This window comes from Staurois parvus, unplaced genomic scaffold, assembly GCF_062004578.1.
Source record: "Staurois parvus isolate SC_StPar_1 unplaced genomic scaffold, SC_StPar_1.0 ptg001929l, whole genome shotgun sequence".
Taxonomy (NCBI): domain Eukaryota; kingdom Metazoa; phylum Chordata; class Amphibia; order Anura; family Ranidae; genus Staurois; species Staurois parvus.
The window spans coordinates 719-122,699 of record NW_028319725.1 but is presented as its reverse complement, the minus strand read 5'-3'; the positions used below and the strand labels follow the sequence as shown (position 1 = coordinate 122,699).

Here is a 121,981-nt window from a genome sequence, read left to right as displayed (position 1 = left end):
TCATTTCTTCTGTGTTGTCACATGAAAAGAGAGAATCAAATATTTATAAAAAATTGGAGGGGGGGACTCACGTCTGGGAGATACTGTATATAAATGCAAAACCGGGGGAGTCTGTCTTCTGAGACCCAACAAGTGTCCATCTGACTCTCTTCTACGAATCTTCAGATGTCCCTGTGTCTTTGTCTCTGAACCCTCCAAGTGTTGGTGTGTCTGTGTTATGGGACCCACCATATTTTGGTGTCTTTTGAGACCTTCCAAGTATTGTCTTGTTTTGGAACTCTCCAAGTGTTGGCATGCCCTCATCCTGAGATCCTCCAAATCTCCAGAACAATCCAATAGTGGCCCTAATTCACAAATGGTCACCTTAGAATTATGCCACTTTTTGTAGGTGTGCCTTTGACAGATGCAGTGTTCTCTTTTGTGCTGTTTAGTCCGGACCAGGGGTGGACTGACCATTTGGAAACTCAGGCACTGCCCAAGGGCCTTGGGTGAGTAGGGGGCCCCATGAGATGCCCCTGGTACCTTTTTCATAGGCTTTATTGAGTTTGGGTGAGGACACAGGGGCCCCATCATCCCCTATTGCCTGGGGGCCCCATGAGTTGTCAGTCCGCCCCTGGTCAGGTACTGTATCCACCTTTTGTCATATATGCCAGATCCCAGGGGCCCAACTAACTCTACCTTTCTAGGTCCTGTGCAGTGTATCCATCACTTTGTGTATGTGCAGTGAAGTGCGTATGCTGTCTACCTAAATGTGCTCTGTTCTGGGCCCCTGTACCCCACCATCTCCAGATCTCCTCCTCTTTGCATGGTTTGTATGTAATGCCATGTTTTCTGTGACAGAAGCCTCCACAGAAGCCTCCTCAGAAGCCTCCTCAGACCCCTCCTCCTCCACCGCAGGAAGATGAAAGTCAGTTGGAGCCCCCAGGTAAGACCCTCCGAGACCCCCTTCTGCACTGTCGCTGCACATAGCAAATTAAACCCAGTGGCGGAGGTGGTGTTGCCCTGGGCACAGAGTTTCTCAATGGGGACCTGTCCATAAAGGAGAAGTCATCAATTTCAACTCTATTAATAGTCTTGACCTGTTCCTTTTTAAAAGTCCACTTCCCACAGTTCCTACAGTTGCAAGAAAAAGTATGTGAACCCCTTGGGATTACGTGGAGTTTTGCATGAATTAGGCATAAAATGTGCTCTGAACGTCATCTAAGTCACAACAATAGAAGAACACAGTCTGCTGAACATAATACTACACAAACATTAGATGTTGCCATGGTTTAATTGCACATAACATGTAAACATTCACAGTGCAGGGAGGAAAAAGTATGTGAACCTTTGGACTTAATAACTGGTTGACCCTCCTTTGGCAGCAATAACCTCAACCAAACGTTTCCTGTAGTTGCAGATCAGACCTGCACAACGATCTGGAGTCATTTTGGACCACTCCTCTTCACAAAACTGTTTCAGTGTAGCAATATTCTTGGGATGTCTGGTGTGAATCGCTCTCTTAAGGTCATGCCACAGCATTTCAATCGGGTTGAGGTCAGGACTCTGACTGGGCCACTCCAGAAGGCGTATTCTGTGCTGTTGCAGCCATTGTTTTGTTGAATTACTTGTATGCTTTGGGTCATTGTCCTGTTGCATCACCCATCCTCTGCGGAGCTTCGGTTGGCGGACAGATGGTCGTACGTTTTCCTGCAAAATGTCGTGATAAACTCTGGAATTCATTTTCCCATCAATGACAACAATCCGTCCAGGCCCTGAGGCAGCAAAGCAGCCCCAAACCATGATGCTCCCTCCACCATGTTTCACAGTGGGGATGAGGTTTTGATGTTGGTGTGCTGTGCCTTTTTTTTTCTCCACACATAGTGTTGTGTGTTCTTCCCAAACAACTCAATCTTGGTTTCATCTGTCCACAGTATATTTTGCCAGTAGTGCTGTGGAACATCCAGGTGCTCTTTTGCAAACTTCAAACGTGCTGCAATATTCTTTTTGGACAGCAATGGCTTCCTCCGTGGTGTCCTCCCATGTACTCCATTCTTGTTTAATGTTTTCCTTATTGTAGATGTGTCAACAAAAATGTTAGCATGTGCCAGAGATTTCTGTAGGTCTTTAGCTGACACTCTGGGATTCTTCTTTACCTCATGCAGCATTCTGCGCTGTGCTCTTGCAGTCATTTTTACAGGACGACCAGGGAGAGTAGCAGCAGTGCTAAACTTTCTCCATTTGTAGACAGTCTGTCTTACCGTGGACACATGAACATCAAGGCTTTTGGAGATACTTTTGTAACCCTTTCCAGCTTCATGCAAGTCAACAATTCTTGATGGTAGTTCTTCTGAGAGCTCTTTTCTGCGAGGCATGGTTCACATCAGACAGTGCTTCTTGAAACCAGTAAACCCAAAACAGGTGTGTGTTTTTTAAGGGCAGGACAGCTGTCAGCAACACATCCAATATCATCACACTGATTGGAGTCAAGGTTGGCTCACTCCTGGCTCCAATTAGCTCTGGGAGAAGTCATTAAGCTAGGGCCTCACATACTTTTTCCTCCCTGCACTGTGAATGTTTACATATTATGTGCAATTAAACCATGGCAACATCTAATGTTTGTGTAGTATTATGTTCAGCAGACTGCATTCTTCTATTGTTGTGACTTAGATGACGTTCAGAGCACATTTTATGCCCAATTCATGCAAAACTCCACGTAATCCCAAGGGGTTCACATACTTTTTCTTGCAACTGTATATGTTCTCTCCTTTTTACCAAACTTTGCCAGATTGCTTTTTTTTTTTTCTCCCAAGATACCAGCCAGGCACACAGACCTGGTAATCCCCATGGCAAAACTGTTACATGTACAAGGCAACATGATGTGCCACCGGTCCAAATTCCTGAAGGCCTGGTATGTATATGATACAACACCTGTTCTAGGTTGGCCTGTACATGGTCAGCAAGGTGGAGATTTGGGGGGCAGATCCAAGCTCCTTCCCAGCCTTGACAATATCCAAATAAAGAAACGCTGACTAACTTGTGTCCTGCGAGAATTTGGAAGAAGAAAAAAACGTAGTAAAGTTCCAACGCATTTTCTAAAGGCACTCGGCTCTTCGACATACATGAAATGGTTCCGCTCTCCTACGCTCCTTTTGGAATAAAAGATGTTTGTAGAGAACATGGCGTGCGATCTTCCTTTTTATCTCTAAATCTAAAAGCATCAGGTCATTATTCCAAAAAAGAAGGGAACAAAATTAGGCATTTATCAAGTATGGACCCTGCAGCTGAAGGGATCCAGGAGGCTCTCTTCCTGATCCTACAAGAAGGTGCATGTATTTAGAACACCTACCTCTCTAGTAAGAGTAGGTCGGACATTGGTGTCCTGGTATGTTTGTAAGAAGGCCTTCCTTGTTGGCCAGTAATGGCACCAAGAGAACAAACCCCGATCCCACCACCATCTTGTGCCCCACTCCATGCCGTAGGCCTCCATGTGACATTCCCGGCCATTGACCTTTATATCTCCAAAGGAAGGAATATCCACACATAAAGCGTCGGTGGATCCCTCCTCCTTCATTCCTCCTACCACTCCATCCCCCACAGCCACTTCCTCCTGTACCACTACCCCCTCCCTCCCAGATTGTAAGCTCGAAAGAGTAGGGCCCTCTTACCCCTCGTGTGCTGTTCGTAGCTGCTGTAATGTTTCATGTATTGTCCCCCCCTCTATTGTACAGCGCTGAGCAAACCCTTTGGCGCTATATAAACTCAATGTAATGTAATAATAAAGTAGTTTGCTGAACTTTACTGATGGAATTAAGGACATGGCATAACCGTTGCATCACATTGACATACATTCTGGAGTCACGTGACATGACATGCATTCAGGAGTCTCTTGACTTTAGAGTCAATCACAGTGGATGGTCCACTGCTGCCGTATGTAAAAGCATTCTCAGCACTTTAGTAGCCATCTCCCTCTAACAGTCTCTCCTTTTTACCCAGAGTCATTAGTACTCAGGGATGAGCTCTCAGTAGTTACCCCCTCCTTAGGTACACCTTTCTCAGGACCCTTTAGGGAAGCAGCCTTACCGAGGGAACTCTTGACCTGGCCTACAAGGCCTAATGCAATCTGCCCAAGCCCCCATCTCCATAAGGGACATGAAGTCTACAGTCAGCTCTTCCTGAGTGCAGGTCAACTCGCACTGACATGCATTCAGGAGTCACTTGACATGACATGCATTCCAGAGTCACTTGACTTTAGAGTCAATCACAGTGGATGGTCCACTGCAGCCGCATATGAAGCATATTCAGCACTTTAGTAGCCATCTCCCTCTAACAGTCTCTCCTTTTACCCAGAGTCATTAGTACTCAGGGCTGAGCCCTCAGTAGTTACCCCCTCCTTGGGTACACTTTCGTCATGACCCTTTAGGGAAGCGGCCTTACTGAGGGAACTCTTGACCTGGCCTACAAGGCCTAGTGCAATCTGCCCAAGCCCCCACCTCCATAAGGGACATGAAGTCTACAGTCGGCTCTTCCTGAGTGCAGGTCAACTCATCCTCGTTTCCTGCCCTGCTCAGGGCCTACATGTGCTGCTTACACCTGAAGTGCTGTATGGGTTCCTCCCAACCTGGCTTATAACTGGGCACCGGCTCGCCCAAGGCACCACTGCAGGAGGGCTCTAACTAAAAGGGGCCTAACACCTGATGACACCTAGTACTATTCTGGCACAGAGCCACCTAGTGGCAAAGTAGATAACTGAAACTGCCTACACTCACATTGCAACACACATTGAACCGGATGGACTGGTGTTTTTATTCAACCTTACCAACTATGTAACTTCGTAACTATGTAACCCTCTCACTCCTAATGTATGTTGTGGTAATGGGCACATTGGACCAACACGCTGCAGTGGAAGAGTGTTTTCAACCCTTCAGTATGATCTGCAGTTATGCAGGTCATACATGGTTTGAATTCCGTGATTTTTCGTCCGAAAATCGGAAATGTAGTTCGCTCAGTAATGGCGCCATCATTGATTTTGAAAATCGTCCAACCAAGTCATAAAGCTCACCCCATAGAACAGGTAAAACTTCTGTTCCTTCCAGGTCACGGCTCATGCGCATATTCTTTTTGGAAAAACTATCGTACGATTTGACCATCATTGAGTCGAAAATCCGGTAGTTTTTCACAAATTTTCCAACGTGCCCGATCACCGAAAAGAGGAGGAACCACGAAAATCAGCCGGTGCCATTGACCCACTAACAGAGCGAAAATCGGCCAATTATTCTTGGGTCTGATTTTCGGAGGAAAAATCAGTCGATTTCCGACCCATGTATGGCCAGATTAGTCTTCCCTAGGTATGTAAAGTATTTCTTTATTATGATTTACTAAACATTCGGCATTGCAAATCAATATCTCCGCCCTTTTAGATTGCAAGCTTCTTGAGCAGGGCCCTCCTTTTTCCTTCATGAGCGGGGCCCTCCTTTTTCCTTCTGTCTTGTAATTGTTCGGTCCCCCTTTATATTGTAAAGTGCTGCGCAGACTGTTGGCTCCCTATAAATTCTGTGCAATAATGACTGATGATTTGTTTTTCAGGAGGACGAGGCTGGTGTGTGGTCCATGGGCAGCAGTTGACCATCAACCATTGGTTCCCCCTAACTCTACGCTGTGGCCGGGTCTGCCTTATGAGCCATGGCTCCTATATCCCTCTGCACCTGGCTCCCTCCTCCGTCCCCACCCCACCCGGGCTTCTGGACAACCTCATTTGTAGTGACTGTATGGAGAGGTCAGTCTTACTCGGGGCTCTTTTTCGGCACGAGCGCAGTTCCTGCACCTCCAGCACTGAATGTATGCAATGGCTTGGTGGTGCGGGGGGAGTCTGTTGATACTACCAACGTGTATAGGTGAAGCTGATCCAGGGAATATCCGATTGCCTCTTGGGGGATCAGGAAGGATTTTTTTCCCCTGCAGGAGCAAATTGGATCGTGCTTTGCTGTTTTATTGTTTTTTGCCTTCCTCTGGATCAACTGGGTGTAGGGTTATAACCTCTTCTCTTTTTTTTTTTTTTTCCAGCCAGACTAACTATGTAACTGGCTGCTGAAGATCTATTTTTACTGGAGGATATCTATTTTTTTGGGGTATCTATTGTTGATGGGAGGGTTCTACTGTTGACAGAGGGGTCTATTGTTGACTGTTGGATGGTCTATTGGTGCTGGCTGAGGGGAGATCCATTGTTGCTGCTATGGGGTATTTTGTTGCGGGTGGTCTTATTGCTGGGGGATCTATTGTTGCTGGCTACAGGGGATTTTTTTTTTTTTTGTTAAATTCTATACAAATTACTTATCACCAAAAAATGATACTTGGTTTGTATTCTGTAAAAGGGTGGTACTGGGAGATGGGTAGGGGGTGGAGCCAAGGAACAGTGCTCGGGGGTTGGTAAGGGGTGGAACCAAGGAACAGTGCTCGGGGGGGGGTGGGTAAGGGGTGGAACCAAGGAACAGTGCTCGGGGGGGGGGGGGGGTGTAAGGGGTGGAACCAAGGAACAGTGCTCGGGGGTGGGTATGGGGTGGAACCAAGGAACAGTGCTCGGGGGTGGGTATGGGGTGGAACCAAGGAACAGTGCTCGGGGTGGAACCAAACCAAGGAACAGTGTTTGGGGGTGGGTAAGGGGTGGAACCCAGGAACAGTGCTCGGGGAACCCAGGAACAGTGCCCGGGGGGGGGGGTGGAACCAAGGAACAGTGCTCGGGGGTGGAACCAAGGAACAGTGCTCGGGGGTGGGTATGGGGTGGAATCAAGGAACAGTACTCGGGGGTGGGTAAGGGGTGACTTGGAAAGAGAAAGTTCCTGCACCTATTCTCTGAGGTTCTTATTCTCTTGCTTCTATGATCCAGATTTCACAGCAAAGAGACCCCGGGTAATACCCCATTGTGTGTGCCTACATTTTTTTTTTTTCTTTTTATTTATATTATGTTATTTGTGATTTTCATCAACTAATGCAAATGTCTTTTTTTTTTTTTTTTTTTGCTTTAGAAATCAAGAGAAGGAGTCCCAGCTCCGGCAAATGTCCATTTCGCAAGGTATGTGTCAGAGATGCTTGTGAAGATAATATAAGGGGTTGGCGAATGGTCTTAGAATTCGGGAGGTCGGTTCGATTTGACTCCTGACCCAGGTGACGGGAGGGATTCCTCAGCTGCCTCTCATCAGTGTGGGGATAATGACTTCAGTCCTCAGTAGTCTCTGCAGTATTCGATTTGCATCACAGCAGACTACATTCCCAGATCATGCAAGAGATGTCCGGATCGGAGTGCTCCAAGCATACGAGGGGGTAGCAAGGCAACCTGGGGAGCATTGACTACCCTGTCTCATGGTTGGCATCCAATGGCTGAATGTTAATCAATAACCGCTTTTCAGCCTAGGAAATCATGCTTGGACAAGAATAGGAGCCATACATTCCAATAACTAGTTCATGGTGGGACAGTAGAGGTTAGTTCTGGGGTCATGAGGCTTGTATCTGTTGGTGCAGAGCGGGTTGGCCCTAGGAGGTAAATTGACAAAAAAAATTAAAGATCGTATGTAGGGAAGGAACCTGTATCCAAACAAGGAGTTAGGCTTGCATCAGTTGGGTCTACAGGAAAATTGGGGTTATGGGGAGGGTTAGGGAAACTGGGAGGGTTAGCGATGGGGGAACAGGGGGGGCTAGTGATGGGGGAGGGGGAACAAGGGGGATTAGTGTTGGGAAGGGGGGGGGGGGGACAAGGAGGTTTAGTGATGGGGGGGGGGGGGGGGGGAAGGGAGGATTAGTGATTGGGGGGGGACAGGGAGGATTAATGATGGGGTTACAGGGAGGGTTATGCTTACAGAGAGGGAGAGTTTGGGTTTCAAGGCCGATTAGTGCAACAGGGAGGCTGAGTGTTGGGGTTACAGGGAGGCTGAGTGTTGGGGTTACAGGGAGGCTGAGTGTTGGGGTTACAGGGAGGCTGAGTGTTGGGGTTACAGGGAGGCTGAGTGTTGGGGTTACAGGGAGAGTAAGAGTTGAGATTATGGGAGGGTAAGCATTAGGGTTACAGGGCAGGACTAGTGTTCTAGTGGGGGGTTAGTTTTGGAGTTACAGGGAGGGTAAGATTTGCTGTTACAGAAAGGATAAGACTAGGGTTTCAGAGCAGATTAGTTTTAGAGTGGGGGGGGGGGGTGTTACAGGGAGGGTAAGATGTAGGGTTACTGAGCAGATTGGGAGGGTTAGTTTTATGGGGTTGTGGACTAATGTTAGGGTTACAGGGGTGGTAAATGTTAGGGTTACAGGGAGGGTAAGAGTTGGGGTTTCAGAGAGGGTTGATGTTATGAGGGGGGGTAGTGTGAGTATTACAGGGAGGGTAAATATTAGGGTTACAGCAGGGGCGGACTGACCATTTGGAAACTCTGCCACTGCTCGAGGGCCCTGGGTCAGTAGGTGGCCCCGTGGGATGCCCCTGGTACCTTTTTCATAGGCTTTTCTGAGTTTGGCCAAGGACACGGGCCCCATGATCCCCTATTGCCCGGGGGCCCCATGAGTTGTCAGTCCGCTCCTGGGTTACAGGGAGGGTAAGAGCTGGGGTTACAGGGCAGGTTAGTGTTATGGGGGGGGGGTAATGTGAGTGTTACAGGGAGGGTAAATGTTGGGGTTACAGGGAGGGTTAGTGTTATGGGGGGGGGGGTAATGTGAGTGTTACAGGGAGGGTTAGTTTTGGGGTTACACAACAGAATCCTATGCAGATGGCCCAGCAGACGGATCTCCATGTCTGGCGCATGGTGTACACGTCTGTCTGTCTGTCTCTGTCTGTCTGTCTATCTATCCTGTAGAACATTCCCCAGGAAGCTACACAATCTGGTACGTTTGGTGGAAGCTGCAGGGGGGGTGGGGGGGTTGGACAGTCCAGTAAACAGTCTATTTACACAAATTAGCACATTTTAGTAATGGTTTGTCCTGCAGATGGCTCATGTCCGACCTCCGGCCCGGGGAAGTCTACCTCTATGGGGTAAGGTATATAGACGGGTAGAAATGTCTTTCCCAAGCCCCCCCACACCTTCAGTCATGTGACTTTTCTTCTTGCAGCACATCTCTCCATCGTCATAAGTCTGGAAGATTCCAGCCGCAAGAAGATCCGGAGTATGCAAAAAAGGTAAAACTGCCAAAGTACATGGACCTATATAATGGAATTATAAAATATTCCTAAAAATTGGGCTTTTTGAAAAACACATGGAAAGTCTGCTGTCGTGGAACTGCCTTCTAAAATTACCAGTTGACTGATGTTGGCTGAGCGGTTCTAATACTTTGGGTTAAAGCTAAACTCCAGATTAATAAACTGCTGAAATTACAAATCCTTTGTTGGGTAAAACCACTGCCTATAGATGTACATATTTGTATCCATCCATCCATCCTGAGATACAAATACACAGCTCTGCCACACACCGCAGTCCTCTCTGCCAGGGCAGGAGACCTGATTTTTTTTTTTTTTTGCATTTCAGTAACACTTAAAGGTTTGGTCCCTCCCCCAGCCTGAGACTGGACAGAAAATGGAAAAGCAGCAGAATAATTAGCTGATCTGTCACTCTGCTCTCTCCTTCTATCAGTATGAATCTCTCTCACAGTCTAAGTTCTGCTGTACAGGGATTGCAAGAGACAGGTCAGATTTAGGTACTTGCACCGCCTGCATGTAGAAAATACATTACCAACGTAACTAATATAGCACAGCTCTCACTATAATACTGACCTTGTCTCCATGCTGCCTCCTGTAGAAACTCCACCCTCTTCAAGTGAGGCTGAGCATTCAGACTGTCAGGCATATAGGAAAAGCCCACCTCGTACACGTACTTCTCAACTCAGCACTTGTGGGTGCACAGCTAGGAATGGCAGCACCAGTAACTACTCCTTTTGACCAAGGATTTCATAGACCCTCCCCCTGGAAGTGCATCATGACGTCACCCAGGCTGTCATAGACCCTCCCCCTGGAAGTGCATCATGACTTCACCCAGGCTGTTATAGACCCTCTCCCTGGAAGTGCATCATGACATCCCCCAAGTTCAGACCCTCCCCCTGGGAGTGCATCATCCTGTCACCCAGTTTGTCGTAGACCCTCCCCCTGGGAGTGCATCATCCTGTCACCCAGTCTGTCATACTCCCTCCCCCTGGGAGTGTGTCATCCTGTCACCCAGTCTGTCATAGACCCTCCCCCTGGTAGTGTCATCACGTCACTCAGTCCTGCCCCCTGGGAATTTTGTTATCACGTCACACAGGCTGTCATTGACCCGCCTCTTGGAGATGGTCATCACTTGACCTAGGCTGTCATGATCCCTCCTCCTGGTGTTGTCACGTCAGCCTTGGTTCTTGCCGTACAATACTGCAGGGGTAGGACTGGTGGCAGCTGCCAAGCACAATAATGTACAAGTTATCGGTGGAAAGGTTACCGGCAAAAAACTCCCCGCCACTTGATGGCATACCACGGATGGTGCATAGACTAGCCCATGGTGGTTTTGGTTGGCAGTAAGTGGCTGTAACTGACGCAATGACTTGTACCTCTTGCAGGTGGATGAACTTCTTAACCAAATGGCCGCGGGACACGTCGACTCCCAGAAAGTCTTACAGCCCATCCGGCCGGCCGTTGTCCATTCTCCGATGGCAAAACAGGAATTCAGCCCCGTTCTCATTAATGCCTGAGCAGGGGTGCAATTCTGAGAGAGAAAATAATCTCCTTTTATGTAACAAATGGGGGAAAAAAATGAAAATCTGGGAATGTTTCTCCAGTGATCTCCTCCGTGCAGAGTCCCTCCCCCAACCCCCCCCCCCCCCACCCCCATTTCCCGCTGTGTACGCCATAGAGTGCTAGCTCGCCAAAATCAGAGCCATTTTGAATTTTTTAATTATTTCTGCATAAAGTGGCAAATAAAAGACTTCCTTTTTTAATGGTTCTTCTTCTACAATTTTAAGAATATTCTGACTGCCTGGGATGACTCCATAAACTTGCCAGAGTAACCAATCTGGTTTTATGTTACTGAAGATGATTAGCTCAAGGAGGATTCTGATTGGCTGCTGTGAGTAATTTGCAGAAGGTCTTTGCATGTTGGCTTAGTATATCTGATGGTCAATGGTTTGTTTGTTTTTTTGTATGTTTTTGTTTTACGTTTTTTGTTTTGCTTTTTTGTTTCTTCCATCTTTGTTTCATGGAAAACCAATAACTTTGTTTTCTGCCCCAGAAACACAACAGGAAGTGAAAGAAATTCTCTGCAAAATCAGGACCCCACAACCAATAATTTCTCCTTCTATTCCTGTTCTGGTGCCCCATTCAAAATGTTGGACGTACCCCCCACTTTCGGTAGATCTGTGCTCCAGCACTTGCTGCCAATAGGTATTGTCTAAATGTGGCCTTGTGGGTCACGTGCAGCCCATAGGCCAAGAGTTGCACAGCCCTGCTACAAATAGTGCTGGAGGCCATGTTAGACTTCAGTGCACCAGATCCTGGGGGATCCTTCTTTGGAAGTCATTATTGGCTTTATTGAACAGAGACCAGGGCTTTTTTTTTTTTTTTTTGTGATAATTTGCAGGGAATTTTGTTAATGACCAGAAAAGCAGAAAACGGATCCCCCAGGAGCAAGTAAAAATTGACCCCTGGCAGCTACAATAGATCTCCCACCAGCCAGCATCAATGATCTCTCCAGCATCAATCGACAGACCCCTACCTCAACAGTCGATCCCTTCCAGCAACAATAGATCCCCCGCCAGCAACAATAGATCACCACACAAAAAAAATAGATCGCTTTCAGCAACCATAGATCCCATAGCATCCAGCAACAATAGATTCTCCAGCAACCCTTGCCATTACATACATTAAGTTCTGGCAGTGATTTCTGCTTGGGGAAAAAAGCCCTTGGAGTAACCAAACACAACCATTTAGAATACGCTCCACCACAGACAGACCAATACAAGATGGATGTTGTTTGGCGGAATGGGTTAACACACTTAAAGTAGATTATGAACTCACTGGATAACATTTTAGTTTTTTGTCTCGCTGCATATGATAAGCATTGTGGGGGGGGGGGGGGTTTAACTTAAAACATTTGTAAATTTTTTTTTTTTTTTTTTTAACTTAGTAATATTTTTAACTAAAAAAAAATTAAAAATTGTGTTAAATTTGTAGTTTTTTTTTTTTTGTTAAAAATAAGTTAAAACATTTTTAAATTGTTTTTTTTAATTATTTTTAACTTGCAATTAAATTGTGTTAAATTGTATTTTTTTTAAGTTAAAAATAATTAAAAAAAATGTAAAAATGTTTAACTTATTTAACACCATTTTTAATTGTTTTTTTTTTTTTTAAGTTAAAAAAAAAAATTTAAATGGTATTTTTTTCCATCTCACTGATGGCTGATCTCCTTCAGCCTCTTCCGGTCTACTTGCACTGACTCTGGCTTTGGCTGCTTTTGGACCAGTTTCCTAATGGTGACAACGGTGGACCATGTCTGAGCAATGTGTGTTGGCGCGGCTTCTTGTAGTTTCTGCCAGGGGTGTATGTGGCTGGATGACATAGGGAGCACAGATTGGGACATACCTTACACCCCATAACTGGACCACAAATTATTCAAGATATTCTGGGACAGTCCCACATCTTGGCCCTCTGTTCCAGGGTCGGTGCCTTGGGATCACATCATCTCCCTTATTTGAATTAATGTGCATACGCAGTAACTTAAAAAAAAAAAAAAAAGTGGAAATAAAGTCCCTCTACTTTAACAGTCTGAGGTCCCTCAGCGGCATCTTCTATACGCCTTCTGCTGGGTGGCAGCAGTCTTCATTGGCTGGTGGGGGATGGTGTCACGCCGGTGCATGCGCTTAATGTGTTGGGAGATATACAGGAAGTGCTTTCAGCAGGAGGGTCATGGTAGGATCCCCAGGGATTAAAGGATAAGTTCACCTTTCATAACATGTTACACCCATATTCAGGGGGCCCTGGAAGTCAGATGCAGACAGCCTGTGAAAGAGAGCTGAATCCTGCACTCTGCGCGTAGCGCCCTCCTCCAACCTGCACTCTGCGCGTAGCGCCCTCCTCCAACCTGCACTCTGCGCGTAGCGCACTCCTGAAACCTGTACTCTGCGCGTAGCGCACCCCACACCCCTGCACTCTGGACATAGCGCACCGCTTACCCCTGCGCTCTGGATTTAGCGCACCCCTGGACTCTACAGGGCTGTGGAGGGAGATGTGTGCAGAGGTGGAAGATGGCGGAGAGTGGTTCCAAGGTCAGAACTGAAGTGGAGGGGTGGAAGTGAGATGTGGATAGCCTGTTAAAGACTCCTCAACCCTGCACTCTGGGGGTAGCGCACTCCTCAACCCTGCACTCTGTGGGTAGCGCACTCCTCAACCCTGCACTCTGTACGCTGCATACTCCTGAACTCTGCATACATAAGTCTTACAGACCCAATCAGCCCTTTGAGAGCAACCATATTGATGATGCGGCTTACAATGAAATTGAGTTTGATACTCCTGCGCTACACCCTGCCCACACCCCTGGCCTCCGCCAATGCTTACCTCCTTCGATGATTTACCACCTGCTGCCCATGCAACCAGAGTACTTGTCCAGGCATCTGAACAATTGAGTACATAGCCTGGATGCTGGTAACATCATGGCGGTTAATGGTCAGTGCAAGCACATGACCACGCTGACCAATGAGAACTGCTCTGAGGTGTCCCGAAAAAAAAGGTCACTGAGGAGCACTACATCAGCTAGCATGGGCAGTGAAGGAACTGGGGGTGTGAAGGAGGGTGTTGTGAGTTGGGTCACCTTTTCATATTTTGTGAAAAAGGCAAACTAGCCCTTTAAAAATGTTATCAAATTATCGATGCTTTTAGCAATTGGGACTACAGATGCCCTTTTTGAGTAAGGTTGATTGTTTTCCAGTATGGGTACCCAGGGGCGGACTGACAACTCATGGGGCCCCTGGGCAATAGGGGATCATGGGGCCCCTGTGTCCTTGCCCAAACTCAAAAAAAGCCTATGAAAAATGTACCAGGGGCATCTCATGGGGCCCCCTACTGACCCCGGGCCCTCAGGCAGTGCCCGAGTTTCCAAATGGTCAGTCCGCCCCTGTGGGTACCAACATTCTGGACTGGTCATAGTGATACATGGCGTGGACATATTCTGCATTACTTGTATATTGACGTCACATATATAACAGGAGACCATGTTTTACAAATCTCGCTCTTTATTGCCTGAAAATAAAGCAAGTTCAAGAAGCAAAGGTGACGAAGACAGACAATGCGGGAGATTCAAACGTGCCCATTCTTCCGGCGCTTCTTAGCGCCATTTTGGTGGCCATGTTTTAATCTCCTGGACAAAGTTGAATCAACTAATGAAAAGAAGAAAAAAAAAAAGGAATTGTGATGAGGCTGTACAGCTGAGCGATAATTCTCTGACCCATCCTGGCAGAGAAACAGTGAAAAGAGCAACACTGTGTGGTAATGGGGCTGGCCAATGGACTTGGGCGCTGGAGGTTTTTAATGGCTTCATGGTTTTTCGAGTAGCTCCCTCTAGAGCACAGACATTGCAGTATTACTTTGGCACAAATGACATTGACAAGGGTGGGAGGTCACATGATGAACGATGGAGAGATCGTAGGGTGAAGGCACAGAGTTTTAAACAGACGCGACACCAACAAGCGTGTTTGGAGCTGGGCAAGGGCAGCCATGTTCTTGGAGAACAACAGTGAATTCTATCTATATATACAGGTCAAATATCTCCCTGATTGTTTTTTTTTTTTTTTTTTTTTAAGTTTTCACAACACTCTTTTCCATAAACATAATTGAAAGTTTTAAAAAGCCCAAAACTAACACATCTCCCCAATGATGGAGTTGTGCTTCGAAATATTAAAAAAAATGTAACTAAATTTGGCACTTACAAAAATGTTTAACACAAGCACAATGGTTTCGTCACATAGGGGTTTCCATCACGTTGCCGTAAAGCAAGGCGGAATAGGTGGTGGTCAGCCTGTCATAGGCCAGTTTTCGTAGAAATCAGCACCCAGCATGACAAAAAGTCCATGATTTTGTCTTGGTGAGCTAGTGATTCCCGCAAATTTTTTATATTTTTTCTCTTTTTACAATTGGTCAGAAGAGCTTCCTGTGCTATTTCAAGGAGCCGGAGCCAATCATGGTCTTCGCCAAGATGGTGGCTCCTTTAAGGAGAAGGGCAGGTGTTTAGAACTCTGTGGCTGATGGTGAAAGGTCACATGACAGACGATCGCACGGTGAGGGACTGTGCAGCTTGTGATTGCGATCTGGAAATTGAGACCCTCAGTCTGTGTATAATCTGGAATATCCCTCATGTATAACCCCACCCGCCCCATGTTGTACCCATAGTTCATCTTCAAATTGACACCTCGTATTCCCGGGTATCCTGAAACAGAAAAGACGAGATGCGAGTTAGAGTATGTTAATTTTTATACAGTACATATCAGTTCCTGTAGTTAAAGGGTGAGTCCACCCAAAATTTAGCCATAAATGAAAACTGCTGGAGTGAGTCACACCTTTTTCAAAATTAATGTTTCAGTAATAGGTGGAACCAGCTGGGGTAAGTCGCAGACTTCTATCTTTTTTGGGACCCCCAACCATGAAATCTCCCTGACATTTCCTGATGGTTCCTGCCCACATTGGAGTTTCAGATGTTCCCACCCACTTTTGTGTGCTCCAACTGCTCCTTGGTTGTCAAGGCTGAGCAAATATTGAAGTAATTTTGTCATACTTGGGATAATGACAACAATGACTGCAGAGAGATCTAGCGCATTCACTAAAAGATCCAAGGTACTCTGTAGAAAACCTAGCGCACTCACTGAAAGATCCAAGGTACTCCGTAGAAGACCTAGCGCACACTCACTAAAAGATCCAAGGTACTCCTTAGAAGACCTAGCACACTCGCTAAAAGAGCCAAGGTACTCCGTAGAAGACCTATCGCACTCACTAAAAGATCCAAGGTACTCCGTAGAAGACCTAGCGCACTCACTAAAAGATCCAAGGTACTCCGTAGAAGACCTAGCGCACTCACTGAAAGATCCAAGGTACTCCGTAGAAGACCTAGCGCACACTCACTAAAAGATCCAAGGTACTCCTTAGAAGACCTAGCGCACTCGCTAAAAGAGCCAAGGTACTCCGTAGAAGACCTATCGCACTCACTAAAAGATCCAAGGTACTCCGTAGAAGACCTAGCGCACTCACTAAAAGATCCAAGGTACTCCGTAGAAGACCTAGTGCACTCACTGAAAGATCCAAGGTACTCCGTAGAAGACCTATCGCACACTCACTAAAAGATCCAAGGTACTCCGTAGAAGACCTAGCGCACTCACTGAAAGATCCAAGGTACTCCGTAGAAGACCTATCGCACACTCATTAAAAGATCCAAGGTACTCCGTAGAAGACCTAGCGCACTCACTAAAAGATCCAAGGTACTCCGTAGAAGACCTAGCGCACTCACTGAAAGATCCAAGGTACTCCGTAGAAGACCTGGCGCACACTCACTAAAAGATCCAAGGTACTCCGTAGAAGACCTAGCGCACTCACTAAAAGATCCAAGGTACTCTGTTGAAAACCTAGCGCACTCACTAAAAGATCCAAGGTACTCCGTAGAAGACCGATGACCAGGGGCGGACTGACAAATCATGGGGCCCCTGGGAAATAGGGCATCATGGGGCCCCTGTATCCTTGGCCAAACTCAAAAAAGCCTATGAAAAAGGTACCTGGGGCATCTCATGGGGCCCCCTACTGAGCCCGGGCCCTCAGGCAGTGCCCGAGTTTCCAAATGGTCAGTCCGCCCCTGCCCATGACACTCAGTAAAAGGCCCACAGAACTCCATAGTAGTCCTGGGACACACAGTAGAGTAACCAAGACACTAAAGCCAGCAATACATGGTTCAAATGTCGGCCAGTTCAGCAGGGACCGTCCAAAGTTTGATCTATCTATGGGTAGGCTGATTGTACCCAAGTTGAGCCATCGATCAACTTAGGTACAACCAGCATTTTGAACTTTTAACGTGATTATTTCCAGTGGCTATAGCCAGTCGCAGTAATCACTGTGTTCTCCTGGGACGGCTCCTCGCCGTTAGAACACAACAGCTCAGCGGGAGGGGTTTCCCCATTAACACTGACAGTGTTGATAAGGGAATCAATTTTCTTTTCTGCAACATGTGGTTCCAGGGAAGAAACTCTTATCATATATGGCCTGCCTTAGGAGAAGACCTGGGGCACTTGGATGAAAGCAAGAATGATTGAAAAAAGACCCAAGAGACTCATTTGAAGAACTGGGGCACTTATTGGAAGCAGAGTGAAAGACTCAGAGCAACTAGTAAAAAACCCAAGCACTCAGAAGAAGATCCTGGAAACAGTAGAAGACCCAGAACACCCATCGAAAAGACCCAGAGCACCTAGTGGAAGGCTGGAGAAACTCCTTAAAAGACACAGGTGCTTTGTAGAGGACCCAGAGCTTTCAGTAGAAGGCTCATGAAACTCCTTAAAAGACCCAGGCACTTAGTAAACGACCCAGAGCATTCAGTAGAAGACCAGGGTTAGTCAACAGAAATCATGGGGAACCAAGTCAATGATCTAGGACAATTGCCCTTGATGTCAGGGTTTAACATTGCTCCTGTCTTATTGGATTACACAGTGTTCTCAAGCCAGTTGGGAGATACAATCACACCAGTGTTTCCTAAGCAAGTGCTAAGGCCTCTTCCCAATCTGGCCTGCCCCAGGGCCCGTCTATACCATCATTGACAGGTTGTTGCACTTACCCTAGCCTTCTATAATGGGTTGTTAAAAGTAAAAGATCCAGAGCAACTATTAAAAGACCCAAGCACTCAGAAGATCTTGGAAACCGTAGAAGACCCAGAACACCCATAGAAGACCAAGAACACCCAGTAGAAAGCCAGGGAAACTCCATAAAAGACACAGGCACTTCAGAGAAGACCCAGAGCATTCAGTAGAAGGCTGTGGAAACTCCTTAAAATACACAGGCACTCAGTAAAAGACCCAGAGCATTCAGTAGCAGACCAGGGATAGTCAACAGGAAGCCTGGGGCACAAAGTCATAAATGCAGGACAAATGCCCCTGATGTCAGGGTTTAGCATTGCTCCTGCCTTATTAGATTCCAAGATGTTGCCAGGCCAGCTAGAACATACAAGCACTCCAGTGTTTCCTGAGCTAGCGCTAAGGCCTCTTCCCAATCTGGGCCCATTTATACCACTGATGATGGGTTGTCACACTTACCCCAGCCTCATATAATGGGTTGTTGAAATCGGACTCCACGGTGATGGGACTGTAAGAATGGGAAGCTGGGAAGGAGAATCCAAAAAGAGACTTTCCTTGAAACCTGAGGAGGGAAGCACAAGAGACGTTCAGTTATCAGAGATGACTTGAGCACTGTCATTATCGTCCACCAGTTCAGCAAAAGTAACAATTTAGTTACAGCTAAAGTCTAGCATAATCTGAGTCAGCCCTTGGATTCTTGCATCTTGTAAACTCTAAAAGTCAGATCTCCCGGCCATTATTCTCAGGTCTATTCCAGGGGAATTTGGGGCGTTCCGTCCATCTTTGTGTGTTCTAGTTCCTCCTGTTATGTTCTCCATACTTTTCAAGTCCTCTTTTGTGCGAGTTCTACGGTAGTTCAGGTAGGGAAGTGTTGATTGTAGGGTATTTTAACGTGGGGGATTTATTAGCTAGGAAAACATTCTGCAACTACGGTATGCATGTTAATTCTCACCGGTGAGGGTCAGACTTCCATCTCTGTGAACAAATCTATCAGCTATCATCATACATACAACCATCATAATTGTTACCAATCCCACCCAGTGTGCACTCACTTTGTGTAGTAGATGTATATCCCACCAATCAGAAGGATGACCAATATGATGGGCAAGAAGATTGCCAGTGCAATGTTCCCACCCTCCATCTGGTGGGAGGGGTCTGTTGTCTGGGCAACTGGAAAAGATCAAAGACAAGTCACTCACTTAGGGGAAGAGCATATCGTTTAATGGACCTGAAATGGTAAGAGGTGACCCAGACCACGAACCTCGGAGATGGGGTTTGATGATGGATAATGAATAAAGCGGTGGCTCCTAGTAATGCGTGATGGAATGGCACAGGGGATGCATATGTTATGAGGGTGGTGAAACATTTGTGCAGAAAGTGATGGCTAAATAGATCTCCACTAAGTCAGACCTTCCAACTTCCTGTCATCCAGGAGCTCCTCATAGGTGACTGAAAATGAAATAGAAAACATTTGTACTTATTTTATATATTGTCCCATTTTACAAAACGTTCTAAAAAATTCAACCAAGTTCAGGTGATAAAAAGACTCCTAAAAGTCTGTCTCTATATATATGTAGGTCTCTGTAATGGGAAAGTCGCTTGCCAACAGGTGCCTCCTTAGAAGGGAGCAGGGGCAGAGTGATCCCTACCTCATTTGAAAGGGGCACCTGCATTCAGATATGTAAAGTAGTGTATAAACCAGGGGTGTCCAAACTATGGCCCTCCAGCTGCTGAAGTGGGACTTGCAGTTCCTCAACACCTTGGAGGGCCATATTTTAGACACCACTGGTATAAATCTATCAGGCTTTGTCCTTGGCCTTGGCCTTGTCCTTGGCCTTGTCCTTGGCCTTATCCTTGGCCTTGTCCTTGGCCTCGTCCTTGGCCTTGTCCTTGGCCTTATCCTTGGCCTTGGCCTTGTCCTACATGAACGATTATTAGTAGCTCAACCAGGCTACTGAAATCTAAGGAGATCGATCCCTTTGCTTGTATGCCATTGCCTTTAATGTGAGCTGCTACACGAAAGAATTGCCGTAGCATGATGGAGTGGTCAGTCTCCTACGATTGCACAAAGCCACAATTTAATCGCACAGAAGAAACTATTGGTGAGTAATCTTGCCTCTTTTCCTCTATAGATTTGAATGGAAGAAGGACAATAATCACCAGTGGCGTCCCGAGGCAGGTGCGCACCAGATGACACCAACCGCACGGGTTGACACTGGACCCGCTCCATGAAAAGGTAAGTTGTAAAGCAAGCCGACGATCCCCGCAGGATGGATCAGATCTGCGGATTGGGAAGCGTAATGCATCAGACTCTGATACATTATGCTCAATCCGCAGATCCCATCCATCCTGCAGGGATCATCGACATGCAACCTATACAGGGTGACACCGGACCCGCTCCACGAAAAGGTAAGTTGTAAAGAAAGCTGACAAATCCCCGCAGAATGGATCGGTGTCCGATCCATTATGCTCAATCTGCAGATCCGATCCATCCTGCGGGGATCGTCAGAGGGGGTGTCACCAAGTGTTACCGCACCGGGTGACACCAACCCTAGGGACGCCTCTGATAATTACTCAACGATCACTTATAAAGGAGGATTGGAAACCAGACATGTGCGGTTCATTCCATTCTGCATTAAACCATTCCTTATTCGGAGATTCAGATGTATCCAAATTTCCAAATTACAATAGTAATGAATTTTTTTACGAACCCTAAATCACAAAATGAAATTTTGTCCAAAATAACAAATTGTTGAAACAATTCGAAAACAAAATCGAATTTGAAAACTCACGCAAAGGCAGCTAAAGGGTGGACAAGTTCAATTAGTTTTGTTACGAATCAAAATTCAGATGAAATGTTAGTTTTTCGGAGATTCAGTTGTATCCCAATTTCCGGATCGCAATAGTAACAAATTTTAAAGAATCCAAAATAAATTATAACGAAATAAATCGAATTCGAAAATCAATTTGAATGGGAAATCGAAACATATTGCAATAAAGTACAGTAAGGCATAAAACGGAAATAAGATGATGACTCTTACTTAGGCTGCAGAGTAGAATACAACAGAATAAAAAACAAATAAAATATAATACAATAGAATAGAATAGTATAGAATCAAACAAAAATAATAGAATAGAATGAAATGGAATAGAAATTAATAGAATAGAATGGAAAATAAAAAAAAAGAATAGAAAGAAATAGAACAGAATAGAATAGAAAATAAAAGAATAGAAAAAAGTAGAATATAATAGAACAAAAAGTACAGACTAGAATAGAATAAATTAGTAGAGTAGAACAGAATAGTAAAAAATAGAATAAAACAGTATAGAATGGAACAAAAAATTATGGAATAGAATAAAATAGAATAGAATGGAAAATAAATAGACTAGAAAGGAATATAATAGAATAAAACAGAATAGAATGGAAAATAAATAGACTAGAAAGGAATATAATAGAATAAAACAGAATAGAATGGAAAATAAATAGACTAGAAAGGAATATAATAGAAAAAAAAACTGAATAGAATAGAAAATAAAAGAATAAAATAGAATAGAAAAAAGAACAGAATAAAGTAGAATAGTATTGTGGAATAGAATAAAATAGAATGAATATAGCCAACTTTCAAAATTCAAATTTTGAATGTCAAAACTCAAATTTTGAATCAATTTAAATATAATGAATATGCGAAATAAATCCAAATATACAAATTCCAAAAACGAATCATTCTAACATCATAAACATGCTGAAACAAAATTATTGACAAAATTATTAAGGAACATATCCAAAAATAAATGTTTCCATCTGTAGCAATTGTACGTACAGATATGGACGCGGACATCCATGTTGCTAAAGATCCTCCATCTTGTGTCATTCTCACTTCAAATCAGTCCCCCCCTCCCTTTTTGTTGAATGGCATGTGATCCGTGTGTGTGCCGAGTTCAGGAGTGCACAGGGCACAGCTGGATACCCTTCAGGGTTGTAAACCCAATTAGCTGGTGCCAGGGTGTCTGTCAGACTCTTGCTCTGAGCTGCTCGTAAAGCTATAAACCTGCCAGTCACTGGACATGAAAGCATTCCAGAATAGCAGTAAAACCTGCATCTCATTTGGAAAGCACTTTTTCATACAATTTCATAACTTCTCGCAGGAAATACATACAATAAAACAAAACATAAATTCAGATAAGTCGGTTTAATGCGAGTCACCTGATACCTTACACCCCTAGATTATGTCTACCCGAGAGCAGGAAGCGATATCTCCTTAACCGTCCCAAGCAGATATGTCATATTTGGTGTCTGGACGTTCAGAATATGATTTTGCATATTATTCTACCAGTGGATAGGATGCTACATGTACCTATGGAAGGTTGTTGACCAGGGTATAACTTAAGAGGGATTTGTTTCTAGCCTGGGTCTCCGACTAAACCCCCCTCCCCAAATGAGGCGATTGGCCCTTGGCTTCAGTAGACACCCCCTGCTGGTGGACTAGAAAATAGGCTGTCAGGCTTGAGAGAGATAAGATGAAGAGATCTCCCTTTTAACATCAGGAACCAATTTTGGGAGAAACAGTACCCTTTTGTTCAGGACACTTGAACGCTGCTTAAACCAGGACTTCTGCAAGTATTCTACCTTCTTAAACTTCTTTCTTTATCTCTCTGTTGTGGTATTGCTCTCTGTATTTATATATATATTGACTACAACTTTCTGTAAATATTTTTATTGCGCCATTTTGACCTTTTTAGTAATAAATCCTATTTTCTGAAAAGTGTTGAACTGTTTCTAAAGCTCTTTAATGCAGACTAAGAATCCCTGTCTCTGAAGAGCGCTACTGTGTGTTTTTAAACTTCTGCATACCTCTGCCTGCGGTGACAGTGGTATACAGACAATTATTCCAACATCATAGTGTTACTGCTAAGATTGGCGAGTTTCCTCCTTCTCTGTACAAAAAGGAGGTGGTGGCAGTGTGAAGGGTTAATTGCATAATTAACCTGACCCAGTAACAATCGCTCTCAGGCTGCAGGTACATAGATTGTGGTCCAGTGAGCTGGAAAATCTTTGTGCAGGGTGCAGCTGAGCGTGGCATTGTTATGCACATGACAGCGCGGTTTTAGATTGGCTAGTCCTTCGGTCACAAGTTGGTGAGAAGGGCTGGGGGTCTGACGCCGCGCCTGTCACACCATCGAGCACATCTCTGCTAAAAGGGCCAGACATGAGTATCCAATCCAATACGATTTTTCAAGGTTGAGGCAATACGTGTCCTTCAGAGCAGAACCGTTACTATTATTGGCCAACTAGTCAAAATTATAGGAGAAACTGATTGAAAAAGACCAGGGAGTAGAAGGATAACCCAAGCTCTTCCTTCTACCCACAACTACAATACAATGGTCCATTTTGACCACAATAAGCTGAATCCTTTCACAAATGATCCTTCACCTCCATGTCCATGTGTGACCGTTTATCAGGTCCGACCTGAGACTGAAAATTCCAGTTGCCTGACAGTTCTCTGGATTCAGCCCTCTCTGAGTCACTGTCAGCCAGACAGTTAGCATTTGCAGGTCAGAAATGGCATCCTCTGTATTTCTGTAAGGACCGTTACTGCATGCAGCAGAAGCTAGACCCCCTAGGTGGAGCGGTACTCACTTTTACAGAGAGGAGGCTGGTTGGACCACTGGGATGGGTGCCCGGGGACGCAGATGATGGTCACTTCTCCGATGAGCTCAAAACCTTCATAACAGAAGAAGCGCAGAGCCTCTCCTGCCTGGTAATGGTGCTTGTACAGGGTCTGGTATCCATTCTCTGGAACTCCGGGGTTCAGGCAAGGCTCGTACTTCACTAGAAAGAGGGTTGCAATTCATCAGAACATTAGATACGATCTCATATACAGTATATCATAGCAAATGAATATAAGGCCTTCAGATGCAGGGCAGCACAGTGGCTAAGTGGTTAGCAATTCCACCTGGCAGTACTCGGGTCGTCCGTTTGAATCCCAACCACGGCACCACCTGCATGGAGTTTGCATGTTCTCCCTGTGCCTTCGTGGGTTTCTCCCGGGTGCTCTGGTTTCCTCCCACACTCCAAAGACATGCTGGTAGGTGAATTGGCTCCTGTCTAAATTGTCCCTAGTATGTGTATGTATGAATGTGAGTTAGGGACCTTAGATTGTACACCCCTTGAGGGTTAGGGACTGATGTGAATGTACAATATATTTGTAAAGCGCTGCACAAATTGATTGAACCTTTCAAGCAATGGGCCAGTTTATTGTCCTTCAGACTTTAGGGGGGCCGGATTGTGGTCAGCTGGGGAAGAAAATGTCCAGGCCCAGCATTAGTGAGAATACAAATGGCTTCAGGGTTGGTGGTCAGTAGGAGGAAGAGTAATGCCCCACCATTGGTACCAGTGGGAGGTATAGTGCCCCATCATTGGTATCAGTGTGAGGAATAGTGCCCCACCATTGGTACCAGTGGGAGGTATAGTGCCCCATCATTGGTATCAGTGTGAGGAATAGTGCCCCACCATTGGTACCAGTGGGAGGAATAGTGCCCCATCACTGGTGTCAGTGGGAGGAATAGTGCCCCATCATTGGTACCAGTGGGAGGAATAGTGTCCCATCATTGGTACCAGTGGGAGGTATAGTGCCCCATCATTGGTATCAGTGTGAGGAATAGTGCCCCATCATTGGTGTCAGTGGGAGGAATAGCGGCCCATCATTGGTGTCAGTGGGAGGAATAGTGCCCCATCGTTGGTGTCAGTGGGAGGTATAGTGCCCCATCATTGGTGTCAGTGGGAGGAATAGTGCCCCATCATTGGTACCAGTGGGAGGAATAGTGTCCCATCATTGGTATCAGTGGGGGGAATAGTGCTCCATCATTGGTATCAGTGGGAGGTATAGTGCCCCATCATTGGTATCAGTGGGAGGTATAGTGCCCCATCACTGGTGTCAGTGGGAGGAATAGTGTCCCATCATTGGTGTCAGTGGGAGGAATAGTGTCCCATCATTGGTGTCAGTGGGAGGAATAGTGCCCCATCATTGGTATCAGTAGGAGGAATAGTGCCCCATCATTGGTATCAGTGGGAGGAATATTGTCCCATCATTGGTGTCAGTGGGAGGAATAGTGTCCCATCATTGGTGTCAGTGGGAGGAATAATGCCCCATCATTGGTGTCAGTGGGAGGTATAGTGCCCCATCATTGATATCAGTAGAAGGAATGGTGCCCCATCATTGGTATCAGTAGAAGGAATGGTGTCCCATCATTGGTGTCAGTGGGAGGAATAGTGTCCCGTCATTGGTGTCAGTGAGAGGAATGGTGCCCCATCATTGGTATCAGTGGGATGAATAGTGTCCCATCATTGGTGTCAGTGGGAGGAATAATGCCCCATCATTGGTATCAGTGGGAGGAATAATGTCCCATCATTGGTATCAGTGGGAGGAATAGTGTCCCATCATTGGTGTCAGTGGGAGGAATGGTGTCCCATCATTGGTGTCAGTGGGAGGAATAGTGTCCCGTCATTGGTGTCAGTGGGAGGAATAATGCCCCATCGTTGGTGTCAGTGGGAGGAATAGTGCCCCATCATTGGTATCAGTGGGAGGAATAGTGCCCCATCATTGGTGTCAGTGGTAGGAATAGTGCCCCATCATTGGTGTCAGTGGTAGGAATAGTGCCCCATCATTGGTATCAGTGGGAGGAATAGTGCCCCATCATTGGTGTCAGTGGGAGGAATAGTGTCCCGTCATTGTTATCAGTGGGAGGAATAGTGCCCCATCATTGGTGTCAGTGGGAGGAATAGTGCCCCATCATTGGTGTCAGTGGGAGGAATAGTGCCCCATCATTGGTGTCAGTGGGAGGAATAGTGCCCCATCATTGGTGTCAGTGAGAGGAATAGCACCCCATCATTGGTAGCAGTGGGAGGTATAGCACATCATCACTGGTCTCTATGGAAGGAATAGTGCCCCATTGTTGGTGTCAGTGGGAGGAATAGTGCCCCAAGGCCCAGATAATGGCTAGCAAAGGGCCACATCCGGCCCCCGGGCCGCAGTTTGGAGACCCCCTGATCTATGTTGATGGCAGCATAGACCACATGAACAACATTACGTTTTATAAAAGTGCAAATGAGATGTTGGCTAAGCACTGTGTGCGCCATTACGGCCATTGTGTCATGGAAGGGCAAACTACAGGCACTGCACTTCACATCTGCTGAAATTAAAGCGGACCTTTCATTACACTTCATGCAACAATATACAGCAACATTAACACTTTTCAAACAAGATGCAACTTTTAGGATCAAAAGACTTTTCATTGAGATTGCCTAAGCTGAGATCAGGACTCTGAATAAGGGGGTGCCACCGGTTCTCTTGTACGGGGCCCTGGCCAGCAGGGGGGCCCAGATAGCAGAGTGAATCAATCACTTAAATCCCCTTTCTTCCCCATTCTGATGCTCAGTTTGAACTTCAGCAAGTCGTCTTCACCACGTCTAGATACCTAAGTGCATTGAGTTGCTGCCATGTGATTGGCTGATTAGCAATTTGTATTACCAAGCCATTGGACAGGCGGACCTAATAAAGAGGCGGGTGAGTGTACACTATGATTTTTTTGGTGTATTCAGCAGGATCTTTTCCCGGGATTGCACACTATAATTTTTTGGCGCGGTTGGCAGGATTTCTTTATGGTAATAACGCTACAATATTCTTCAAGAGATGGCTCCTTCATTTTGCTTCTTGAAGTTATCAATGAAGGCTCATACAATGAATGGAACATCCGTTTAATTTAACCCCAACCTTCCGCTATCATCCAAACCTAACGGAAGAGTCATGTGAGTCACATTGGAATGTACCGAAATAATGCAGCGTGCGTGTGCCAAAAAAAAAAAATTCCTTAGTGTCCATATTTTTTCAAGGTCACGGGGATGGCTGGCCCAGCTGGAGAAGATCAGTTATCATCTATAAATAGACAATGCGGGTGGTGACGGAGCATAATGTACGCTTTAGAGGTCAGCGAACGCGGCGGCGGGGGAGCAGCGGCACTCAGGTTCCTCCAGGTGAAATCTCAGTTCCAGCTCACCAAAAACAACAATGGACCTGCTCAATTTCGACAAGTCCAAAGTAGATGTATTGATGTGAGCCAGTACAGGGGTAATCTGCCTGTTTCCCTACGCATTTCACTTTGTTAGGAGCCTCGTCATGGAGTCTCTTTTTTTTTTTTTTAATCCATACAACTTTTATTGTCAAGATAATAGAGAAAATGGAACAGTACTTGCAGAATCCACAATGACATCACCGCAACAGCAAGTTGCTGGATGATCTCTAGCTCCCTGTTCCCTGTTCCTGTTTCCTGTGATTTGGACCTGTGATTTCCTGTTACTGGCTAGGCTTACTCCTGGACCTGTCTACTCTGATTTACCCCTGATCAGGGGCGGACTGACCATTTGGAAACTCGGGCACTGCCCAAGGGCCCGGGGTCAGTAGGGGGCCCCATGAGATACCCCTGGTACCTTTTTCATAGGCTTTTTTGAGTTTGGGCAAGGACACAGGGGCCCCATGATCCCCTATTGCCCGGGGGCCCCATGAGTTGTCAGTCCGCCCCTGCCCCTGATCTGACCTCGGCTTGGCTAACAGATACCCTCTCTTGCTCCTCTGTGTATGACCTCGGCTATCCCATCTGACTACGTCTTCTCTGATTCCCACCTGGTACCTGACCTTGGCTTGAACCGACTACCCAGTAAACATCTAAATCCCGGAAGGGCTTGTATACCTCGCACAGGCGCCCCCTGTCTGTAGACCTATCTCCGTGCACCAGCTGTGCTTCTGAGTGGACCACCAACCAGCACTCCTACAGGCGACCTGTGCAACTTTGGGCCTGACTCCCGCTGTCCCACTCTCAGGAGAGTCCGGAATTTAGCCGCAAGGGAAGCCCTCTCTCCATTGGCCTCCATCACCAGGTGCGTGATAACAACGTGGATACGCAGATCCCGTAATTAACAGAATAACAGAAATGGTAATCAAACAAAACAGAGACCACAAGGATCCAAAACTCTCTTGAAAATACCTTGATTTTTCTTTTTTATGTTTTATTCCTTCCCGTCCAGATGTAATCAGAAATGGGGAAAGGAACAAAGACCAAAAAACATGCCTTCAAACAATAAAAAAAACTACATCAACAACAACCTCTGGTTCACCCGAGACGTCTCATCGAAAAGAATGGGAGATGTACATGAACTGACCCAGGGGGAGGAGTGGAGCCACACACCTGATATAAAATATCACACCTGCAAAAGTCAGTCCACTATGAATTGAGGAGGGGCGAGCCCGGGTGTGTCCAACCAACCCTGCCATACCTTCTGGAACTTACGATAGGCATTACGATGTTGGTACGTGAGTTTCTCCTGTGGGCAGGGGTGGACTGACCATTTGGAAACTCGGGCACTGCCCGAGGGCCCTGTGTCAGTAGGGGGCTCCATGAGATGCCCCTGGTACCTTTTTCATAGGCTTTTTTGAGTTTGGGCAAAGTAAACAGGGGCCCCATGATCCCCTATTGCCCGGGGGCCCCATGAGTTGTCAGTCCGCCCCTGCCTGTGGGAGTACAATATTCACATAACCTATCCATTGCTTACCATGGAGTCTCCTTGACTAAACTCCTACTGAAGCGAAACGCATGAGAGGACGAGGCCTATCCCTGTATTGGATAACATCAATAAATCTGCTTTGGACCATTAGAAGTTAAGTGGCTTTACTCTTGTTTTTGGTATTACAAGTCTCAGTGGGACACTGATCACCTTCGGTTGGTTGAGCAGAGACGGGAAGGTTGGACCGGAGTGGTTGGAGCTGTCACTTCCAGCTCAGTCTAAATCAATGGTTGGCGACTGTATGGACCTTAGCACAGACACGACTATCTATGACTCAGGATTTCCTAGACTTTTCGGTGATGCCATATACTGCCTGAACGTCTGTACATTCTTCTTTAATGTGAGGTATTATACTGTCCTCTATAGGGGTGAGTGCAATTTAGAGTTTCTGTAATTTTGCGGCAATTTTGCATCGCATCACTAACCCCTAATCTTGTAGATCTGTGAGGGTTCCCATGTGTCCAGATCATGGTAGAGCTACTTTTAGATACTTTGCATTCAATTTGACATGTTCTGTAATGTAGAAGGCATGTTTTGACACCCACCCAAGGGGCTTTCTCAGTTCTAGTGAATGTTGGGAACATATCTCACCATTTATATTCACAAAGGTCATTTAAACGGAACTCCAGCATCATTCCTCCAGCCCCGCCCTTATAGTCCCTCCACGAACCCCCCACCCTGCAATTTTTTTCTTTTAATCTCATATGTCTTTAGTTCTGATGTCTTTTGGCCAATCTGGTCACATCTCAGGTTCTTCTTCTTCTCTTCTGGCAATGACTATGGGTTGAGTGTCACCCACATAATGAAGTGTGATTGCTGAACTGTGTGCCCAGGTTGGGTGATTATACCTTCCAGTAGGTATGTCATGGACAGACTGGGTTCATGAGAAGTGGGTTGCATGATGTCTTCTGTTATTCAATCTGAAAGAGGATGGGAGGCCATCTGTGAAGGAGGATGTGGAGGATATCCCTGAATCATGCAAAGGGTGACTTATCCTTTTCCTTTTTTTAAGTGTAGCACCCTCCTAGTTGGCTAGGGGAAGCTCTAGCTTTAATTGTTAGATAGAGGCTGAGTAGCAGCCTGGGTGTGATAGCCAGGTGGGTCAAATTCGGGTCAGGGCTGAGAGGCTCAGCAGATCAGCTCCCTGGAATTTCTCACCGCTCTAGGACTTTGAAATAATATCTAGAAGCAGTGGGCAGATAGAAGGAGTGGTTAGTTTGTACTCCGAGAAGATCCTGGATATCCCCAACAGGAGGCTTGGCAAGGGGCTAGGACAGCCTTTAAGAGTAACTGAGCCTGTTCAGCAGGGGAGAGAGCAAGATAGAGAGTTGGAGGAGAGTTTGGGTGGAAGATGAGGATGTGAAGCTGGAGAGCAGGAGCCTGGGAGGGGTCCAAGATGGGAGAGGGGCCCACTTACAAGCAGAAAGACCTTGGAAGGAGGAAAATGTGGGACTTCTCCAGCCCCCAGAGAGAGAGGGTCCGAAATTTGGTGTAAACAACATGAAAGCATGGATCCATCCTGCCTTATATCAATGGTTCAGGCTGGTATTGGTGGTGTCATGGTGTGGGGGATCCATCCTGCCTTGTAGAAATGGTTCAGGCTGGTGGTGTTGGTGTCATGGTGTGGTGGATCCATCCTGCCTTGTATCAATGGTTCCGGCTGGGAGTGGTGGTGTCATGGTGTGGGGGATCCATCCTGCCTTGTATCAATGGTTCAGGCTGGTGGTGGTGGTGGTGTCATGGTGTGGGGGATCCATCCTGCCTTGTATCAATGGTTCAGGCTGGGGGTGGTGGTGTCATGGTGTGGGGGATCCATCCTGCCTTGTATCAATGGTTCAGGCTGGGGGTGGTGGTGTCATGGTGTGGGGGATCCATCCTGCCTTGTATCAATGGTTCAGGCTGGTGGTTGTGGTGTCATGGTGTGGTGGATCCATCCTTCCTTGTACCAATAGTTCAGGCTGGTGGTGGTGGTGGTGTCATGGTGTGAGGGATCCATCCTGCCTTGTATCAATGGTTCAGGCTGGTGGTTGTGGTGGTGTCATGGTGTGGTGGATCCATCCTGCCTTGTATCAATAGTTCAGGCTGGTGGTGGTAGTGGTGTCATGGTGTGGGGGAGATTTTCTTGGCACTAGCAAGGTGGACCTAATAAAGTGGCCGGTGAGTGTATAAGTTAATATGAACATTCTACAACACCAGCCAAAACTGGTCCATCAAGTACATGGTAGAGGGCTCTCTGAAAGAGAGACGCCCAGTTGGGAAGAGGAAAAAGACCCCATGGGTACTGTTCCTCTCCCCGGCACCAAGACGGACCCCATCAGGACAGATAACCCATCGAGTAAGGTGACATCATCGCCTGGCATTGTAAGGGTGGTGGTAGTTGGGTGTACTGGTGGCGATACCTTACAACAGAAGTTTCCAAGAGATGTAAGAAAATAGAATGAGATTCATCTTGCCAGCACACCAAAATGTTCCCAGAACTTTCACAGAGTAGAAACAGATTTTCGTTATACTATCATACAACCCAGCACTTCATATAACTGTATCAACTTACCACCAATGGGAAATCATAGAAATAGGATAGAGATCATGCTGGATAATGGGGGTGTTACTCACAGACACATTTGGGGATGCGGTCGCTCCATTTGGGGGTTCCGGTATCTCTGTTGTAACAAGTGAGGATCTCGCTGCCCTCCAGCGTGTAGCCCTCGTTGCAGGAATAATGGACATGAGAGCCAATAGGAAACCGTGGATCGAACGCCCTGCGGATGCCGTTAGCAATCTCCCCGGGGTCCGCACAGTTAAGAACTAGAGACAAAAATAGAGATTATTGACCTAGTAGCATGAATATCATGTATATCCACCAATTTAAGAGGCATTCTTCCAACTGACCACCAATGTAAGGGACATTCTTCCCACTGACCACCAATGTAAGGGACATTCTTCCCACTGACCCCCAATGTAAGGGACATTCTTGCCACTGATTACCAATGTAAGGGACATTCTTTCCACTGACCCCCAATGTAAGGGACATTCTTCCCACTGACCACCAATGTAAGGGACATTCTTCCTACTGACCACCAATGTAAGGGACATTCTTCCCACTGACCACCAATGTAAGGGACATTCTTCCCACTGATCACCAATGTAAGGAGCATTCTTCCCACTGACCACCAATGTAAGGGACATTCTTCCCACTGATCACCAATGTAAGGGGCATTCTTCCCACTGATCACCAATGTAAGGAGCATTCTTCCCACTGATCACCAATGTAAGGGACATTCTTCCCACTGACCACCAATGTAAGGAGCATTCTTCCCATTGACCACCAATGTAAGGAGCATTCTTCCCACGGACCACCAATGTAAGGAGCATTCTATTCTTCCCACTGACCACCAATGTAAGGGACATTCTTCCCACTGATCACCAATGTAAGGGACATTCTTCCTACTGACAGTTAATATTATGTGTATTCTTCCCACTGACCCCCAATGTAAGGGACAATCTTCCTACTGATTGCTATTATAATCTGCATTCTTTCCCCTGACCACCAATGTAAGAGACACTCTTCCAGCTGACCATCATTGAAAGGAACATTCCTCCAAAAGGCCACCAATATTAGGGGCATTCTTACAAAAAAGTGAAATTCTCAGAATTCTAAAAGAAATTTCTAATTTTCAACCTTTTTGATCAGGCCCTTCAGACTGTTAGGGGGTAAATTGCTGTCATTATACTCAAGGTGAACTGAAAATGCTGACTCACTCTTCTCACAGGTGGGAGGGGCATTGCTCCAGGACAAATCCCATTGGCAGGTCAGAATGTCTGAGCCAATGATGTCATAACCAGGTTCACACTGATAGGTGACGACCGTGCCGCGGATGAGATCCGGGTGCGATGACGTCTTCCAGCCAGACTGAATGTCAGGCAGTGCTGAGCAGGTATCATTCCGGGGCACCTCTAGAGAAAGAAAAAAAAAATCTGGAGAACCCCTTTATTTCATAACAAAACCAATGGCCTACTCTAAAATGAACACTAAACATACATGAAATGTAGCTTTATATAAAAAAAAAACTTTAAAAAAATCATGCATGGAAAGGTTTTATTGTAACTATGACCATGTTTGGTTAATTGTATGCTTGTTGGTTTATGAACTGATCTTTTATATCTTTAGTTTCATTATTTTGAAAATAAACCTTTGGCACCGGTTGCTTTCATGGTGTCAGGCTTGCAGAGGATGCTGGACTTTGTACCAAGAAAAAATCGGCAGTGTCTGTTTGCTTTCTGACTATCTCTCTCTAACTGACAACCCATATGGGTGCATTGCAAAAAGACGGCCAACGGGAAATTCAATTTTGTTCAAGACGAGGAGGAGATATTTACCGGTACACATCTAATTTCTTGTCCAGTAATTCCATAAAATTTACTGCCATCATTCACTTTTGAAAGTGAACCTGTCATTAAAAACCACTTTTTACGCACATATAACTTTATATACTCACTGACTCAGGTCAATCTTACCAAATCACTGCTCTAGGCTCTCCTGGGGAAGCCGGTGGAGGGGGTACCCAGACATGTGAAACGCCTGATCGCATTTATATTTACTGCTGCCAGGATATCTATTGCACGCTCTTGGCGATCCCCCTTGGTTTCACTTGATCTTCTGAAGGTTAAGTTGACCTGGATAATGGTCAATGAACGTTTGACCGCCATTCTTCAAGACAGGATGGTATATTTTGAAAAAAACCTGGGAACCTTTGGATGCAATATCTTTTTCATTTTGTTATTTCAGATATGTTCAAATTAGTTACTATTGTAATTTGGAATTCGGATACATCTGAATCTCCGAACAATGGAAAAGTCATCCAAATTTCGATTCGGAACAAAAAGAACCGCACACGTCTAGGAGCAATGGAGTGACAGGGTAGCAAGACAAAGGTGGATATCAGTTGGTCGGCTGATGGGCGTTTATAAGACCTCCACACCTTGTACTGAATGGGAAAAGCCTTTGAAAGCCTCCTCTAAGTATTGAAGACAGAGCATCAGCATGGCAGCCAGGAAACTAGCATTTTTTGAAGCGGTCAGCGATGGCATCCTTCACATTTCCCTCATGACGGGTGTACTCAAAATCTGTCATTTAGGAGATCTGGCCCTGTTGTGCCGAAATCCCTCCTTGTAGGAAGACCAGAATTTTGTAGGCTTGACTTCCCAAAGGCCAAATCCAATATTTCAGTTTTTGGGTGGGCTCCTGCCATTTTTCTTATATCTCTCAGAAACAAAAAGTTTCCCCAAGGATATATTGCAGAGAACCCATCGAGTAATGTGACATCATCGCCTGGCATTGTAACGGTGGTGGTAGTTGGGTGTACTGTTCTGATCTTCTGAAGGCTAAGTTGATCTGGATAATGATCAACAAACGTTTGACCGCCATTCTTCAAGACAGGATGGTATATTTTGAAAAAAACCTGGGAGCCTTCAATGCAATATCTTTCAGCATCGTCCTGGGATGGAGGATACTTGACATGGGATGTTGATAAACATAAACCGTCTTGCTCCCCGCACCCAACTGTTGGTGGGACGCTTCTTCAACATGCGTCCTTTGTTTCTTCCTTTTTTCTTTCCTTTACTTCCCCTTTCTCTTTTCTTACTCTTCCCTTTCTATTTTAACTCGCCTCCACTTTCCCTTCCCTGGATTTGAACATCTTCCATCTACAGGTCCCTAAGGGACCCCTTTGGTTACCATCAACAGAGATTTATTGAAACATTGTATTTTGCGCATTGCCTGTTCCAGCCCGAATGGGCTGCAGTTTGTATGGGATGGAGGGGGGGAGCATAGATGTATATCTTCTCTGTACTGATTTGTAATTCCTTATGAAAAACCTAATAAACACTATTGGAAAACAAAAATCACTTTTTAGGAAAAAAAATAAGGTACACGACAACATTGTCAGATCACATTATTGTTTTGAGTAAAGAAGTTTCCCTTTCCTGCCATAAATACAAAAAGCCTCCTTTTCAGCTCCCTCATAGGACCTAAAGCCTAGGCTAAGATCACATGGTCAGTGGCTACCAAGAGCATTATGGGTGCTTAAGAGAGTCCACAACCATTGTACCCGTTACCTTTGAAGTGGATGATGAAGCCTTGGCTCAGGCTGAACACTGGGTCATTGGGGTCAGACTGGAACTGGATGGTCACATCGTTGGCGGAAGAGAAGAGGTTGAAGCGTTGATGGACTCCCATGTACTGTCCTAAGACCCGGGCTGTGAGGTCATCACCATCGTATACCGTCAAGGCATCGCTCCGTCTGATATTGAGACTATAAGGAATGAAGAGGTCTGTGATGGTCTACTGTATGAATATAGGTCTGGGTCATACTGTGTATTACCTGTATTTAAATGTAAGGTGTCCAAGCTGTAGAAATATCTCTGTCTATGGAATGCAGCACTTTCCCCGGAATCCTTTTCATAAGACCATCTAGTGCTATCAAAAAATAATTCCACAAACAGCACTGAATTCCATAGACGGGGCTGCTCAATTAAAGTTGTTAGGGGTGCAACCTATTGACACAGCTATTCTTTTACAGCATGGTAGCCTGAAGTTCCCCTATGGCACTGGTGACTATTCAGTTGGGTAAAAGTGCTGCTTCAAAAGCCAGCCTAGACTCATGGCAAAAAGATAGATCAGCCACTTTTAACCAGGTTCCTTGGATCCCTGAGGTTCCTCCAGAGCTTGCTAAGGGTTACGTGAGCTGTGGATGATTGACCTCCTATGTGATTGTGCCTGCATAGTTTCTGCGCAAAGGCAACATGGCGCCAATTGTCTTTTTAGCAGCCAGTCAGGGTGGTATTCTGACCACCACTGGTCAAGGGGGCATTCTTCCTGGTCAAGGGGGCAAAGGAGAATTCTTTTGACTGACCACCACTATAAGGGGGGAAATCTTTCCACTGACAACCATTGTAAAGGGGTTTTCCTTCCACTGACCACCAATGTAAGGGTGAATTCTTCCGATTGACCACCAATTTAAGGGGGTATTCCTTCCACTGACCACCAATGTAAGGGGGAATTATCCTGATTGGCTGCCAATATAAGGGGATATTCTTCCCACTGATCACCAGTGTAAGGGGGAATTATCCTGATTGACTGCCAGTATAAGGGGATATTTTTCCCACTGACCACCAGTGTAGGGGGTTTACTTCCATTGACCATCCATGTAAGGGTGATATCTTTCGATTGACCACCAATATAAGGGTGGTATTCTTCCCACTGACCACCAATATAAAGGGGCTATTCTTCCCACTGACCACCAATATAAGGGGGGTATTCTTCCCACTGACCACCAATATAAAGGGGCTATTCTTCCCTCTGACCACCAATATAAGGGGGTTTTCCTTCCACTGATCACCAATGTAAGGGTGAATTATCCTGATTGACTGCCAATATAAGGGAATATTCTTCCCACTGACCACCAATGTAAGGGGGTTTTCCTTCCACTGACCACCAATGTAAAGAGGAATTCTTCCAATTGACTGCCCATATAAGGGGGTATTCTTCCCACTGACCAACCATGTAAGAGAGACATTCTTCACACTGACCACTGATATAAGGGGGGCATGCTTCCCATTGACCACCGATGTAAGTGGCATTTTCCCAATGACCCCCAATGATTTTTTTTTCAGCAGGGGCTCCCAGGGGCCTGAAACTTTTTTAAGGGTTCCTCTGGGGTACAAATGTTTAGAAAGGCAGAGATAGAGAATGAAACTATGTACAAGACTGACACTTTTACTGCCTTCAGTGTGTCCTCTACCATGGTCGTGGAGGTAAAACCACAATCATCTGCTATTGTCATTCTGTGTATCCTTCACCTTCCATCAACTGCCACTCTGCAGCAGCTGGTATAGATTGTACAAGCTATGATCAAGTCCTCAGGGCTGAATATAAGAGGCCAGGATTATGTACCCACATGGAATAAAAATATATTTGAAATACTACAATTTTGGCCGTATTCAATATATTTAAAAATATATTTATTTATATATATATATATATATATATATATATATATATATACTGCATGTTGAAATGTGCTTTTATTACAATGCATTTACAAATATATGTAAAAGTATATGTTAAAATGACTTTTATATGTAAAAAAAAAAATCTGAAGAATATGTTTAAAAAATATATTTTTTAAAAAATGTATTTTTAAAACATATTCTTCAGATTTTTTTAACGTATAAAAAAGTAATTTTAACATATATTTTTACATATATTTGTAAATGCATTCCAAAAATGTAGATTTGTACTTTTAAAGACATACAGTATATTTGAAACGTGTTTTTAAAAATTATTTCATATATTTTGTAATAAAAACGCATTTCAAATATACTATATGTCTTTAAAAAAAAACAAATCTACATTTTTGGAAGGCATTTACAAATATATGTAAAAATGTATGATAAAATGATTTTTTATATGTTAAAAAAAATCTGAAGAATATATTTTAAAAATATATATTTTTAAAAATATTTTATTTTTAAATATATTCTTCAGATTTTTTTTTTAACATATAAAAGTCATTTTAACATAAATTTTTACATATATTGGTAAATGCATTCCAAAAATTCAGATTTTTATTTTTAAAGCCATACAGTATATTTGAAATGTATTTTAATAAATACTTTTCATATATTTTGTAATAAAAATGCATTTCAACATGCAGTATGTATATATATATATATATATATATATATATATATATATATATATATATATAAAAATATATTGAATATGGCCAAAATTGTAGTATTTCAAATATATTTTTATTCCATGTGGGTACATAATCCTGGCCTCTTATATTCAGCCCTGAGGACTTGATCACAGCTTGCACAATCTATACCAGTTTATATACATAAATTTATTTTTATTTTTTATTTTTATTTTTTTTAAATATATTGAATACGGCCAAAATTGTAGTATTTCAAATATATGGCAATATATTTGGGAAGGATATTTTTAAAATATATTTCAAAGAAATGAATAATCATGAATTATATCCTAGGTACAAGTTTGTCTTGTTTAGTGGTCCTTGTGAACAGTAATATGAAATATGAATTTCTGTGATCCCCCTTGAATCATATGCCCATAATACTGTAAGAAGTATGCTAAGTATGCTATTTATAAATTATAAATATTGTCTGCATGGAGTTTGCATGTTCTTGTACAGAGACCCAAGACAATGAGCCCCAACCTGATGGCTCTCTATAAAATGGATAAAACAAACATTTGCTGCTCACATTTCTATCTCCAGCAGAACCCGGCGATCCTCCTGAACGTGGATCCCCCACACGCAGTCCTGGCCCATGGCGTAATTCTGGGGCCAATCCGGAGAAAGGATTACCCCAGCTGGCTCAGAGATCTCTCCTCCGCACAGCGCTATGACATGGGAAACAGAAAACGTGGTAATTAGAATATAGGATGGCTGTAGGGTACCCAACCACCTACACCATGACTAAGCGGACTATATGAGGAGGCCACTATGAGTGAGTCTCTGACCTGTATGTATGCCAAATGGCAGTTCAGGTGTAATGAGACTTTCCTGGGTACATGCTTATATAAGGGCCTGTGTTGACGGGTGTGTGGTCGTGTGCTGATGGCATCAGTTTGAGAGGCTTCTAGGGCCATTCAGAATGAATTGACAGTACACCTTAGACTGGGCCCTATAGACTGTGCACTACAGACAGTACATCCTAGACTGGGCCCTATAGACTGTGCATTACAGACAGTACATCCTAGACTGGGCCCTATAGACTGTGCATTACAGATAGTACATCCTAGACTGGGCCCTATAGGCTGTGCATTACAGACAGTACATCCTAGACTGGGCCCTATAGGCTGTGCATTACAGACAGTACATCCTAGACTAGGCCCTATAGACTGTGCATTACAGATAGTACATCCTAGACTGGGCCCTATAGACTGTGCATTACAGATAGTACATCCTAGACTGGGCCCTATAGACTGTGCATTACAGACAGTACACCTTAGACTGGGCCCTATAGACTGTGCATTACAGAGAGTACATCCTAGACTGGGCCCTATAGACTGTGCATTACAGACAGTACACCTTAGACTGGGCCCTATAGACTGTGCATTACAGACAGTACACCTTAGACTGGGCCCTATAGACTGTGCATTACAGAGAGTACACCTTAGACTGGACCCTATAGACTGTGCATTACAGACAGTACATCCTAGACTGGGCCCTATAGACTGTGCATTACAGACAGTACATCCTAGACTGGGCCCTATAGACTGTGCATTACAGACAGTACATCCTAGACTGGGCCCTATAGACTGTGCATTACAGACAGTACATCCTAGACTGGGCCCTATAGACTGTGGATTACAGACAGTACATCCTAGACTGGGCCCTATAGACTGTGTATTACAGACAGTACATCCTAGACTGGGCCCTATAGACTGTGCATTACAGACAGTACATCCTAGACTGGGCCCTATAGACTGTGCATTACAGACAGTACATCCTAGACTGGGCCCTATAGACTATGCATTACAGACAGTACATCCTAGACTGGGCCCTATAGACTGTGAACCCTGCCATTGACTGAGAGTCCATTACCCATAGTGCATTGCAGGCTTCACATTGTAGTGTGCGCTCTACAGGTCACAAGCCCAGACATTCTTCACAATCTCCTCCTATGGTGGAGTATGCTTTGCAATCTTTATCGTGATAAAACATTCCATCATATCATTTATATTGATGTGTTGAAAAATTTGATAAAAATTAAGAAAGGGGTGATGACCTGGTGACCTTGGGATTTGGAGGAAAGCTCTGACAGCCCATGATGGACCTAAGGTCCTTGGTGCTCCCTTGGTATGGCCATTAGATGCCGCAGAAGTGCGATGTGAATATGGCGGAGGAACAGGTCCCTCCAAACATGGGCTAATCAGCCATCCGAGGTATTTTTAGAGATCTCAGCGGTAAATACATCCAAAAGTGTTTATTAATTCGCACTAATCTCCAAACGTGACACCTACTCCAGCCGTAAGCGGAATGAATGCGATGAGTTTAAAGCATGCCTTGGATTTAACTCCGCCGCCCCCGCTCGCTTCCTATCCTGCCAGTTTCAGGCTGGGGACTTTCCTTCTCTGAAGGGTGAGAAAGGGGTTAATTCGGAAATCTACATTAGTTACCATGGCAACTAGAAATTGTTGAGAAACACAAATATATAACTGAGCACCTCCCCCCCCCCAAAGCTCTGTGCAGAGAAGATGTCTCAGGAATAGATGTAAAGCAGGCTAGCGGTGGGCAATAAAGGTCGGCCTATCCCAAATGACCGACTGGCTCACCAATTGTGTCATAGGTCGCTCAATGATGCTTTGTTTTCGGCAATTGCCCGTAAAGGGTCAACATTGTAACATTTTTTTTTATGTGACCAGGGGCGGACTGACAACTCATGGGGCCCCCGGGCAATAGGGGATCATGGGGCCCCTGTGTCCTTGCCCAAACTCAAAAAAGCCTATGAAAAAGGTATCAGGGGCATCTCATGGGGCCCCGTACTGACCCTGGGCCCTCAGGCAGTGCCCGAGTTTCCAAATGGTCAGTCTGCCCCTGGATGTGACTGTCACATCTTCATGTGTTTGTTGACTCCCACTTTGATGGCTTCACATTTGTACATGCCCTCTTCATTGGCCATTTATATTGCTGGTAAAAGGGTCAGTATCCCGCTAAAAGGACTGCGAAGAATAAATCAGGTAGCTATATGAATTTGATGTTCTTATGTATACTACTATGTAGCGTTTGTATATACCGCTTGACAGTTGACCTTCACAGTTTGTCTATGGCCAAAAGTATGTAGACCACCCCCACCTCCTCCAAATGACTGAGTTCAGGTGCTTCCAGTAAAGGGTATTGTTAATACTACAGCATTCCAAGACGTTTTAGACGTTTGTCCATTTCCAACCTTGTGGGAAAAGTTTGGTGAAGGTCCTTTTCTGTTCCACCATGGCTGTGTGTACAAAGCCTGCTGTATAAGGACATGGACCCATTTGGTGTGTCTGGCCTGCACAGAGCTCTGACCCCAATCCTACTGAGCACCGTTGGGATAAATTGGAAAGCTGATTGTAAGCCTGTCCTTCTCATCTCATCCAACATCAGTACCCGGCCTCACAAAATTCCCAAAATCTTGTGAAAAGCCTTCCCAGAAGAGTGGATGCTGTTATAATCACAAGGTGGGGATTCATATTAATGGTTATTTAGGTATGATGGTCAGTAAATATATATATTAGGCGCTGGGACCTGTGTGCCCAAGTTCTCCATCCTAGTCAAGGAAAAAAAGAGTAACATTTGGAGAAAAGCACATCCACCTGTAGAAGATGTCTCCTACCTTTGCAGACCGGTTCGCTCTCATTCCAGTGAGGATCGGCCGGGTCCACGCACTCTATGACCGGCGGGCCTTGTTCGAGCATGTACCCTGCGTTACAGGAGAAGGAAACCAGGGTCCCCACAGAGAAGAGGTGGTCTGTGGTGCTGAAATTCCCATGGGCCAAAAAAGGCTCATAACACCGTGTCTCGGAAAACACTAACAGAGAGAGAAAAAAAAGTGAGAAGAAGGGTAATCTTGACTTTGAGGTGGTGATAATAAAAGATCAGTTGACCCACCAAGCATTATTTTATTTTGGAGTCTGAACGGCATTTCCTCAACTTTTTACTTTTACAGTAAATTCAGTGGTTCCTGGCTTTTCTCACCTTGGTGTTCTGAGTGACCACCTCCCGAAGTTTCCCAACCTTGAAGTAGATAAAGGGCTTGTGTCGATGGCATCAGTATGAGATGCTTCTGAGATCATTCAGAATTCATTTGACCTCCTGATCTGCACTGGACCTGTTATGGGTGGGTTTTGCATTCCTATATACGCAAAGGAAATGCAAACTCGGTCTGATGTGAAGAAAAGTCTGTCAACACTGGCCCTAAATGTCGTCCAGTTACCGTGTACATCTACTGCAAGATCAGTGGGACTAGGAAGCTGACCAGAGCCAGTGGTGCTGAACCTGTTTATCAGTTCTGTACTAATATTTATAGTTTGAAGGAACCTTTTTCAGCTTTTTACCCAAGAGGAACCCTTGAAATAATTTTCAGGTAACCCCTGCTAAAAGCAGAGGCCAGTAGGAAAAACGTCCCTTATGTTGGGAACCAATGGGAAAAGTACTATTGGTGGTCAGAATGCCCACCTTACAGACAGCTAAAAATATCATTAGTGTCCTGGCGCTGGCGAATGGCATTAGACCCGGAACTATCCAGGCACCATCTGATAGGAGGTCAATCCACCAGAGCTGAAGGAACCCCTAGCAACTTCTGGAGGAGCCCTTTTTGAGAATGACTGGTTTAAAGTGCGTTCTGCGGTACTTTTTGTATTGTGAAAAATTTGTAAACCAAAGTGCGGTTTCCCATAGGAATGCACTGAAAACCAATGAATCAGTTCCGGAGGTCAAAAAAAGGAAAAAAAAAGTTTTCTGTTCAAAACTCTTTATAAAGTGCACTTTAAAGGCATAAATACTGTACAGGGACATGATTAAAAATTAATTTATAAATGCAATGAAAACCAATTATTCCATATTGCGAAAAAAATTCATAAACCGAGGCATTATTTTCAATGGATTTTCATTCGTAAACCGAAAATTACGTTAACCGAGGCGTTTGTAAACTGAGGTATGCCTGTATAGGCTAATACAAGTCATGTGTTTGTGTGTAGAATACTTTCATATTTTTAAATAAAATGTTAATTTGGTAATGCGCTAGGTCGGAGCGCCCTCATTTTGTTGTTGTTTTCAGGAAATGCAAGGATGCCAACAGTCCTGTGAGGGCGGCAAGACCTTTGGTGCCATAACTACATGCCAGCCGTGCAGAAAGTCCAACACCTCCGTAGCACCACACCTAAGCGCAAGAGGTTGGTATTATTGTTGCTAACCTTGGGCTGTATCCTGACGCTGCTCCTGCCTTCTGACTCAGAAAGTTGGTGGCCATCTGTTGATGACCTTCAGCTTGTATTCCAGCTTCGTTCCTGTCTACTGATCGCATGCTACTGTGGTTTTGCTGATCCTTACCAGGAGGTCCACAGTTGGCTTGCCTCACATCTAACAGCAGGCGCTGCCTGCAGCATTGGGCCTCATGCCACTCCATGCCCTCACATCTTCTGTCCTCCCCACTACCAGGGATGTTGGACAAGAGATGCATGAGAAGCCGCCGTTTAGCTCGATATCCACCCGGTACAGGACAACTAAGAATGAACATCCTTGCCTATGGTCCACCACCTATGTTCCTCCTAACCCTTTCTTCTTTCGTTTGTAATTAGAATCTAGGTATATCCATATCTGTAAATAAACCAAACCCTTCCAGTTGTCCTTCATTCAAACAAGGCAACCTAATCAGAGCACATTCTACAAGTACAGAAGTAAATTAATAGTTAAAGATGATTATAATTTGTCAGGAAGATTATTGAGGACAGTTTGTCAAGGGAAAGATGGAGCACCAGACATACAGTGTGGATGATACCCTTTGGCACCTTCCATTGCATTACCTTCCCACAAGATGTCCATGGCCATATATATAACATTTACACATTTTTCTGTTACCCTCCAAGAAAAAGTGTTTCGTGAGACACAACCATGTGAACCAGGACAGAACCATGACTAGTTTACACCAACTATTAGGCCTACAATGAGCCTAAATATGCACCTTTATTTAGTTTTAAGGATCCATTCTTTACAGAGAAAATTATAGAGAATGGGAATTGGATGCCTCCAGTAAAACCCCCACTACCTGATATCAGAGGACAATAGGTGAAAAGTCCATCTTCACTTTAGAAAGGTTTAGGAAATGGACGTACCTTCATAGCGCAGGCTGAGCAGAAGGGGTGCAGTTGGGTTCTCCGAGACCAGCTCGATGTAAAGGGATTGGGCATCACTCAGCAGACCCCGCTCTGGGGCATCATCTCTGTCAGAGTCGTAGATCAATGGGGAGAGGGTGGAGCTACCAGAGTGGATCACTAACCTGCAGAGAGAGTGAGAGATAGGTGAGAGAAAGAGTGCAAAGGGAAGAGAGACCAACCCATATGGAAGAAAAATATATTTGAAATATATTTTAAAAATATTCTTCCCAAATATATTGTCATATATTTCAAATGCTACAATTTTGGCCATATTCAATATATTTCAAAATATATTTCAATAAATATATATATATATATATATATATATATATATATACTGCGTGTTGAAATGTGTTTTTAATACAAAATATATGAAAAATATTTTTAAAAATACATTTCAATTATCCTGTATGTCTTTAAAAATACAAATCTTCATTTTTGAAATGCATTTCCAAATATATATAAAAATTTATGTTAAAATGACTTTTTTATATGTTGAAAAAAATCTGAAGAATATATTTAAAAAATATATATTTTTAAAAACATTTTTTATATATTTTGTAATATATAAGACATGACATGCATTAGAATATATAAAGGGGTTTGACCCTGGAAACTCGTAAGCCTTAGGATGCTATGTGGGCCTCCCACACCACTGGCTGAGTACCGTGGACCTGGAGGCGGTCTTGTCTGCATCTTTATACAGGCGTACCTCAGTTAATAAGACTTTTTATTATGTAAAGAAAAAATCTGAAGAATATATTTTTAAAAAATATAGCTTTAAAAATACATTTTTAAAAAATACATTCTTCAGATGTTTTTTAACATATAAAAAAGTAATTTTAACATATATTTTTACATATATTTGTAAATGAATTCCAAAAATGTAGATTTGTATTTTTAAAGTATATTAGAAATGTATTTTTAAAAATATTGTTCATATATTTTGTAATAAAAACGCATTTCAACATGCAGTATATATATATATATATATATATATTTATTGAAATATATTTTGAAATATATTGAATATGGCCAAAATTGTGGCATTTCAAATATATGGCAATATATTTGGGAAGAATATTTTTAAAATATATTTTTCTTCCTTGAGGGAAGGCAAGAAGGGACCCATACTCTACAAGGAGGGGGGGGGGGCAGGGCTAGGCAGAACAGGCAACTGTATTGGGCAGTTCAGCAGAGGGGGTGCAAAAAGGGCAGTACCTGCAATCTATATTATTAAAGTAGTTCACAGGTCATGTAGATTAGTGCACACTTTGGCCTCTTACCCTAGGGTGCTAAAGGACCTTATCCCCATGCTGGTTGGGGGGGGGGGGCAATTTATAAACCAGCTGCCAAAATCAGGCTTTTACATTTTTAAGTACATATATACAGTGTATACTACAGTGAAATTCCTGTTATGACACTGGTTGGTATATCATCCACCACTGTGTCTAAGATGTAAAAAAGTTCCATATATGTCACTTCACCAATCAAATCCACTTGCTGTGGATTTCTACGACACGAGTGAGACCCCTGTGAGTGCTAAATCATTTGCCACCACCACATCTAAATCAAAGACTTACCAGAGGGATGGACCCAAATGTGTAGATGTCAGTATGCACATGAGCATGTTACAGTGCCCATAAAGGATTCATGACTAGTCCACAGTCACCGCTTCCACTTCCAGTACCCCAGCCAATCACTGATGTCCACAATATAAAAAAATACTTAAAAAGTGCAGATCATCCAAGGGTGATTTAGTAAAGGCACATCTATAAATGCTTCCAAAGTTTCAAATTATGCCACCACCTGCACAGTTTGTGATGATGTCAGCTTCCGGAAACTCTCCCCTATGCGTTTCGTCACTAGAGGATACCCTCCAAAGTGTTCTTTAGTGACGAAATGCGTAGGACGGAACTTTTGGATGCCGACATAAAACAATTCAAAACACAGAAAATATCCTCTATTTTACCTAAAAAAAACCTATCCAGATTCTGGGCGCCTTTATCCTCAGAGCGCAATGGGCAATAAGAGAGGGAATTGTCAGGAACGGGACTGACCTGTCATTATCCTCATCCAAAGAGACCCTCTCGAAATGCAGATGCAGCCGCTGTCCTTCGGATGCCTCAATCAGCCAATGGCAGCTCAGGTTGTTGCTGTGGATGGCGGTGACATCGGGGGCCACAATGCGTCCGATGGTGGCGTTACGTATCACACCTCCGCAAGTTGCTGGATTACATATGGAAAGAATACATTATTAGGAATTATGTACATTCCGTCTGTGCAGGGCCTGCTCAGCCATCGCTGTGGGTTTCTGGAAACCTGAGAAGTTATAACCGTTCCCTACTTTATCCAAAAAAAAATGTTGGGTTTAGATATAAGGCATAAGCCAATCACAGCAACATATTGATGTGTAACCTAAAAATGTTATAATCCAAGTATTCTTGGCATGGTTGCATGGAAGAGTTATTTTGAATTTGGCTGGATGAAAATTTAAATGGAAAGGTTACATTTAATACCTAATACATATATATATACTGTATATATATGTATGTACACTATATTTTCTCCTGCCTTTCCACGTACATGACCTTTAATGGCCCCCAGTCTCAGTCCGTAGGGTTCAATATTGAGTTGGCCCCGCCCTTTGCAGCTATAACAGCTTCAACTCTTCTGGGAAGGCCGTCCACAAGGTTTAGGAGGGTGTCTATGGGAAGGTTGGACCATTCTTCCAGAAGCACATTTGTCAGGTCAGGCACTGATGTCGGGGGAGGAGGCCTGGCTCACAGTCTCCGCTCTAATTCATCCCAAAGGTGTTCTTTGGGGTTGAGGTCAGGACTCTTTGCAGAGCAGTCAAGTTCCTCCACCCCAAACTGGCTCCTCCATGTCTTTATGGACCTTGCTTTGTGCACTGGTGCGCAGTCATGTTGGAACAAGAAGGGCCCATCCCCAAATTCTTCCCACAAAGTTGGGAGCATGAAATTGTCCAAAATGTCACCTTCACTGGAACTAGGGAGCCAAGCCCAACCCCTGAAAAACAGGCCATCCACAAGGTTTAGGAGGGTGCCTATGGGAAGGTTTGACCATTCTTCCAGAAGCACATTTGTCAGATCAGGCACTGATGTTGGACAAGAAGGTCTGGCTTGAGGTAAGGACTCTGTGCAGGCCAGTCAATTTCCTCCACCCCAAACTGGCTCCTCCATGTCTTTATGGACCTTGCTTTGTGCACTGGTGGGCAGTCATGTTGGAACAGGAAGGGGCCATCCCCAAGCTCCTCCCACAAAGTTGGGAGCATGAAATTGTCACACATGTCTTGGTATGCTGATGCCTTAAAGCGGAGTTCCACTCACTCTGTAAAAAAATAAAAGTTAGCAACTACAAAAACTGTAGCTGCTGACTTGTAAAAAACAGCCCGTGGCCCGTTTTACCGGCCGTCCTGTATTCCAGGCGCCGGCATTTCCAGTGTGGGCACCCTGCTGTGACAGCTTGTGCGAGTAGCGCTGCGTTTCCTGAATAGCCCTGTCATCTTCTGGGACCTGTCACGTGTCCCACAAGACTATGGGGAGATAGGGTAGGAGGACAACTTCCGCTTCAGATCACTGAGGCGATCGCGGCAGAAGTGGGAGCTTCATAAATGCATAGCGGACCTATATTTTAGCTCTGAAGAAGGGAGTACGTCTCCCGAAATGCGTTAACCTACCTCAATAAGGGTCTACCGTTACTTTGGACCATCACCACTGACTCTTTATCTCTGTTTTAATCCCCTTTGGTTTGTGAGGATGCACTTTTATGCTTTTAAATAAACTCGTGTTTCACCACGGTAATGTACGAAGAGAGTGCGCCCTGTTTTTGCTTTTCTTTACCCTCCACCACCTCCACCTCTTGCCCAGCCCCCTCCTCACCTGCACATACTGGCGGTTTGCCACTCCACTGTGGACGGGTAATGTTCAGACAGACCAGGGAGTCTACACCCTTCAGCGTGAACCCGGGGGCACAGTGAAAGTTGGCGGTTCCTCCAGGGTGGAGGTCCGTAACGGTGACTTCTCCATTTTCCGGTCGCGGGGGGAAGACACAACTCAAGACGTAGGCTGAGAAGACAATAAAGCACATAACATTTGAGTCGTTCTGCACTCGAGTATAAAAGTCCCTCTCCACTCATTAGGTTTTCATTTATTTTACATTCTGGTGGTACCGCGTGATACAACCATACAATCAAAGAGGAACATAAAGCAAAGTGTAATGGCGCAGAACACAGGTCCGGAAATTGAAAGACACACCTTGGTAGCGCAGTTTGAAGGCTCCCGGGCTGGTGGCACGATAGGTTTGAAAGCGAACTGCAATGTGATTGGTTGGACTACGGATCACCTGACCCTCAGCCATCAGGGTCTCATTGGCTAGCAGGAAGCGGTGGTCTTCTTCCACGCCCTCAACGATCAGAGCCTCCTCTTTGGACAAGTTCAGCTTCTCCACCTATAAATATGTCCAGATCATAAATACATCTCCTTGAGAACTGTCGCTAAATGTGTGTATTTGTATATTAAATTTGCACCTTTATTCATATCACAAATATCTATAAAAGGTAATAAATGGCAAACACAAAGTTCTGCATGTCTGTTTTTATAAAAGACGTCCTGGCAGGACACTATAATTCATGGGGACCCATAGCAAAATGTAGATTCTCAGCAACCTCTCTGATGTCTTGTAGCATCAATTGGGACAATAAAGTAATTTACAGTTGCAAGAAAAAGTATGTGACTCCCTTGGGATTACGTGGAGTTTTGCATGAATTGGGCATAAAATGTGCTCTGAACGTCATCTAAGTCACAACAATAGAAGAACACAGTCTGCTGAACATAATACTACACAAACATTAGATGTTGCCATGGTTTAATTGCACATAACATGTAAACATTCACAGTGCAGGGAGGAAAAAGTATGTGAACTGGTTGACCCTCCTTTGGCAGCAATAACCTCAACCAAACGTTTCCTGTAGTTGCAGATCAGACCTGCACAACGATCTGGAGTCATTTTGCACCACTCCTCTTCACAAAACTGTTTCAGTGTAGCAATATTCTTGGGATGTCTGGTGTGAATCGCTCTCTTAAGGTCATGCCACAGCATTTCAATGGGGTTGAGGTCAGGACTCTGACTGGGCCACTCCAGAAGGCGTATTCTGTGCTGTTGCAGCCATTGTTTTGTTGAATTACTTGTATGCTTTGGGTCATTGTCCTGTTGCATCACCCATCCTCTGCGGAGCTTCAGTTGGCGGACAGATGGCCGTACGTTTTCCTGCAAAATGTCTTGATAAACTCTGGAATTCATTTTCCCATCAATGACAACAATCCATCCAGGCCCTGAGGCAGCAAAGCAGCCCCAAACCATGATGCTCCCTCCGCCATGTTTCACAGTGGGGATGAGGTTTTGATGTTGGTGTGCTGTGCCTTTTTGTCTCCGCACGTGTTGTGTGTTCTTCCCAAACAACTCAATCTTGGTTTCATCTGTCCACAGTATATTTTGCCAGTAGTGCTGTGGAACATCCAGGTGCTCTTTTGCAAACTTCAAACATGCTGCAATATTCTTTTTGGACAGCAATGGCTTCCTCCGTGGTGTCCTCCCATGTACTCCATTCTTGTTTAATGTTTTCCTTATTGTAGATGTGTCAACAAAAATGTTAGCATGTGCCAGAGATTTCTGTAGGTCTTTAGCTGACACTCTGGGATTCTTCTTTACCTCATGCAGCATTCTGCGCTGTGCTCTTGCAGTCATTTTTACAGGACGACCACGCCTAGGGAGAGTAGCAACAGTGCTAAACTTTCTCCATTTGTAGACAGTCTGTCTTACCGTGGACACATGAACATCAAAGCTTTTGGAGATACTTTTGTAACCCTTTCCAGCTTCATGCAAGTCAACAATTCTTGATGGTGGGTCTTATGAGAGCTCTTTTCTGCGAGGCATGGTTCACATCAGACGGTGCTTCTTGAAACCAGTTAACCCAAAACAGGTGTGTGTTTTTTAAGGGCAGGACAGCTGTCAGAAACACATCCAATATCATCACACTGATTGGAGTCAAGGTTGGCTCACTCCTGGCTCCAATTAGCTCTGGGAGAAGTCATTAAGCTACTCACATACTTTTTCCTCCCTGCACTGTGAATGTTTACATGTTATGTGCAATGAAACCATGGCAACATCTAATGTTTGTGTAGTATTATGTTCAGTAGACTGTGTTCTTCTATTGTTGTGACTTAGATGACGTTCAGAGCACATTTTATGCCCAATTCATGCAAAACTCCATGTAATCCCAAGGGGTTCACATACTTTTTCTTGCAACTGTATCTGATCGTAAAGGGTGCCCACATCAAAAATGGATCACAGTAGAACTCTCAGCATAGACAGTACACTACCAAGGTCCAGTGATGGCGGTAGAAGTTGCCTGCGGGGAGCAACACTGCTGGGAATTACCTTTAAATTTACTTTGTCGCTTTTTGAGCATCCGCTGATCTGCGGAGGAATCTATGAGTCTGAAAGTACCGACCGTGGCTTAGTATTCAGTAAAAAACGTTTGAAAAGTGTATAATTATTTTAATTTCATATTATTACAAGATTATTACTGTTCCCATGCTCAATTATTCTACAACCCTAATAAAAACTTCATTTTTTTTGTTGTATTTTAGAATTTCCGAACCTCAGATTTCATAGTGTTTTTGAAATTCTTTATTTAGACATTGTGCATTTACATAAAACAAGTGCTATCACTCCAATATATAACAAATGTGAGCAAAAGATCCTCAAGAAACCACAACGTTAGGGCACAACATGTTATTGAATTGGCAGTATCCGATAACGTGGTTCTATGGTTGAACTGGATGGACTTTTGTCTTTTTTCAGCCAGACTAACTATGTACCTAGACTAGGTACAAAGAATGGTAAAATACCATCTATACTGGAAATGAGTGGGAATGATCCTAAAATACACAATGCCTGAGTCAAAACATTTTACTATGAAAAAAACCTTGTTCTCTCAAACCATGGAAACGGGAAAATACTGTGAAAAATTACGCTCAGGGAGTGAAAACAAAAAAGGGGGGGGACCCTGAGCAGTTCCCAGACCAGGAGGAATGGAGGGGGAAGTAAAGGGAAATTTATTAGCTTTTAGCTAAGAATTTGTTTGCCTCAGGAAGACTGAGTTGAGCATAAAGGATACTGTATAAATTTCATAGAGCCGGCCTGGATAACGAGAAGGCAATAGATCTGCTCCCAGTTGGGGGAAGCAAGGAAGACCAGTACTGGATGTGTGTCAAGTTCAAGTGTTACTAAACCCCAGACCCTGCATTCACTATATCTGTTCTCCCCGGACCCCGCATTCACTATATCCGCTCTCCCCGGACCCTACATTCACTATATCCGCTCTCCCCCGGACCCTGCATTCACTATATCCGCTCTCCCCGGACCCTACATTCACTATATCCGCTCTCCCCGGACCCCGCATTCACTATATCCGCTCTCCCCGGACCCTACATTCACTATATCCCCTCTTCCCGGACCCTGCATTCACTATATCTGTTCTCCCCGGACCCCGCATTCACTATATCCGCTCTCCCCGGACCCTACATTCACTATATCCGCTCTCCCCCGGACCCTGCATTCACTATATCCGCTCTCCCCGGACCCCGCATTCACTATATCCGCTCTCCCGGGACCCTGCATTCACTATATCCGCTCTCCCCCCGGACCCTGCATTCACTATATCCGCTCTCCCCGGACCCTACATTCACTATATCCGCTCTCCCCGGACCCTGCATTCACTATATCCGCTCTCCCCGGACCCTGCATTCACTATATCTGGTTTCCCCAGACCCTGCATTCACTATATCCGCTCTCCCCGGAACCCGCATTCACTATATCCGCTCTCCCTGGACCCCGCATTCACTATATCCGCTCTCCCCGGACCCTACATTCACTATATCCGCTCTCCCCGGACCCTACATTCACTATATCCCCTCTTCCCGGACCCTGCATTCACTATATCTGTTCTCCCCGGACCCCGCATTCACTATATCCGCTCTCCCCGGACCCTACATTCACTATATCCGCTCTCCCCCGGACCCTGCATTCACTATATCCGCTCTCCCCGGACCCCGCATTCACTATATCCGCTCTCCCGGGACCCTGCATTCACTATATCCGCTCTCCCCCCGGACCCTGCATTCACTATATCCGCTCTCCCCGGACCCTACATTCACTATATCCGCTCTCCCCGGACCCTGCATTCACTATATCCGCTCTCCCCGGACCCTGCATTCACTATATCTGGTTTCCCCAGACCCTGCATTCACTATATCCGCTCTCCCCGGAACCCGCATTCACTATATCCGCTCTCCCTGGACCCCGCATTCACTATATCCGCTCTCCCCGGACCCTGCATTCACTATATCCGCTCTCCCCGAACCCCGCATTCACTATCGCCGCTCTCCCCGGACCCTGCATTCACTATATCCGCTCTCCCCGGACCCCGCATTCACTATATCTGGTTTCCCCAGACCCCGCATTCACTATATCCGCTCTCCCCGGAACCCGCATTCACTATATCCGCTCTCCCTGGACCCCGCATTTACTATATCCGCTCTCCCCGGACCCTGCATTCACTATATCCGCTCTCCCCGGACCCCGCATTCACTATATCCGCTCTCCCCGGACCCTGCATTCACTATATCTGGTCTCCCCGGACCCTGCATTCACTATATCTGCTCTCCCTGGACCCTGCATTCACTATATCCGTTCTCCCCGGACCCCGCATTCACTATATCCGCTCTCCCCGGACCCTACATTCACCATATCCACTCTCCCCGGACCCTGCATTCACTATATCCGGTCTCCCCGGACCCTGCATTCACTATATCCGCTCTCCCCGGACCCCGCATTCACTATATCCGCTCTCCCCGGACCCCGCATTCACTATATCCACTCTCCCACAGTACACACAACCTGAAAATGCCATCATTTTAGTAAACATAAACTGCTGAATACCTTTTCTCATCAGCAGTATATAGCAGTCTTGTGACTTCTATCAGTGTCTGGCTGAGCACTGGTTAATCTTGTAGGAGGAATTTTCATTCTCCTATGACTGTCCTATGAGGCTGCATAACCCCCTAACCCTCTGTCTGGACAGTGCTGATAGGCCTTGTACTGATCATAAGCACTCTCCCAAGAAAAAAAAAAAACCTCACTAGCAGTACACACCAAACTGAGCATGTGTAGATTGCCCCCCCCCAGGCTCTGTTCTATTAGCAGATGGATTGGGGACAGTAGAAGAAGGGGAGGATCAGAGAAGACCAGATCAAGCAGCCTTTTTACACAGTGCGGAGGATTAACCCCTTAGGTTCCGCAGTGAGTATAACAAGCATGCTTTACTACATCTACAGACTGATTGTACTGTCGTGGGTTTAGTAACATACAACCCCCCCCCCCATAAGAACATAAGAAAAATCCCAACCACCATAGCAGCCATAATATATCAAATTTTAATTTGATTTGTTTTTGTTTTTTTTGTTTCTATTTTTTTTTTTATGAAGCGCAGCATGTAATGTGTCAGTGTGACATTCTAGGCATCAGAGATTGCTCCCACTGACAAGGCAGTATCTGCAGCGACCCGTCTGGATGCCTCTAGGTTCATCAGTCCAGTACATGCTTCGTTCACTAATCCCAAGCCCTTAGGAAGGGGGACCCTCAACCCTTGAGGAAGGTGGACCCTCAACACCTGAGGAAGGAGGACCCTCAACCCCTGAGGAAGGTGGATTCCCAACCCCTGAGGAAGGGGGACCCTCAAGCCCTGAGGAAGGTGGATTCCCAACCCCTGAGGAAGGGGGACCCTCAACCCCTGAGGAAGGTGGACCCTCAAGCCCTGAGGAAGGTGGATTCCCAACCCCTGAGGAAGGGTGACCCTTAACCCCTGAGGAAGGTGGACCCCCAACCCCTGAGGAAGGTGGACCCTCAAACCCTGAGGAAGGTGGACCCCCAACCCCTGAGGAAGGTGGACCCTCAACCCCTGAGGAAGGTGGACCCCCAACCCCTGAGGAAGGGGGGCCCTCAACCCCTGAGGAAGGTGGACCCTCAACCCCGGAGGAAGGTGGACCCCCAACCCCTGAGGAAGGTGGACCCCCAACCCCTGAGGAAGGTGGACCCTCAACACCCGAGGAAGGTGGACCCCCAACCCCTAAGGAAGGGGGACCCTCAACCCCTGAGACGAGTTGGATGTTTGTGATACAAAAGTCTGATCAGATTCATTTGGGCTTTATACGTTCTGCCTTTGGCACATTTCCCTTTGCACACCCAGTTCATAGAGAGAAGGGTGTCAGCCACGAGACTCACCCGAATCTCCACTCCATAGCCCAGGTACACGGACACGCTGTATGTACAGTCCAGACCACCGAAGAAACTTCCACCAGAGTATTCCGGAGCCTCCAAAATACCCTCCAGCTCCGAAATATTGTTGTTACACAGAACTGGAAGTAGAGGAGAAATACGGACAATATAAATATATCACATGAAGGAATAATGTCAGTGCGAGATATAAATGATACATGAATAGCAGTGATGTCATACCTGTATGTTATTTATTTATTTATTTTAGGTACTTATATAGCGCCGTCAATTTACTCTGCGCTTTACATATATATTGTACATTCACATCAGTCCCCGCCCCCGAGGAGCGTACAATCTAAGGTCCCTAACTCACATTCATACATTCACATACTAGGGACAATCTAGACAGGATCCAATTAACGTACCAGCATGAAATTGTCATGTGACGTGGCCTACCACTTGGTGGCTGAGTGGCTGTTGTTCCCAGTTGCTTCCACTTTGTTATAATCCCACTAACAGTTGAGCGTGGAATATTTAGTAGCCAGGAAATGTCACGGATGGACTTATTGCCCAGGTGGCCACCTATCACGGGACCACGCTTGGAGTCACTGAGCTCCTGAGAGCGGCCCATTCGTTCACCAATGTTTGTAGAAGCAGTCTGCATGCCTAGGGGCTGGATTGTATACACCTGTGTCCATGGAGAGGATTGGAACACCTGAATCACATGATATGGAGGGGATTGGAACACCTGAATCACATGATTTGGGGGGCAGGCCCAATACTTTTGGCAATATAGTGTAGCTTTTATTCCTAGAGACATTTGAAAGTGATGATGTCACAACCATATAAATATAACTCAGATCATAATAATTCTCACCGGGGCTGTGTACTGTGGTGACAGTGGTGGTAGTGATCAGGGTGGTGGTCGTCTCTTCCTCCCCCTCGGCAGAGGGCCCCGGGCCTCCTGTGGGCGCCGGTGATGGAGGGGTCAGGGTACTGAGAGGTGGCGGCAGGGAGAAAGCCCCACCGACGGCTGTGGTGAGGACCCCGGAGGTCTCGCTGACCCCTGCCGGAGCCAGGTCGTCGGTTAACGCCACGGGAGCACCCAGGGTGGGGATGGAGGTTGTGCCGACTGTACAGACAGAAGAATAAATCCAAATTAAAGCAAACATACATTATATTAATTCCAGTAAACAGGTCACATACCTAGTTATACAATATAGAGATGTTTTAAAAGTAGATGCAAACTTGCTGATCTCCTGCAACCCCTTTGCAGCCACTTCCTGCTTACATGCACACCAGTGGTGGCCGCATGGCATCAGAGCGGGTTTCCTGTTGATCTTTATTGGAAGTCTTTATTTGAAGCTCATATGACAAGGTGACAACACAGTTGCACATTTGGGAGACAGTTGTCACCCTCTAACAGGTAGTGCCTGAACCAGGGCCTCCATGGCAGGATTTTTTTAATGAAAGCACCAAACTGAATATATATTGAAATGGCCGTTAAAATCATAATAGACGTGTTAATATTTATATGAGGTCTCAGTGATTAGGTTTACATCTACTTTCACACATTTCATAGAGACCAGAAGACGTATATAAAAGGGCGGGTATAGTAGGGAGTGATAGTGGGGATGCTTTGAATGCCAAGCTATGAGATCCTTCCCCTGCTGCCATCCAACAACGTAGCTAGCAAGGAGACATCTGCATGAGAGCCACCCCTTACCCCCAGGTGTATGATTGTTCCTGAGACAAGTGGTGGCAAGAAGAATGGCTAGGGGGGGGCATGTCAGATCCCACCCCTCTGCATGATTCCTGCCCCTGCATATAATGAGATATATCATAGCACAACACAGCGTTTCATGTGCTAACTGCGCTTCCTCAGGTCCCCAGCAGCATATCTAATACAATGCCTTCCCCCAGAGGCCCCATTCCATAACAATCAATCAGACATTAAATTATAACTAAAGGAAAACTTGTTTTTTGTTTTAGTTTTGGATATAGTGTAAGGGTTAGAACCTCTAGCGGGTTTTTATTCCCGTCTGTGCCCCCGTCTGGGAGATTCATCCTCTCTATTTATCCTGTGTGCATTCCTCCCAAAATTTTGAGATGGGAATGAGGGACCCCTGTTAGCAAAAGTATGTAGGAAGGGGGTGAGAAGGAGAGGGGGGGGGTGAGAGAAAGAGAGAGGTGAGGAGAGGGGGGGTTAGAGAGAGAGGGGGATGAGAGAGGGAGGGGGTGTGAGAGGGGGGGATGAGAGAGGGAGGGGGTGTGAGAGGGAGAGGGCGGGTGAGAGAGGGGGAGAGGGAGGGGGGGCAGGGGGAGTGAAAGGGGGGGTGAGAGAGAGAGGGGGGGGTGAGAGAGGGTGGGTGGGAGAATGCAAGAAAGGGGTGGGTGAAAGAGAGAAAGAGGGGAATAAAAAGAGGTGGGGGGGTAAAAGAGAGAGGGGAGTCAAAGAGGGGGGTGAGAGAGAGAGCGGGAGAGGGAGGGGGTGTGAGAGAATGAGGGGGGTGAGAGAGAGAGGGGCAGAGGGGAGTGAAAGGGGGGGTGAGAGAGAAAGGGGAAGAGAGGGGGGTGGGAGAGTGCAGGGGAGGGGTAGGTGAAAGAGAGAAAAAGGGGGAGAAAAAGAGGCGGGGGTAAAAGAGAGAGGAGGGTGAAAGAGGGGGACCGTGAAAGAGGGGGGGGTGAGAAAGAGGGGTGTGAGAACCCAGGGTGGGGGGTGTGAAAGAGGGAAAGGGGGGGAGAGAAAGAGCGGGGCGTAAGAGAGAGAGGGGGTGCGTGGAGAGAAAGAGAGGGGGAGGATGAAAGAGGGGGTGAGAGAGAGGGGGGTGTGAGGAAGGGGGGGGAAGGAGAAGGGGGTAATATAGAGGGGCGGTGAAAGAGGAGGGTGAGAGAGAGGGGTGTAAGGGGGCTGTGAGAGAGGGGGAGAGTGAAAGAGGGAGTGTAAGGGAAAGCGGGATGTGGGAGTGCGGTGGGATGAAAGAGAGAAAGGAAGGGTGGAGGGGGGTACGAGAGATAAGCGGGTGAAAAGGGGGGACAATGAAAGAGGAGGGGAGAGAGAAGGGGTGAGGGAAAGGGGGGTACGAGAGATAAGCGGGTGAAAGGGGGGGACAATGAAAGAGGTGAGAGAGAGAAGGGGTGAGGGAGAGGGGTGGTTAGAGGGGTAGCGAAAGAGGGAGTGAGAGGGAGAGGAGGCTGAAAGAGAGAGGGGGGGTGAGAGCGTGGGGGGAGACAGGGGGGTTTTGGGTTGTCACCAGAACAGGAGTAAAGGGGAAATCTTCTGATGGGGACATTCATTGTAAAGATTCCCTCACTTTGGAGGGGTTTCTTCTGACTTCCTGTTGTGTCTATGGCACAGGAAGTGAAGGGAAGTCTCCCCTATGGGACATAGATGGTAAAAAAAAAAATCCTTCAAAATGACTTTATTCCTTCCCAGCCTGCCTAGCAGCGCCCACTCCTGCACACAACTGACACCCACCCATCAAGGTGTTTTCATATTTGCCTAACTCCTCCCAAGAGCCAGCCCACTGCTTCCATCAGGGCTGAGGACTCTTGCTAGGAGTACTGGGTACTGTGATGTATTCAGGAAGCTATGGACAGCACACTGCTAGCCCCTCCCACCAGCCATAATCAGCCTGCATTGCATAGAAGAGCACAGAGACCCAGCGCCGACAATACTGAGTCTAAAATAAGGTATGCCAATGTTACATATCAATTGTAATTTCCATAAGGACAGGTTTGCTTTTAAACCCCCATCACCAGGCGCAGCACACCACCTCTCACCTGCAAAGAAGCTCTCCTGACCCAGGAAATCTTTCTTCATCACAGCCTGGTGTACCAGCTGCTCCAGGGAGACGGGGTCCGAGCGCCCCATGGAGGGTGTGTGCAGCAGTTCTGGGATGTCTGTACTCTCCTCATCCAGCAGGGGCAGTCCTGAGCAATGGAGACAACACACAGACATGTTAAAGAGACCCTGTCACCAACTTAAACCATTGCAGGTAAAAGTACAGAAATGTAAATGCTTACTTGCAGCGTGTTTCATTTCCATCATTTTTTTTTTATATTCATTTGCAAACTTACTATAACAATTGATCATTCCAGGAAGAGTCAGGTTCCTAGCACAGCTCCCTCCCTCCTTGCTCGTCATCATAGCCGTCCCCTCTTCATGAAATGTGTCATTACTGTCCTTACCCTCACCTTCCTACATATAGGTTGGTGCAGATCGGACTGATACAGGACCTGGCACTAGTTTCCCTTACCACTTCAAGTCCAGACACTTTCCCCCCCTTCCAGTCCGGACACTTTCCCCCCCTTCCAGTCCGGACACTTTCCCCCCCTTCCAGTCCGGACACTTTCCCCCCCTTCCAGTCCGGACACTTCCCCCCCCCTTCCAGTCCGGACACTTTCCCCCCCTTCCAGTCCGGACACTTTCACCCCCCTTCCAGTCCGGACACTTTCACCCTCTTCCAGTCCGGACACTTTCACCCCCCTTCCAGTCCGGACACTTTCACCCCCTTCCAGTCCGGACACTTTCACCCCCTTCCAGTCCGGACACTTTCACCCCCCTTCCAGTCCGGACACTTTCACCCCCTTCCAGTCCGGACACTTTCACCCCCTTCCAGTCCGGACACTTTCACCCCCCTTCCAGTCCGGACACTTTCACCCCCTTCCAGTCTGGACACTTTCACCCACTTCCAGTCCGGACACTTTCACCCCCTTCCAGTCCGGACACTTTCCCCCCCTTCCAGTCCGGGCACTTTCACCCCCTTCCAGTCCGGACACTTTCCCCCCCTTCCAGTCCGGACACTTTCACCCCCTTCCAGTCCGGACACTTTCACCCCCCTTCCAGTCCGGACACTTTCACCCCCTTCCAGTCCGGACACTTTCCCCCCCTTCCAGTCCGGACACTTTCCCCCCCTTCCAGTCCGGACACTTTCCCCCCCTTCCAGTCCGGACACTTCCCCCCCCCTTCCAGTCCGGACACTTTCCCCCCCTTCCAGTCCGGACACTTTCACCCCCCTTCCAGTCCGGACACTTTCACCCTCTTCCAGTCCGGACACTTTCACCCCCCTTCCAGTCCGGACACTTTCACCCCCTTCCAGTCCGGACACTTTCCCCCCCTTCCAGTCCGGACACTTTCACCCCCTTCCAGTCCGGACACTTTCACCCCCCTTCCAGTCCGGACACTTTCACCCCCTTCCAGTCTGGACACTTTCACCCACTTCCAGTCCGGACACTTTCACCCCCTTCCAGTCCGGACACTTTCCCCCCCTTCCAGTCCGGGCACTTTCACCCCCTTCCAGTCCGGACACTTTCCCCCCCTTCCAGTCCGGACACTTTCACCCCCTTCCAGTCCGGACACTTTCACCCCCCTTCCAGTCCGGACACTTTCACCCCCTTCCAGTCCGGACACTTTCACCCACTTCCAGTCCAGACACTTTCACCCCCTTCCAGTCCGGACACTTTCCCCCCCTTCCAGTCCGGACACTTTCACCCCCTTCCAGTCCGGACACTTTCCCCCCTTCCAGTCCGGACACTTTCACCCCCCTTCCAGTCCGGACGCTTTCCCCCCTTCCAGTCCGGACACTTCCACCCCCTTCCAGTCCGGACACTTTCACCCTCCTTCCAGTCCGGACACTTTCCCCCCTTCCAGTCCGGACACTTTCACCCCCTTCCAGTCCGGACACTTTCACCCCCCTTCCAGTCCGGACACTTTCCCCCCCTTCCAGTCCGGACACTTTCCCCCCCCCCCTTCCAGTCCGGACACTTTCACCCCCTTCCAGTCCGGACAGTTTCACCCCCTTCCAGTCCAGACACTTCCACCCCCTTCCAGTCCGGACACTTCCACCCCCTTCCAGTCCGGACACTTCCACCCCCTTCCAGTCCAGACACTTTCACCCCCTTCCAGTCCAGGCCAATTTTCAGCTTTCAGCATTATCACACTTTGAATGACAATTGCGCGGTCATGCAACACTGTACCCATATGAATATTTCAGCATTTTTTTTTAGACAGATAAAGCTTTATTTTGGTGGTATTTATTCACCACTGGGATTTAAATTATTTTTGCTATATAAATGAAAATGTCCAAAAATTTTGAAAGAAAGTGTTTTTCTTAAAAAATTTAGCAAATAAATAATCTTTCTTCATAAATCTTGGCCAAAATTTATTCTGTTATCTTTTTAGCAAACAAAAATAACCCAAATTAGTTTAACCAAAAATTATAATTTTTAAACATTTTTTTTACATTTTTATTTTATTTTTTATATTATTATTTATGTGTTTTTGTTTTTTTGCATATAGTCACTCTAGCAGTACAGAGTCACCATGGTGACACTGTACTACTTGTGGGGGGTGATGAAGATTTTTTTTTTTTTACGCTGATTGCTTTTACATCCATAACGGCTGTAAAAGCAATCATTTCTCCTTCTCTCTGGCTGCATTCTTGCAGCCATTGAGAACTACTGTGAGAGCTGTGATTGGCCAGAGCATGTCACATGGTACAAAGCTGTTATGAATAGCCCTGTACCATGTGACCACTGTGATCATTCACAGATTTCACACGTAGTAAGCAATGATGTCAGAAGTGATATCTTGCTTACTACTCTGCATGTGATCACTGATTGGCCAATCAGTGATCACATGATCGGGACCTTGCACAGCGGTCCCGTCCGACGATCGGTGTTCCACTGTGTCCAGAGGACACAGCGGGCACTGGATCGCGGTGCTGCGCGCTCCCAGGGAGTGCGCACAAGCAGGGGGCGGGGAGGCCGTTTGTAAACACCCACCTGACCCTGCACTGCCACCGTCTGGCCGTTTATATACAACGGCAGGCCTGGAAGGAGTTAATAACATTTTGTAAAACCAATCTATAACCTCTAAACATAACACTCTCACATACAACACATGAATAATTCAGCAATGTAACATATTTTTGGAAAAATGTCGTGGGTTCAGTGTTCTTGAATAACTGGCAGAGGGGAATCATAAAATATGCTTGTAACGGAACTGACCCCAGACTGCACTTGGGTACCTCCGTTAGGATATCGCTTCCCCGTCCGATCACCAACCACAGACACCACAGCCAACCATACAAGACTAGACGACACCAGACTTGAAGTAAACCAGGAAGTAGACTACTTTATTTTAACACAGATACAAGATATATACACTCAGGGGGCAATCCCCCCTCCCTGCATAATGACACAGGGCGGGGCAATCTACATTTAGTAACAAGAGACACACCAGCAGACAGTCCCATCAGGAGGGAGGGCTGCTGGAGACACCCCCCACCAAGCCAATACACATAAACACAAACATTCCATAATAGTTTGCACCCAAACAAGACACACGATAGAACAATGGGATGCAACCACATGGCATTAAACAATCAACAACCCCCCACCCCAATACTAGGACAGATCACCCTGTACCCCTAACAGGCACAGGGTGACTTAAACATAAGAGGGATATGGGGAGCAGAGACAGGGGTCTCCCCACCTCTCCAAAGTGAGCTGTCTTCCATGGGCCCCCCACCCAAAGTGACTCCCGTCACATTGCTAAAAAGTCCCATCAGGGGGATCTACTGAATGTCCAAAGGAAAATGTTGGCTCCAAAAAGAAACCGCACAAGTCAATTTGCATCACCTAAGAGTACTTGGCACTGACCCTCCTACTGCATGTGATTTTTCTGCCCACGTATGTCATTCCGCACTTCTACTTGACACCTCAAAGCTCCAAAACGTCAATTCTACCCTCAGCTCAACACTGAACTCCAAACCTGAACCAAACCCTTCACCTCAACCTAAGACCTATCCCTAAACCTGAAGCTAACCCTTCACCTCAACCTAAGACCTATCCCTAAACCTGAACCAAACCCTTCACCTCAACCTAAGACCTATCCCTAAACCTGAAGCTAACCCTTCACCTCAACCTAAGACCTATCCCTAAACCTGAACCAAACCCTTCACCTCAACCTAAGACCTATCCCTAAACCTGAACCTAACCCTTCACCTCAACCTAAGACCAACCCTAAACCTGAACCTAACCCTTCATCTCACTGTACAACCTAGCCCTAAACCTGAAGCTAATCCTTCATCTCATCCTAAAACCTAACCCTAAACCTGGAGCTAATCCTTCATCTCACCCTAAGACCTAATCCTAAACTTAACCCTTCATCTCACTGTACAATCTAACCCTTCACCTTAACCTAAGACCTAACCCTAAACCTGTACAAAACCTTTCACCTCAACCAAAGACCTAACCCTAATCATGATCCTAATCCTTCACTTCAACCTAAGACCTAACCCTAGACCTGAACCTAATGCTTCACCTCAACCTAAGACCTAATCCTAAACCTGAACTGAATCTTTCACCTCAACCTAAGACCTAATCCTAAACCTAAACCGAACATTTCGCCTCAACCAAAGACCTAACCCTAAACCTGAACCTAAGCCTTCACCTCAACATATGGCTTAATCCAAAACCTGAACCGAATCTTTCACCTCAACCTAAGAAATAACCCTAAACCTTAACCTATTACTTTATCTCAATTTAAGACCTAACCCTAAACCTGAACCTAACCCTTCACTTCAACCTAAGACCTAATCTTAAACCTCTACCCAATCTTTCACCTCAACCTAACACAGATGCAAATAACCTAACCATATACATAAACCTTAACCCAACTCTTAGATCAGCCTAAACCTAAACTTTAACTTAACCCTTCACCTCAACCTAACCTTAAACCTCAACCTAACTTTTCACCTTAAACTAATACCAAACCCTAATTTAACCCCTCAACTAAACCTTAATCTAATCCTTCATCTCAACCTCAAACTAATTCTAACCTTTAATGTTTCACCAAAAAACTACAACCTAATCCTTACCCTAACCCTTCACCTCAATCTAACAAATAAACCTTACCCTAACCCTTCACCTCAATCTAACACCTAAACCTTACCCTAACCCTTCACCTCAATCTAACACCTAAACCTTACCCTAACCCTTCACCTCAATCTAACGACTAAACCTTACCCTAACCCTTCACCTCAATCTAACACCTAAACCTTACCCTAACCCTTCACCTCAATCTAACAAATAAACCTTACCCTAACCCTTCACCTCAATCTAACAAATAAACCTGACCCTAACCCTTCACCTCAATCTAACACATAAACCTTACCCTAACCCTTCACCTCAATCTAACAAATAAACCTTACCCTAACCCTTCACCTCAATCTAACGCCTAAACCTTACCCTAACCCTTCACCTCAATCTAACACCTAAACCTTACCCTAACCCTTCACCTCAATCTAACACCTAAACCTTACCCTAACCCTTCACCTCAATCTAACGCCTAAACCTTACCCTAACCCTTCACCTCAATCTAACACATAAACCTTACCCTAACCCTTCACCTCAATCTAACACCTAAACCTTACCCTAACCCAGTGTTTCTCAACTCCAGTCCTCATGGACCCCCAACAGGTCATGTTTTCAGGATTTCCCTCAGATGAAACAGCTGTGGTAATTACTAAGGCAGTGAAACTGATCAAATCACCTGTGCAAAATAATGGAAATCCTGAAAACATGACCTGTTGGGGGTCCATGAGGACTGGAGTTGAGAAACACTGCCCTAACCCTTCACCTCAATCTAACACCTAAACCTTACCCTAACCCTTCACCTCAATCTAACACCTAAACCTTACCCTAACCCTTCACCTCAATCTAACACCTAAACCTTACCCTAACCCAGTGTTTCTCAACTCCAGTCCTCATGGACTCCCAACAGGTCATGTTTTCAGGATTTCCCTCAGATGAAACAGCTGTGCTAATTACTAAGGCAGTGAAACTGATCAAATCACCTGTGCAAAATAATGGAAATCCTGAAAACATGACCTGTTGGGGGTCCATGAGGACTGGAGTTGAGAAACACTGGGTTAGGGTAAGGTTTAGGTGTTAGATTGAGGTGAAGGGTTAGGGTAAGGTTTAGGTGTTAGATTGAGGTGAAGGGTTAGGGTAAGGTTTAGGTGTTAGATTGAGGTGAAGGGTTAGGGCAGTGTTTCTCAACTCCAGTCCTCATGGACCCCCAACAGGTCATGTTTTCAGGATTTCCATTATTTTGCACAGGTGATTTGATCAGTTTCACTGCCTTAGTAATTACCACAGCTGTTTCATCTGAGGGAAATCCTGAAAACATGACCTGTTGGGGGTCCATGAGGACTGGAGTTGAGAAACACTGCCCTAACCCTTCACCTCAATCTAACACCTAAACCTTACCCTAACCCTTCACCTCAATCTAGCACCTAATCCTTACCCCAACCCTTCACCTTAATCTAACACATAAACCTTACCCTAACGCTTCACCTCAAGCTACCACCTAAACCTTACCCTAACGCTTCACCTTAATCCTTACACCTAACCCTAAACCTTAACAAACCCTTCACCTCAACCTCACAACTAGCCCTAAACCTTCAAACCCTAAAACCTCAACCCAAAGCTTTATCTTAACATAACTCCTAAACCTGAACCTCAGCCTAACCCTTCATTTCAACCTAATACCTTTACCCTATCCTAACCCTTTACCGCAACATACCACCTAACCCTAAACTATAGCCCAGGGTTTCTCAACCAGGGTTTCACGGAAACCTAGGGTTCCTCCAGAGGATATCAGGGGTTTCTTGAACAATGAGCAATGTCTGTCTCTCAGATAAGCTCCCACTGACACCATTGATCCTTTTAGCTAAGGAGGGAATTCTTCCCAATGACCACAAGTGTAAGTAGTGTTCTTCCCATTGACTATCTCACTAATGTATCATGAGTTGTAGATATAGTAATTTTTTGCAGGGGTTCCTTGAGACTATTTCAAGGGTTATTTCAATGGTTCCTCTGTGTTGAAAGGGTTGAGAAAAGCTGCCATAACCTAAGCCTTCACTTCATCATACCACCCATCCCTCAATATTAATCTACTCCTTCGCCTCAACCTAACTCTTAACCCTTAAACTTCAACCTAAGGCTGAACTTTCACCTAACCAACCTGTAAACCTTACCCTAACCCTTCTCTTCCACCTAACTCCAAATCACCGTCTTTAACCAAACCCTTTACCTCCACCACTCTCCAAGCCCAAAGCTTCCAAACCCAACCCTAAACTTTAATCTGTCACTAAACCTAACTCCTAAAATAGACCTGTACATACTACACCTTGAGTTAAGTAACTCTTAAGCTGAGTAGTCGGCTCCCATTGGTGCTCTCATTTCCCTACCACTCCAAGACACTGCTTTATCTTGGTTGCCCTATGTATGAGGCACATGTGAATCCCAACACCTCCCTCCAGTAGGCACTCAATGTCTGAGAAAGGAATACATTTTATTTCCTCGGATTTCTCATTTACTGACTAGAAACTTGAGACCATTAGGTGTATCTAAACTCAAGAACAAAATCATAATTTATTCCAGCAGACCAGTCCTTAGACATGGTGGCTGCTTTAGTTTTCTTTGTAAGACTTCACTTGGTGATCCTGCCAGTAACACAAGCGCTGTACTTGGGTGACAATCACCATACTGTACCTATGGAGGACCAGTGTTGTCTCCCTAGGCAAGAATACAAAACACCTCCATTCACCTCATCTCCCATATGGAGATGGGGGGAGTTCTGTAGAATAGGCACCATACTATATCTATGGAGGACCAGCGTTGTCACCCTTGGCAAGAATACAGAACACTTCCACTCACCTCATCTCCCATATGGGGATGGAGGGTGTTCTGTAGAACAGGCACCATACTGTATCTGTGGAGGACCAGTGTTGTCACCCTAGGCCAGGGGTCTGCAACCTTTAAGACATAAAGAGCCACTTGGACCCGTTTCCGAGAGGGAAAAAAAGACTGGGAGCCGCAAAACCATTGCAACATTTAAAACAAATCCGACACTGCATATATTGCAAAAAACGCTCTGGTCATGAAGGGGGTTTAAGGGCCCAGTAAGCAAAGGGTTAATCAGGGCCACAGTGTATCGTCATAATCACAATCATAGCCTTAGGTCAGTGGTGGGCAACCTTTTTTTTCGACTGAGCCAAATCTCGCCAAAACCACGATTGAAATTTATTTTGAGAGAAACATTTTTAAAACTGAAAATACATCCCCCATATAGTAATTCATCCCCCATATAGTAATTCATCCCCCATATAGTAATTCATCCCCCATAGTAATTCATCCCCCATATAGTAATTCATCCTCCATATAGTAATTCATCCCCCATATAGTAATTCATCCCCCATATAGTAATTCATCCCCCATAGTAATTCATCCCCCATAGTAATTCATCCCCCCTATAGTAATTCATCCCCCATATAGTAATTCATCCCTCATATAGTAATTCATCCCCCATAGTAATTCATCCCCACTATAGTAATTCATCCCCCCTATAGTAATTCATCCCCCATATAGTAATTCATCCCCCATAGTAATTCATCCCCCCTATAGTAATTCATCCCCCCTATAGTAATTCATCCCCCGTAGTAATTCATCCCCCATAGTAATTCATCCCCCCTATAGTAATTCATCCCCCCTATAGTAATTCATCCTCCATAGTAATTCATCCCCCATAGTAATTCATCCCCCCTATAGTAATTCATCCCCCCTATAGTAATTCATCCCCCCTATAGTAATTCATCCCCCATAGTAATTCATTCCCCATATTGTGTGAATTCACTTACCTTTGCTCCGCGCGTTCCTCTCGCTGGGTTCCCGCGCCGTTCTGGTCTTCAGGGCGGACTGTGAGAGGAGTTCGTCACGCTGCCCCGCCTACATCCGGGCTGCCCCGCCTACATCCTGACAGCCAATGTTTGCCAGCGGGCGCCCGGCACACAGAAGATCTGCATTAAAAGAGCCGCGGCTTGCCGACCCTATTGCCTGTCACCTGGTGGGCAGTGTGCTCCGGAGCCGCAGGAAAGGTGAAAAAGAGCCGCATGCGGCTCCGGAGCCGCGGGTTGCCGACACCCGCCCTAGGCAAACCTTCAAGTAACACAAACCCTGTACTTGGGTGAAACTCAGTCATCATACTGTATCTATGGAGGACCAGCGTTGTCACCCTAGGCAAGAATACAGAACACTTCCACTCATGTCATCTCCCATATGGGGATGGGGGTGTTCTGTAGAACAGGCACCATACTGTATCTATGAAGGACCAGTGTTGTCACCCTAGGCAAACCTGCCAGTAACACAAACCCTGTACTTGGGTGAAACTTAGTCACCATATTGTATCTATGGAGGAAAAGCGTTGTCACCCTAGGCAAGAATACAGAACACTTCCACTCACCTCATCTCCCGTATGGGGATGGGGGTGTTCTGTAGAACAGGCACCATACTGTATCTATGGAGGACCAGCGTTGTCACCCTTGGCAAGAATACAGAACACTTCCACTCACGTCATCTCCCATATGGGGATGGGGGTGTTCTGTAGAACAGGCACCATACTGTATCTATGGAGGACCAGCGTTGTCACCCTTGGCAAGAATACAGAACACTTCCACTCATGTCATCTCCCATATGGGGCTGGGGGTGTTCTGTAGAACAGGCACCATACTGTATCTATGAAGGACCAGTGTTGACACCCTAGGCAAACCTGCCAGAAACACAAACCCTGTACTTGGGTGAAACTCAGTCACCATATTGTATCTATGGAGGAAAAGCGTTGTCACCCTAGGCAAGAATACAGAACACTTCCACTCACGTCATCTCCCATATGGGGATGGGGGGTGTTCTGTAGAACAGGCACCATACTGTCTCTGTGGAGGACCAGCGTTGTCACCCTTGGCAAGAATACAGAACACTTCCACTTACGTCATCTTCCATATGGGGATGGGGGGTGTTCTGTAGAACAGGCACCATACTGTCTCTGTGGAGGACCAGCGTTGTCACCCTTGGCAAGAATACAGAACACTTCCACTTACGTCATCTTCCATATGGGGATGGGGGGTGTTCTGTAGAACAGGCACCATACTATATCTATGGAGGACCAGTGTTGTCACCCTAGGCAAGAATACAGAACACTTCCACTTACGTCATCTTCCATATGGGGATGGGGGGTCTTCTGTAGAACAGGCACCATACTGTATCCGTGGAGGACCAGCGTTGTCTTTCTAGTCAAACCTGCCAGTAACACAAACCCTGTACTTGGGTGACACTCAGTCACCATACTGTATCTATGGAGGACCAGTGTTGTCACCCTTGGCAAGAATACAGAACACTTTTACTCACCTCATCTCCCATATGGGGATGGGGGGGGTGTTCTGTAGAATAGGCACCATACTGTACAGTGTCTATGGAGGACCAGCATTGTGACCTTAGACAAGACCACAGAAGACCTCCCCCTTTTATCATCTCCAATATGGGAATGGGGGGGGGGGAGGTGTTCTTTAGGAACTGAGAAAGGCTGATAATACTGCTGACTGATAAGAATCCAATAAGTTATCAGCTTGCTGAATTTCTGGCAGGATCAACAGTTATTTTTGGGGTTTTTTTGCATGCATATAACAAAAACTTTTGATGGTATATTTTCCAATAAGGCAAGTTTCTTGTTAGGATTTCATTTTTCTGAGGACATTGCCCAGTCCCCTCCTCCCCGACCCTCTTGTTTATCGAATATGTATCCATGGCTCCATGCTGATGATGCAATCACATATCTCGGATTCTCAGAATACTTCTAGATCCTCAGAAATGATCTCAGCCTCATCCTGTTCATACAGAGGCTGGTCTGACTACACATTGGGGTTGATTTACTAAAAATGGAGAGTGCAAAATCTGGTGCAGCTCTGCAAAGAAACCAATCAGCTTCCAGGATTTATTGCCAAAACTTAACCACTTGCCAACCGCTCTATAACCTATAGTTCCATGGCTGTCCTCCCAGAACAACTTCCCCCGTGTGCCCCCTGGGGTGCAATCTGCGATCGCAGAGTCCTTCAGGCACAGCTGATTACAGATCGAGGTAAAGGGCCAATCAGAGTGGCCCTTTATCATTTGATCAGCTGTGTCCAATCACAGCTGGTCACAGCGTAAACAGGTAATGCCGGTTAAACAGGAGAGCCGGTAAGCGGCAATCTAAACAGAGGACATCTACACTGATAATCGGGGAACTGATGATCAGTGCAGCCCCATCAGTGCCCATCAGTGCTAGCTATCAGTGCCGCCTATCAGTCATGAGGAATCAATGGCAATTCTTCTACAGATGGATTCAGCCAAATCAAGTGTCACTTTTCAAGAGAACCTAACACTAGTATGTATTGAAGGAAATGGTGGTGGTCATAAGGAACAAATGGCAGTTCTTCCCAAGATGGATACAGCCAAGTCAAGTGTCACTTTTCAAGAGAATCTGTTGCTAGTAGGTCTTGAAGGAAATGGTCATGAGGAATCAATGGCAATTCTTGTACAGATGGATTCAGCCGAATCAAGTGTCACTTTTCAAGAGAACCTATCACAAGTAGGTATTGAAGGAAATGGTGGTGGTCATAAGGAACAAATGGCAGTTGTTCCCAAGATGGATACAGCCAAGTCAAGTGTCACCTTTCAAGAGAACCTATCACTAGTAGGTCTTAAAGGAAACAGTGGTGGTAATGAGGAATCAATGGCAGTTCTTCTGCAGATAGATTCAGCTGAATCAAGTGTCACCTTTCAAGAGACCTGTCGCTAGCAGGTCTTGAAGGAAATGGTCATGAGGAATCAATGGCAATTCTTCTGCAGATGGATTCAGCCGAATCAAGTGTCACTTTTCAAGAGAACCTAACACTAGTAGGTATTGAAGGAAATGGTGGTGGCCATAAGGAACAAATGGCAGTTCTTCCCAAGATGGATACAGCCAAGTCAAGTGTCACCTTTCAAGAGAACCTATCGCTAGTAGGTCTTGAAGGAAATGGTCATGAGGAATCAATGGCAATTCTTGTACAGATGGATTCAGCCGAATCAAGTGTCACTTTTCAAGAGAACCTATCACAAGTAGGTATTGAAGGAAATGGTGGAGGTCATAAGGAACAAATGGCAGTTGTTCCCAAGATGGATACAGCCAAGTCAAGTGTCACCTTTCAAGAGAACCTATCACTAGTAGGTCTTAAAGGAACAGTGGTGGTAATGTGGAATCAATGGCAGTTCTTCTGCAGATAGATTCAGCCAAATAAAGTGTCACCTTTCAAGACAACCTATCACTAGTAGATATTGAAGGAAATGGTGGTGGTCATTAGGAACAAATGACAGTTCTTCCTAAGATGGATACAGCCAAGTCAAGTGTCACCTTTCAAGAGAAACAGTCACTAGTAGATATTGCAATTTTAATCCCAACTGCAGATGATTACAGCCATGTCATGTCTTACCTTTCAAGAGAATCTGTCACTAGTAGGTATTGAAGAAAACAGTGGTGGCCATGAGGAATAAATGGCAGTTCTTCTTCAGATGATTCAGACAAGTAAAGTGTCACCTTTCAAGAGAACCCATCACTAGTAGTTATAGAAGGAAATTATGGAGTTCGTGAAGAATAAATGTAAGTTCTTTTGCAGATGGATACAGCAGAGTCAAGTGTCACTTTTCAAGAGGATCTGGAACTAGCAAGTATTAAAGGAAACAGTGGTGGCCGTGAGGAATCAATGGCAGTTCTTCTGCGGATGGATACAGCCAAATCAAGTATCACCACCATTCAAGAGAACCTGTCTCTAGTACATACTGAAAGAAATGATGGTGGTCAAGAGAAATAACTGTTGGTTAGAACCAAGTCAAGTGTCACCTTTCAAGAGAACCTGTCACTAGTACATACTGAAGGAAACGGTGGTGGTCAAGAGAAATAACTGTTGGTTAGAACCAAGTCAAGTGTCACCTTTCAAGAGAACCTGTCACTAGTACATACTGAAGGAAACGGTGGTGGTCAAGAGAAATAACTGTTGGTTAGAACCAAGTCAAGTGTCACCTTTCAAGAGAACCTGTCACTAGTACGTATTGCAGGAAATGGTGGTGGTCACTGAGGAATCACGTATCTCTATGATGTCCTCACTTTCTGCAGAGCTGATATGCTGAATAGAGGTTGGCCAACACAATATGGTTGCCTCCAGATAGACACATGTTTCAGCAGACATTTTGCTTCCTTAAGGTTCATTTGTAAGAACATATGCTGGAACTGGTACAATTAATAATGAGTAAGCTGGTTCAGTGATATCATCACTTCCTGAAAAGGAGCATGCTCATGCCTTGTAACTGTAGAAAATAATTACAAATTCCTCATCTCATTTTTGAAGAGCTGATAGGCCTGAATGGAGCTCGGTCATACCCTGGAGCTGTGGACACCATGGCGAGATCAAGCTTCCTTGTGATGTCACCACTTTCTCAACAAAATAAACTTGGCCAGTGCAAAATGGTTGCCTCTGTTTTTAATCAATACACCTTTCCACGTCCATTTTTCCCTAAGCTTTATGCATCAGAGTATGTGCCAATGCTGGTAGCATTATTGATGAGTCAGCTGGTTCAGTCACACCATCACTTACTGAACTAATGGAGCTTGGTCAAGCCTTGTAGCTGGCTCCACCACTGAGAAATCACGCATCTCTGTACTGTCATCACTTTCTGGACAACTGATAAACTGAATAGAGGTTGGCCAACAGAAATTGGCTGCCTCCATTTTCCGTAAGAGTGCATGCTGCAGTTAGTATCATCATTAATAAGTCAGCAGGCTCAATGATTTGCTTCCTGAAAAAATGCTGCTTGGTCAAGCCATATAGCTGGAGACACCAATGAGAAAGTATACATTCTGTGACGTCATTACTTTTTGGACAACTGATAGGATGAATGGAGCTTGGTCAAGCCATATAGCTGGAGACACCAATGAGAAAGTATACATCTCTGGGATGTCATTACCTTTTGGACAACTGATAGGAGGAATGGAGCTTGGTCAAGCCATATAGCTGGAGACACCAATGAGAAAGTATACATCTCTGGGATGTCATTACTTTTTGGACAACTGATAGGATGAATGGAGCTTGGTCAAGCCATATAGCTGGAGACACCAATGAGAAAGTATACATCTCTGTGATGTCATTACTTTTTGGACAACTGATAGGATGAATGGAGTTTGGTCAAGCCATATAGCTGGAGACACCAATGAGAAAGTATACATCTCTGGGATGTCATTACTTTTTGGCCAACTGATAGGATGAATGGAGCTTGGTCAAGCCATTTAGCTGGAGACACCAATGAGAAAGTATACATCTCTGGGATGTCATTACCTTTTGGACAACTGATAGGATGAATGGAGCTTGGTCAAGCCATTTAGCTGGAGACACCAATGAGAGAGTATACATCTCTGACATGTCATTACTTTTTGGACAACTGATAGGATGAATGGAGCTTGGTCAAGCCATTTAGCTGGAGACACCAATGAGAAAGTATACATCTCTGGGATGTCATTACTTTTTGGACAACTGATAGGATGAATGGAGCTTGGTCAAGCCATATAGCTGGAGACACCAATGAGAAAGTATACATCTCTGTGATACCATCACTTTCTGTATAGCTGATAGGCCGATTGGAGTTTGGCCAAAACAATATGACTGCCTCCATTTTTCATAATAGTGCATGCCAATGCTGGTTACATTGGTAATGAGTCAGCTGGTTCATTGACACCATGACTCCCTGAACAAATGGAGCTTGGGCAAGCCTTGAACTTGAGACACCACTGGGAAATCATACATATTCGTGATGTCATCACTTTCTGGATAACAAATAGGATGAATGGAGGATGGCTAACACAAAATGACTGCCGCCATTTTTAAGAAGAGTACATGCCGATGCTAGTAATGTTATTAATGAGTCAGCTGGTTCATTGACTCCTTCACTTCCTAAAAAAATGGAGCTTGGTCAAGATGTGCAGCTTGGAAAGTTACTGAGAAAGTATACATCCCTGTGATGTCATCACTTTCTGGATAACAAATAGGACCAATGGATGTTGGTCAACACATAAAGACTGCCTCCAGTTTTCATAAGAGTACATACCGGTGCTAGTAACATTTTAATGAGCCAGCTGGTTCATTGACACCATTACTTGCTGAACGAATGAACCTCGGTCAAGCCTCGTGGCATGGGACATCACTGTGATGTCACAACTTTCTGGAGAGAATGCTAGTAACGTTACCAATGAGTCATCTGGTTCATTAATACCATCACTTCTTGAACGAATGGAGCTTGGCCAAGCCTTGTAGTTGAGGACATCACTAAAGAAATCACACCTCCTTGTGATGTCATCACTTTGTGGAGAGCCGATAGGCCGAAAAGAGAGACCAGGCACACAAAATGGAGGCCTTTGCTCCGTGGAGCTTGGTTTAGACTTGTAGTAGTTGGGACCACACTGAGAAATCATGCATATCTGTGATGTCATCACTTTCTGGACAATGAATAGGATGAATGGAGCTGGCTAACACAAAATGACTGACTCCAATTTTAGGAAGAGTGCCGATGCTAGCAATGATACTAACGAGTCAGCTGGTTCATTGACTCCATCATTTCCTGAAAGAATGGAGCTTGGTCAAGCCATGCAGCTGGAAAAGTCACTGAGAAAGAATACATCTCTGTGATGTCATCACTTTCTGGACAACTGATGGGACGAATGGAGGTTGGTCAACACAAAATGACTGCCTCCATTTTTCAAGAGAACATACCGGTACTAGTAAGTCTATTAATGAGTCAGCTGGTTCCATCACTTGACACCATCACTTCCTGAGCAAATGAACCTCGGTCAAGCCTTGTAACCAGGGACATCACAGTGATGTCATAACTTGATGAAAAGCTGACAGGCCAAATGGAATTTGGCCAACACAAAATGACATCCTCCAATTTTTTGTAGGACCTCATGCCAATGCTAGCAAGTAGCAATGTTACCAATGAGTCATCTGGTTCACTGATACCATCACTTCCTGAACGAATGGAGCTCGGCCAAGCCTTGCAACTGAGGACATCACAGTGATGTCATAACTTTCTGGACAACTGATAGGACGACTAGAGGTTGGTCAACACAAAATGACTGCCTCCAATATTTAAGAGTACATACCGGTAAGTCTATTAATGAGTCAGCTGGCTCCATCACTTGACACCATCACTTCCTGAACAAATGAACCTCGGTCAAGCCTTGTAACCGGGGACATCACAGTGATGTCATAACTTTCTGGAAAGCTGATAGGCCAAATGAAATTTGGCCTACACAAAATGACAACCTCCAATTTTCTGTAGGACCTCATGCCAATGCTAGCAATGTTACCAATGAGTCATCTGGTTCATTAATACCATCACTTCCTGAACGAATGGAGCTCGGCCAAGCCTTGTAGTTGAGGACATCACTAAAGAAATCACACCTCCTTGTGATGTCATCACTTTGTGGAGAGCCGATAGGCCGAAAAGAGAGACCAGGCACACAAAATGGAGGCCTTTGCCGCGTTCACGCTTTAAAACAGCTCTACTCCCGAGAATGCAGCTAAGAGTTAACAATGTCATAAGCCCCTTCAACAATATGGACCCCAAGCAAATCAGCCATCTCCACGCCATACAGGTTCACTTTATGACATCCATCTTGTTCCATCCAACGCTGCTTGCCAACGTTCAACCAGAACCAGTGACATCACTAACAAATTAAGACCCCCTTGGTGATGTCATCCCTTCCCAAGGATCTGATAGGCCCAATGGAGGTTAGCAACACAAAATGGCTTCCAGCATGCTGGCCAGGTACACCTGTTTTTTGGTCCCCCTTTCCTAGCGCGGTCTATTTCTGCCCCCCCACCCCCACCCTTCTCTTCTTACCTCGACGAGGAGGCAGAACTGGGCGGAGGTGACACTTCTAAACACATACAATGTAACGTGGTGACAGAGGGAGCGCAGGAGCGAGGGGAGGAAAATGACTGAGCAATATAGACATGATGGAGCAGGCTGATTGAATTATCTCCCGCAGAGATGTGACAGAAGGGCGGCATTCTACCAGATAACCTGACTCGGGGGGGGGGGGGGACTGGGGGCGCCGGGGAGACAAACGCGTTACACCGTCTGCTCCTCGTGTACACAGGCATCTTTTAACCCCCTCCGTGCCGCGCAGGCCTGCGGCGCATCCTACACCCCCCCCAACCCCATCCCCCCAACCAACCCCGACAGCCACATGCGTCCAACCACGCAGAAACCCGAGACAAGCAACCACAGCCCAACGATCCATCTAAAGCGTAAATCTCTGTAGAGAACGCCGCCTTCCCGTGCCCCCGTCGCACCTTCGATATCGGCACAGTAACCAGCCATCCATACGGCACAAACAAAGACAAAAGGGGAAGCCGAGGGTCCTTTTTCTTTTTTTTTTTTTTTTTTTTTGTTCCTCCATGTACGCTGCAGGCAATAAAGACTCTGCACCTATACGTGATACATACACAACACATACACAACACCTGTGTATTCATATGTACATGCCTGGCACGCCTGCCTCTGATGCTCAATGACACCCATGCAAAATGATTCCAAAATGCCCATTTGCATTAAAATTCCTATGCAGCAGCAGAAAATCGAATGCAAAGCAACGATCTTTTTTTTTTTTTTGCACGTGCCACCCCCTCCTCCCGTTACATGAAGATGCATGTGTGTCTCCTTTTTTTTTTTTGCATCGCTTTTTTTTTTTATCCAGTTAATCGGGCGTGCGTGTGCGATGTACGGACGGACGCGCAGGGTCTGCACCCACATGCATGTAGCATTGCAGCAAAAAACGAACGTTTCCCTGGCCCCCCTCACCTTGTACGGTAGCCAGGAGAAGCAGAGGGGAGAGGATCCGGGAGACGGGGCTGACACCAGACATCCTGCCCTCCAGATTTTACCCCCAGGCAGGGCTGCGTGTGCGAAGGATGCTGTGTATCCAGGGAGACCGGAGCCCCAGCTGCTCGAAGGATGCCGAGACGATCACAGCCACATCCACCGCCTTGTGTCTTATGGGAAAGGTGCAACCTTCTCCCACCTACGAGAGACGAAGCCTCCCCCCACCCTCCCTCTCTTGTCCCCTATGGGGGGGATTGAGATGAAGGGCTAAAGGGGTGCTCTGGTGGGGTGGATGCTGCTGCTGCTGGTGCTGATGCTGCTGCTGCTGCTGCTTGGTGGGCTCTGACAGCTGAAGGTGATGCTTCACCCAGGGGCTGAATCAATATGAGTTTTAAGAGGGGAGAGGCATGCGGTGGGGGATGGACAGGAAGCGTGCAGACAGATGGGACCCTGGCTCAGTCTTGTCCCCTATGGGGATAGGGACCGGGATGGGGAGGGGGGGTTTGGGGGATAGGGACCGGGATGGGGGGGGTTAACCCTTTGTCCTGTTTCATCTATTATTATTATTATATGAAAATGGAAAACCCCAATACTCCTGCGCTTAGGGATGGACTCTATGTCCTAGGGGCCACACAACACAAATCTTGGAATATTCACGCCTTGCCGCCCTCAAAGAACCGGGGAGTCACACCTTTACAGAGGAACGCCCTCCATGTAATCGGGTCTTACGGCATTTCTCTTGCAGCGCTCAGGCACACAGGCGTTATGTTTTTATGTTTCTTTTTTTTCTTCTGCGTTCGTGACTGCAATAAAAAACTCGCATGAGTTCTGCTACTTTTATCATTAGAGGTGCGAACACGGTGTGGGTTCACCAGGGGCGTACAGGCGCGTTCAACACTTGTAAGTGTATCATTTATTTATTGCAGGTACTTATAGAGCACCATCAATGTGTGCAGCGCTTTACATATATATTGTACATTCACATCAGTCCCTAACCCTCAAGAGGCGTACAATCTAAGGTCCCTAACCCTCAAGGGGCGTACAATCTAAGGTCCCTAACCCTCAAGGGGCGTACAATCTAAGGTCCCTAACCCTCAAGGGGCGTACAATCTAAGGTCCCTAACCCTGAAGGGGCGTACAATCTAAGGTCCCTAACTCTCAAGGGGTGTACAATCTAAGGTCCCTAACTCTCAAGGGGTGAACAATCTAAGGTCCCTAACCCTCAAGGGGTGTACAATCTAAGGTCTGTAACCCTCAAGGGGCATACAATCTAAGGTCCCTAACCCTCAAGGGGCATACAATCTAAGGTCCCTAACCCTCAAGGGGCGTACAATCTAAGGTCCCTAACCCTCAAGGGGTGTACAATCTAAGGTCCCTAACCCTGAAGGGGCATACAATCTAAGGTCCCTAACCCTCAAGGGGCGTACAATCTAAGGTCCCTAACCCTCAAGGGGCGTACAATCTAAGGTCCCTAACCCTCAAGGGGCGTACAATCTAAGGTCCCTAACCCTCAAGGGGCATACAATCTAAGGTCCCTAACCCTGAAGGGGCATACAATCTAAGGTCCCTAACCCTGAAGGGGCATACAATCTAAGGTCCCTAACCCTCAAGGGGCGTACAATCTAAGGTCCCTAACCCTGAAGGGGCATACAATCTAAGGTCCCTAACCCTCAAGGGGTGTACAATCTAAGGTCCCTGACCCTCAAGAGGTGTACAATCTAAGGTCCCTAACTCTCAAGGGGTGTACAATCTAAGGTCCCTAACCCTCAAGGGCGTACAATCTAAGGTCCCTAACCCTCAAGGGGTGTACAATCTAAGGTCCCTGACCCTCAAGGGGTGTACAATCTAAGGTCCCTAACCCTCAAGGGGTGTACAATCTAAGGTCCCTAACCCTCAAGGGCGTACAATCTAAGGTCCCTAACTCACATTCATGCATACACATACTAGGGACAATTTATACAGGAGCCAACTCACCTACCAGCATGTCTTTGGAGTGTGGGAGGAAACCGGAGTACCTGGAGGAAACCCACGGAGGCACAGGGAGAACATGCAAACTCCAGGCAGGTGGTGCCGTGGTTGGGATTCAAACCAGCAACCCGAGTACTGCCAGGCAGACGTGCTAACCATTTAGCCACTGTGCTGCATTCCTTTATGTGATAGCGGGGTGAACGCACGCCATGCAGAAATGGGTTTTATGGTCAAGAATTTTCATGTTGAATACCATATTTTTTTTTTTTGTTAGATCTCGATTGTTTAATAACTTTGCTGATATACAGTATGTATAGAATAAGTTTATATAAAATGTACTGTTGAAGAATAAGTGTGTATAAAATATATTCTATAATTTTTTATATATATATATATTTTTTTTTTTTTCATTTAATTTTTAATAATGTGCTGATATACACAATGTATAGAATAGGTTTCTAAGAAGTATATATAAAATATACTCTACAGTTAATATATATATATATATATATATATATATATATAATTTCTTTTTTTTTTTAAATAATGTGCTGATACAGTATGTATAGAATAAGTTTATATAAAATGTACTGTTCAAGAAGTATATATAAAATATACTCTATAAGTATTTTATATATATATATATATATATATATTTTTTTTTTTTTTTTTTTGTTAAATAACTTTGCTGATATACGATATGTATAGAAAAAGTTTATATAAAATGTACTGTTCAAAAATAAGTATATATAAAATATATAAGACTATAAATACGATACCAACTAACACTGAGCTAACCCTAATACCCTTTCACATAAAACATCAAACTTTCACCCTTGAAAGTGCAAATCAACACAAAAATCCAATATGTAAATAAATAGCCCTAAACATATACCGTGTATCCCTGTAATGAACCCAAATATTCTAAAGTGCGTATCAAAAAAAAACAAAATGTATACAATCCCAAAAAAATATAAAAATTATTAAATATGTGACTTATAAATGTAATAATTTTTATATTTTTTTGGGATTGTATACATTTTGCAATTGTTTTTTGATACGCACTTTAGAATATTTGGGTTCATTATAGGGATATATATGTTTAGGGCTATTTATTTACATATTGGATTTTTATGTTGATATATAAAATATACTCTATAATTTTATATATATACAGTTGTGTTCAAAATAATATCAGTGTGTTGAAAAAAGTGAATAAAGCTGAAAATCCTTCTAATAGCTTTTATTTCCATCCACACAAATGCATTGGGAACACGACACATTCTATACCAGTGGTCGGCAAGCCGCGGCTCTTTACCCACTCTAATGCGGCTCTTCTGTGTGCCGGGCGCCTGCTCCCCTCCCTCCTCTCGGTCGGCCGCTCCCCTGCCTCCTCTCGGTTGGCAGCCCCAAAAGTCCGCGCGGACCTTTTAATCCGGCCCGCGGATGTGGCTGTCAGGATGTGTGTAGGCGGGGCAGCGTGCCGAACGTGAGGGGAGGGGAGATAGGCTCCTCTCACAGTCCGCCCTGAAGACCCGAACGGCGCGGGAAGACAGCGAGAGGAACGCAAAAGGTAAGTGAATTGACACGGGGGACTTGGCTTACTAGAAGGGGGGGGGGGGGGGGAATAGTACTGTGGGGGATGAAATACTATATGAGGGATGAATTACTATATGAGGGATGAATTACTTTATGAGGGATGAAATACTATATGGGGGATGAAATACTATATGGGGGGATGAAATACTATATGAGGGATGAAATACTATATGGGGGGATGAAATACTATATGAGGGATGAATTACTATATGAGGGATGAATTACTATATGAGGGATGAAATACTATATGAGGGATGAATTACTATATGAGGGGATGAATTACTATATGGGGGATGAATTACTATATGGGGGATGAATTACTATATGGGGGGATGAAATACTATATGAGGGATGAAATACTATATGGGGGGATGAAATACTATATGAGGGATGAAATACTATATGGGGGGATGAAATACTATATGAGGGATGAAATACTATATGGGGGGATGAAATACTATATGAGGGATGAAATACTATATGGGGGGATGAAATACTATATGAGGGATGAAATACTATATGAGGGATGAATTACTATATGAGGGATGAATTACTATATGAGGGATGAAATACTATATGAGGGATAAATTACTATATGGGGGGATGAAATACTATATGAGGGATGAAATACTATATGGGGGGATGAAATACTATATGAGGGATGAAATACTATATGGGGGGATGAAATACTATATGAGGGATGAAATACTATATGGGGGGATGAAATACTATATGAGGGATGAAATACTATATGAGGGATGAATTACTATATGAGGGATGAAATACTATATGGGGGGATGAAATACTATATGGGGGGATGAAATACTATATGAGGGATGAAATACTATATGAGGGATGAATTACTATATGGGGGATGAAATACTATGAGGGATGAAATACTATATGAGGGATGAAATACTATACGGGGGATGAAATACTATACGAGGGATGAAATACTATACGGGGGATGAATTGCTATGGGGGATGAATTACTATATGGGGGATGAATTACTATGGGGGATGAATTACTATATGGGGGATGAATTACTATGGGGGATGAATTACTATATGGGGGATGAATTACTATATGGAGGATGAATTACTATATGGGGGATGAATTACTATGGGGGATGAATTACTATGGGGGATGAATTACGATGGGGGATGAATTACTATATGGGGGATGAATTACTATGGGGGATGAATTACACTATGGGGGATGAATTACTATATGGGGGATGAATTACTATGGGGGATGAATTACTATATGGGAGATGTATTTTCAGTTTTAAAAATGTGGCTCTCAAAATAAATTTCAATCATGGTTTTGGCGAGAATTGGCTCAGTTGAAAAAAAAGGTTGCCCACCACTGTTCTATACCAAATCACAACATGAAGAAAAACACATCAAATTTGTGTTGTTCCTCTAAAAAAAATGGAAGAAAAATGAATATTAGACGGTTCAAAAAAATCGCAGTGTTTGTATTCTTCTTTACAAACTCAAACATTCACTATATAAACTGAGAAATGTTTGAAGATTTTGCTTTCCTTTGAATGACTTCATGAATATTTGGTTGTAGTCGCACTGTTTCTGAGAACTGCTGTACATCTGTGTTGCATGGAGTCCCCCAACTTCTGGCACCTGTGATCAGGTATTCCAGCCCAGGATGATTGGACCACATTCCACAGTTCTTCTCTATTTCTTGGTTTTGCCTTAGAAATTGCATTTTGGATGTCACCCCACAAGTTTTCTATTGGATTAAGATCCGGGGATTGGGCTGGCCACTCCATAACATCCATCTTGTTGGTCTGGAACCAAGATGTTGCACGTTTACTGGTGTGTTTGGGGTCGTTGTCTTGTTGGAACACCCATTTCAAGGGCATTTCCTCTTCAGCATAAGGCAGCATGACCTCTTCAAGTATTCTGATGTATTCAAACTGATCCATGATCCCTGGTATGCGATAAATAGACCCAACACCGTAGTATGAGAAACATCCCCATATCATGATGCTTGCACCACCATGCTTCACTGTCTTCACAGTGTACTGTGGCTTGAATTCAGTGTTTGGGGGTCGTCTGACAAACTGTCTCCGCCCACTAGACCCAAAAAGAACAATCTTACTTTCATCAGTCCACAAAATGTTGCGCCATTTCTCTTTAGGCCGGTCAATGTGCTCTTTGGCAGATTGTAACCTCTTCAGCACACGTCTTTTTCCCAACAGTGGGACTTTGCGGGGACTTCTTGCAGATAGCTTGGCTTCACATCGGCGTCTTCTAATTGTAACAGTCCTCACAGGGAACGTCACACCTTCTTTCATCTTCCTGGAGCTGATTGTTGGCTGAGTCCGCGCCATTTTGGCTATTCTTCTATCCATTCCAATGGTAGTTTTTCGCTTTCTTCCACGTCTTTCAGGTTTTGGTTGCCATTTTAAAGCATTTGCGATCATTTTAGCTGAGCAGCCGATCATTTTCTGCACTTCTTTATATGTTTTCCCCTCTCCAATCAACTTTTTAATCAAGGTACGCTGTTCTTCTGAACAATGTCTGGAACGACCCATTTTCCTCAGAATTTCAGAGAGAAATGCACTGTAACCAGCATGTACAACATTTGCTGCCTTCCTTCCTTAAATAAGGGCAATAATTACCACCTGTTCTTCAAAGAATGAATGACCTCACTAATAGAACTCCACACGGCTATTATTGCGAACACGCCCCTTTCAATGAGTGATTCAATGACACAGAATCAGCAGCATGCATGTCATGACTGTTGGGTCTGTTGGATTTCTATTACTCTATTACACCTGCTAGGAAATTATTTGCCATGTAGAAATATCATTTCCACCAAAAACAGTGATTGATCCGGTTAGTGATGTCTGACTGCTAGTATTTTGAACACAACTGTATATATAGTACTCAGCATAAATGAGTCCACCCCAACAGATTTGTCAGAAACCCTTTACTTTCCTTTCAGAACCCACATTTTCTATGGGACACGATACTACAAAATACTCCCACAAATGCAGTACATTGATTGCAAACATGATTTGTTCATTTGCACACAAAAAGCATTTTTCCTAACAAGTTAATTCAAGACCATGTTGCAAAAATGAACACACCCCAATGAAAGTCTTAGGAGAAACGCTACATTTTAGGCAACAAAATCATAATAACAAGAATTCAGCTCCAGGTGAGTCTAATGATTCATTAAACAGGTATCCAGCAGACATGTGGTTATAAAAGGGCATTACTTACCAAAGAAAACCCCGCCCATTTCATGCTGTCAGCAATGGCACCACATGGAAGAGAAATATCACAAGGCCTGAGAAAGAAAATAATTTCTTTACACAAGAAAGGTGAAGGCTACAAGAAGATTAGCAAAGATTAATTTATCGGTCAGAATACTATAGCAAAAGTGATACAAAAATATAACAAAGATGGAACTGCAACCATCTCACAGAGACGTCCAGGCCGTCCATGGAAGTTAACACCTCGACAGGAATGTCTTCTGATGAGAAGGGTTGATGAAAATCGCCATGCAGGTTCACTGCAGTTAGCTAAAGAAGTAGAAAGCCAAACCGGGGTGATTGTTTCCTGTGACACAATACAGCATACACTGCAGAGGAATGGCATGCATGGGTGTTGTCCACGAAGGAAGCCTCTCCTAAAGCCCATGCACAGAAAAGCCCGCCTAGAATTTGCCAGGGCCATGCTGAAAAAGAAGACTACTGGGACTCTGTACTCTGGAGTGATGAGACCGAGATAAATGTTTTTGGAACTAATGGCTTCAAAACTGTATGGCGTCACAAAGGTGTGGAGTACAAAGAAAAATGCATGGTGCCTACTGTGAAACATGGTGGTGGCAGTGTCCTTGTGTGGGGCTGCACGAGTGCTGCTGGTGTCGGGGAGCTGCATTTCTTTAATGGTGTCATGAATTCACAGATGGATTGCTCTATATTGACAAAGAGGAAGCTCCCATCACTCCGTGCCCTTGTTTATTGTGCACTTTTCCAACATGACAACAATCCAAAACTCACATCTAAGGCCACTGTTGCATTTCTGAAGAAGAACCGGGTGATGGTGATTCAGTGGCCAAGTATGTCTCCTGATCTGAACCCAATCCAACACCTATGGGGAATTCTGAAGAGACAAGTTGAGCATCACTCTCCATCCAGCATCCAGGCTCTAACAGAGGTCGTTCTTGAAGAATGGAAAAAGATCGATGTTGTATTGTCGCCAACTTGTTCATTCCATGCCTGGAAGACTTGGCACCGTCCTTACTAATCATGGAGGTCATACAGAATACTCAATGGAGGAGTTCTTGCTGTTGGGGGGATTCATTTTTGAATCAACTAATTGGAGTCATTGTCATCTAAGATCGATTATTAACCTTCCTTTCATGTAATGAGCCGAACAAATGTTCTAGAAAACTTGTCAAAATTTTGGAAATTGTTCTTCTGTTCATTTAGATATTGATTAAAATCTTATTTTTCAAACTTGGTGTACAATTATGCTGAGCTCTGTACAAGGGCCAATACAAGGGGCCCCGGGTAGACGAGCACATTGCACCCGTGATAAGCAGATGGCACACAGCTGAGTCCAACACTTGTAGGCCTGTTATGTGTGACACCCTTCAGGTGAGTGTATTAAATAACAACAGCGGGGTGAAAACGCTACATTGATTTTTTATTTTAATCTTCTTTTGAATCATTTTAGAGGGGGGTGGAGGAACCTGACTGGCCTGCAGAGTCCTGACCTCAACCCCATAGTGAAGTGCAGAGTCCTGACCTCAACCCCATAGTGAAGTGCAGAGTCCTGACCTCAACCCCATAGTGATGTGCAGAGTCCTGACCTCAACCCCATAGTGAAGTGCGGAGTCCTGACCTCAACCCCATAGTGAAGTGCAGAATCCTGACCTCAACCCCATAGTGAAGTGCAGAGTCCTGACCTCAACCCCATAGTGAAGTGCAGAGTCCTGACCTCAACCCCATAGTGAAGTGCAGAGTCCTGACCTCAACCCCATAGTGAAGTGCAGAGTCCTGACCTCAACCCCATAGTGAAGTGCAGAGTCCTGACCTCAACCCCATAGTGATGTGCAGAGTCCTGACCTCAACCCCATAGTGATGTGCAGAGTCCTGACCTCAACCCCACAGTGATGTGCAGAGTCCTGACCTCAACCCCATAGTGAAGTGAAGGGAACTCTTAAGGAGACATTTTAGACAATTTCATGCTCCCAACATTGTGGGAGGAGTTTGGGGATGGCCCCTTCCTGTTCCAACATGACTGCCCACCAGTGCACAAAGCAAGGTCCATGAAGACATGGAGGAGCCAGTTTGGGGTGGAGGAACTTGACTGGCCTGCACAGAGTCCTGACCTCAACCCCATAGAACACCTTTGGGATGAATTAGAGCGGAAACTGCGAGCCAGGCCTCCTCCCCCGACATCAGTGCCTGACCTGACAAATGTGCTTCTGGAAGAATGGTCCAACCTTCCCATAGACACCCTCCTAAACCTTGTGGACGGCCTTCCCAGAAGAGTTGAAGCTGTTATAGCTGCAAAGGGCGGGGCCAACTCAATATTGAACCCTACAGACTAAGACTGGGGGGCCATTAAAGGTCATGTGCGGGGGAAAGGGCGGGGCCAACTCAATATTGAACCCTAAAGACCGGGAGGTCATTAAAGGTCATGTGTGTGGAAAGGCCAAATACTTTTGGCAATAGGCAATATTACATATATATATATATATATATTTTGTATTAATTATAGTTATAATAAAATAATACAATTATTAATAAATAAAAAATAAATATTATTATAATAAATTATTTTTAAATAATTTTCTAGATATAAACTATACATATATACAGTGTATACACTATATATGTCTGTCTGTGTATGTATATATATATATATATATATATATATATATATATATATATATTACAATAATAATAAAATAATAATTTTATTATTATTTTTTAATAATTTTTTTTATATAAATTATACATATATGCAATGTATACACTATATATATATATATATATGTGTGTGTGTGTATATATATATATTTTTTTTTTGTATTAATTACAGTAATAATAAAATTATAATTGTTAAATAATGTTCTTGATATAAATTATACATATATACAGTGTATACACTATTAATATATATATATATTTGTATTTATTTATTTTTATTATTATTTTTTTTTTTATTTAGTATTAATTACAGTCATGTATGTAGCACTTTACATACTGTCTATTCACATCAGTCCCTGCCTACAATCTAAGGTCCCTATTTCACATACATACATGGCACCCATGTGGACAGGGGCCACTTATCCCACCAGCTAGTCCTCAGTATTGCTGACAGATGGCACAGAAGACATGGAGGATCTCACGTCAGACCCCCGCGCCCTATTGATAGACAAAGTCAAACTGGGAGTCAACCCTGCTGGGAGCTGAGCCCTTTAACTCAGCGCTGCAAGTGGGCGAGCTCACCATTCATCCAGCGTGCACCGCAGGACAACCCTCCAACATACACAACGATATAATTAAATCTGAAGCGCAGTCACTTGGACAATAAGCCGCGTCTTACATTCGCGCATTTTTTTTTGGGCGTCTAGTCAAAGCCGGCGTGAGAACGCCCCGAGTCTTATCCTGGAGGCTGGAAGGGAATTGAGGCTGAAAATAGTTTAATATGTTCCCTGCCAAAGGCCCCGAATGTAATTATTATCACTTATTTACCAAGGAGAGAGGCGATGGGAGACGTGCCGGCACCGGGAGCAACCCGTCAGCTTTCACTGTCCTGACAAATGATGGAGGTTGGACGCTCAATGGATTCTCTGACATCACCGCTCAGAGAGCTGCCACTAAAGGGTTTACTTAAAGGATCTGTCCTCCCACAAATATTTATGTTTGAAGAGGTTTCCACCATCCCTGTGCTGAGTTTCCGGGTCTGTACACCCGCTGTGCCCATTATGAGGGGTTCCCACCATCCCAGTGCTGAGTTCCCCGGTCTGTAGGCCCGCTGTGCCCATTATGAGGGGTTCCCTCCATCCCTGTGCTGAGTTCCCGGGTCTGTACCCCCGCTGTGCCCATTATGAGGGGTTCCCTCCATCCCTGTGCTGAGTTCCCGGGTCTGTACCCCCGCTGCGTCCATTATGAGGGGTTCCCACCATCCCTGTGCTGAGTTTCCGGGTCTGTACCCCCGCTGTGCCCATTATGAGGGGTTCCCACCATCCCTGTGCTGAGTTCCCGGGTCTGTACCCCCGCTGTGCCCATTATGAGGGGTTCCCACCATCCCTGTGCTGAGTTTCTGGGTCTGTACGCCCGCCGTGCCCATTATGAGGGGTTCCCACCATCCCTGTGCTGAGTTCCCGGGTCTGTACCCCCGCCGTGCCCATTATGAGGGGTTCCCACCATCCCTGTGCTGAGTTTCCGGATCTGTACACCCGCCGTGCCCATTATGAGGGGTTCCCACCATCCCTGTGCTGAGTTTCCCTACTCACTTTCCTTTTGGTGATAAAAGCCACCCATTGGCCAACCATAATCACGCAGGGAAGGGGCGGGACCAAGGCAGCGAATAGGAAGGCCATCTGTAGTTGGATTTTGCCATTTCCAGGGGCTATACATGGAAATGGTGGTACTGTCTGTGGCTCTTCGGCTCCGGCACACTCTCTGTATATTCGATGGAAAGGGAAAGTGGATACATTTGCAGAAACGCATAATAAAGATCGTCATGATGGATTTACGTACGTTGGGGCCGCCATATTCATCATCCAAATGTTCCTCTTGTAGCATCCTGTGGGCAGTACCAGCCGCCGAACATGACCAATCCAAACGTATGGGGCCACGTCACGGTCATGTGCAATGCATGTAGTTGGGGTGCAATGATGGGGGAGGAGGAGTGGTGAGGAGGCTACATAACACACTGTTTGTCAAACACCCTCTGAAAAGTGATCCACTGCAGATCGCTCGTCAGTGGGCTTCCACATGTGTAAATGAGCCCTAAAACAATGCACCCCCTATGTAGGTAAACTGCACTTTAGGGCCCTCTAGTGGTTAATATGTAAATCTCTATGTTTAAAGTGTTACCCGCAACAGAACAAACAACATCAGTCTGTAGATGCAGGAAAGCGTGCTTGTTATACTCACTGTGGGACCTAAGGGGTAATCCTCTGCATTGTGTAAAATGGCCATTTGATCCTGTCTTCTCTGATCCTCCCCTTCTTCTACTGTCCCCAAACCGTCTGCTGATAGTACAGAGCCTAGGGGGAAGCTGCAAATGCTCAGTTTTGTGCGTGTTGCTAGAGAGATTTTTCTTTTTCTTGGGATGGGTGCATGTGATCAGCACAGGGCCAATCAGCACTGTCCAGACAGAGGTCAGGGGTTATGCAGCCTCATAGGACAGTCAGGGCAGAGAGAAAACTCCTACAAGCTTTAGCCAGTGCTCTGCTGGACACTGATAAAAGTCACAAGCAGGGGCGGACTGACCATTCGAGCACTCGGGCACTGCCCGTGGGCCCGGGGTCAGTAGAGGACCCCATGAGATGCCCCTGGTACCTTTCATTGGCTTTTTCATAGGCTTTTTTGGGTGTGGGCGAGGACACAGGGGCCCCATGATCCACTATTGCCCAGGGGCCCCGTGAGTTGTCAGTCTGCCCCTGGTCACAAGACTGCTATATACTGCATACTATATATTTAGCAGTTTATATTTACTACAATAATTGCATTTTCATGTTGTGTGTACTGTGGGAGAGCAGATATAGGGAATGCGGGGTCTGGGGAGAGCGGATATAGTGAATGCGGGGTCCGGGTGGAGCGGATATAGTGAATGCGGGGTCCGGGGAGAGCGGATATAGTGAATGCAGGGTCCGGGGAGAGCGGATATAGTGAATGCAGGGTCCGGGGAGAGCGGATATAGTGAATGCGGGGTCCGGGGAGAGCGGATATAGTGAATGCAGGGTCTGGTGTTTAGTAACACTTTTAGTAAAACTGAAACAAAACTCAGAACATGAACTGGTTGTAAATGCATCATTATACATTGTAATAAAATGTAGGACCTGCTGTTGCTAGCCACTTTTTAAAAATGCTAATTGCCTGGCTGTCATCCTGAGCCGCTGGCTTCAGTACTAAGATCCTGGCCTGAAATGTGTGCAGGGAAAATTGGGAATCCATGTCTGCATACATCATCCTAATGACCTGTGCACTACTGAAGGGGAAGGATCAGCATGACGGCCATCATTTTCTATGGGACAGGTCAGCAGTCTGAGCTTCTGTGGTTGGCTGGGTTTATCAGTGGCGATAGCCAGGTTGAGCACCATGGATGTTGGACAGCTCCCAATGCTGGGAAACGAACTGGAATATCCATAGTTACATAGTTAGTCTGGCTGAAAAAATACAAAAGTCCATCCAGTTCAACCACAAAAAAATCAACATGTCTTTCCAAATCCTGTATAATAATAATAATTCTTAATTCCCCTCCCCCCAACTAAGCTCCCCTTGTATCATTTTACCCCCAAAGCCACCATTTATTGTAAGCTATTCCAGAGACAACACAAGGAGGTGGATCACAAAGGAAGCAAAAAAGCAACCAGACTCAGAATCATCCGATTGGTTGCTGCAGGCAAATGCTCTTTCATTGTTTTTTCGTGAACCGGGTCCTAGGTGTCAGTTCCTCTCTGTTTGTTTTTCAGGGGTTGGGCTTGGCCCCCTAGTTCCAGTGAAGATAACTCTGATGATCAGTGTAGCGCCAGCAGTGCCACCTGTCAGTGTTCATCAATGTGAGCTGTCAGTGCTCATCAGTGTCACATATCAGTGCCTAGCAGTGCACATCAATGCCACATACAGGGGCAGACTGACAACTCATGGGGCCCCCGGGCAATAGGGGAGGATCATGGGGCCCCTGTGTCTTCGCCCACACCCAAAAAAGTCTATGAAAAAGCCAATGAAAGGTACCAGGGGCATCTCATGGGGCCTCCTACTGACCCCGGGCCATCGGGCAGTGCCCGAGTGCAAGAATGGTCAGTCCACCCCTGGCCACATATCAGTGCCCATCTGAACTGCCTTTCAGTGCCACCTATCAGTGCCAGTTAGTGCTACCTATCAATGCCAGTCAGTGCCACCTATCAGTGCTCCAAATCAGTGCCACTTATCAGTGCCAGTCAGTGCCGACTATCAGTGGCAGTCAGTGATGCCTATCAGTGCGCATCAGTTTCTGCCTATCAGTGCCAGTCAGTGCCACCTAACAGTGCCAGTCAGTGCCGCCTGTCAGTGCCAGTCAGTACCACCTATCAGTGCTGCCTATCAGTGCCATATATGAGTGCTGCCTTTCAGTGCCCATCAGTGATGCCTGTCAATGCCCATCAGTGCCACCTACCAGTGCCTCCTCATCAGTGCCCATCAGTGCAGCCTATCAGTGCCCATCAGTTCAGCCTATCAGTGCCCATCAGTGCAGCCTCATTAGCGTACATCAGTGAAGGAGAAAAATCACTTATTTAAAAAAGTTTATAACAAAAACTAAGAGAATTTTTTTTTTTTGTTCAAAATTTTCAGTTTTTATTGGTTTGTTTAGCAAAAAATAAAAATCCCCGAGGTGATTAAATACCACCAAACTAAAGCTCTATCTGTCTAAAAGAAATGATAAAAATTTCATATGGGTGCAGTGTTGCATGACCGCGCAATTGTCATTCAAAGTGCGACAGCGCTGAAAGCTGAACATTGGCCTGGGCAGGAAGGGGGTGACAGTGCCCGGTAGGCGAGGGGTTAAAGGTCATGTGCGTGGAAAGGCCGGCCGACCAATACTTTTGGCAATATAGATTACAATGTATATTTGATGTAGTTTATACTTTCTGATACAAAGTTGCAGATTCTTTTCTGCTACAGTTTCAGTTTTTATCTCAGGTGCAGATCACTGCCGGCGATATTTGATCCTCTTCTTTCCATTGGACTGAAGAGAAATGCTGATGTCTGAAAAAGCGTTCAAAGACGTGCGTCACAAAATGCTGTCCAAAAATCCTGAAAAAAGCCAATGCTAGGAACAGGAAAGGGTTGAAGCCAAAAGATTCTTTACTGGAGGCACAGAAAACGACGTAGAACAAGGCTGTCCCTTTATCTGGGGAACAAAGAAATGCGCCTTTTTATACGAACATTCTCAAGGTGTTCTGCGACTTCCACAGACGTTTTGCCAAGTGATCGTGCGATTTGAAGAGTCCCTCCATTTTTTTTAATCAATGCCCTGAAGAAGCTTGTTTGACCCTCTGAAACGCGTTGGGTTGTTTGTTCACTTCTATAGTGAACTAGAAATAAGGTGAGTTATGTTAGGCATCCTCCAAACCCAACTCTAACCCAAACTCTGAAAACCCACCATTTTGGTACTCAAGTAATATGTGGGCCGGGTCATTCCCTGCGCTACAGCTCACCTGGCCCGCAGGTCTTTGGAGCATAAAAAAAATCAGGAGATTGGATTTGGGTCCAAAACGCGTTGGCATGTTAGGCATCCTCCAAACCCAAACTCTGAGCGCCCATTTTTTTGTACTTTAATGAGCAGCAGGCTGGGACATTATGTGCCCCACGGCTCATTGTGACCTGGCCTACGACTCATTGTGACCTGGCCTGCGACTCATTGTGACCTGCCTGCGGCTCATTGTCATCTGGCCTGCGGCTCATTGTGACCTGGCCTGCGGCTCGTTGTGACCTGGCCTGCTGCTCATTGTGACCTGGCCTGCTGCTCATTGTGACCTGGCCTGCGGCTCATTGTGATCTGGCCTGCGGCTCATTGTGACCTGGCCTGCGGCTCATTGTGATCTGGCCTGCGCCTCATTGTGACCTGGCCTGCGGCTCATTGTGACCTGGCCATCGGCTCATTGTGATTTGGCCTGCGGCTCATTGTGATCTGGCCTGCGGCTCATTGTGACCTGGCCTGCGGCTCATTGTGATCTGGCCTGCGGCTTATTGTGACCTGGCCTGCGGCTCATTGTGACCTGGCCTGCGGCTCATTGTGATCTGGCCTGCGGCTCATTGTGACCTGTCCTGCGGCTCATTGGAGTACAAAAAATCACGTGTTCAGATTTGGGTCCAAAACGTATTTTTGTAAAATTTATTTTTGTTCTGATTTTTGTTCACTTCTATGGTGAACTAGATATAAGGTTCGATGTCCTCCAAACCAAATTCTAACCCGGACTCTGAACATTCTCTGAACTCATTTCTAACCTGAATCTGAGCTCCTGATTTTTGTGTACTCCAATGAGCTGCAGGCTGAGTCACATGAGCTGCGGGCTGCGACATTTCCTGTCCCGCAGCTCATGTGACCTCATGTCCCGCGGCTCATGTGACCTCATGTCCCGCGGCTCATGTGACCTCATGTCCCGCGGCTCATGTGACCTCATGTCCCGCAGCTCATGTGACCTCATGTCCCGCGGCTCATGTGACCTCATGTCCCGCGGCTCATGTGACCTCATGTCCCGCGGCTCATGTGACCTCATGTCCCGCAACTCATGTGACCTCATGTCCCGCGGCTCATGTGACCTCATGTCCCGCGGCTCATGTGACCTCATGTCCCGCAGCTCATGTGACCTCATGTCCCGCAACTCATGTGACCTCATGTCCCGCGGCTCATGTGACCTCATGTCCCGCAGCTCATGTGACCTCATGTCCCGCGGCTCATGTGACCTCATGTCCCGCAGCTCATGTGACCTCATGTCCCGCAGCTCATGTGACCTCATGTCCTGCAGCTCATTGGAGTACACAAAAATCGGGAGCTCAGATTCAGGTTAGAAATGAGTTCAGAGAACACCAAATGCTCATCTCTAGTTCACAGGAATAAAAGACAAGGCAGCCAATGTTTCTCAGGGATTGAACACGCTTCTTCAGGGCTCTGGTGAAAAAAAATGGTGGCGCTCTCTAAATGGCTTCATTATCGGGGATAATTGTTAGTGGTAGAACCGTGAACCAATTTTTATCATGAAAAGGTTTGGAGACGTTTTCCCAAGTGATCGTGCGATTTGAAGAGTTCCTCCATTTTTTTTAATCAATGCCCTGAAGAAGCTTGTTTGACCCTCTGAAATGCGTTGGGTTGTTTGTTCACTTCTACAGTGAACTAGAAATAAGGTGAGTTATGTTAGGCATCCTCCAAACCCAACTTTAACCCAAACTCTGAAAACCCACCAGTTTGGTACTCAAATAATACGTGGGCCGGGTCATTCCCTGCGCTACAGCTCACCTGGCCCGCAGGTCTTTGGAGCATAAAAAAAATCAGGAATTTGGATTTGGGTCCAAAACGTGTTGGCATACTAGACATCCTCCAAACCCAACGCTAACCCAAACTCTGAACACCCACCTTTTTAGTATAATATGTGGGTTGGGTCATTCCCTGCCCTACAGCTCAGGTGACCTGGCCCGCAGGTCTTTGGAGTACACAAATAATCAGGAGTTTGGATTTGGGTCCTAAACGCGTTGGCATACTAGGCATCCTCCAAACCCAACTCTAATCCAAACTCTGAAAACCCACCATTTTGGTACTCAAATAATATGTGGGTTGGGTCATTCCCCGCCCTACAGCTCAGGTGACCTGGCCCGCAGGTCTTTGGAGTACACAAATAATCAGGGGTTTGGATTTGGGTCCAAAATGCGTTGGCATGCTAGGCATCCTCCAAACCCAACTCAAACCGAAACTCTGAAGACCCACCTTTTTGGTGCTCAAATAATATATTCCCTGCCCTACAGCTCATGTGACCTGGCCCACAGGTCTTTGGAGTACAAAAAAAATCAGGAGTTTGGATTTGGGTCCAAAACGCGTTGGTATGTTAGGCATCCTCCAAACCCAAACTCTGAGCGCCCATTTTTTTGTACTTAAATGAGCAGCAGGCTGGGATATTATGTGCCCCACGGCTCATTGTGATCTGGCCTGCAGCTCATTGTGACCTGGCCTGCGGCTCATTGTGATCTGGCCTGCAGCTCATTGTGACCTGGCCTGCGGCTCATTGTGATCTGGCCTGCAGCTCATTGTGACCTGGCCTGCGGCTCATTGTGATCTGGCCTGCAGCTCATTGTGATCTGGCCTGCAGCTCATTGTGACCTGGCCTGCGGCTCATTGTCATTTAGCCTGCGGGACATTGTGATCTGGCCTGCGGCTCACTGTGACCTGGCCTGCGGCTCATTGGAGTACAAAAAATCACGTGTTCAGATTTGGGTCCAAAACGCGTTGTATTTTTGTTCGGATTTTTGTTCGCTTCTACAGTGAACAAGAGATAAGGTTCGATGTCCTCCAAACCAAATTCTAACCCGGACTCTGAACATTCTCTGAACTCATTTCTAACCTGAATCTGAACTCCTGATTTTTGTGTACTCCAATGAGCTGCAGGCTGAGTCACATGAGCTGCGGGCTGCGACATTCCCTGTCCCGCAGCTCATGTGAACTCATGTCCCGCAGCTCATGTGACCTCATGTCCCGCAGCTCATGTGACCTCATGTCCCGCAGCTCAAGTGACCTCATGTCCCGCAGCTCATGTGACCTCATGTCCCGCAGCTCAAGTGACCTCATGTCCCCCAGCTCATGTGACCTCATGTCCCGCAGCTCATGTGACCTCATGTCCCGCAGCTCATGTGACCTCATGTCCCGCAGCTCATGTGACCTCATGTCCCGCAGCTCATGTGACCTCATGTCCCGCAGCTCATTGGAGTACACAAAAATCGGGAGCTCAGATTCAGGTTAGAAATGAGTTCAGAGAACGCCAAATGCTCATCTCTAGTTCACAGCCAGCCAATGTTTCTCAGGAATTGAACACGCTTCTTCAGGGCCCTGGTGAAAAAAATGGTGGCACTCTTTAAATGGCTTCATTACCGGGGATAATTGTTAGTGGTGGAACCGTGAACCAATTTGTATCGTGGAAAGGTTTGGAGACTTGGAATTTTTTGGTGTTTATCTGTGGATTGTTTACTTTTGGTTATCCCCTTTGTTGAGAGCTGCTAAACTGGAGCTATAATTCAGCTGACCAATCAGAAATGTATACTTATTTTCTGCCACAAGATGTCCTCAGTGTTCCAGGTTGAAAGTATCAGGGCAATATTGTGAATGCAGGTTGTCATGGGCCCGCCCCCTGAATGTAGGTAATCATGGTCCCGCCCCCTAAATGTAGGTAATTATGGGCCCGCCCCCTGAATGTAGATAATCATGGGCCCCCTGAATGTAGGTAATCAAGGGACGCCCCCTGAATGTAGGTAATCATGGGATGCCCCCTGAATGTAGGTAATCATGGGCCCGCCCCCTGAATGTAGGTAATCATGGGATGCCCCCTGAATGTAGGTAATCATGGGCCCGCCCCCTGAATGTAGGTAATCAAGGGATGCCCCCTGAATGTAGGTAATTATGGGCCCGCCCCCTGAATGTAGGTAATCATGGGATGCCCCCTGAATGTAGGTAATCATGGGCCTGCCCCCTGAATGTAGGTAATCATGGGATGCCCCCTGAATGTAGGTAATCATGGGCCCCCTGAATGTAGGTAATCATGGGCCCGCCCCCTGAATGTAGGTAATCATGGGCCCCCTGAATGTAGGTAATCATGGGCCCGCCCCCTGAATGTAGATAATCATGGGCCCCCTGAATGTAGGTAATCATGTGCCCGCCCCCTGAATATAGGTAATCATGGGCCCCCTGAATGTAGGTAATCATGGGCCCCCTGAATGTAGGTAATCATGGGCCCGTCCCCTGAATGTAGGTAATCATGGGCCCCCTGAATGTAGGTAATCATGGGCCCGTCCCCTGAATGTAGGTAATCATGGGCCCGCCCCCTGAATGTAGGTAATCATGGGCCCGCCCCCTGAATGTAGGTAATCATGGTCCCGCCCCCTGAATGTAGGTAATCATGGGCCCGACCCCTGAATGTAGGTAATCATGGGCCCGACCCCTGAATGTAGGCAATCATTGGCCCGCCCCCTGAATGTAGGTAATCATGGTCCCGCCCCCTGAATGTAGGTAATCATGGGCTGGCCCCCTGAGTGTAGGTAATCATGGGCCCCCTGAATGTAGGTAATCATGGGCCCGCCCCTGAATGTAGGTAATCATGGGATGCCCCCTGAATGTAGGTAATCATGGGCCCGCCCCCTGAATGTAGGTAATCATGGGCCCCCTGAATGTAGGTAATCATGGGCCCGCCCCCTGAATGTAGGTAATCATGGGCCCCCTGAATGTAGGTAATCATGGGCCCGCCCCCTGAATGTAGGTAATCATGGGCCGACCCCCTGAATGTAGGTAATCATGGGACGCCCCCTGAATGTAGGTAATCATGGGCCCGCCCCCTTAATGTAGGTAATCATGGGCCCCCTGAATGTAGGTAATCATGGGCCCGCCCCCTTAATGTAGGTAATCATGGGCCCCCTGAATGTAGGTAATCAAGGGACGCCCCCTGAATGTAGGTAATCATGGGCCCGCCCCCTTAATGTAGGTAATCATGGGCCCCCTGAATGTAGGTAATCATGGGCCCGCCCCCTGAATGTACGTAATCATGGACCCCCTTAATGTAGGTAATCATGGACCCCCTGAATGTAGGTAATCGTGGGCCCGCCCCCTTAATGTAGGTAATCATGGGCCCCCTGAATGTAGGTAATCAAGGGACGCCCCCTGAATGTAGGTAATCATGGGTCCGCCCCCTGAATGTAGGTAATCATGGGTCTGCCCCCTGAATGTAGGTACTCATGGGCCCCCTGAATGTAGGTAATCATGGGATGCCCCCTGAATGTAGGTAATCATGGGCCCCCTGAATGTAGGTAACCATGGGTCCGCTCCCTGAATGTAGGTAATCATGGGCCCCCTGAATGTAGGTAATCATGGGTCCGCTCCCTGAATGTAGGTAATCATGGGCCCGCTCCCTGAATGTAGGTAATCATGGGACGCCCCCTGAATGTAGGTAATTATGGGCCCCCTGAATATAGGTAATCATGGGCCCGCCCCCTGAATGTAGGTAATCATGGGCCCCCTGAATGTAGGTAATCATGGGCCCCCTGAATGTAGGTAATCATGGGCCCGCTCCCTGAATGTAGGTAATCATGGGCCCCCTGAATGTAGGTAATCATGGGCCCCCTGAATATAGGTAATCATGGGCCAGCCCCCTGAATGTAGGTAATCATGGGCCCCCTGAATATAGGTAATCATGGGCCAGCCCCCTGAATGTAGGTATTAATAGGCCCGCCCCCTGAATGTAGGTAATCATGGGCCAGCCCCCTGAATGTAGGTATTAATGGGCCCGCCCCCTGAATGTAGGTAATCATGGGCCCGCAGCCCTGATTGTGACTGTAAGGTGCCATGGGCCCGCCCCTGAGGGGCAGTCACCCCGGTATACTGATGCCGGTAGCGTCGCCAGGCCCTGGATCTGGCGGACGGTCACATGACCAGGCTAAAGTCTTCAGAAAAAGTTAAGTGATGGGATGCTGGGGGGAGCTGTAAAATGCGATACACCAGGAGGGCAGCTCTATAATATAGGTGGCTTGTGTGTTCTTCAGGGGAGGGGCCAGTCCAACTGAATGTTGTGCAGCACAATGCATCCCTGGGCTGAGTTCCCAGGTCTGTACCCCCGCTGTGCCCATTATGAGGGGTTCCCACCATCCCTGTGCTGAGTTCCCAGGTCTGTACCCCCGCTGTGCCCATTATGAGGGGTTCCCACCATCCCTGTGCTGAGTTCCCGGGTCTGTACCCCCGCTGTGCCCATTATGAGGAGTTCCCACCATCCATGTGCTGAGTTCCCGGGTCTGTACGCCCGCTGTGCCCATTATGAGGGGTTCCCACCATCCCTGTGCTGAGTTCCCGGGTCTGTACCCCCGCTGTGCCCATTATGAGGAGTTCCCACCATCCATGTGCTGAGTTCCCGGGTCTGTACGCCCGCTGTGCCCATTATGAGGGGTTCCCACCATCCCTGTGCTGAGTTCCCGGGTCTGTACACCCGCTGTGCCCATTATGAGGGGTTCCCACCATCCCTGTGCTGAGTTCCCGGGTCTGTACACCTGCTGTGCCCATTATGAGGGGTTCCCACCATCCCTGTGCTGAGTTCCCGGGTCTGTACTCCCGCTGTGCCCATTATGAGGGGATCCCACCATCCCTGTGCTGAGTTCCCGGGTCTGTACCCCGCTGTGCCCATTATGGGGGGTTCCCACCATCACCGTGCTGAGTTACCGGGTCTGTACACTGCTGTGCCCATTATGAGGGGTTCTCACCGTTCCTGTGCTGAGTTCCCGGGTCTGTACACCCGCTGTGCCCATTATGAGGGGTTCCCGCCATCCCTGTGCCAAGTTCCCGTATCTGTACGCCCACTGTGCCCATTATGAGGGGTTCCCTCCATCCCTGTGCCGAGTCCCCGGGTCTGTACTCCTGCTGTGCCCATTATGAGGGGTTCCCTCCATCCCTGTGCATAGTTCCCGGGTCTGTACACCCGCTGTGCCCATTGTGAGGGGTTTCCACCATCCCTGTGCTGAGTTCCCGGGTCTGTACACCCGCTGTGCCCATTATGAGGGGTTCCCACCATCCCTGTGCGGAGTTCCCGGGTCTGTACTCCTGCTGTGCCCATTATGAGGGGTTCCCACCATCCCTGTGCGGAGTTCCCGGGTCTGTACTCCTGCTGTGCCCATTATGAGGGGTTCCCTCCATCCCTGTGCATAGTTCCCGGGTCTGTACACCCGCTGTGCCCATTGTGAGGGGTTTCCACCATCCCTGTGCTGAGTTCCCGGGTCTGTACACCCGCTGTGCTCATTGTGAGGGGTTCCCACCATCCCTGCGCTGGATTTTATATTTATTTTCTACTCTGGAGAATGTAATGGGCGGGGCAGTGACACACAGAAGTGGGCGGGGACACGTGTCTCAGGTGGACAGGAGCACAATCAGAAGTCAGGGACCATAACTGGGAGGTCTCATGTAAGGCGCAGAATGTGCCCAGAAGGGGATCTATGGTACAGTTGGGATTCATGTTGATATCCTGGCACTGCCGGGCAGAACTCAGGCACAGTCGGCCTCTCTGGTGGTCCCTCGGCTGCCCATATCTGCTGCGTAGAATCTCAGTTCAGACCCCTCCTCCCTCCGCCATCCCTGTTGTCTGGTAGCCTCTCCCCCTCCCCCTCCCTGCTCTCTGCATTGCAGGCTTGGCTGGTCGCTGGGAGGAGATCGCACACAATCAATATGAACAATATCGCATAAACTGGGGGGCCATCGGCCGGACCCCGACACGGGGAGCCCTGGGGGGGGGGGTACTGCATGGAGAGAGAGGGGGGCTCAGGTGGATGGGAATTTTGCTATGAAGGATGACGCCTGTGTGAGAAGGCTTTGATTGAAGCAGCCATTGATGCCACTGCTAGGAAGTAATGAGAACAAGGAGGCGACGTGTGCGAGGAGCTGCTTCCATCGGGGCCAATCACACAGGTGCTTCATAGCAGACTGCCAGGAAAATATATAAAAGATGCGAATGAATGCGGCTCTGTGTTCATCCATACATCATGGAGCCCGGGATCATACATGTGCGCTGCGGCATATCGCATGTGACTCGCACAGGAACTGCACCGCACTGCGGCATATCGCATGTGACACGCACGGGAGCTGCACCGCACTGCGGCACATCACATGTGACACGCACGGGAGCTGCACCGCACTGCGGCATATCGCATGTGACACGCACGGGAACTGCACCGCACTGCGGCATATATCGCATGTGACAGGCACGGGAACTGCACCACACTGCGGCATATCGCATGTGACACGCACAGGAGCTGCACCGCACTGCGGCATATATTGCATGTGACAGGCACGGGAACTGCACCGCACTGCGGCGTATCGCATGTGACTCGCACGGGAGCTGCACCGCACTGCCGCACATCACATGTGACACGCACGGGAAATGCACCGCACTGCGGCATATCGCATGTGACACGCACGGGAACTGCACCGCACTGCGGCATATCGCATGTGACACGCACGGGAACTGCACCACACTGCGGCATATCGCATGTGACACGCACAGGAGCTGCACCGCACTGCGGCATATCGCATGTGACACGCACAGGAGCTGCACCGCACTGCGGCATATCGCATGTGACACGCACAGGAGCTGCACCGCACTGCGGCATATCGCATGTGACACGCACAGGAGCTGCACCGCACTGCGGCATATCGCATGTGACACGCACAGGAGCTGCACCGCACTGCGGCATATCGCATGTGACACGCACAGGAGCTGCACCGCACCGCACGTGTGGTGCAGGGCGATGTGAGCCATACATTCGCACCAAAAATGCGCAGGACCCTTTTTTTTAGGTCCGCACTAGAATCGGATCGCACGGGTATTCACACCTATGGAATCCGATTCTGCACATCACACCGCGCTTTGCAAACTGATTTTCGGGCGTTTTTAACATCCACACCCGCAGGGGTTCACATATATAAACTGATGAAAAACAGATGTAAATGGATGAAAAATGAATGTAAAGGGATCTAAACAGATGAAGAATGGATGTAAACGAATAAAAATTGGATGTAAGACACCCGCAGCAGTTCACATGTACGGGGTGCGATTCTAATGCGGTGCAGAATTTGTACTGAAATTGCTGCGATTTCTGCACCGCGTCACCCGGCTCAATGTCATTTTTAAATGTAACCAGTGTGAGTCTCCAAATGTGACCTAGTATCAGCCCCCCCTGGAGCAGAGCTCAGACTGGGAGTGGGGGAAGCAGCGCAAGGAGCCAATCATTTGTGCTGCAGGGTGCATGCCGATAGGAGGAGAGAGCAGAGTGAGCGAGAGGTGACCTCATGCATCTTCTGCTTCTTCTTTCACTGTCCAGTTATAGGCCGAAGGGGGATGGGACCTGAAAAACCGATGTAAACTGATGAAAAACAGATGTAAAGGATAAAAAAAATGAATGTACACTGATGTAAACGTATGAAAAATGGATTTAAATGGATGTAAACGGAAGAAAAATGGATGTAAACTGATGAAAACGGATGTAAAATGGATGTAAATGGATGAAAAACGGATATAAACTGATGAAAAATGGATGTAAAATATCCGCAGTGGTGCTCATGAACGGAGTGCGATTCTGATGCGGTGTGGAATTCACACAGAAAATGCAGAGCTCAGACTGGAAGTGGAGGAAGCAGCACAAGGAGCCAATTATTTGTGCTGCAGGGTGCATGCTGATAGAAGGAGAGAGCAGAGTGAGCGAGAGGTGACCCCATGAGTCTTCTTCTTCTTTCACTGTCCAGTTATAGGCCGAGGGGGGGGATGGGACCTGAAAAACTGATGTAAACGGATGAAAAATCAAAGAACCAGGGAAGGCACAATAGAAGCTCTTTGTATGCGCCCCCCCCACCCCACCGCCCAATCGCCATCACTGTTTCAGAAGGGCATTACATTGCGGTCAGTGAAGAGTTAACACATCTCATCTCATTGCCTGCACCCAGCCAGAGCCCCCCCCCCCCCTTTCCCGCTCAGATTTGCACTCCCGTTTGCATAAAGTGCCTGTTCACACCACGCCCGGCATCCGAATTCGCACAGAAATGCTCTGTGCCTTTGATGTGCGACTCATGCGCGGGTCCATGCGGTGCGATTCCAAGCCCATGCATTCTGAAGGGGCTAAAATCGCACAGGAAGGCGCCAAAAGTAGTGTCTGCGCTGCTTATAAAAAAAACGCTGCAACCGGGTGATAAGCACCGTGCGATAAATAATAAGGGATCCTCCTGCGCTCATGGGAATAATTGACAAAATACAGCTGCTGTCACTTAGCTGATACCAATAAGTGCAAAATAAAATTAAAAATTAGTGAAGCGCTTGTATCACATGAATACAATCATGTATCTCCATATAGTGTAATTATAAATCAAAGTGACCACTATATATAATAAATGTGTGTTGACTCCCTCTAGTGAAAAGAAAAAATAGTGTCAACCAAAATAGCTAAATAACACACATTAGGAAACTAAATATATAGTGCATAAATCAAATATAATGAACAGAATATATATACGTGAAAACAGAATATTGGCCACATACAATGGTGTCTAAATTATACATAAATGATATATGCCATAGGTGAACAAGACAATATCAAAGGTGAAAAAAATATTCCATGCATGTGACTGTGCTTTAAGCTGGAACACACACGTGATCTCCACTTCTAAGTGCAAGTACTCTCCTTCAAATGGCAGCAATGCCTGCTCACCTCCCTTCCTCGACCCACACAGGGCCTCAAAGCAGTTACCACCTCAGTGGTGTATTCCTCTGGCAGACTCCTTATTCCTCCTCCTCTCTTATGCAACTCATAAAAAGACAAGAAAGCCTTCCATAGTGTAGTAAATTTAATAGGCAAAGTTAAAAATTACAAAGTAAACCACTCACATGCTCCTTTCCATAAAAAAGCGTTTTTCCCAGCCTGTGGGTAGATATGCATGCACCTGGGGGAATCCAATATGGCCACTGTGTCCGGACATACGTCACCAGGAAGTAGACAAACCGACGCGTTGCGTCACGTGCGTCGTGACTTCATCAGGGTTACCGCCCCCCGGTGACTCAATGATATTTATAGAGAAAAAACCTAATTGGATTCCATTGTGAGGGCGGGCATACGGCGGACATCTTATTGAAGTCCTGCACTCACATACATGAATCTATCCCATATATGAATTCTAGTGCTGGATATCAGATATAAATCTCCATATGTCATATTCGAGATATACACATATAGGAGTAAAACGGATTATATATTCAAGCCTATATGAACCACATCTACAACTTAATTGATGCACTATTACCAAATCATAAACTTTATTAATCGTATAAATGTTAAAAACATTAATCTTAGTGGGCTTCCTTATTAACGCGTCGGTTAATAAGGAATAATAAGGAGTCTGCCAGAGGAATACACCACTGAGGTGGTAACTGCTTTGAGGCCCTGTGTGGGTCGAGGAAGGGAGGTGAGCAGGCATTGCTGCCATTTGAAGGAGAGTACTTGCACTTAGAAGTGGAGATCACGTGTGTGTTCCAGCTTAAAGCACAGTCACATGCATGGAATATTTTTTTCACCTTTGATATTGTCTTGTTCACCTATGGCATATATCATTTATGTATAATTTAGACACCATTGTATGTGGCCAATATTCTGTTTTCACGTATATATATTCTGTTCATTATATTTGATTTATGCACTACATATTTAGTTTCCTAATGTGTGTTATTTAGCTATTTTGGTTGACACTATTTTTTCTTTTCACTAGAGGGAGTCAACACACATTTATTATATATAGTGGTCACTTTGATTTATAATTACACTATATGGAGATACATGATTGTATTCATGTGATACAAGCGCTTCACTAATTTTTAATTTTATTAAGCACCGTGCGATGCAGCGCAGACAGGTGTTGGCGAACGCACTGCGTTTCTGACCTGTGTTTGGGGTGTCGTTAACGCCCTCTGCAGATCGCATGAGCGGTGCGTTTTGCATGCAGGTTGAATCGCATAGAGACGCACAGTGCGATTCAGAGGCGGGCATGGTGTGCTGAAGATGCTCCTTGCCTGGCTGTCTTACCAGTGACAGACCCGGAACACACAGATCAGGGCTCCTGGCTTCCCTCTGAGCCGGGGTTCACACTGATGCAGCGTTTTCTGTGCAAATTCCGCACCGCATCAGAATCGCACCTCGTTCATGCGAAGCGCCGCGGGTGTGTATGTTAACAACACCCTGAAAGCGGTCCGCAAAACGCAGTGCGATGTGCAGAATTGGATCGCAGACATGTGAATACCCATGCGATCCGATTCTAGTGCTGACCAAAAAAGGGTCCTGCGCATTTTTGGTGCAATTAGAGCCATACATAATGTACGATTCCGATCGCACTGCACACAAATCGCATGTGATTGGCAGGGAATGCGGTGCGGTTCCTGTGCGAATCACATGCGATGTACCGCACCACATGTATGTGAACCCGGGCTCAGGGTCTCGATTTGCACGCTTGTTTCGAGTCAGCGACTCAGACAGGATAAAGGTTGCTAAAGCGATGCAAATCGCATACATTTGATGAATTCCTTCCCGTCCGGCATCCCTTTAATACGGTCACATGATCACTTTGATTGAGCAACTCCCGATCATTAGGCTCCATTCACACTTGTGCGACTTCAAAATCATGCGACTTTCATTGCGACTTTACAGTGCGACTTTGGACGAGTGCCACTTTGGCTTTGGTCAAGGATAGATAATTGTTTCTGCTCTGCAAAGTCGCATGCCATGTAGAACAATCAGGTGCGACTTTGGAGGGTTTACATTGAAGTCTATGGCCCTCAAGCACTTTGAAGTCGCACAGATATGAATGGTACACACTGGGAAACATGGGGGGAGGGCGACTTGTCATGCGACTTTGGGGTCCAAAGTCGCATGACAAGTCACATGTACAGCATTCAGGTGTGACTTTTGTGCGACTTTGGAGGGTTTACATTGAAGTCTATGGGCCTCAAGCGCAGGAACGACTTTGAAGTCGCTGCGACTTGAAGTCACACAGATATAAATGGTACCCATTGGGAAACATGGAGGAGGGGAAACTTGTTATGCGATTTTGGACCCCAAAGTCACATGACAAGTCACATCTACAACATTCATGTGCGACATTCGTGCAACTTTGGAGGGTTTACATTGAAGTCTATGGGCCTCGAGCGCAGGAACGACTTTGAAGTCGCTGCGACTTGAAGTCACACAGATATGAATGATACACACTGGGAAACATGGGGGGCAACTTGCCGTGCGACTTTGGACCCCAAAGTTGCATGACAAGTCACATGTACAACATTCAGGCGTGACTTTCCTGTGACTTTGGAGGGTTTACATTGAAGTCTATGGCCCTCGAGCGCAGGAACGACTTTGAAGTCGCACAGATATGAATGGTTCCTATTGGGAAACATGGGGGGGGGGGGGTGACTTGCTGTGCGACTTTGGACCCCAAAGTCGCATGACAAGTCACATCTACAACATTCATGTGCGACATTTGTGCAACTTTGGAGGGTTTACATTGAAGTCTATGGCCCTTGAGCGCAGGAACGACTTTTAAGTTGCTGCGACTTGAAGTCACACAGATATGAATGGTACACACTGGGAAACATGGGGGGGTGACTTATGTGATTTTGGACCCCAAAGTCGCATGACAAGTCGCATAAGTGTGAATGGAGCCTTAGTACAGATTGGGATCTGACTTCTTTGACCTTTCACTGTGTTGGGCATTCTCTCAGCACAGAAAGCGCTGCCATTCATGAACGCACGTGTGCGGCGTGCGATTAAAGCCCACCCTCAAAACTCTTTATAAAGGGCACTGTAAAGGCATAAATACTGTACAGGGACGTGATTGGTTTTCAATGCATTTAGGAATTTTTTTCAATCACGTCCCTGTACAGTATTTATGCCTTTAACCCCTTGCCGTCCGCCTGCTGTTCATAAACGGCATCCGCTATTTCTAGCTGTGCGCACTCCCTGGGAGCGCGCAGCACCGCAATCCGGGGCCCCCTGTGTCCTCCGGACACAGTGGAACACCGATCGTCGGACGAGACCTCTGTACGAGGTCCCGATCATGTGATCGCTGATTGGCCAATCAGTGATCACATGCAAAGTAGTAAGCAAGATGTCACTTCTGACATCATTGCTTACTACCTGTGAAATCTGTGAATGATCACAGAGGTCACATGGTACAGGGCTATTCACAACAGTCTTGTACCATGTGACAAGCTGTAACCAATCACAGCTCTCACAGTAGTTTTCAATGGCTGCAAGAATGCAGACAGAGAGAAGGAGAAATGATTGCTTTTACATCCTATATGAGTGTAAAAGCATTCACTGTAAAAAAAAAATAAAAATCTTCATCAACCCCAAGTAGTACAGTGTCACCATGGTGACCCTCACTGCTAGGGTGACAGTATGTAAAAAATAAATAAATAATAATATAAAAAAATAAAATTGTAAAAAAAATGTTTAAAAATTATAATTTTTGGTTATAAACTAATTTGGCTTATTTTTTTTTTTTTTTACTAAAAAGATAACTGAATACATTTTGGCCAAGATTTATGATGAAAGAATGTTTATTTACAAAATGTTTTAAGAAAAACACTTTTTTTTCAAAATGTTTGGATGTTTTCATTTATATAGCAAAATAAATAAAAAATCCCAGCGGTGAATAAATACCACCAAAATAAAGATATATCTGTCTCAAAAAATGGTAAAAAATTCATATGGGTACAGTGTTGCATGACCGCGCAATTGTCTTTCAAAGTGTAAAGTGGACTGGAAGGGGGGGAAAGTGTCCGGACTGGAATTGGGTGAAAGTGTCCGGACTGGAAGGGGGGGAAAGTGTCCGGACTGGAAGGGGGTGAAAGTGCCCGGACTGGAAGGGGGTGAAAGCGTCCTGACTGGAAGGGGGGGAAAGCGTCCGGACTGGAAGGGGGGGAAAGCGTCCGGACTGGAAGGGGGGGAAAGCGTCCGGACTGGAAGGGGGGGAAAGCGTCCTGACTGGAAGGGGGGGAAAGCGTCCGGACTGGAAGGGGGGGAAAGTGTCCGGACTGGAAGGGGGGGAAAGCGTCCTGACTGGAAGGGGGGGAAAGCGTCTGGACTGGAAGGGGGGGAAAGCGTCCGGACTGGAAGGGGGTGAAAGCGTCCTGACTGGAAGGGGGGGAAAGCGTCTGGACTGGAAGGGGGGGAAAGTGTCCGGACTGGAAGGGGGGGGAAAGCGTCCGGACTGGAAGGGGGGGGAAAGCGTCCGGACTGGAAGGGGGGGGAAAGCGTCCGGACTGGAAGGGGGGGAAAGCGTCCGGACTGGAAGTGGGGGAAAGCGTCCGGACTGGAAGGGGGGGAAAGCGTCCGGACTGGAATTGGGTGAAAGCGTCCGGACTGGAAGGGGGGGAAAGCGTCCGGACTGGAAGGGGGGGAAAGCGTCTGGACTGGAAGGGGGGGAAAGCGTCCGGACTGGAAGGGGGGGGGAAAGCGTCCGGACTGGAAGTGGGGGAAAGCGTCCAGACTGGAAGGGGGGGAAAGCGTCCGGACTGGAATTGGGTGAAAGCGTCCGGACTGGAAGGGGGGGAAAGCGTCCGGACTGGAAGGGGGGGAAAGCGTCCGGACTGGAAGGGGTGAAAGCGTCCGGACTGGAAGGGGGGGAAAGCGTCCGGACTGGAAGTGGGGGAAAGCGTCCGGACTGGAAGGGGGGGAAAGCGTCCGGACTGGAATTGGGTGAAAGCGTCCGGACTGGAAGGGGGGGAAAGCGTCCGGACTGGAAGGGGGGGAAAGCGTCCGGACTGGAAGGGGGGGGGAAAAGCGTCCGGACTGGAAGTGGGGGAAAGCGTCCGGACTGGAAGGGGGGGGGGAAAGCGTCCGGACTGGAAGGGGTTAAAGTGCACTTTATAAAGAGTTTTGAACAAATACTTTTTTCTGACCTCCGGAACGGATTTATTGGTTTTCGATGCATTTACTAATTTTTTCTTCAATTAATCTGTTCGTATTGCCAAACAAATTCACAAACAGAGCCGTTATTTTCAATGGATTTTCATTTTTAGACTGAAGATTCCGTTTCCCGAGGCGTTGGAGGTACACCTGAACACACAAAGGTGGAGCTGCCGCCGTGTCATTCCCCAGGGTCTCCGCTTTCAGAAAATAGATAATTTTTTAGGGTTTTTCAACTAATTTTCTAGCATAACATTTTCTTTAATATTTAACAAAAACATAATTGCATCTCCAGAAGTTGATGTTTATGTTAGATCTCAGCAACTGGAGCAGTCACACCTCACTGGCCTATCAGGGGTTATATTCCGGCGGAGTGTGATGATTGGGGGAAGAATGAGACGTATTTGTTGGGAGGGGGTGGGGTGGGAGCGTGGTGGCTGCTGACAATGTCATGTGATGACGCATCCTCTGTCTATACAACAACTGGTCTGACTTGTTTGTTAGAAGTGATTGTGTGCAAGAAACAGGTTTATAATCAAGGAACCAACTTCTATCAGAGGTTGCACTATATAGCAGAGCTGTGTAAATTTCAGAACTGGATGGACACAATGTAGAAATCCTTTGGCAGGTAGAACAGGTCTATTATAGGCAGGGGTGGACTGACCATTTGGAAACTCGGGCACTGCTTGAGGGCCCAGGGTCAGTAGGGGGCCCCATGAGATGCCCCTGGTACCTTTTTCATAGGCTTTTTTGAGTTTGGGCAAGGACACAGGGGCCCCATGATCCCCTATTGCCCGGGGCCCCATGAGTTGTCAGTCCACCTCCGATTATAGGCACACATCTGTGTATTTGACAATCAGTCACCTTGGTGGTGGGAAAGGGGATGCCAATGTAGAAAGTGACCCCCCCCCCCCCCATTGACATGTAGCATTAGTACACTAGGTGCTCCTGTAGGCGGCAGACCCCGTCACTTATTAACATGGAGGAACCCTTGAATGGGTTAAATATGGAGAGGGGGCAGGTTTCACTAGTAACTGACCAATCGGATCTGCTTTCACAGCAGTCCTGATTGGGACTTCTCCACCATTACGGACTTATGGCACCCATGAACATTTGTGTGGGAAGTGTTCACTCCTCTATGGCACCTGCTGTGAATGCCCCCCCCCCTCTCTTCGTACAATACCTGGTTGATCTGCGATTATCATTGCCTGTGGCCATGCCACCACAGTGGATCTTCTAGCTGTTTCATTGCCACTCAACTGCACCATCATTACCCAGACAAGCAGTCACCAGGATGGCACCAGCATGAGGAATGACCAATCCCTGTCCCCAGCACCCCACCCCATGGCTTTACAGGGGCAGCTTGCAGGGAGGCTCAGTCATGTTTTGTAGCACAGAAGCATAAAAGTGCCAATGGAAACAATATGGACTTCCTTGATATCAGCAGTGCGGCTGCAGGTTTGTATGAACTGTCCTACCCTCCAAGTGTGGTGGAAGCAACCTCTTCATGGAAAGGGGGGGGGGGGGGAGTGAAACAAGACTTTTATTCTGACCTGTGCATTGATTGGACTGGTTGATGACCCATATGAAATGGTCTTCCCCCCCCATCCTTGACAACAGCTGCCTTGACCCAACTACTTTATTACCCAGCCCCACCATCCCGACTATACTCGCCACCCCCCCCCCCCGACCCAACTACTGTGCCCTAGTCCCCCTCATTCTTGACCCCAACTATGCTCACCACACCCTCAATCTTGACCCCAACTATGCTCACCACCCCCCTTAACCCAACTACTCACTACACACCCCCCCCCCCATCCTTTACCTCTGCCTTGACCCAACTAATCTCACCAGCCCCCCCACTCCTTGACCTCTGGCTTGACCCAGCTACACTCACCACCCCCCCAATCCTTAAATTTCTGGCTCAACCCCAACTACACTCACTTGCCCCCCAATCCTTGCCCTCTTGCTTGACCCAACTACACTCACCACCCCCCCCTTGACCCAACTACTCACTACACCCCCCCATCCTTTACCTCTGCCTTTACCCAACTAATCTCACCAGCCCCCCCAATCCTTGACCTCTGGCTTGACCCAGCTACACTCACTGCCCCCCCATCCTTAAAATTTCTGGCTCAACCCCAACTACACTCACTTGCCCCCCAATCCTTGCCCTCTGGCTTGACCCAGCTACACTCACCACCACCCCCCCTTGACCCAACTACTCACTGCCCCCCACCATCCTTTACCTCTGGCTTGTCTCAACTACTTACCTGCCACCTACATTAGCGGTCATCAAAACACTCCATTATACATTGCTGAATATATGACTGGTTACACAGTATGCGATTGGTCAAGTCAGGCACTCATAGCAGCCATTGGAAGAACTTGAGATCCCAAAACAATCATGGCTGGAAAAGGCAACTGTAGTGTGTTATACATCAGAGCTGATCCGTCATCATCACAGAAGTCCTAAATTGCTTTCTAAAGCAGATCTCCACAACCCCACAAAGCACACATTGACAAAACTAAATACAACTGTATTACCCCATAGCAGCAAAATTACATGCAATGTTAAAGAAAAAACAACAAACCCCATTTACACCAGTTTTAAGGATTTATTGGAATAAAAGTGCTGTGATGTCACTCTGACCTGCCAGAACATGACACAAGGTAGAGGCAAGTGCTGGTTATTAATACTTTGAACAGCAGTTAACGGACCACTGGAAGACCAGCAGAGGACGGCTCAGTTCTCATACAGCCATTGGTGGGCACAGCCGCAGTATTCAACCAGTTCATTGTCTTTGAACCACAAGGCAATCTCTTTCTTGGCACTTTCCACGGAGTCACTGCCGTGACAGATGTTCCTGTAGGACAGAACGGGACAAATTAGTCAAAAAAAAGCAATGTAGTCCATAACTACACCATAGAAGGTAAATGGCAGAAGTAATGCAATATCCTAAGACATTGGTTGCCCAGCAAGTTCCTTGTGCTGTCCCTTGGGGGGGGGGGGGGGGGGATCAGGTAAAGGATGGTGAACCTGGCAGAGGTTCATTATACCCCTTTTTCATCCACAACATTGTTTTGGCCCAAGTTCCACAATGGATGTGGTCAGCACTGCCAGATATGCGTTTCAGATCAAGAGCCCTTAAAATTGACCTCTAGGTGAAAGATACAGCTTGACTCTTTTTAAAGATGTCCCAATAGGCAAGGCAGAAAGTCTGACCACAATACCTATTATGGCACAGGTGTCAAACTAGTGGCCCTCCAGTTGTTGCCAGACTAAGAGTCCCATGAGGCATTGCAAGATTGGCAGTTACAAGCATGACTACCAGAGGCATGATGGGACTTTGTTTTGCAACAGCTGGAGGGCCACCAGTTTGACACCCCTGCATTAAGGGATTATATAAAATGCACTGCTGCCAGAGTCAGATTTGGTGATATCACTGTTCTCCTTGCTGGAGAGGAAGCTGTACCCAAGGACCTGCAGTGCAAGAAACTGCATCGTTCCATGATCTGCTTATACCCCCTCCCACTTCTTCCTGACTACCCCCACCCCTTCACTAGTCAAGGGGCAGCTTTGACATGACAAAACAAAGGCATGCTTCCAGCAAGATGGCTGCCTCCATAGAGTGCAGTGTGGGAAAGGTCAGCTACAGTGTGTAACAGGCAATGCTGGCAACTATCCATGAAAGAAATGTCTGCATGAACCATTTAAAAAAAAAAAAAAAATTAATGACTATTCAGTGGCTAAATGGTTATCACTTCCACCTGGCAGTACTCAGGTTGCTCGTTCGATTCCCAACCACAACACCAGCTGCCTGGAGTTTGCATGTTCCTACTGTGCAGATTTCCTCCAGGTACTCTGGTTTCCTCCCTCACTCCAAAGACATGCTGGTAGGTTAATTGGATCCTGTCAAAATTGGCCCTAGTATGTGTATGTATGAATGAGTTCGGGACCTTAGAGATTGTACACCCCTCGGGGGCGGGGACGGATGTGAAATAAAAAAAAATTTAAAAACAATTATAATATATATGTGCTGTGTAAATGGACACCGCTATACAAGTATCTGAAATATTCTTGAACATTGTATTTGTAGCCAAAGCCAACCACTATGAAGCTGCAACAACCCATCGCAAGCCCATCTCTGGCTGACACTGACCGGCAACAATCTGCACCGTATACAACTTGGCCCATGCAGGCAGATCAATGTACAGAACCACAAATGCCATCTGACCCATATAACCACATTAACAGACCGCCGAATCCTATTACACAGTGCAGCACCACAATGCCATCTGACCCAAATATTCCTGCATTGCAGAACCGTACAAACAGCATTAACAGACCGCGGCACAGGCTGCCAAGTTGCGCCGGGTTTTTAAAAGTTAATCTGGAGCCCCACACTAAGCAGATTAAAAAAAAAAGGTCACCAACATGGCTTCCTCTGACCGTTCACAAAGGCCAAGAATCAAGAGTGCAGCTGCCAATCCGCTTTAGGCAGTCATTCAGGACAGAAAACAAATCCTTGGAACGCCACATCTACCCACTGATCCCCCAATGCCACGCCGAAGCCTCTTAGTGTGAGCCATGCCTGCAGCTACAGGATCCGGCAATGTTCATGGAGTGAGATCCTAGAGATTGGAAGAAGCCTTACACAAAAATACCCCCAGATAGCATTTCAACTCCGCATCAAGGCATTGAGATTTATAAAAAAAAACAAAAAACTGCAAAGAATGGGAATGTTTGCCATCTGCAGGCTGAGACTAGAATATCCGGAGCTTTTACAGCCCCCCCTTACTCCACAAAGCCAAAGTACAGAGACTCCCAGGTATGCAGCAACAGAGCCTACTACCCTGATGCTTGGGCCCCATGCAGGGGTTGGGTGGAATCCTTAGGCTGGCCATACATTATACAATTTTCTTTAGAAAATGGCTTTTAGATTTACCAAAAACCATATAATAGGAGGTCAAACCTGAACACTTTGAATTGTCTCCAATTAGGCGGGGCCCTTGTACTACATAGTTGATGGTAAATCTAAAGAAAATTGGGCAGAAATTGAACAGAAAATGGTAGTGTATGGCCTATTGTACTACATAGATGAAGGTAAATCTAAAGGAAATTGAACAGAAAATGGTATAACAGGCCATACACCACCATTTTCTGTTCAATTTCCTTTAGATTTACCTTCAGCTATGTAGTACAACAGCCGGCCTAATTGGAGACAACTGAAAGGGTTCGTTTTGACCTCATATGGTTTTTGGTAAATCTAAACCAAAAATTTCAAGAAAATTAATGTATGGCCAGCCTTATCCTCTAAACACCAACTTAGAGTGGCTGAGATCACAGCTTCCTTCAGGGCTCTGGGGGGGCCCTGGGCTGTCAGAAACGGGGGTGTTAGGCAAAGCCCTTTGTAGGCACCAACTAATAGGTCAACAAAGAACTCTCGGGCCCCATTCACACTGAGATATTGAATTGCAGGCAGAATCTGTAATGTCAAGACTCTTAAAAATGACAATTTCAGAACCGCATGTTCAGGTGCCATTTTAAATGTAGTGTGGTTCTGGTGCAGTAACACCAAGCATGTTGCCTTCTGCGTGCAGCTCCCTCCCCCAGCCCCCCCCCCCCCCCCCCCCCCAACACTTACCCAAGCCCCCTCAATCCAGCAATGTGCACAAAAGCCTTGCCTCTCCCATGTCTCATTAGCCAAGACAGCAGCAGGAGCCACTGGCACAAGGACAGAGGGACCAATGGTGTTTGCAGAGTGGCCCCCAAGTTCTTGTATTCTGGGCACAGGTGCAGCATTAGGAGGGCCATTATGTACCATTTAGAGGATATGGAAATGCATAGGGGGGGCTTGAAACAGTTGCTGAGGGTGAACTTACACCAACCCTTTCACTGCCAGGTCTGTACATCATGGCCTGATGGGGGGCGGGACATGGCAGCTGCAGCCACTGGGATGGTGTACAACACTGAACGGCAGACTCCAGCCTGTCAGGTGAAGCAGTCGGGTGGCTGTGCTGCTGCCAGAATTGCAGCCACAGCTGCTGGTACTGAAGCAACCACCCCCCACCACCCCTTTAGGCAGATGCCCTTAGGCTCTGCTTGCCCATTTGCAGGTCTGGGGGGGTGCCATTGCACAGCAGGTGAATGTCCGCTCTCCTCCTTTCCGTGACCCAGAAGGAAACTTATTAGAAGTCACTTCTGGGTCACCACTCACTTCCCCCAGATAGAACAGCCAGGGAGAGATTTAGTGCAATGTGATCTGCATTTCAATACATCCGAGGACCAGTCCCTGCATGTCTCAGAACTGGTCACCTAACATAGGGGACTGTGTCCCCCTAAGTGATGAAATAGGGCATAACATCCCCCTAAAAATTTGAGGCCCCCGCACCTACATGAATGTAAATGCACATGTTGGGGCACTACACATGAACACCGATTACAATACACCTGTTACATATCGCTGCACACACCGGACTGAGCAATAATTCTAGCTCAAGAACTCCTCATTCGTACTAAACTGATGACCTGTAGGGGCTTTTGCAGAGTCTCCTATAGAATATAGGCTACTGAAGTGTCTCCATTTCATAGGCGCACAAAATTTAGGGTTAGGCATCCATTTAGTGCAACCTAGTCTTATATTTTACCAAAAATTTGGGCAATTTCATTTGTTTGCCCTAAAAATTGAGGGTCTTTACTAAAATGTTGCATTTCCCCAGACATTTGCAGTAATGTGGTGGCAAAAAATATTGGAACTACCACCATTTTATTCTCTAGGGTGTCTGTTTTCAGAAAATCTATGTCTGGGGGTGTGCAATAGTCAGTCCTAAAATTTTTTATTTTTTTTTTTTTAAACATGCAAAACCTGCTCTGGCAGCAAAAGGGCTCAACTACAAAGCTGAGTAAAACATGCAAATATGCGGAGTTGGGAGTGTCACGTTCGCTCTGGTGGTTGACTAGCAGCTGGTAATCCCAAGAAGCCTCCAGCCGCTATAATCTCACAAAGCACACTGAGAATCCGCCAAACCAAGACACCTGTACACCTCTGGTACCTACCTTCCAACCTGTATGCAGAAGTCTCCTCTGATGGTGCCAGGTTTGGAGTCAACTGGGTTGGTCTCACCAAGCATGACACGGCCAGTCTTTACCACATTCATTCCCTGCCAGACCTGTGAGCAGAGGAACATGAATCAGGGGGAGCGGTGCAAAAAGATTTATCCACCCCACACAACCCAATCACCACCAAACTTCAAGGAACATTAACCAGCGGTGGTGTCACCAGGCTCAAGCATGTCATGTAAGTTAGGGAGAGCTACAGCAGGTGGGACGCTATGCCACGGGCGCCACGAGGGGCCCCGGCGGCCATCTTGCATATGTACTTGGTCAGTATTGTTTGATCTGTTGGTACCTCTTCTGCTCTCTTGTGCCTGAACACTGAATACCCTAAGGATATTACACTATGTGGCCCTCAGAGTTCCTATGAGAACCAACCAGGTTCACAGAGCAGCCACATCTATCAAAGCACCAGGCAGTGAGAGTCACGTGACCAGATCAGTTGGATGACACCAGATGTTCAGCGGCCTAATATTAATGCGCATTTAGTTTGCGTATCTGGTGAGTGCGCAATCTTCATATTTTTTATCACCTTCACGGTTCCATATATTGGATGTCTGAAGATCATCTGAGATCTCAAGAGCACTCCTGCTTTGGACTTTATCATTATTTCCCTCACTTTACAGCCACTATTAAGTGGCCTTATTACAAGCACATGGTCACTGGATTTGCTTTTAATTTTGACTTTTAATACTGTGGATATATAAACTTTTTTTTAGCGCTGCACCCCCTCTTGTATATATCATGTAAGATAGTTACTGCACACTGCAGTCACCAATGTACATTGAGCGAGTACAATCCAAATGCACATGTTCTGGCGTTAAATGTCTGTGTGTATAAGTGGGTGTTGCAGCAACCAAACAATCAGAAAATGAGAAACAGCAAAGGAGTCACCAGCACACTGAGGACCACCAAGATGGGTCTAAAAGTTTTAATGAATGATCATAGGTACCGCAAGGCAACATTTTGCAGTCTTGCAGGAGCACTCCCATCAGGCAGCACTCCCATCAGGCAGCACTCCCATCAGGCAGCACTCCCATCAGGCAGCACTCCCATCAGGCAGCACTCCCATCAGGCAGCACTCCCATCAGGCAGCACTCCCATCAGGCAGCACTCCCATCCCTGATGGAATCTTGCCTGATGAAGTGGTCCTGTGAGACTCCGAAACATTGCCTTGCTGTAACTATGATCATTCATTAAAAGTTTTGGACCCGTATTGGTGATCCTGTGTGCTGGCGACTTTCTCCCTTGCCAATGCACATTGAGGACCAGGGGCGGACTGACAACTCATGGGGCCCCCGGGCAATAGGGGATCATGGGGCCCCTGTGTCCTTGCCCAAACTCAAAAAAGCCTATGAAAAAGGTACCAGGGGCATCTCATGGGGCCCCCTACTGACCCCGGGCAGTGCCTGAGTTTCCAAATGGTCAGTCCGCCCCTGTTGAGGACACATATCCAAGTGTCAGATTGCAGGAAAACCTACAGATTACATGCGGGGCCGGTCTCTCTCCATGCCGGGTGCAGAAACAGGAGGGACTCATACTATCCCAGCTTGTACTCTGCACAAAGGAGCACAACACGTCCCAAACACTGCATCCACAGTGCCATAGGTCAGTATGTAGATAGTCCTGTAGGTCCAGAAGTTAGTTTTGCTGGAAATCCTTTGACAATTCCCTGCAGATGATGTGAAACTCCGCAGAGATCATCACTTCCCAGACTTCAATTTCTAAGTCCGGCTCTCCTGTGCAGGAGGATTGTGCCCTTGGCGGTGTTTGACAGAACAGTACCCCTCCCTACAATAAGGCTTTGTATAGACATGCCGCTAGCACTGCCACACCTTCCACGGTGGATCACTTTTCAGAGGCGTTTGGCAGGTGATGAGGTGGCAGTGTGTTACTTCCTCACTGCCTGTGTTAACCCTATAAATGCCACCCCACCGCCCTCATGTGCATTACAGGCAGTTGCAGCATGGCTCCATTCCCTTGAATGAGCTGCATTTGGCAGCAGTACTGTCTGCTGAACCAGACTGGTAAAGTTTTCCCCACCGCCATGAAGCCAGCAGCTGCACGTGTATATTCCCATAAGCTCAGGGGGAGTTGCAAAACATGGCTCAATTTCCTGCTTTTACCTACCCCCAAGCATAAGTGAGCCACAAAAGTCTATGCATTTGTAACCAGATTATGCAATTGGCTGCTAATGGCAATACCAATCATGTCCCAAGTGTTGAAAATCTTCTTCCATAAGTTCTAAAGTACTTTATTTTAGATTGTATATGGAAAGTTATAACCTAGTCAGGTTTTTTTTAGCATGCCAATTAGGAGGATTTTCCTTCACTCCCCGTCTATGAAGACAGAAAATCCCTCCAAAGTGAGGAAATCCATGAACTAGTGACCCCATTGGCAAATTTACCCACTTCCTGTTCTGGTTATAACTCATAATTTGGGTTTCTCACTTTCCAAAAATACAGTAAATTGAGGGAAAAGGGTGACCCCCCAGTGGGGACATAAGATCACCCTCTAATACCTCTCCCCTAGCCAAAATAAGTTTTCCATTTAATTAACGAATACTTTTAACTTTTTTTGCCATAGTATGGTGACTGCCATGACACTTGTCTGTAGCAACGCTCTTCAGAAGCCATTGTAACCATCTTACCCACCAGCACACAATCAGTCCATCCCAACAATAAAGACTCACCATGGCTACCACAGGACCAGAGCCCATGTACTCCACCAGTCCATTGAAGAAGGGACGGTCCTTCAGGTCAATGTAGTGCTGCTGAAGGAGTTCTTTGCTGGCCTAAGAAAGGAGAAGGCAGGCCATTAGTATCCCATTTATAAGACAGAAGATACTTTGGGGGAAATTTACTAAAAACTGGAGCACTCAGCTGTGCATGGTAACCAGATTCTAACTTCAGCTTGTTCAAGTGTTACTAAACCCCCAGCAGTACAATCAGTCTGTAGATGCAGTAAAGCATGCTTGGTATACTCACTGTGGGACCTAAGGGGTTAATCCTCTGCATTGTGTAAAAAAGCTGTTGGATCCTGTTTTCTCTGATCCTCCCCTTCTGTCACCAATCCATCTGCTAATAGTACAGCGCTCTAGGAGTCACTCTGCACATGCTCAGTTTAGAGTGTTATCGCTAGAGCATTTTTTCATAGAAGAGTGCATGTGATCAACACAGGGCCAATCAGCACTGTCTAGACAGGGTCAGGGGTCAAACAGCCTCACAGGACAGAGGAGAAATGAAAACTCAAAGCTGTAACCAGTGCTCTGATGAACACTCAAAAGTCACAAGACTGCTATATACAGCTGATGAGAAAAAGCATTTAGCAATTTATATTTACTAAAATAAATGCATTTCCATGTTGTGTACTGTGGGGAGAGCGGATACAGCGAATGCGGGGCCCGGGGAGAGCGGATACAGCGAATGCGGGGCCCGGGGAGAGCGGATACAGCGAATGCGGGGCCCGGGGAGAGCGGATACAGCGAATGCGGGGCCCGGGGTTTAGTAACACCAAGCTTTGCCAATAAAACCCGGAAGCCAATTGGTTTCTATGCAGATCTGCACCAAATTTTGCACTAGTTTTAGTAAACCTCCCTTTGCTTTAGTGCAAATCTTACATTCCAGGTAAAGGGTCCAATAACACAGGGGAAGGGGGGCATGAATCTCCCATCATGGACAGGCCAACAACAGATGACACCCCTTCACCATTAACCAAAGGTTTAGGCTGGAATACTAATGCAAGGTAAGCCTCCGGGAATGGGACCAGTTCACACTCCAAGCATTTCAGTGTTTTTCCTGCATCCAAAATGCACACAAAGTAGGTTATATGGTTGTACGTCAGTTCACATCAGTGCTTGCAGTTCCAGCATTTGTCCTGCACAGAACTGGTGGAACATGGTAGAATGCACATGTCCCCATTTAAATTGAAGAAAAAAAATGAGGGGATAATGAACTGGAAAGCATCAAAAATGCGCTGGAACATGCCAGAATCAAAAACACGCATGTAGAAACTACTACTACTACTACGAGTTTATATAGCGCCAAAGGGTTTGCTCAGCGCTGTACAATAGGGGGGGACAATACATGGCACAGTACAACAAAGACAGACAGCGTACGAGGGGTACTCATCTGGAGTGCATTTCTATAGTGTGAACCGGCCCTTAAGCCAATTTAAAACACTGGAGATGAACCTCACAAGGTTGACATGTACCACCCAATGCCTGAAGAATGCAGCCACAAGCTCCTATGAATTTCAACATATGCCACTTTCACAATGTAATTATCTCAAATACTTAGAAACCCACCCAGAATGCATTGCAGGATGGACCAAGAGGACAAAGCAATGGAGCTTATTTGCCCAACTTTGTTGAGTTGAACCAGTACAGGACCACTTGCGGCTTCTTGGGCACCGCCAAGGCTCTGAAGGACCCAAGTAATGCTTTCAGTCTAAGGGCCGCTTCACACTATAGAAACAGTCCAGATGCAATCCGGATGTGTTTCCACATGCGCGTTTGATGCGATACAGTGCATTTTCCCCCTCTCCAATTTAAACAGATGTGCATCCACTGCGTTTCACTGCATTCCAGTGAAGTTCTATGCAGAAAAAAATGCAGCCTTTTCTACTTTTTCTGCAACTGGAATGCACCGAAACTGCAAGCACTGATGTGAACTATGACACTGAAAACCATATCACATGCAGTGTGAACTAGCCCTTAGAGGGGTAGAAAACCTTGGTACTCCCAACTGGTGAAATTACCAATCCCATCAAACCTCCAAAAGCCACCCCAGTGGCAGCCAGTCTTGCAGTGCCTCATGGGACTTGCAGACCCAACAGGTGCTATGCCACGGTTGCCCATCTACAAGCTCAGCTTCTTGTGCAGTTAGGTAGTACAGGTTCACTTTATTGTACTAAAACAATACAGATTATTCTTGGTTCCACTCAAGAGCCAACTTCTGTATCTGACCAATCAAGTCATAGAACACTATAAGGCTTGCAACAGATGTTCACATGGCAGAATTGTGAAGGGGTAAACCGATCTGAGCAGACTGCCGGGAAGGGGTTAACCAGAGTCATGATCAAGAATCACGTTTCTTGTGCAAACCCGGAAGTGGAGCTCCCCACCCGGCACACAAAGCACAATGCAAGGTCAGGCCTGGCCTGGAGAAGTCACCACGCCTGGAGAAGTCACCACTGGGGAGGTTTAGTAATAACAGATTGGGTACGAGATTAAACCTCAAGGTGACCTCATGAAGTCAAGGGGAGACCAGATTGCCCTACAAAACCTACTCTGCCATTTCTGTTCCCAGCCGGCCGATCTGTAACCAGAAAGTCCATTCACATTAAATCAAATATTAGATCCCATTTTGGACATCTGAAGGACTGGAAGTTCTCATTTAACATGACATGCAGAGGGGGTAGGGGTAGGAAATAGAAAATTTGAGCAATGGGCCTCTTGATTCCTCAGGTCCCTTGATACGGATAATTTGCCTTAGCCCCCCAGCACAGACCACCAAGCTATAGCTACTACTGTACGCCCCAGCACTGACCACCCAGCTACAGCCACTACTGTACGCACCCAGCACTGACCGCCCAGCTACAGCCACTACTGTACGCACCCAGCACTGACCGCCCAGCTAGACCCACTACTGTACACCCCCCCTGCACTAACTGCCCAGCTAGACCCACTATTGTATGCCCCCAGCACTGACCACCCAGCTACATCTGCTACTGTACGCTTCCAGCATTGACCGCCCAGCTACATCCACTACTGTACACCCCCCCCCAGCACTGACCACCCAGCTGTGCCAACTATTGTATGTCCCCCAGAACTGACCCCACCCCCAGCTAGACTCACTATTGTATGCACCCTAGCACTGACGGCCTAGGCTGTATCCCCAGCTAGAGCACTCTGTATATCCCCCAACTCTGAAAACCCAGCTATACCATTATTATATACTCCCAGCATTGCTGTATACCACCAGTACTGTATGTCAGGCTATAAAACTGCTGTATATCCCCCCTTTCCCCAGATACCAGCTGTAGCATTGCTGTATACCCCCAGTCATTGGATGCCAGCTGAAGCTGTCCCCGCCCCCCCCAACACTGGAAGTCCTTTACACCATGGCTGTCCGCCCCCTCCCCCCAACGCTGGACGTCCTCTACACCGTGGCTGTCCGCCCCCCCCCCCCCCACGCTAGAAGTCCTCTACACCGTGGCTGTCCGCCCCCCCCCCCCCCCCCCCCCCAAACGCTGGAAGTCCCCTACACCGTTGCTGTCCGCCCCCCCCCCCCAATGCTAGAAGTCCTCTACACCGTGGCTGTCCGCCCCCCCAAAAGCTAGAAGTCCTCTACACCGTGGCTGCCCCCCCCACGCTAGGAAGTCCTCTACACCGTGGCTGTCCGCCCCCCCAACGCTAGAAGTCCTCTACACCGTGGCTGTCCGCCCCTCCCCCCCCCCCCAACGCTAGAAGTCCTCTACACCGTGGCTGTCGCCCCCCCCCAAACGCTGGAAGTCCCCTACACCGTTGCTGTCCGCCCCCCCCCCCCCCAATGCTAGAAGTCCTCTACACCGTGGCTGTCCGCCCCCCCAAAAGCTAGAAGTCCTCTACACCGTGGCTGCCCCCCCCACGCTAGAAGTCCTCTACACCGTGGCTGTCCGCTCCCCCCCCCCCCACCCCAACGCTAGAAGTCCTCTACACCGTGGCTGTCCGCCCCCCCCCCCCCCCCCCAAACGCTGGAAGTCCCCCTACACCGTTGCTGTCCGCCCCCCCCCCCCCCCCCCCCCCAACGCTAGAAGTCCTCTACACCGTGGCTGTCCGCTCCCCCCCCCCCCACCCCAACGCTAGAAGTCCTCTACACCGTGGCTGTCCGCCCCCCCCCAAACGCTAGAAGTCCTCTACACCGTGGCTGTCCGCCCCCCAAACGCTAGAAGTCCTCTACACCGTGGCTGTCCGCCCCCCCAAACGCTAGAAGTCCTCTACACCGTGGCTGTCCGCCCCCCCAAACGCTAGAAGTCCTCTACACCGTGGCTGTCCGCTCCCCCCCCCCCCCACCCCAACGCTAGAAGTCCTCTACACCGTGGCTGTCCGCCCCCCCCCCCCCCAAACGCTGGAAGTCCCCTACACCGTTGCTGTCCCGCCCCCCCCCCCCCCCAACGCTAGAAGTCCTCTACACCGTGGCTGTCCGCTCCCCCCCCCCCCCCCCCCCAACGCTAGAAGTCCTCTACACCGTGGCTGTCCGCCCCCCCCAAACGCTAGAAGTCCTCTACACCGTGGCTGTCCGCCCCCCCAAACGCTAGAAGTCCTCTACACCGTGGCTGTCCGCCCCCCCAAACGCTAGAAGTCCTCTACACCGTGGCTGTCCGCCCCCCAAACGCTAGAAGTCCTCTACACCGTGGCTGTCCGCCCCCCCCAACGCTAGAAGTCCTCTACACCGTGGCTGTCCCCCCCCCCCCCCCCAACGCTGGAAGTCCTCTACACCGTGGCTGTCCGCCCCCCCCCCCCAAACGCTAGAAGTCCCCTACACCGTGGCTGTCCGCCCCCAGAAACGCTAGAAGTCCTCTACACCGTGGCTGTCCGCCCCCCCCCCCCCCCCCAACACTAGAAGTCCTCTACACCGTGGCTGCCTGCCCCCCCACCCAACGTTAGAAGTCCTCTACACCGTGGCTGTCCGCCCCCCCAATGCTAGAAGTCCTCTACACCGTGGCTGCCCGCCCTCCCACCCAACACTAGAAGTCCTCTACACCGTGGCTGTCCGCCCCCCAACGCTAGAAGTCCTCTACACCGTGGCTGCCCGCCCCCCCACCCAACGCTAGAAGTCCTCTACACCGTGGCTGCCCGCCCCCCCCAACACTAGAAGTCCTCTACACCGTGGCTGTCCGCCCCCCCCCCAACGCTAGAAGTCCTCTACACCGTGGCTGTCCGCCCCCCGCAACGCTAGAAGTCCTCTACACCGTGGCTGTCCGCGCCCCCAACGCTAGAAGTCCTCTACACCGTGGCTGCCCGCCCCCCCAACGCTAGAAGTCCTCTACACCGTGGCTGCCCGCCCCCCCAACGCTAGAAGTCCTCTACACCGTGGCTGCCCGCCCCCCCACCCAACGCTAGAAGTCCTCTACACCGTGGCTGCCCGCCCCCCCCAACACTAGAAGTCCTCTACACCGTGGCTGTCCGCCCCCCCCCAACACTAGAAGTCCTCTACACCGTGGCTGTCCGCCCCCCCCCCAACGCTAGAAGTCCTCTACACCGTGGCTGTCCGCCCCCGCAACGCTAGAAGTCCTCTACACCGTGGCTGTCCGCGCCCCCAACGCTAGAAGTCCTCTACACCGTGGCTGCCCGCCCCCCCAACGCTAGAAGTCCTCTACACCGTGGCTGCCCGCCCCCCCAA

At 46.6% G+C, this 121,981-nt stretch overlaps 3 protein-coding genes across 3 annotated transcripts in view; 1 reads left to right on the top strand and 2 right to left on the bottom strand.

The window, feature by feature from the left end:
- Positions 1-840: 840 nt before the first annotated feature.
- LOC149433249 (uncharacterized) lies at positions 841-10,787 on the top strand (the record flags this gene model as incomplete). The annotated part of the gene is made up of 6 exons (XM_089664515.1): positions 841-925; positions 5,566-5,755; positions 7,002-7,048; positions 8,938-8,983; positions 9,061-9,127; positions 10,531-10,787. Coding segments are annotated over 6 exons (567 nt in total), but the record flags the coding sequence as incomplete, so codon positions are not given.
- A 3,388-nt stretch (positions 10,788-14,175) lies between these two features.
- SEZ6L2 (seizure related 6 homolog like 2) lies at positions 14,176-75,897 on the bottom strand. Its single transcript, XM_089664514.1, has 18 exons — positions 75,468-75,897; positions 57,477-57,626; positions 54,571-54,825; positions 53,700-53,833; positions 47,612-47,804; positions 47,237-47,422; positions 45,395-45,563; positions 43,293-43,456; positions 40,796-40,990; positions 37,682-37,820; positions 34,508-34,704; positions 32,153-32,347; positions 31,007-31,198; positions 23,417-23,608; positions 19,189-19,227; positions 18,831-18,948; positions 18,238-18,340; positions 14,176-15,383 (listed from the first exon to the last, which is right to left on the bottom strand). The coding sequence occupies exons 1-18, from the start codon at positions 75,529-75,531 to the stop codon at positions 15,354-15,356; spliced, it is 2,715 nt and encodes a 904-aa protein (XP_089520640.1). The 5' UTR covers positions 75,532-75,897; the 3' UTR covers positions 14,176-15,353.
- Positions 75,898-109,078: 33,181 nt separating this feature from the next.
- The window catches only part of LOC149433247 (nucleoside diphosphate kinase A1), a 13,335-nt gene continuing 432 nt past the window's right edge, over positions 109,079-121,981 (bottom strand). Inside the window, exons 2-4 of the mRNA XM_089664513.1 lie at positions 116,290-116,391; positions 113,541-113,653; positions 109,079-109,347 (exon numbers count right to left, since the gene is read on the bottom strand). Of these exons, the coding sequence (XP_089520639.1) occupies positions 109,227-109,347; positions 113,541-113,653; positions 116,290-116,391 (336 nt within the window). The 3' untranslated portion in view covers positions 109,079-109,226. The remainder of the gene's footprint in view (positions 109,348-113,540; positions 113,654-116,289; positions 116,392-121,981) is intronic.

Excerpts from the sequence above, each read along its gene's own strand:
- SEZ6L2 (XM_089664514.1), bottom strand. The coding sequence starts at position 75,531 with ATGTCTGGTGTCAGCCCCGTCTCCCGGATCCTCTCCCCTCTGCTTCTC. Across the intron at positions 19,228-23,416 it reads CCAGCCTCCTCTCTGTAAAA|TCACCTATGAGGAGCTCCTG; the intron begins GTGAGTACCGCT and ends TTTCATTTTCAG. Across the intron at positions 18,341-18,830 it reads ATATACATCTACTACACAAA|GTTTCAAGGAAAGTCTCTTT; the intron begins GTGAGTGCACAC and ends TTCCCTCCTCAG.